Source organism: Lepus europaeus, chromosome 18, assembly GCF_033115175.1.
Source record: "Lepus europaeus isolate LE1 chromosome 18, mLepTim1.pri, whole genome shotgun sequence".
Classification (NCBI taxonomy): domain Eukaryota; kingdom Metazoa; phylum Chordata; class Mammalia; order Lagomorpha; family Leporidae; genus Lepus; species Lepus europaeus.
This window is the reverse complement of record NC_084844.1, coordinates 60295151-60433279: the sequence shown is the minus strand read 5'-3', so window position 1 is coordinate 60433279 and position 138129 is coordinate 60295151. Positions and strand designations below refer to the sequence as shown.

The following is a 138129-nucleotide window of genomic DNA, read 5'->3' as shown; positions in this document are numbered from 1 at the left end:
TGCTTTGTAAGGGGCCTATCTGGGGCCATATAAGGACAGGAAGAAACTCGTGAAATACAATTCCCGCAGCCCTAGAAACAGGCAAGCACAGCTAATGCTTGTTTATGTTGATCCTTCGACGAGTAAACTTAGTACTTTGGGATAATCCCAAAAACACATACTAAAATTGCAATGGAAATGGAGGAAAATTCGGAACTGGGCTGTTGCCAAACAAACTCACCACAAAGGTCTCAAAGACAGTCATACAGCAGTCTGGCAATGAGGCTCCAAAACCCTCCGAGGGGAGCCAGTGCTGTGGCATAGTGGGTAAAGCCGCTGCCTGCAGTGCCGGCATCCCACATGGATGTCGGTTCAAGTCCCGGCTGCTCCACTTCCAATCCAGCTCTCTGCTATGGTCTGGGAAAGCAATAGAAGATGGCCCAAGTCCTTGGGCCCCTGCACCCACGTGGGAAGACCTGGAAGAAGCTCCTGGCTCCTGGCTCCTGGCTCCTGGCTTCCGCCTGGCCCAGCTGTAACCATTGCAGCCATGAGGAAGTAGCTAGAGGATCTCTCGCTCTCACTCTTGCTCTGTAACTCTTTCAAACAAATAAGTAAATCTTTAGAAAGAGAGATTTTCTCTTCCCTTTTTCTTCTTCTTTTTTTTTTTTTTTTTAAGATTTATTTATTGGGAGCGAGTGCCTTGGCTCACTTGGTTAATCCTCCGCCTGCAGTGCCAGCATCCCATATGGGCGCCAGGTTCTAGTCCCGGTTGCTCCTCTTCCAGTCCAGCTCTCTGCTGTGGCCCAGGAAGGCAATGGAGGATGGCCCAAGTATTTGGGCCCCTGCACCTGCACGGGAGACCAAGAGGAAGCACCCGGCTCTTGGCTTCGGATCGGCGCGGCACAGTCGCGCCATTTGGGGAGTGAACCAATGGAAGGAAGACCTTTCTCTCTGTCTCTCTGTCTCTCACTGTCTGTAACTCTACCTGTCAAATTAAAAAAAAATTATTGATTGATTAGGGATCTTCCATCTGCTGGTTCACTCCCCAGCCCCTCTCTTCCCTTTTCTTAGAGCATTTGAGAAAATTTGTGTTTTTTAATCCCCCCCTCTGTTCCTCTGATACTTATGCAAATCTTTTTGAAGATTAAATAAACCTCTTATCAGAATTAAAACCCAGGATTGTCTTTCTGAAGGACGTGGGAGCCCCCTCTTTTAAGTATAAACTTAGAAGGGGCCAGCACGCTGTCTCCGTGTCACCAGCTACCTGTCACTCAGGGAGCTTGACCTCAGCGCCCTGACTACCTACTTGTCATTGAAATCCAAGATGCTGATTTTTTTCCTTCTGGAAACGGCAATTATCCAGCAGAGAGAGCTCCCAAGTTGCCAGTGAATGTAGGGTACGCTATGAAATCGTGACAGCACGTGACACGGTGCAGTGTTGTCGCCTGTGGACCTGTGAGCAATGGGCTATACCAGGGCAGGGCAAAAAGTTCATGGAACATGCAACAAAAACATTAAGTTTAATTTGGAGCAAAAGAAAACTTGAAATCCATCCATATAAGAGGTTTTCAAAAAGTCCAAGAAAAATGAACATCATAAGAAAACTTAGCATGGATTTCAAACCCTTTTTTTTGCACCAAAAATAAACTTACCTTTATATTCCATTTCCCCACAAATTTTTTCAAGTCCTCTTGTATAAAGAGGCTGCGATTCCTTCTGTCTCTGTGACGCATCCCAATCTGGTTTCAATGCATAGTCAATCACAGAATGATTTTGCCTCCTTTTCCACATTTGGGGGAGTCTGGGTTGGCAGATTTTATAAAAAAAAAAAAAAAATGTTTTCCTGAGCAGCACAAGGTCTGCCTTCCAAGTTATTGTAGGCGACAGTTGAGCACATGTTTTGTCATGACAGACCACGGGCCCGCGACACTCTGGGGGTTTGTCACAACGTCACCCTACTTCCGCTTTCTGTGCTCATTAAGGTTGGGAGCGATGGCACGGCTACAGCTCAGCCTGGATGTCTGGGACTGATGCTGGGAGCCCAGGAAGTAACCTAGCCAGGTATGAGGCCCCCAAGGCCCCCCGAGGCCCTATCTGGGAGTCTAGGGGAGAACTGTGGGGCCGAGGACTCGCTGAGCAAAGGACTTGGCATTGGAAATCTCGGGCTTGAGTCGTGATTCGTCTCTGACTGGTTGTTTCAACGGAGACGCGTCTTTTCTCGGAGCTTGGGTGCCGTCCCCTGAAAAAAATGCGTGTTGCACACAGGACACGATGCAGCCTTTGAAAGCTGTAACGCACGAGACGCGCACACCACTTGGCATGACTCAGCTGCCAGCTGTCTCTGGAGACTCTCTCCCCGCGGGGCCACCGCGTCTTCTGCTGCGTGTTCAAAGAGCAGGGCGAGGTAGACCCCTGCCGGTGCTGCAGGGTGGGACCACAGCCTCACAGCGCCCACCTGCTGTGAGTCCTCAGAAGCCCCCCTCCTCCCCAGGCCTGAGCCCGCCCCAGGGTCTGGGAGGTTTCCTAGCTCATGTGTCCACCAGATGATGGAAGCCTGAGAGAGGGAGAGAGAGAGAGGCTTCCAGGAAACTTCCTCCACAAACACCACATGCACGCTAGACCCTGTGCCCAGCCCTGGCTCAGTCCCCAAGAAAGAGCCCCCCTCATCTGTCTTTACCTTGTCTGCACCCTCTCTCCCTACCGTTCAGTCTGTGGGCCTCTCTCTCTCTCTCTCTCTCTCTCTCTCTCTCGTGTTTTTTGTCTCCAGCGCGTTCACTGTGGCTTTAACACCTGAGCCATCTGCCCCAGACCCGGGTCCTCCAGCTCTGCCCCATGCATGCGTGGCTCCGGGAACTATAAGAAGCAGCTGGAAGGTTCTCCCATGGCTGCGGAGACACCAGCCTCTGCCCAGGGGAACCAGGCCCTGGAGATACCCTTTGCTCCACCCCTGGCTCACGGCATAGCCTTCCTCTGAATGTCCCCTCTCGTGTCTACAACACGCAGGGTTTGACACAGTGACTGCTCCTGTGGCTCTCACGGGGAGCTGAGCCTGGGAGAAGCAGGCAGGTGAGCTCTCGGCGTGCCTGAGCCCTGTGGAACGGTCCTGGGCGCCCAGCTCCTCCACAGTTGTATACCAAGGTCTCCCCGCTTGTGTCCTCTGAGCAGTTTTTTTCAGAGGGGAGCTGACAGGAGCAGGACCCCATGTCTTTGTGGACAAACCATCTCTGACCTAACCCCACCCCACCCCACCCAACCCCCGCAGAGGGCTCTCAGATTTCATCTCCATCTCAGCCTTGCCGGGCAGTCCTCTGGGGCTTGGATTCCTTTGTTTTAAGATGTATTTCGTTTATTTGAAAGGCAGAGTTCCAGAGACTGAGCTACACAGAAACCTGCTGGTTCACTCCCCAAACGGCCGCAAAAGCCGGGGCTGGGTCAGGCTGAAGCCAGGAGCCTGGAGCTCCATCCAGGGCTCCCATGTGGGTGGCAGGGGCCCAGGCACTGCTTTCCCAGTCACATTAGCAGAGAGCTGGATCGGAAGCAGAGCAGCCAGGGCTCAAACCAGCGCTTCCACTGGGATGCCGGCATCACAGGCAGCGGCTTAACCACTGCACCACAAAGGCCAGCCCTGTGGGGCTTGAAATCTTGTTCCAGTATCATACAAGGAAGCAGACATCCACATACACACTTTTTATTTTGCATAAAATAAAGGGTCATGTACCCCATCCATCCTGTAGAGCCTCATCCCCCAGGGAGAGCCCCCACCCTGCCAGCCCCTGAGTCCCTGTAAGGCCTCTGCAGTGGGCACTGGGACTGACAAGGAGCAGAGGGCTCTTCTCACAAGCTCAGGGAGCGAGGTCAAGTTTGAGGACAGATCTGCTCACTTTGCTGTACTCCGTAAGACTTCGACAGAGCGCTGTCAAGACTGCTCAAGCCCAGGGTGCAGTTCCTGTGCTGTTCTTTGGCATCCGACCTGTCGGGGTGAGGGCATTCCACACACAACATGGGTACTGCTGCATCCACGTGGGCTGGACAGACAGCGCGAGCCCTGGGAGGCCACAGGAAGCCACGCGCTGGGGGGTTGCTTCAGGATGAACACCTGCTCTCTTCCACAGCCCCAGTCAGGGTCCCCAGCTCCTGAACGCCAAGGTCAGGATCCAAGAGTAGACTTCCAGGATGGCACCTGCTAAGCCCTGCTAACAGTCCAAGGTCATCCGGAAAATAGCGGGGTAGAGTGGATCCTCACTTGTGGTGGGAGACTCAGGGGTCAAGGTCATCTGGGATGATGGCAAATCAGCAATCACCTGCAACCAGAAACAGGCCCCGCGCTCCGCTCCTCACCCCCAAACATTGCCTCCCGGTCCAGGGCACCTCCCCCAGCCAGCCGCCTGCACACTGTCATTCAGGCTGGTAGGCGTGGGCATCTCGCAATGGCAGGCACCGCTTCCCCCCACTTCCTCCCCTGCCTCCTGGGGCGGCTACTCTTCCTGCAGGAGGGGCTCCCGGTCTCCTTCCTGTACCCGCTCGTCCTCTTCCTTCTCCATGCAGCCCACGGTGGCAGCCAGCCCAGCACCCACGCCGCCCCCGACCACGGCCGCCCCCGTGGCCCCCACGGCAGCCCCGGCCGCCACCATCCCAGCCTCGGCCGCCAGCGCCGCTGCTGCCATGCCCGCCCCCACCACGCCCCCCGCCAGACCCATGAGCCCCGCCCCCACGGCGCCCCCCACGGCTGCCAGGTGGCCACAGAAGCGCATGGTGTAGGAGTCCATGAAGGCCTTGGCCATGGCCTGCAGCTCGGCCTCCAGGGCCTCCAGGGTCTGCTCCCTGCCCTTGCACAGCAGGGCCACGCCGTGCCGCGCCAGGACCGCGTCCTTTTGGGTGGAGAGGAGGTTCCGCATGGTGTCGGGCAGCACGCGGAGCGCCGAGAAGATGCGCTTGGTGGCTAAGTCCTGGGACCGGGAGGAGACAGGAGGCTGCGCTCACCAGGAGACCCCGGGCGTCGCTTTCCCCGCCGTGTGCAGCCTCCTGGGGCTCACCTGCTGCCTCACGTACTCCTCAAACTCCTTCTTGGCAACCTCCACTTTCCTCAGGTCGTGCAGCTGCGCCGCCATCTGTCCACGGGAGAGCCCAGGCTGCCTCCTTCCTCCCCTCCCCCGCCCCCCACCCCGACCCCGGCCGGGCTGCCCCTGCTTTCTCACTGCCACTCCCAGGGCACAGGGACCCCCACGGCCAAGGCCTGGGCTCTAACCCCCCCATACACACACACGCACACACACGCACACGCACGCTCTGCCTCTCTGCCATTCCCCCACTCCTCCCCGGGACTCCGTACCTCGTCCGGGGAGCTGAAACCAGGCCCCGTCCTCCCCATCCAGCCAGATAGGTTCTGCAGAGACACCATGGCGGGGTCAGGGAGAGTTGGGGCCAGCCGAGCGCCTGGGGCTGCAGGGAGCTTTCACACCTTGATCTCCTGGGCCAGCTGCTGTCCCGTGAGCAGGCGTCGGTCTCCTCGGGCCACGGCGCGCCCCTCGCTCCAGTACCCTGGGCAGCGGCTCTTGGCGTGCTGGGGGGCTGCGCTCAGCACGTCCAGCACGTAGGCCCCCAGCAGGCGGCCGCAGTCATCCTCGGCTCCTGCGGGAGAGAGGCCTGGGGCTGACACGGCTCCAGAGACAGCCGGGAGCCACGCCGGGGTCTCTGCGGGGGGAGACGCTCACCGCCTCCGGCGCCGCCGTGGTCTTTGTCCACCCACTGTCTCCCCGCAGCAGGCAGCAGGTAGCAGCGGGCTCGCCGTCCTTGCAGCAACTCCTGGACCTTGGGATATCTGCCGGACAGTTTCTGAGACAGATGGGGGGGCTCTGAGATGGGCATCTGGGACCCCTGCCCGCCTCCCCCGCCCCTCTCCCTCCCCCGCCAGGCACCTCTGCAGCCGCCCTCTGCAAGGCTCACCTGGAGGACCTCGCCCACGTGCCCCTGCCCCGCCTTGCTGGGGTGGGAGGAGTCGCGCACCAGGAGGTCCAGGTGCTGGAAGAAAAAGGGTTCGATGGCCGCAGCCAACAGGGGGTCGGGGGTCCAGGCCTGGGCTGACAAGTGCACAGGTTGGGGTCCTCACCTGGATTGGCACCATCCCATAATGCTTGCCCATCACCTCCGCCACGTGGACGAACATCTAGGGGTGGGCCACAGAGCGTGTCAGGGCCTTGGTCCATCCCATGCCGGCCGTAGGAACCCAGCTTCCGTTCCACAGCCTCTGGGTTCTCCCACCTCCGCACAAGCCAGGCCTCTCCTGCCCCACCCTCCAGGTGCAGACGCACGGCCCTGCAGAAGCACCCTAGAGTCCTCGGCCAGAACCTGAGAGCACCTGGCTCCGCCCACTCCGGACACTGGGCCTGCTCACCTCCAGGTGGTCCAGGTCTGTGTCTTTCAGCTCCTGGGAGGTGTTGAGGATCTGGGACAAGGAAAACAAGAAGCAAGGGGGTCTGCAGAGGCAGGGGGATTCTGGGAAGACCCCGGCAAGGAGGAGCTGTGGTCCTACAAGCCAGGAGAGGCCTGCAGGTCTGGGCTCGCCTCGGGGTTCAGACGGCAGGCCGGGAGGGATGTGGTGACCCTCACAGGCCTCGTGCTGGCTCAGGCACGGTCAGCCACCTTTACAGCCATGCCCGCTGCCACCTTTGCCCACGGGGAGACCCCTGGCTACCCAGGCTGTGAGAGCCTCAGCTCTGGGGGAGGCTGAGCTAGGGAGGGCACGGACGTCCTGGCTCAGAGCCTCACCTGGTAGGAGCTCAGCATCATGGTGAGTGCGCAGAGCTTGATCCTCGTCTCTCTGCTCAGCTCAGGGCTCATGGCGTCCCCAGTGTCCACCAGGAACACAGCCACCTACATGGGTGCCGGGGTGGGGGGCCAGCCGGGGCCGGGATGGGGGGGAAGGGGAATCAGGCCCGGCTCTCTCCACCAGGTCCTCAAAGACTTTCTTCCCCGCTTCTTTATCCATCTCTGCTCGCTCGCTCGCTCTCACCTCCGCCCCCAGCCCAATCCTTGCTTCCTCTTGCGGAACCTCCACCGCCCTCCCCCACCCCGCACCTTCTTGCCCTCCTTCCCCAGCAGAAAGGGGTGGCTCCACATCCAAATGCCCCTGGTGAGGCCATTGCCGCCACAGCCGAAGCCCGGCAGGGACCCCTCGGCCCCTCGTAGCCAGCCGCCCTCTCTGGACTCCTGCAGGTGCAGAAGGAGAGCGTCAGCTGGTCCCTGTCCGGTCCCCAGAGAGCAACAGGGGCCACAGACTCCGCCCCCCGCCCCCACACCAACCTCCTGCCCGTGCCCGCCCTCACCAGGCCGGGCAGGCCCTGGAGCAAGTGGTTGAGGAGCGAGGACTTCCCTGAGTGCTGCTGCCCCAGGACAGCGAGGAGGCAGACGGGGGTGTCCCTGGCCAGGGGGTGCTTCAAGCAGCGGTTGATGGCGCCCATCCTGAGGATGAGGCCTCCGGAGGCGTTGACGCGCACCAGGAGCAGCGGTTCTGCCCGCACTGCACAGGTCTCCTGGGGGAGAGTGGGGGAAGAAGAAGCATCCCTGAGTCAGGTGTCTCGAGGCTGGCGTGTGTCTGGCCTGGACTCCCAGGGCCGTCCCCTTCTGCCCTGCCCCACACCTGCAGGACGGGAGGCAGCGCCCGCTGCCGCAGGAGCCGCATCTTCTCCCCCAGGCTGCGGAGGCCCCTCTTCTGCCTGCAGATCTTCCGGCACTCAGGGCAGCAGGGTGGCTCGCAGCCTGGGATGCGGTGTGTGCTGAAGCACCGGGGGCAGAAGTCGTGGCCACAGTCCAGCGAGATGGGCTCCCGCAGCCGCTCCAGGCAGATGGAGCAGGCGGGGAGGTCCCGGGGCGCAGCCGGCCGGGGCCCCAGGCCCAGCTCCAACTTGGGGAATGTCGCGTGGGCCCTGGGTGGGGGTGGGGGGAAGGGGGACAACACAGCGGTGATGAGAGAAGCCCAGGACGGACCCTGCCTCTGCTCCTCCCAGCCATGCGAGCCGGGGGCCACCTCCTTCCACCGTCTGGGCCCCTGCTTGCCTCGCTGTCCCAACGGAGAGGTCGTGGCTACAGAGCTGCCCGCCCCTGTGGTGGCCAGGCAGCAGTGTGCACGGGGCCTGGCACGCGTGCTCCGGAAACACCACTCCCTGGCCTGCTGCAGCAGGGGCGGGGGTGGGGGCGGTGGGGGGGGGGCTGCCCTCAGCCAGGCTGCCCAGGGGACAGGAGGACAGCGTGGCAGCCTGCTCTACCGCTAGGCAGATGGCTCTGGTTCTCAGAAGATTCCTTCCAGTCTGTGCTCTGAGCTGGCGTCTGCCTCCACACAGCACCACCTGCTCCTTCCTGTCCCTGTTCGCCAGCCTGGCAGATCCAGCCTTGCGCTCCCTTCCCCAGAATTCCATCTATCTGTCCATCCGTCCATCCGTCTGGGCCGCAGGGCTGAGCTCCTGGAGTCTGACATTGCCAGCCCACCGGACATTGACCCCACCCCCCCATACCGACCCCAGCCACAAGGCCCTCCACTCACCAACTGTTGCTGCTGTTTCCCATGAAGCTCTGTTTTCTCTCCTTGATGAGAGGAAGAGAGAGAGAGAGAGAGAGGGAGCGGAGAGAAAGAGGAGAGAGGAGAGAGAGAGGAGAGAGAGACAGAGGAGAGAGAGATCTAGAACACAATGCAGACTTCCATCTTCAGCCTGGATTTCTGGGGTTCCCATCCTTTCCTCCCCCTCCCCCCCAGCCCCAAACCATCCCCCATCCCAGGACTTGAGACTTGCCCGTTTGCCCAGCCGGTGACAGAAGGAAGTGACTGACAAGGTGGGCCTCGGCATGGGAGGTTTGAGTGGGGAGAGGGTCCGGTACGAGCAGGCCGAGGCTAGGGCAGCTCCTCCTGGACAGCAGAGCCGAGTGGTGGCAGGCGGAGGGCGGCGGCCGCTCGCCCCAGCAGCACAGACTCCTTCTGGGAACCAGGAGAGGAAGGTGCTGGTCGGTCGGTCGGTCGGGAGAGGGCGGATGCCACTGGACTCACCCCAGGGGGAGGAGACAGGGCTGCGGGTACCAGGGCTCCGGAGGAGGGAGGTACGGAGCCCGGCTCAGAATCCCTGGCAGAGGCTGGGATGCAAGCGAGCCGAGGTGGTGAGTCGCCATGGAGACGGAGGGAAAGATAAGGACAGGCAGGGGGAGGGGGTTGGAGAGAGAGAGAGAGAGAGAGAGAGAGAGAGGAGCCGTGTGGGTGCATGGCAAAGACGGAGGGCGCCCTCCGGTGGAGCTGCGGGATGGGTGGAGTGCTCCCCGGGGACCAGGGCAGGATCAGCACACAGGGTGGGAAACCTGAGACAGTCACTGAGCACCTGCTACGCTCAGGGCCCCAGGCTGTCCCCAGGCTGCCACCACACTCCCCTGGCCGCCCTTCCTCACCCCCCTCAACCTGCTCCCCCCAGCACCCAAGCCACTATATTTCCCAATGGCTCTCTTGCCTTAAAAAAAAAAAAAAAAAAAAAAAAAAAAAAAAAAAAAAAAAAAAAAAAGCTCTCGCCCTGTTTCAGGCAGGTGGGTCACCTCTGGACCATCTACCTGCCCCTTGAGTGGGCTCCTCCTCTCCTCCTACCTGCTTCCAAGTGCACAGCCTCTAGAGACTCCCACAGCAAGGCTGACCCCGCCCTCTACCCACCTTGCAAACACCCCCCGTGGCTCCCTACTACCCACGGCTAGAAACTCGAACCACCCAGCCTGCCTTCCTGGGCCTGAACCTTCCTCAGTCGTGTCTCGGCCTTTTGGCTAAGATCCAGTGTAGCATCTGAACCTCTCCCTGCAGCCTTCCTCTCACTATCCCTTCCCTGTCTGCTCCCCCTCAGCCGTGTCCCCTGCAGCCTCTTTGCCTTGCCCCCCCCGCGCCCCCCCCCCCCCACCCGCCAGGTGGATGCGACAAGCACTCAGAGGGTGTGTGGCTTGGACATTGGATTTAGTAGCCAGGCTAATCTGGGCTCGGTTCTCAGCTGGGGAACCCGGGGAACTTTACCTCGCTGAGCTCCGAGGGGCTCACAGTTAACTGCACGGAGCCACCTGCCAGGCAGGGGAGTTATTTGTAACTGCTAAGAGGTGGAGAGGCACCGTGGGGTCACCCCCAGCAGGCAAGCGCAGCCCTGAAGCCCAGGATGGATCCTCTTGCTCCTGGGCCTTTGGCCTATAGTTAAGAACTAGGGATTAAGACTCCCACACCAGGGCCAGTGTTGTGGGCCAGCAGGTTAAGCTGCTACCTGCAAAGCCTGCAACCCGTATGGGTACCAGTTTGTGTTCAGGCCGCTCCTCTTCCGAACCAGCTCCCTGCTGATGTGCCTGGGAAAGCAGCCGCAGATGGCCCCAGTGCTTAGGCCCCTGCCACCCACGTGGAAGACCTGGAAGGAGTTCCAGGCCCCTGGGCTTCAGCTGGAACCAGTCCTGCCTGGCTGTTACAGGCATTTGGGAAGTGAACCAGCAGGTGGGAAATCTCCCTCTCTCTCTCCCTCTCTCTCTCCCCCTCTCCTACCCTGACACTCTCCCTTTCAAATAAATCTTTTTTTTTTTTTAATTCATGATTGCACTATTTGAAACGTAAGTCGGGAGATGGGTCTTCACGTGGGGATGCTTACTGAACACAGAAACTGGGGTAGAGCTGGGAGCAAGAGAGACAAAACCCTGTCCTATCCGAGGTCCCAGTGAGACAGTGCAAAAGCCCTGCTGTGACAGATGGGGGGGGCTCAGCAAGGAGGCAGGGAAAGACGGTTCAGGTGTAGGGCTCAGAGACACGAGGGGCGTGGCCCGTTCTCAGGATGGAGGAGCTCCAGCTGGCTGGGCAGGAGTCCTCAATGAGTCAGCATCCCCGGGGAGCCCAGCAGGGCAGCTGCACGGTGCCAGCAGGAGGGGCCCACCCACTGGCCAGCTCGTGGTTAGTGGGGACCCCTGAGGGCTTGCTGCTCAGCACCTGGATGGGGGTGGGCAAGAGACCCGAGCAGAGTTTCAGCATGTGGAGGGGACAGCCACCACCTTGTCACATCCCAGGGTGAGGGTGCCAGAGGTCAGTCCTGCAGTCTTCAATCCTCCCTGTGGGGCAGCAGGTTAAGCTGCTGCCTGCAAAGCCTGCGACCCGTATGGGTACCAGTTTGTGTCCTGGCTGCTCCTCTTCCGAACCAGCTCCCTGCTAATGCACCTGGGAAAGCACCTGTTCCACGTCTGGACACAGAAGGGGTCAGCCAGGTGGGGCAGAGGTGGAGGCGCTCGGGGACAGGAAGTGAGTCGCCGGGAACCCGTTCTGGGGGGTATGGAAGGGGGACACAGGGGAGCTAAGCTCCCTGGGGATTGCTCCATTTTCTCATCAGATTTCACTTACAAAACACAAACCCCAAGGTAATAGTATTCAGAGATTCAAGATGGCGACCGCAGGGGCCAGCATGGTGGCGTAACAGGTTAAGCCTCCACCTTCAATGCCGGCACCCCATGTGGGCGCTGGTTTGAGTCCCATCTGCTCTATTTTCGATCCAGCTCTCTGCTGCTGTGCCTGGAAAAGCAGCAGAAAATTGCCCAAATTCTTGGGCCCCTGTCACCCATATGGGAGACCTGGAAGAAGCTCCTGGCTCCTGGTTTTGGATCGGCCCAGCTCTGGCCATTGCAGCCATTTGGGTAGTGAACCTGCGGATGGGAGACTTCTCTCTCTGTCTGTAACTCTACTTCTCAAATAACTAAATAATTTTTTTAAGTAATACCTGTTTAACACCATGTCCATCATGTTCCTGATAAACTCAGCTCACAGGATCATTTGCAAGGCCAGGTTCAAATCCCAACAATTGCCACTGACCCGACCAGTGTTTGCTGCGCAACTATTAAGCGCCAAGCATAGTAGGGAATCAGCCATAACCAAAACAGAAAAAAGTAATAGCAGTGCAGTGTCCAGACATTATCAAAGTGCCACATTCTAAAGATGACACAAGGGGGCCGGCGCTGTGGCACAGGGAGTTAACGCCCTGGCCTGAAGTGCCATCATCCCATATGAGCGCTGGTTCTAGTCCCGACTGCTCCTCTTTCAATCCAGCTCTCTGCTCTGGCCTGGGAAAGCAGTAGAGGATGGACCAAGTGCTTGGGCCCCTGCACCCGCGTAGGAGATCCAGAAGAAGCTCCTGGCTCCTGGCTTTGGATCAGCACAGTTCCGGCCATTTCGGCCAGTTGGGGAGTGAATCATTGGATGGAAGACCTCTCTCTCTCTCTCTCTCTCTCCCCCCCTCTCTCTGTGTAACTCTGGCTTTCAAATGAATAAATAAATCTTTAAAAAAAAAAGATGACACAAATCCTTTCAAAAATATTCACGCCCCAGACCTTCAGTCCCACCTGGGACTGTTCCGTTAGGTCCGGGTAGCCCATGTCCTAGTGTGTTTGATCTGACATGGAGAGTCAAAGAGCTTGGGACCTACAAAGTCCTCGGGCCTGGCCAGTGGAGCCCTCACAGGAGGGCAGCCACCCCAGGCAGACGCCAGCACGTAAGACCAGAAGCAACCGGAAGCCAGAAAAGACCAGAAGCAACCGGAAGCAACCACATTCTTTTATTTTCCCACTGAGGGGAAGCTACTGCTCCGGTCCCCCGTGGTGTCGCTGGCTGGCCCCTGACCTCCCCCAGGGCCAAGAAGGGACACACACAGCCAGGCACGGTGCTGCTGGGTACTGCTGGGGGCTGAGAGGTGCCAGCCGTGCAGGGGAGTCCATGGGGAGGTGGAGAGAGAGGGAGGGGCGGGGCTGCAGGGGAGGGAGGGGATGCTCCTTCATCATTTCACCATTGGTCCGTTCACCTCCAACGAACAGCTGCTCAGACAGGGCCCTGACCCTGAGAACGCAGGGATGGCTGGACAGCAGGGTTATGCTGTGCGGGCTCCACTGCCCCTCACTTGTCTGTCCATTGACCTCATACCGTGCCTTAACCGGCCAGGACTGCGGGTGCTGGGCTCCAGGAGGGCCGGCTGGGGCAGCCTCTGCACCCCCACAGCCCTCGGCTGACACAGCCTGCGCACAGGGTCTCTGGTGCGGGCACCGTGCTGTCCACCCCCAGGAACTCCCAGCACCTGCTCTCCTTCTGCGTCCTCCCCGTCCCTGCCTCCTGGGCACCAGGTTCCCGGGGGCCCCCGCTCAGGGCTGCCGGCCTCCTCACTTCCTGTCCCCTGGCGCCAGCTGCCAGGCTGTGGGCAGGGAGGGTCGAGCCACGGTGCTCTCTGGGAGGTTTCTGGCTTCTCTCTCCCACACGTAGACACACACACACACACCATACACACCACACACACATACACACATACACACCACACACATACACACATACACACCTTACACATCGCACACACATACACACCATACACACCACACACATACACATACACACCACACACATACACACCATGCACACATACACACATACACACCACACACACCACACACACATACACACACACCACACACACATACATACACACCTTGCACATACACACATACACACCATACACACATACACACATATACACCATACACACCACACACATACACACCATGCACACATACACACATACACACCACACACACCACACACACATACACACACACCACACACACATACACACATACACACACATACATACACACATACACACCATACATACACACACATACACACCATACATACACACACATACACACCACACACACCACACATACATACACACATACACAGACATACACCATACACACCACACACACATACACACATACACACCATACACATACACACATACACACCATACACACCACACACACATACACACCACACACATACACACATATACACACCCCATATACACCACATGTACCACACACACATATATTCATACCCCACACACATACACACACATACTCACACCCCACACATAGCACATACACACCACACACACATACACACATATACACACCCCATACACACCACACGTACCACACACACATATATATACACATACACACACCCCCAAAGCACACACACATATATACACATATACACACAGACATACACACAGATACACAGACATACATATACCCCCCCACAGACACACCCCTACACACACACACACCACACACACATATAGAGAGAGATATACAGACACCCCCGATACACACATACAGATACACACCACCCACACACACCCACACACAGACACACTCATATACACACACTAACATACACATACACAGATGTACACAGACACCCCCATACACACTCATATACACACACACTCACACCCCACACAGCACATACACCACACGCACACAAACATATATACACACATGCACACACCCCCAACACACAGACATACACACAGACACCCCATACACAGACACCCACACACACACGGACACACAGCCGAGAGCTCCGCCTAGCTCACACTGTGTACACGTGTACAGTCACTGCCCTGCCGTACCCGATGTAACCATGGCATCCACACAGGCATGCTCGCGCTCAGCCTCACAACTGCACTGCACACCCACACACACATTCACACTCGCCCACGACCCGTCTGCACGCAGGGATCTCACGCGGCTGTCTGTGCACACACACACATACACATCACTCAGCCTCACCCAGTGTCCAAGCTGTCCTAGGCTCCTCCTGCAAGGAGTTCACTTTATTTTGAGCTCACTTTATTTTTTTTAATGATTTATTTATTTGAAAGTCAGAAATACACAGAGAGAGGAGAGGCAGAGAAAAAGAGAGAGGTCTTCCATCTGCTGGTTCACTCCCCAGATGACCGCAACGGCCGGAGCTGGGCCAATCCAAAGCCAGGAGGTAGGAGCTTCCTCTGGGCCTCCCACATAAGTGCAGGGACCCAAGGCCTTGGGCCATCGTCTGCTGCTTTCCCAGGCTATAGCAGAGAGCTGGATCAGAAGTGGAGCAGCCGGTCTTGAACCAGCACCCATCTGGGATGCCGGCACTGCAGGTGGCAGCTTTACCCGCTGCGCCACAGCGCTGGCCCCTGAACTCGCTTTCACCAGTGCCCTTAGGAGGGAGGTCCACTAGCACAGAACCACAGACAGGTTAAGTCACTCGTGTAAGGACACACAGCTATCAACAGGGAAGCTGGAATCCAAGCCTGGGCCTTCAGCCACCCAAAACCAAGCTCTGAACCACGACACACCATGGTCTCGTGGGAGGCCGAAATAACCGGGATCATAATGGCAGGCGTGGGAAACCGTTTGTGGTCTTGCTGCGTCTGTTTGCACTCACTTGTCTCAGGCAGGGCGGGGGTTGGGGATGGGAGGGACCAAGCCAGCCTCCATCTTTGAGAGAAGTGGAAACAGACATCTGTGTGACCGTCTCTGGGCCTGTCACCTGATGTGTGCACCGAGTGCTCTCCAGGAGACCAGAGGCTGGAGTGTGCCTGCTCCAGTCCGGGAGCTCCCTGAGGGGGGCGGGGCAGGGCACCTGGCACAGTGGGCGTGGCCCCATTGCATCCCAGGGCCATCACAGACTGTGTTTGGCTCCTGGGTTCTGGGTGTTGGCGCGTCTGGCCCAAGGAAACTCACCTGGGCCCCTTGCTGCAAGGTGACAGAGGGACAGGGGAGGGGTGCTTCCCACACACCAGCATCAGTGGACTCGTGCAGGCAGGGCCCCCGTGGCCCAATCTCCCCGCTGAGCTCCCACTGCTCAGCGCTGTAGCAATGGACTTTGGGAGGGGCCACCTTTTAACTCTGGCACACTGCTCGCCCCCTGCTACTTGGAGCCCCCTGGGCGCCCCAGCTCTGCCAGGGAAGTGCGGGCTGTGTGACGGGCAGCTGGGGCATCCTGTGGCTTCTCCCAGGACATCTCCCAACCTTCCTCTGGCTGCCCAGGGTGGGGTCGGGGGCACACCTCCCGCTGGGGCACTGGCTGAGACAGAGGCAGGGCAGCCCTGACCCAGACCCGGGGGCTGCATCCCACAGAACCCAGGTACTGCCCAGCCACCCCTGCTCTCCCCAGGCACCCCCACTCCCTCGTACCCAGGAGCTCCCCCTGGACACCAGCTTGTCTCTGGCTGGGGCCAAGGCTTGGGGCTCGGCTGTCACCCCTCATCCTCTGCCTGCCACAGCTTTCCTCCTCGCCAGTCTCCCGGGGGGGAGGGTCCATGTGCCACCCCCCGGACAGGTCAGCCCAGAGACCCTGATTGTTGGACTGGATATGCTGGGCCCCTCAACAGGGGACACCCCAGGCATTCCAGTTACCTGCCTGGGAGTGAGGAGTCCACCTCTCCCGGATCCGATCCCCAGTGCTCCAACCACCCCTCGTGCACGCCCGTCAAGATCAAGTTCACTGTCTACTGACTTCTCCGTCACCCATGCGCTCATTATCCACTGTTGGCTTCCTATAAGTCTTCCCATCCTTTCTCTCCATGCCTGCGTACGCATGATATCCCCCACCCATCTAGCCACCCTCGTTCATCCACCCCCATATATATCACAAGCATGCATTTTCACACCCCGACTGACTCCTCACCTGTCCACACATCTGCCTGTGTCTCACCCATGTATGTACAGGTTCATCCAGCCGTGTTGCAAATATTTAGTGAGCGCTGCCCACCCCGGGAGGAGTAGAGTGAGCAAAGGCAGACGCAGGACAACCAGGCAAAGGCACCTGGGAAGGCTTCCTACAGACAGAGGGGTGGGGATAGCAGAGACACCGCCCATTCGACAAACCATGTGTGCAGGATAAGGCCTGGTTGGGCAAGCAAGGAGAGGTGCGAGGGCTGGCCACACAGGGCATACCAGCCTTCCTGCCCCTCGGTGCTCTCCCACAGGGCTCAGGAGGCTGACTGTCTTATCAAAGCAACAGCTCCGGGTGCCACTCGGAGCTGGGGCAGACTGCAGAACCCCCAGCCATCCTGCTGCCCACGCCAACGTGGCTGCCTTCACGCCTGCACCCTCACCCTGGTCCCGAGGTGCTGCAGCCTCTGTTTCCAGGGCCTGCCTGCCTCCTGCCCCCAGGCCTAGAGGCCTTTCCTCCCCCCCACCCTGCTCTCACCCTGGCCCTCATGTGGACTGCAGAGGCCAAGCCTGAGCTGCTGCTGGGTCCCACAGGACCGGAGCCGAGACCACAGACCACAGAGTGCGAGGCAGGTGCCGGTTCCTCCAGCAGCAGCCACACTGGGCTGACATCTCCGGCTTCCAAAGGAGCTCACGGTGAGATCAGCCATGGTGGGGAATTCCTGCTTCTGCAAGCTTTCCTGGACAGTTCCCACGGGGGGCCCAGCCCTGCCCCGACAGCCCCTAGGATGGGAAGGCCTGTTTCTGGCCGCAGCTCAGACACCCCAAATCCCAGTCACTGCAGAGGCTCCCATCACCCAGCAGCCCCGCCCCCTCCACCAAGCTGACCCCAGGCCTCCTGAAACAACCATTGATTGTCATAACACAGTCACCCATATATGCTTAGAGACTTTAAAAATTATTTATTTGTGGCCGGTGCTGTGGCTCACTTGGTTAATCCTCTGCCTGCGGTGCTGGCATCCCATATGGGCTCCGGGTTCTAGTCCCAGTTGCTCTTCTTCCAGTCCAGCTCTCTGCTGTGGCCCAGGAGGGCATTGGGGGATGGCCCAAGTCCTTGGGCCCCTGCACCTACATGGGATACCAGGAGGAAGCACCTGGCTCCTGGCTTCAGATCAGTGCAGCACACCGGCCGTAGCGGCCATCTGGGGGGTGAACCAACGGAAAAGGAAGACCTTTCTCTCTGTCTCTCTCTCTCTCTGTGTCTATAACTCTACCTGTCAAATAAAAAAAATTATTTATTTATTTTAGAGGCAGAGCCACAGACACAGACAGAGAGAGAGACAGAGACAGAGAGAGGTCTTCCATCCTCTGGTTCACTCCCCAACTGGCCATAATGGTCATTCCTGGCCAAGCTAAAGCCAGGAGCCAGGAGCTTCTTCCAGGTCTCTCACATGGGTGCAGGGGCCCAAGCACTTGGACCATCTTCTACTGCTATCCCAGGCCACAGCAGAGAGCTGGATCAGAAGTGGAGCAGCCGGGATTTGAACCAGCGCTCCAATACAGGATGCTGGCAGCACAGGCAATGGCTTAACCCACTGTGCCACAGCGCCGGTCCCAGACTTGCCTTTCCAACGAGGGAGTGAAGTTCAGGGAGCTGAGGAGGACGCCCAGTGAAAGCCCTGGAAGGAGAAACCAGTCACCCCTCCTCCCGGACCCACTGGCTGCTGCTGTCTGGCAATGCCCCGGCCTCTGCCCACATGTCCTGGTCCCTCCCCTTGCCTAGCATACCCTCCCCCTCCCCTTGTCCACACAAGACCTGACCCCCAGATCCAGGTCAGCTGACCAGGACAGACTCACTCCTGCTGATATCCACACAGCCAAGCCAAAGTTGTTTATCTGATCTTCCGAGAAATTGGGAGACGCCAAATCCAAACACAGGCTGCTGGTAGCTAGCACGAAAAGCCAGTCCCCTCGGCTTTAAACCTAGAAGAAGGGGTTGGTGCTGTGGCATAGAAGGTGAAGCGATGCCGGCATCCCATAAGGGTGCCGGTTCAAGTCCCGGCGGCTCCACTTCCGATCCAGCTCTCTGCTATGGCCTGGGAAAGCAGTAGAAGATGGTCCAAGTCCTTGGGCCCCTGCACCTGCGTGGGAGACCTGGAAGAAGCTCCTGGCTCCTGGCTTCGGATTGGCACAGCTCTGGCTGTTGTAGCCATCTGGGGAGTGAACCAGTGGTTGGAAGATTTTTCTTTCTCTGCCCCTGCATCTCTGTAACTCTTCCTTTCAAATAAATAAATCTTTTAAAAATATAATAAACAAACAAACAAAAAAAAAAAACCTAGAAGGGGAGCAACTCGGAAGCAGCCGCCAGTTCCGCTCGGGTTCCGTTTCTGCTCGCCAGCCCTTTCCCGCCCCTAGAGGCCAAGCTCCACGCTCAGCGGGGGAACACCCCTTCTCCTCTCTACCCATGAGGGGCTGCCTGCCTCTAGAGCTGCAAATGAAAGCCACTTGGGGCTTGAACCCACTCCTGTGGTCGTTTTGTCTTTGAGGGGTCCCTGCCCAGAGGATCTCAAAGGTTAGGCACAAAGAAGGAGGCTGGCGGCTGTCCCTGTGCGAAGATGGCAGTGCAGAGACTGGCGGGGAGCCCCTGGGCCACGCCTGGGTGCCCTCGAAGCTCAGCTTCGCAGGAGGCTAGGGGTCCAGGGACCGCAGTCAGAGGGGAGGGTGGAGGCAGGTCAACGGGCCAAATGAACGGGGATTTAAGGTGTCCCCAGTGTGCAGTTATAAACAAGCAGGTTGTGGTCAGACCTGTGGTTCCTCTGTCAAGTCCTTGTGGGCAGGTGGACCCCAAGGGACCTGAGCCTGAGACCAAGGCCATTCCTGATGAGACGCTGACTCCTGCATACGACGGGTGTGGTGGGCACCCCTGCCAGACCCCAGCCACAGGCTCCTTGGTGGATGCAGGTGCAGCCACGCCCCCACCCCCACCCCCACCCCCAGAAAGAGCAGCATTTGCTGCTGCTCTTGTAGGAGAGAAGCAGGGGGGAAGGGACAGCAGGCAGACCTCTAACATCGGCCACTTCCGGTCTGAGAAGGTTCTAGAATGCTGACAAACGAAGGCATGCCGGATGGGGGTACGGAGGCTGAGGCATGTCGCTTACACTCGCAGTGGACGCCTTGGGCAGCCGTGGACCAGCTGGTCCGGGGTGGAACGTGGAGGCCCCTGAGGAGCACCTGCAGCAAGGACCGGGCAGGCTGCGTGGCTGGAGCAGCAGGTGCTGGGGGTGTCGCTGGGGTTGCTTTCTCCCCAGGCCCCTGCTTGGCTTGTGCCTTCCTCTGGTGGCCTCACGTGGTCGTCCCTGTGTAGTGTGTGGCGTGTGCCCTAATCTCCTCTTCTTATATGGTCACCAGTCATAGTCACACTGGGCCAGCGCCTACCCCTCATGACCTCACTTAAACTTGATTTCCTTCTTTAAAAGACTTAATCTCCAAATAAAGCCACATCCTGAGGTGCTAGGAGTTAGGGCTTCCACACATGGATTTAGGGGGAGGACACGATTCGGCCCACAGTGGGCCCTAGGCAGACAACGAGCTGGTGGACGTAGAAAGGGCGAGAGAGAGGCCGGCAGGGCCCAGAAAGGCCCCGGTACCAGGCTGAAAAACCAGGGCTCTGTCCCCTAAAAAGAATGGGGCAACCACAAGAGCTGAGTTTGTAGTAGAACCTTTGGGCCTTGCTCCAGCAGTTGGTGTAGGAGGAGGGTCAGAACATCGGGGAGGAACTGGGGGCCAGTCTGTGGGGGTTGGGAGCAGGATAAGGAGGCCCCTAGAGCCCAGAGCTCCCTGAGGTGGGTATTAGCCCACACCAACCCATTTTACAGATAGGAAAACAGAGACTTGGGGAGGTTCCATGACTTCCCTGATTCACACCAGGTTTTTTTTTTAAGATTTATTTTATTTATTTGAAAGGTGAAGTTACGGGGGGGGGGGGGGGGGGAGATCTTCCATCTGCTGATTCACTCCCCAGATGGCCACAATTATCAGGGTTAGGCCAGGCCGAAGCCAGGAGCCGGGAGCTTCATCTGGGTCTCCCATGTGGGTGCAGGGGCCCAAGGACTTGGGCCATCTTCTGCTGCTGTCCCAGGCACATTAGCAGGGAGCTGGGTCAGAAGTGGAGCAAATAGGTCTCGAACCAACAACACCCATAGGCGATGCTGGTGTTGCAGGCAGCGGCTTAACCCCTGACACCACAGCACCAGCCTCCAACACCAGTTTAGTACACAAGAAGCTTCAATAGCTAAATCTGTCAGGTCTGGGGTAGCCCAGCAAACATTGAAGAAGTGGGGGAAGGCAAAATTCAAATACGGGTTGCTCACCCCCATACATGACGAAGCCCAGAACGGGGTGGGGGTGGGGGGCAGGAAGACACTGGCAGAGGCAGGACTGAAGCAGGGTGTTAGGTTGGGGGGCTCTGACCGATGTGGGGACAACAAGGGAGGAAGCTGGCAGCCAGGAGACCCGTCCAGCGCCTCTCGGGAAGTTCACAGACGTAGGAGGCAAAGCCTGATTTCTGGCCGCCAATCTACCCTCATACATCACTCCCATCCTCCAAATCAGATCTAGGAGTTGGTCTCAGACCCTCCCCTCCCCCCCGCCCCGCCTCTGGGCAGCCCCCATTCCACTCCCAAGCTGCCCACCATGACCCTGGGTCAGGAGTATCTGGGCAGTCAGCCAGGAAGTTGAGAAACACAGCCAGCTGGCGCCTGTGCAGCAGAGGACGCCCCGCCCCCACCCCGCCCCCACCCCGCCAGGCTGCCCAGCCGGAAGCCAGGCCGTCCGTACTGCTCAGAAGCGAGAGGCAGCCGCTCACAGCTGGAATCGTAGGCAGAGAAGTGGACAGGGCAAAGCTGGGCTTGCTGTGGTCAGGCTTCTGTGGACGGCACTCCATGGCCAGCTGACCTATCCCGCCTTGCGAAGCAGACAACACCAGGGAGGCTGCGTGGGACACTGGACGGCACCTCGGCACCGGCTCCAAACTGGCCTCACTTCCAGTTCTGGTTCCGCCCAACTCAGGGGGCCAAGTCACTGCCCTCGGCCAAGCTTGCTTCGCTCCGCGGTAAAACTGCAGCTAGAATCACGCAGCTCACTGCACAGAGCTGGGACACGGCAGGTGCCCGCTATGGTTTGAACATGATCTGGCTCCCAAACTCCCACAGGGAAAGACCCCACCCCCCAAAGTCGTAAGCTAATGGTACTGGGCAAACCTGTGGCACAGTGCTAAGTCACCACCTGGGATGTCCATATCCCCTGGTTCAAGTCATAGCTCCACTTCCGACTCCAGCTTCCTGCTAATGTGTACCCCGTGCGCCCGCAGGTGATGGCTCAACTAGTTGGGTCCCTGCCACCCACACAGGACACCTGGATTGAGCTCCTGGTTTCTGGCTTTGTCCTGGCCCAGCCACAGCTGTTGTGAGCATGTGGGGAGTGGGCAGGCTGATGGATAGAGGATCTCACCTTCTCTCTCTCTGCCTTTCAAATAAATAAATTATTTTTATTTATTTTTAAGATGTATTTATTATTTGAAGGGCAGAGTTACAGAGAGAGAGAGAGAGAGAGAGAGAGAGAAAGAAGTCTTCCATCCACTGGTTCACTCCCCAGTTGGCTGCAATGGCTGGAGCTGCATCGATCCAAAGCCAGGAGCTTCTTCCAGGTCTCCCACAAGGGTGCAAGTGCCCAAGGAGTTGGGCCATCTTCTACTGCTTTCCCAGGCCATAGCAGAGAGCTGGATCGGAAGTGGAGCAGCCAGGCTGGAACCAGCGCCCATATGGGATGCCATCACTGCAGGTGGCGGCTTTACCTGCTACACCACAGCGCTGGTCTCTATAAATAATTTTTTTAAATAAATTAATGGTACAAAGAGGGTGGAAACTTAATGAAGTTATGTAGGTTAGGAGGTGGAGACTAGAGGGAGGTTCTCGGGAGCACCTCCCTGGAAGGGAATTCTCATAAAAGCCTGAGTCAGGTGGCATAGCGGGTTATGCCGCTGCCTGCAATCCCAGCATCCCATATGGACACCGATTTGAGTCCCGGCCGCTCCACTTCCAATCCAGCTTTGCCCATGGCCTGGGAAAGCAGTGGAGTATGGCCCAAGGGCTTGGGCCTCCTGCACCTGCATGGGAGACCCAGAAGAAGCTCCTGGCTTCTGGCTTCAGATCAGCCCAGCTCTGACCACTGCAGCATTTGGGGAGTGAACCAGTGGATGGAAGACCTCTCTCTTTCTGTCTCTCCGCCTCTCTGTCTGTAACCCTACCTCTCCAATGCAGTGATAAAAATCTTCAAAAAAAAAAAAATTAAAACAAACAACTTAATTATGACATGGGCAAAAGACATGAACAGGCATCTCACTGAGGAGATGTGGATGGCAAGCAGATGAGAAAGGATGTCCAACACCATTAGCCACCAGGGATCATGCTAGAATCACAGAGAGACATCATCACACACATAGGTGAGGAGCTAGAAGGAAAAAGAATAACTCCAGCCACAAGTAGGGACGTGGAGCCACAGGCTTCCTCATTCACTGCTGGTGGGACTGCAACTTGGTGTGGCCACACTCTTCTTATGCTCCTTGGATTTCCCCAAGTGAGTTGAAAACACAAGTCCAGGCCAGTGCTGTGGCTCTTGGTTAATCCTCCGCCTGCAGCGCCGGCATCCCATATGGGCGCCGGGTTCTAGTCCTGGTTGCTCCTCTTCCAGTCCAGCTCTCTGTTGCGCTGGGGAAGGCAGTGGAAGATGGCCCAAGTATTTGGGCCCCTGCACCCGCATGGAAGACCAGCAAGAGGCACCTGGCTCCTGGCTTCGAATCGGCACAGTGTGCCAGCTGTAGCGGCCATTTGGGGAGTGAACCAACAGAAGGAAGACCTTTCTCTCTGTCTCTCTCTCTCACTGTCTATAACTCTACCTGTCAAATAAATAAATTAAAAAAAAAAAAACAAGTCCACTCAGACACTCGCACGTGGGTGCAGCTCTGTTTATAAACACAGAACTGGGAAACCACCGGTGCATAGTCAGTAGGCGAGTGGATAAATAAAGGGAGCTACATCCAGACAAGGGAGCAGCATCCAGTTCTGGGAAGAGCAAGCTGTGGGAAAACACAGAGGACTCTCCAACACCTATGACTCAGTGAAAGAAGCCAATTCAAACCGTCCTGCGTGCTTCCAGTTCTACGACCTCCTGGAATAGACGAGATGTCGCCAGAAGTCAGGGGAAAGAAGGGATGAACAGACTGAACAGATGGAGCACGGAGATTTTTAAGTCCCTGAAACTCCCCTGTGTGATGCAACGATGGACACGTGTCCCTGCACATCCAGCACCCAGGAGCGTTAGGCCATGGTGACCGTCAACACAGGCTCTGGCGTCAGATGCTGATAAGTGGGCGTGTGTTGTGGCCGGGAATATTTGGAGACGCAGCTTTTAAAGCGGTAGAGAAAGCAAAATGAGACCCAAATCCAACACGACCTCACCTGAGCTCCACGGCGCACACTTGGCCCCTAGGGACGTCACCCCCTTGTCCTGCCCGACAAGGACCAGGCAGGTCCCCTGCCCAGTCTTCCAGGGATGGCTGCAGTGGTGGCCTCTGGGAAAGGAAGTCTGGGCTCCAGTGGCCCCTGTGGCCCACAACCCCACCTCTCTTGGAGCCCTCTTGCTTGGCCTGGGCTGGAGGGCAAACCCCCTGCCCTCCTCAAGTGTTCTCCATTACGATGAGTTCCCTTCCAATGCCCTCTTTTTTTTTTTTTTTTTTTTTTTTTGACAGGCAGAGTGGACAGTGAGAGAGAGAGAGAGACAGAGAAAGGTCTTCCTTTACCGTTGGTTCACCCCCCAAATGCCCGCTGCGGCCAGCACGCTGCGGCCGGCACACCACACTGATCCGAAGGCAGGAGCCAGGTGCTTCTCCTGGTCCCCCATGCAGGTGCAGGGCCCAAGCACTTGGGCCATCCTCCACTGCACTCCCGGGTCAAAGCAGAGAGCTGGACTGGAAGAGGAGCAACCGGGACAGAATCCAGTGCCCCGACCAGGTCTAGAACCCGGTGTGCCAGTGCCGCAGATGGAGGATTAGCCTATTGAGCCACAGCACCGGCCCCAAAGCCCTCTTTCAGCCTTCTTTGGCTCAGGCTAAAGGACACTGGTTATCAAAGGAGCAGCTGAGTAGCGAGACCCAGGGAGAGGTGCAGGCCCTGGAGACCAAGGGATCTCACCCCAGATGGCAGAAAATGTCCCATCTCGGCTCCCAGCAGGCTCCTAAGGAGGAGCATGAATATCCCAGCTTCCGCTCTTCTCCCCTCCCCGCCCCGCCCCTGCCCCATTGGGGCAAGTCGCTGGCAGAGGTGAAGAAGCCAGATGGGGAAGGCTGGCATCTCAGGGAGAGACCCCTGAGACAGATCCCAGAGCGGGACAGAAAGGTGGAGGGGAAGGCAGGAGGAGCCAAGGGGCTGGGCAAAGTGGCCCAAGCAAAGCCCTGGGGATGGGTGCCCCCCCTCCTCCCCGGCATCTCACACAGACAGACCACGCCTCAGGCCTGTCCATGGGGTAAGAGGCTCCCACTGAAGGCCCGTTTCCCAGGCTCCGGGGGTTGACCCAGCCCGGGGCACAGACTCCCAGCAAAGTCAGACTTGGCATCTGCAGCTGCCGATGAGAGGATCCTGATAGCAGCATCTTCAGGCTTATGAAGCAGGGTATTTCCAAAAAAAGAATGGGCAGACCAACCGCCAGAAGGGCCGGGAACCACGCTCAGGGCTTTGCAGCCTGAATCACTCAGCCCTGTGCTTGCCAGAGACCCCAGGAACCAGGCGCCACGGGGCCGCCGCCAGCCACATGGACTCTTCCTGTTCCTGCTCTGTAACCCGCTATCTCCGGAAATGAGGCCCTGGGCTGCGTGTTGCATTGGCCACACCAAGGCCACGAGCCTTCAACAGAACTGCAAGCAGGCCTGAGGAAGCAAGCAGCAGCGTTCCAGTTAGGGGGACCCTGGAACGCGGAAGAAGGTTCCATCACGCCCACGATTCCACACGCAACCTCTCCAACGGCAGACTGGTTCCTCCAAGAGCAGCTTTGAAGGGGCACTGGCGCTTGGTACGTGTTGCCAAGTTTCTTTCCTAGGAGAGTCTAACTAATTTCCCAAGCACGGTCGGCAAAGCAGTCCTGCTTGGCCACACATGCACACGTCATCATTAAAAATGTTTATACTTGGGGCAGGTGCTGTGGCATAGCAGGTAAAGCTGCCGCCTGCAGTGCCGGCATCCCATATGGGTGCCGGTTGGAGTCCCGGCTGCTCCTTTTCTGATCCAGCTCTCTGCTATGGCTTGGGAAAGCAGTAGAAGACGGCCCCAAAACTTGGGCCCCCGTACCCGCATGGGAGACTGGGAAGAAGCTCCTGGCTCCTGGCTTCGGATCAGCATAGCTCTGGCCATTGTGGCCATCTGGGGAGTGAACCAGCGGATGGAAGACCTCTCTCTCTGTCTCTACCTCTCTCTGTAACTCTGTCTTTCAAATAAATAAATAAATCTTTAAAATATGTTTATACAGTCCTAGGTAAACCATGAGTGACATACCAGCAGCTTCCCTGGCTTGCCCCACCCCCCGCCCCGTCTCCTGTTCCTATGTTTGTATTTTACTTGTGCACTCCTAAAGTCTCCAAGACTTCGGACACATTTTATTAGCTGTTTCGATGATGGATATTTTTTTTTTCTTATTTTACTTTTTGTGACCTTGTGCTAAAATTAGCTGGCATTTGCTGAAAGAAGAGATTAGGATTAAGTTCAGCTGTGTGTTACAGGGGCCAAGCAGAGGCTCAGACCGCATGGAAGTTTCTCTCTTTTCCACATAAGACGGGCCTGGAGAACAGCAGTCCAGGGCCGGCTTTGCAGCCTCTCCACAAACCCTTGAGGGGCCCAGTCCCTCTCAGACCAGCCCCCTGCCATCCCAGGCATGATAAGGCCGCATCCCCACTGCGCCAGGCAGTGACCAGAGGCCCAGCTTGACCCCGGACCCCTCCCCTTTCCACCCTTCTAATTGCATCTTTTCTTTTTTTATAATGATTGATTGATTGATTGATTTGAAAATCAGAGCTACAGAGAGAGATTGATTTCTATCTGCTTGTTAACTCTCAAGGTGGCTACAAACGGCCAGGGCTGGACCAGACCAAAGCCAGGAGCCAGGAGCTTCCTCCAGGTCTCCCTTGCAGGTGCAGGGGCCCAAGCACTTGGGCCATCTTCTACTGCTTTCCCAGGCCATTAGCAAGAACTGGATCAGAAGTGGAGCAGCTGGGACTCGAACCAGCACCCATATGGGATGCCAGTGTCATGGGTGGTGGCTTAATTCACTACTCCACAAACCCTATTGCAGCTCATTGACCAAAATTTATATACATGACCTTGGCTAGCTAACACAGAAGCTGGGCAAGGAACCCAGATAAAAAGCAGGGTCTTACTGGGGGGTGAGGGAAGGAACCTGGGAGGAGCCAAATGTTTCTTCCATAGACAAGGATAAAAATCATGTTGAAGGGGCCGGCACTGTGGTATAGCGGGTAACCCTGCCATCTGCAGTGCCGGCATCTCATATGGGTGCCTGTTCGAGTCCCAGCTGCTCCACTTCTGATCCAGCTCCCTGCTAATGGCCTGGGAAAAGCAGCAGCAAATGGCCCAAGTGCTTGGGCCCCTGCCACCCACATGGGAGACCCGAATGGAACTCCTGGCTCCTGGCTTCCACTTGGCCCAGCGCTGGCTATTGTGGCCATCTGGGGAGTGAATCAGCAGATGGAAGATCGCTGTCTTTCCCTCCCTAATTCTGACTGATTTTTTTCTGAAAAAACTGTGTTGAAGACAACCTAACCGCACGAGAACAATCATGAAGTTTATGACGATGATGATAGATAACAACTCCTAAACAGTTATTGCAACGTTTAAAAAGATATCTGCGTGGGAGGCCATTGATTTAAACTAAGCTGTTGCACTGATACAGAGCCCAGACCAATACAGAGTTTAACCACAGTGTCTGAGCTCTAGTTAATTGCAAGAGGCTCTGTAACCAATTAACCAATTAAGCTGTCTCCACACCACACTTCTGTTTCCCATAAATGCTGTCAGATCGTGTTATTGGAGAGAATTCTCCGAATCTGCTTCGGGTCTGGGGACTGCCTGCTGCACACATTGCCTTTGTTTTGCTTCATTCTGTCTTGTTTATAATTGCTCAAGTAAACTCTGCTGAATTTGATTAGTTTAAGATTTTGCCTTTTAAGAAATAATAGTGAGCGCTGTTCTTGGCACTGGACGGGGATTGCCTAATCCTCACCACGCCCCTGGGAAGTAGGCAGCGTTACTATCCCCATTTAACAGCGGCGAGCGGGGATGCAGGCACAGACAGGCGAGGCCATTGGCTCGAGGTCACTCAGTGAACAGGAAGAGTTGTGGATCTGAACGCAGGTGGCTTGGCTGCAGAACCCACAGGGCGACACGCACTGCGAACACAGGCGCTTGGCTCCCGCCACCACGGGCTTATTATCTAACAACTCAGGAGAGAAGGGACCCAAGCCAGAGCCTTCTTACTTTGCCTTTGAGTATGCCATTCCTTTATCCACTCAACAAATGTCTTTTCCTAACTCCCAGTACACTGGCAATTCCTGCTTAAGGCCAGTGTTTGCCATCCTTAGGGGCAGATACTATAGCCCTGGCAGTAGCATGGAGTATATAGCACCTAGTAGGTGCTCAAGAGATGCTTCATGAGGGAATGTATCAGGCCTGACAGTCACTGAATGTGCAGCAGTGAGAGACACAGACCCTGCCCACTGGGACTTACGGCCCAGAAGAGCGGGCCAGGTGGGCAAAAAAAGCCAAGGGGGCCTGCACGCAGCCTGACGCGGCCAGACCGTAGTTTGTGAACGGTGGATATGGCCTTGAAGGTAGGCGGGAGCCAGACTTGGAATTCCTTTCCTATTCCAGGTGAAAAATTTGGCCTTTGCCCTGAGGCCACTGGAGGCTCAAACAGGGGGTGACAGACGGAGGGCAGATGGGAGAGCAACCAGAAGAAGGAGATGCTCTGGAGAGGCAGGAGCAGCGAGCAGCGAGGGCAGGCAGAGAGCGGGCTCCATGGGCGTGTGGAGGGAAGGGTGGGCTTCCAGGCCTGAGAAAGCGGGAGAGTCTCAGGGCAGTGGGGGCCAAGACAGGGGTTTGGAAGAAGGCAGGCGGGCTGGGGGGAGGAGAAACAAAGGCTGCCCAGTTGGGCCAGGGAGCTGTGGGAGGAGGAAGGAGGGGGCTGAGGTGGCCAGAGCGCGGGAGGAGGGCCGGGGAGGGGGCTGGAGAGGGGCCCTGGCTTGAGCTGGGGCAGACAGAGCAGTTGGCCGCCGGCAGCCCTGTGCTCATGGCTCAGAAATGTCCCAGGCCTGCCAGGAGACAGCCTGGCCCTTGCTGCCCCCGGCCCCCACCAGCCCCAGGCAGACTCCCACATCAGGAGCCCTGAAGCTGTCCCCCCCTCCACCACAATCCCAGGGCCCCCAGAACCCAGGCACACCTCCGCCCAGCCTCCTCCTCTGGCCTCCCCTTTGATAACTGATGAAATGCAGGCCAAAGTAGGACTGAGAGAAACCAGCCCTCTGCAGGGGGCCCGTCAAGAAGAGGGGTGCTGGGCTGGCTAGAGGTACCAGGGGGCCCCCGGGTCCAGCAGGCAGGCGGCGGGAGTGAGGGCCAGGGAACAGGGGAGCCAGCAGGGAGTTAACCGTCTGGTCTGCAGAGCTCTGCCCCACAGGCCTAATGAGACCCAGGTGGTCGCCTGGCCCCTGACAGTGAAAGCTGACACCGCTGTAGTGTGGGGAAGGGGGAGGGGGATTTTGCCGCTCCAGGGGGCGGGGCTGAGGCGGCTGGCCAGGGGCCCAGCACATAACTCTGGCCCGTTGCAGTCCGGCACCGGCAGACACCCAGCTGCTCTGAGCCGAACTGCCAGCATGAAGGTAGTGTGGCCCGGGGAGGGGGACTCATAGCACGTGCCCTGGGGGGATGCCCCTTGCCAGGGAGGTGGCTGTGACTCCTTAGGCTCCTAGGGTGTCCAGTCTGTCCCAAGGAGTGAGGTTCCTTGGGAGGGAAAGGCTTGGGGCTGGTTGGCCTGTGCCGGAGACAGATGCAAAGGAACAGGCGGTCTGGGGCCAGGGCAGGGGCTGCGCTGACCTTGCTCCTGCCACCAGGCTCTCCTGGCCTTGCTGCCACCACTGCTGCTGCTGCTGCTCTCACCACCCCCCTGCGCCCCCCAGATCTCTGGGATCCGGGGAGATGGTAAGTAGCCCCGTGTTCGCAGATGCAGAGCCGGGCTGGCCTGTGCCGGGGCCCAGGCTGAGGCTGTAGAACTGGCCCTCCCCTCCTCGAAGGGGCAGGTGGATGAAATGCATCTCTGGGGCATCTCCCGCCCCTTGAAGAAATCACCCATTTCTGGGGAGTGCTCTGTGCAACCCCTCCTCCCCCGGGACTGAGGCAAACTGAGGGGTGCCGTGTGCACTGCGCCTGAACCCCTCGCCTCACTGTCCCGGCGCCCCCTGCCCCAGCTCTGGAGAGGGCGTGCCTTCAGCAGCCGCTGGACTGTGATGACATCTACGCCCAGGGCTACCAGACAGACGGCGTGTACCTCATCTACCCCTCGGGCCCCAGCGTGCCCGTGCCCGTCTTCTGTGACATGACCACCGAGGGCGGCAAGTGGACGGTGAGTGGGAGCAGGCCAGCGGGCCAGGCCTGGTTCTGGTCCCAGCTGTGTGACCCCGAGCTGCCTCCCTCTCTTCACCTTTGAAACGCAGTAACTAGGTGATCCACACAGCAGCTGTCCCAAGTGCCTAGGCAGGTTAATGCACGCAGCCCTCATCGATCTTGGCTGGTCACACGGCCTGTACCAGGTCTCCCCTTCAGGCACCCTTACCCTCTCCTTTCCTGCCTCTCCACAGTACCTCCTGCTGTGAGAACCCAGGTGGGTGCTGGCACCCAGCTGCTCCGTGAGGGGCCTCAGACCAGCATGCACCTGGCGTTGGCTCAGTCCTTTACCAAACTGGCCTCTGCAGCACAGGGTCCTTGACCACGCAGTCTCCCGTTCCCCTCTGGTCCAGGTTTTCCAGAAGAGATTCAATGGCTCCGTGAGCTTCTTCCGGGGCTGGAATGACTACAAGCTGGGCTTCGGCCGGGCCGACGGGGAGTACTGGCTGGGTAAGGTGGGGCCGGGTGGCCCGGGCGGGGGCCAACTGAAGCCAGGTCCTTGCTGAGCAGGCTGCCTCCCCCCCCCCCCCCCAGGGCTGCAGAACCTGCACCTCCTGACGCTGAAGCAGAAGTACGAGCTGCGGGTGGACTTGGAAGACTTCGAGAACAACACGGCCTTTGCCAAGTACGTGGACTTCTCCATCTCCCCCAACGCAGTGAGCGCAGAGGAGGACGGATACACTCTCTACGTGGCAGGCTTCGAGGACGGCGGGGCAGGTACCCCCTGCTGGCTTTTGGAAGGGTTGCGGGTTGGAAGGGTTGCGGGGGCTGGCCCTGCTCAGTCGGCCCGACCCCCTTCGGGCCCCTCCTTCAACCCTCCTGGGCTTGGAAGCATCACAACTGGCTCCAGACCAGCTGAGCCCAGCTCGGGCCTCAGCCTGGAGAGCAGCCGGGCTGGCCGGGCTCCAGGCCACTCTGCAGAGGCGCAGCTGTTTCTGCTATGAGAGCTTGTCCGCCTGCCGTGCGGCTCGGCAAGGGTGCCCGGGGCTGCCTCGTGGTGTCGCCCATCAGCCTGGGCTGCGTGGGGCTCCGCTCCCCACCTCAGCAGCCCCTCCCCTCCCTTCCCCTCCGCCAGGCGACTCCCTGTCCTACCACAGTGGCCAGAAATTCTCCACCTTCGACCGGGACCAGGACCTCTTTGTGCAGAACTGTGCGGCCCTCTCCTCGGGCGCCTTCTGGTTCCGCAGCTGCCACTTCGCCAACCTCAATGGCTTCTACCTGGGTGGCTCCCACCTCTCCTATGCCAACGGCATCAACTGGGCCCAGTGGAAGGGCTTTTACTACTCCCTCAAACGCACCGAGATGAAAATCCGACGGACCTGACGGGCTGGTCCTGTCAGGCCCCACCTCCCCTGGCCACCCTGGGCCGACACGCGCGCTCCCTCCCCCGCTGCCTCCCAGCTTCTCACACGAGGCCCTGCAGCCCACAGCCACGGCTGATCTCTGTCTCCCACCTCCAAGCCGGTGCCGCTCGCCTCCACCTGAGCCCACACTGCCAGCAGCTCCCCACCCATTCTCAGAGGCACAGCTGTCCTGGCCAGGGCCGAGCCCCCACGAGACTTGAGTTGCCTCTCAGCTGTCCCAACAGCCCAGAGCCAGGAGCCACCCTCCCCGCCACAGGCTCTGTCTGAGGCGACCCCGGCATGGTGGTCCCTGCTGCACCCTCGCCTCCCTCAGGCTGTTCTAAGTCTCTCCTGTCCGTGGGCTCCCTCCCAACTCATGCCCCTGAGGGACACAGCAGGGACCCCCAGCCCCACCTCACGTCATACTCAGCTTCCCCACCTGCCTGCCCCAGCCCCCGAAGCTTGATGCCACAGCTATTGCATGCCTCCCCCTCGCCCCCTGCCCGCTCAGAACAGCCACAACTGAGGTAGAAGTGGACACAAGGTCCCCCACCCAGCCCCCAAGCTGGCGTCTGATCGTGGGAGGGGCAGAGGACAACCTCGGTGGGGCCGGAACAGGTGAGGAGTGGTCTCAATAAACCTTCGGGACCTGAATGAACCGGATTCCCGCACACAGATGTATTTGCTTGGCTCACAACGTGCGTACCCGGCTGCTCCGTGTTCTACTGCCGGTACCCTCCCCCAACTCCAAGAATGACACCTAGAGTCAGGGGCTGGAGGTAACCTTCTATTTCACAGGCCTCACTTTGACAGCAAAAAGACTGCAATAACATAATAATAATGACGACAACAATAATAATAATAAAAATACAATACTGAAAAGGATCACTCAGAGGGAGCCGGGGTTTCATGATCCAGTTATGGCTCGGTGGTGGCTCAAGTGGCGGCTTAAGGCTGAGGGTGGGTCTGAGATGAACCTGCAGAATTGATCCAAGCGGAGCCCCACCTGCTGGGCCAGGGCCACGGCCCTGGAGCTGGGTCTGCCCCGCAGCAAGGCCCAGCGCGCGGGCTCAGGGCTCCTGGAGGTCAGCCAGGTCAGCCAGCAGCATCGGGGAGTCCATCTGGATCTCCCGCTGCAGGGACTCAATGTCGGCAGGGTTTATGCCGTGGCCCTCCAGCCAGTCCGCGAGCAAGGAGGCCGACAGTGAGGCCGAGTCCGCCTGGCTGCAAGGAGAGGACACAGGGCAGAGGGGGTGCTGTTAGCCTAGGCCACTTATCCCCCATCCCACACAAGGGCCTCCTGCACCACGGCCCCTCCCCAAGCCCCATTCCAGGAGCTCCAGCCCTCTTACCCGTCCTGGGGCCCGTCAGCCACACCCATGTCAAAAGACTGGTTTAAGAATTCCTCCAGGTCAAAGCCAACACCGTAGCCGGCCCCACTGCCCTTTGGAGTGCCTGAGAACACGGGGGGCAGAGGGTCCTCCACCTGCAGGGGGTAGCAACAGGTCACAATGAAGGCACCAGCAGGCACAGACGGACGCTGACGTTCCGCCTGGATAGCACCACAGCAAACGCCCGTCTCCTCAGTGAGCCCCGGCTGGGCCCTCTCCAGCCAGGACCTTATCGGTGTCCCAACAACCTCCTCACTGGCACTGCACTCCTATGAGCTGGGCACGAGCTGGGAGATAAAGCCCCATCTCTGGGCAGTCCTCAAGGAACACGGACGACTTCCACAACCCACACCCCCGGGCTTGGATCCGGGGGTCCCCGTGGCCTGGGCCCTTCCTCTCACCTGCGACTTGGACAGCTGCTGGGTCACTAGGTTGACGTCGGGCGACTCTGATGTAGAAGGTGGAGGGGCAGCCCGGGGGTCTGGAGGGGGAGGGCCGGCTGGGAAGTAAGGCAGAACTCCTGGGGCACTGGGGCCTGGCAACCCAGCGGGTGGCACAATTGACTGGGGGGCCAGGAGGCTGCTGGAGGTGGCAGTCTGGAGTGGAGTTGGGACAGGGACAGGCACAGGAGGGCCAGCAGGGTGGGGACCAGGGCCAGGGGGTGGGCAGGCAGGCTGGGGGACAGGAGCGGGGCTGGCGCTTGAGGGCTGCAGCGGGGGGCCAGCAGGCTGGGCTACAGGGCCAGGAGGAGGACTGGCAGGCTGGGCCGGGGGAGGCGTTGGTGCGGGAGCAGGGGCTGGGACCACAGTGGGTGCTGGGGCAGGGACCGTGGCCGGGGGCCGGGCCATGCGAGTCCAGCGCTCCAGCAGGCTGCGGTCATTGTCAGTGAGCACCAGCCCGGCCAGAGGGTCAGTCGAGGGGCCCCCGAGGGCCCCCACAGCCCGCTCCTTCCGTTCCCGCTCCTGCCGCCGCTTCTCCCGCTCCTTGGCACGCTCCTGCCGCCGCCGCCGCTTCTCCTCCCGCTCCCGCTGGCGCTCCTGGGCTGTCACGGGCTTCCGAGGCTCAGGAGCTTCCAGGGGGACGCTGGGCCCATCTGCAGGGAAGTTGGGCAGGGGGCGGGGTGAGAGCCTGCAGCCCGGCTCGGGGCAGAGACCCCCTCCCCACCACCCCATTCCTCGGCCAGCTGCTGGGTCCACAAGTCACCTCGGAGGCGGCTCCGCAGGGACTTGAGCAGGGCGGCTTTGAGGGCGGCCTTGGTGTTGTCTGAGATGGCGCCCTCTCTCTTCGGTGGGGCGGGTTCGCTGGCTGCTGGGGGTGGCTGCAGGGTCAGATCAATGGTGTCAGGTGCAGGGCCAGGGCCCGGCGGCGGGACGGGTGGGGGCGACTCCATGGCACAGTCCCCGCTGGGTGCCCAGGGACTGGGCATCTCAACATCTGGGCAGCCAGGCTCGCTGGCCACAGGCTGCAGGGAAGGCTGGAAACGGATCTGCTGGCGGATGCCCTCTCGCCGGGCATGGAAGTCCTCGATCTCAGCCACAATGGCCTCCTTAATGCGCTCCCGGGTGAGGGCCTCACGGTCAAAGGCAAAGTCAAAGGGCGGGGCACAGTCAGGCTCATCATCAGGGTCATGGTACTTGGCCAGGAAGGGATGGCGCAGGGCGGCGGCGGCCGAGATGCGGGCACTGGGCTCGAAACGCAGCATGCGGCCCAGCAGGGAGAGGGCCTGGCGGTCAGCACCCGGGTACACGGTCTCCCAGGGCACAGGCTGGCGCGGCGGCAGGCTCTGGATATAGGCCCGCACCCTCTCGGCCCCCACAGCCTGAACCACGGCCGGCGACGGGGTGCCCAGCACCGTCATGATCAGCTGTAGCTGATGCACATAGTTTTTGCCTGGGAAGAGCTGGCGCCGGGCCAGCATCTCGCCAAAGATGCAGCCCACGGACCAGAGGTCGATAGCCTGGGTGTACTCATGCAGGGAGAGCATGAGCTCGGGGGCCCGGTACCAGCGGGTGGCCACGTACTCGGTCATGAAGTACTGGTGCTCGGCGGGAGATGTGCACAGGCCACGGGCCATACCAAAGTCCCCGATCTTGAGCTCGCAGTTCTCGTTCACCAGCAGGTTGGAGGGCTTGAGGTCGCGGTGGATGACCTGGGCCGAGTGCATGTACTTGAGGCCCCGCAGCAGCTGGTAGAGGAAGTAGCGCACGTGCTCCAGCGTGAGTGGCTGCGAGGAGTGGATGATCTGGTGCAGGTCACTCTCCATCAGGTCTAGCACCACGTAGCTGGAAGGGGGCAGGGAAGAGGCCTGGGCTCCGTATTCCAGGTGTAAGAACCATCCTCACGGTGCCCTCCTGGCCTTGCCCTGGGACCCTGAAGGGGCTGACGGCACAGCACTGAGCACTGAATTCCAGATTCTTTCCAGACCTAGTTTCCTTATCACATACAAGATGGGGCTGGCCTGCACGAGGGCTGGCCGAAAGGTTCAGTTTGGGGGCTAACTCTGCAGTTTGGCTGCTCAAAGGACTATGATGAAAACTGTGAAGGCATACCCGTTTTCTCTAGAGAAGGGTTCTGTGATCAATTAGTGATGTCTGCTGTGGGAGTAGGAGGGTTCAGCAGCAGCATCAACATTCTACATTGGCCAGCTTATACACTGAGAGTCTATGAAACTGTAACGCCTCTACTCTTCCTGAGGAGTAACAGCTGGCCCTGGCAACGCCCTAAGGCAGCACTGGCCCTGCGATTATGGAAATTTTCCCAGCTGCCTTTCCGAGCTTCGGCGATAGGAGCCTCAGCCTTTGCTACAGGTCCTAACTGTGCCTCCCTCTCCCATTGCGTTGCTTACACGGATTTGAACTCGCCATAGGGCACTGTGGGCCTCAGGATATCCTTGATGGCAATGATGTTGTCGTGTTTGAAGTGTTTGAGGATCTTCAGCTCCCTGAGGGTCCGTTTGGCATTGGTCACCACGTCGAAAGCATTAGGGATCTTCTTGATGGCTACCTGCTGGCCTGGGGGGCAGGGCAAAGGCTGTCACCACAGGGTCTCTTAGAGCAGCCGCTTCCAGGATGCAAACTACAGCTCCCCCACACTGGGCACCTACGGGCTACCGAGCCTGGTGCTAACTAAGCACTTTACCCACACTGCTGCTACCCTACGAGGTAGGTACTACCGTCTCAACATTACAGACAAGGGAACCCGGCGCAGTCACCTGTGAGAAGCTGCACAGCCAGTTAGCAGGAGAGCCTCCCAGACCTAGCCCATCCCACCACCACTCCCTGGTGCCAGGCTCTGGCCCCAGAGCCCAGCAGCCTGGTGGGATGGCAAAACAAAACCAAACAAAAAACGGCTAGGCCAGAGTTGCAAGGAATCCTGCCTCACTGGGAGCCTGGGAACCTAGAGAGATCTCTGGGTCGGAACCACACCTCACAGCTGGCTAAGGCAGGGTTTCTCACTCCGAATCTACCAAGGGCAGTGACCCAGGAGACGCACCGGTGAGGCGGCGGCGGGCGGACGACACCACCCCGTAGGCGCCGTTGCCGATCGTCTCAATGATCTCGTACTCGTCGCCCACGTCGAAGGTCACGTCGAAGGAGCGGGCCTTGAGCAGGGCCAGGTTCTTGGCGGCGACAGAGGCGGCGGTGTGGACGGGTTCAGCCTTCACCGACCCGGGGGGCTCCCCAGAGCCGTCCTCGCCATCCTCTTCTTTAAGGGGCTCGGCCATGGTCCTCTGTGTGGAGACGCCGGTGACGAAGGGTGCCCACCCCCTGACCCCATCCCGGGGGGCTCAGTTTCCCCTTCTGTGGGTTGGGGAGGGGGCACCAGGGAAATTTCCAAGTTTGCAAAACCAGACACTTGGCTAATGGGAGCGGCTGGCCTGCGGAGACACCCGACGCTGGGAGCCGCAGCCCCGGGCCTGGGTCCGGGTGGGGGTCGGGGTCGCGGGTGGGGGAGGGAGCGGCGCGGCGCCGTCCAGGAAGAAAGGGCGGGGCCCTCGGGTTCCTGGGGCCACACTCACCGACCGGCGCCTCCTCAGGGCTCCTGGAAGTCCCCGCGCTCGCCGGCGTCCGCGGCCCCGGCTAGAGGAGGGGGCTCCGGGAACCGCGCTCCGCTCGTCCGAGGCCCGCGGCCACCTCCTCAGCGCCGCGCGCTGCCCAGCCCGGGCCCCGCCGCCCCGCCTCCCGAGACCACGCTCCCTCCCGCCGCCGGCCAATCGCCGAGCGGCCCCTGCGGAGGTTCCCGCCCCTTTTACCTGCGGAGCCCAATCAGGGCGCATCGGCCGAGGAAACCGTACCTCCGCCCGCCGGGGTCCGGCTCGCCGGCGGGAGCCGCCGCCCTGAGGGCGCTCGGCGCTCCGGAGGGGTGCGCCGGCCGCCGGGCGCAGTCCCCTGCACGCATGCGCGCCGGCAGCCCCGGGCGCCGCGAGAATAGGAGGCAACGCCCCTGCACGTCGGCCCGCGCGCGTCCCCATCCATCGGCTCGGCCTCCTGCGGTCAGTCACGGCTCGTCCCGCGAGTTTGGGGAACAGCCGGGCACTCGGGACGAGCTGAGAGGCCTGGGGTTGTTACCTTGGAGACTGGCTCCCGCAGTACCCCTCCTTGGGCCCCTCTTCCCTAACGGGTCCCCATTTTCTCCGTTCTGGGAGCTCTGGGAAAGTGTCGTTCGCGGGAGAGGGCGAGCAGGCGCGTCCAACCATAGAGACCTGGGTCCTCCGGGATTCTAGAGCGTCCGGCCTCGGAGCTGCCGCTGACTTCCGGCGGTCGGTCTTCTCGCACACTTCCGGCCTCGGTGGTAGTTTGCTGGTCTGCCGGCGTCTGACCTCCGCAGGCGGCTCTGTCCCGCGGCTCCGGCGATTCGGGCTGCGACGGAGTGGAGGGAGGCCGCGGCCCGGCAGAACTCTGACTGGAACGCCATTCTTCGCGTAGCCGAGTGTCGAGCCCCGCCCTGCGACGCCAGGGCGGCGAGGAGGAAGCGGCTTTGTGGTGGAGACGCCGGCGGTGACTGTTTCCGTGGAGAAATCAAGGCCCTGCAGGCGGAGCCACGGTGTGGAGCTGGGGAATTCGGGCGAGTGTACCCTGCACCTGGCCCGGCGGATGGGAAGACGGGGAGAGCGGGAAGGAACCCGGTCGTCGGGAGTCCCGGAGTGCCAGGCTGACCGTTTCGGCAGAGTTCAAAGGTCGTTTATTTTGCATGGATTTCAGACTGTTTTGAGGGGGGAGGGCCAGCATGGTGGCTTCACGAATGAAGCCTCTGTGGGCCGGCAGCCCGCGTCGGGGCGCCTGCTCGAGCTGCTCCACTTGCGATCCGGCTTCCTGCCCCGGCCCTCCGCGGTCCCTGGGAGGTGGCCCCTGCCCTCCGCGGCGGACACGGGGGTGGAGTTGCCGGTCCCCGGCTCGGCCTGGCACAGCGCTGGCTGTGGCCACCCTTGGGAAGGGAGCCGTTACGTTGTAAGATCTGTCTCCGGTTCGCCCGCTCTCTAGTTCCGCCTTTCAGATACCTAAGTAAATCTCTTTTTTTAAAAAGTTTGTGATTCTGCTTCGCACAGTGCGTGGGGTACCTTTATATGTATATGTACTAGTTAGATAGGTAGCGATCGTATGGACCGACTGAGTTGGGGTTGAAGTCTAAATTTGTTTCTGATTTCCCTGGCAGCATAACAAAGCCAAATTATCTCACGTGATTTGCACTGAGCATTAATAAGGAAACCATGCTCTTGAGAAATGGGGTTTCCTGTTACTGAGACATGGAAGTGTTTGAGGGGAATTTTTTTTTTCCCACAGATTTATTTGTTTTATTTGAAAGACAGAGCCAGAGAAAGAGGGAGAGACAGGTCTGTCTGCTGGCTCACTCCCCAGGTGGCTGCAATGGCTGGAGCTGGACCAGGCCAAGACAGGAGCCAGGAGCTTCTTCCAGGTCTCCCACGCAGGTGCAGGGGCTCAAGCACTTGGGCCTTCTGCTTTCCAGACGCTTCAGCAGGGAGCTGGATCGGAAGTGGAGCAGCTGGGACTTGAACTAGCGCCCATATGGGATGCCAGCGCTGCAGGCCACGGCTTAACCACAGCGCCGGCCCCAGGGGCCTTTCTAGAGATGATAGAGTAGACGATCCTCGCTGACTCTGAAATCCATGCAGTGCCAGGCCCTGTGTCGGCTCTTAGTGTAAGCAGAGGTCACACAGAGGCCGGAACATGAAACACATTATTTTCTAGGGACCCACTGGACACTGTCTGGTGGCCCTGTTTGAATCAGGAATAAAATATCAGAAGAGACTAATGCACTGTGTATCCTTTAAATACTTCAAAACTATTCTGTCCAGTTTGGTTATTCGCTGCAGACAATTCACTATCCCCTGGTTAAGAAGACTCTGATTCTCTTACTTTCTGTCTGAATTACTGTGCCGCTGCTCCCACGGCAGCGGCTGTGCCCTGGAGAAGTCATCAGTATCCCTTTCTGGTCAAATCCAGCCCTCGGCCCTTGCCCTCTCGACCTCTCTGGTGCATCTGACACAACTGACCACTTGTCTAAAAACGGAAAGTGCGGATTCACATTTTCTTGTGGTTCGAGGCTCTTTGGTAAAGAAACGTTTTAGTGAAAAATCTTGGTCCCGCCTCCTGGTGGCCACTAGAGGAAAGTGACTCAGACAGTCCCAGGTCACATCACCACAGGGCTGCGTTCTGAGAATCGCACTGGGAGGCGGTGTTGGCCTTGTGAGAACTTACCTGCTGTGTCCTGCACACACCTGTGGGCATTTGTAACAGTGGTGTTTGCGTAGCACAACCCATCTAAGCGTGGGGAAGCACAGTAAAATGTAGATGAGAATAAATAGTGCTTCTGTGGAGGGCACTCACCACGAATGGGGCTTGTGGGACCGGAAGTTGCTCTGGGTGAGTCGGGGTCAGTGCAGGGTGACTGCAGGCCCAAGACATGACTGCACCCCAGGATAGGTTTCATCTATACCAAGGCCACGTGGAATTTATTTTTTTAAAGTTTTTCCCTTTTTATTTTTTTAAGGATTTGAGAGGTAGAGTTACAGATGGAGCGAGAGATGGAGAGAAAGGTCTTCCATCCACTGGTTGGTTCCTGCTTTACCCACTGTCAGCCTAAAGAGAGGACATTTTATTTTTTAAAGATGTTATTTATTTATTTGAGAGGTAGAGTTACAGGCAGGGAGGGAGGGAGAAAGAAAGAAAGAGATCTTCCATCTGCTGGCTCATACCCCAAATGGCCACAACAGCCAGGGCTGGGCCAGGCTGAAGCCAGGAGCCAGGTATTCCATTCAGGTCTCTCAGCTTGGATGGCAGGGGCCCAGGTATCTGGGCCATCTGCTGCCTCCCAGGTGTGTTAGCCAGGAGCTGCGTCAGAACTGGAGCAGGCGGGACTCTAGCCAGTGCTCCAGTCTCCAATATGGGATGTTGGTGTCGCAGAACTCCATGCCGGCCCGTGGGGCATCTAGCCTCGTTTCCAGGTCATGTCCCATTGGACAGCCCAGCCAAGGGGAGCAGTGTGTTGACTGGCCAAACCCCAGTCACCTGTGCTCTGCTCTGGCCAGGTATGGATGGGGCCCATTTTCCCAAGGAAGCCTGGGAGGTAGGGACAGTGGGTGGCCGAGGGGCCGATGAGAAGAATGGCAGTGTCCTGTGCCGGTGGGGTGGGGTGGGGTAGTCAGAGGAGCAGAGGGGGCTACACAGGGGACGCCACGCTCCTGACATCGCCGCCTCCCCACAACCGGTTGTGCTTTGGCCTCAGAAACAGTGTGGTTTGACTCCTGCTCCGCCCCGGCAAGCCCACAGTGTCTCGGCTGACTGCTGTGTGCTGGGCTCCTAGCTGGACAGTCCCAGCCCACCTGATGAGGGAGGCGTGCGCTGGGCACTAAGAAGTCAGGAAGGGCTTCCGAAGTGACACGGGAAGAGGACACCAGGGACACGTGTGAGCCAGGCAGGCAGGGGAGGCTCCAACAGAGGAGCGGCACGGCCAGGGTCAACAGGCTGACAGCGGGATGGGGTCACAGAGACATGGGGCCAGAGGCAGGTGGGGACCGACCATGGGAGACCCTAGGATGGAGGTAGTGGGCGGTTTCTTCGCCTGTGAAGCGGGAGTGTGCAGACTGCCTGTGGGTGTTGTTGGATGGAGCCGAGACATCACATCCACAGAGCACCTGGCACAGGGCCCGGCCCTTCTGTCACTCCCAGCACTACCTCCCCGTGACTGCAGACATTTCCACCCTCACCTTTCCCAACGGGCAGTCAGTACACATCCGTGTCCCCGTGAAGAGGGTCGGGGCTGGGGCTGGGGCTGGCCACCTCCGTGCCCAGGAGTCCCATCATTTACACACCCAGTCCTTCCCCCACCCCCAGCACACACACATTGACAAACCTGCCGAGAGCTGCGGAGGCACACCCAGGGACACAGAGCCAGGTGCACAAGCGACCCCCGCCCACACTGGGGACGCGTGGATGCCGAGACATCCCCCGGCAGGACACGCAGGCACCTGCAACCCACCCTCCGCCCCAGCGCTTCCTCGTGGGCTCTGTCTGCCTCTGCAGAGTGGCCCAGGGATGCTTTCTCCCCAGCGTGTCCCGAGCGGGTACGAGGGCACGGATTCTGGCTGGAAGCGCCTTCCACACCGGGGAGCAGGGAGGGGATGGGCACAGTCCTGCTGTGTGGGCTGGGGCTCACAGACTCCGAGCGTGGTCAAGCTGATGGCACAAGGGCCTCAGGGAGTGTGGCCGCTGGGCATTGGCCTGTGGACAGCAGGAGCCGGGCCTGGCACCCACACAGCCTTGGCTTTGCTGAGCAGCGGTATTCGCATGCAGGTCTCCCAGCGGGAAAGGGGCTGTCGCTACGCCACCCTGGGAGCTGAATGTGGTTTGGGCGGAGGGACCAGCAGGAAGCAGCATCCGGAGGTGACTGTCCCTGGCTTCCAGAGGCCAGGGCCGCCTGGTGATCTCAGCCCTGTTCTGACACTGAGCACAGCCTGGCCAACCACTGACCTGGGCAGGGGGAGGTCGGCCGCCCACCCCGCCAGTGCCTGGGTGTCTGTCCTCGCGCTGCAGTCCTGAGAGAGCCCAGAAGCTGAGCAGACACTGAGGTTGACAGTTGCCCAGCCCGGAACATCCCCTGAATGCCCTACGCTCACCCTGGGTGTGGGGATGCAGACTCCTACCTGCTCTCTGTCCCTGGAAAGGTCGCAGCCTGTGAGGGAGACAGACGCCGCGAATGTCGGGAGATGGCAGCCACACGCCCCTGCTCCTGGCCTCCGCCCTTCCCTGGGGTTTTGGTGTCTCCAAGGCTGGGCCCCTACTCCCTGGGCTCTGTGCCAACCACACTGCCCCTGCCCTCCGTGAGTCCGGACACCTCCTTCTGTGCATGGAGGGAAGGGGCAGCTTTGTGGCACAGTGGGTTACGCTGCCGCATGGGTTCCAGCATCCCATATGAGCACCCAGTTCAAGTGCCAACTGCTGCACTTCCAATCCAGCACCCTGCGAAGGCCCTGGGAAAACAGCGGAAGATGGTCCAAGTACTCATGTCCCTGCCACCCAACGTGGGGGACCCGGATGAAGTTCCAGACTCCTGGCTTTGGCTTGGCCCAGCCCCAGCCATTGCGGCCATTTGGGGAATGAACCAGCGGATGTCTCTTCCCCTCTCTCTCTTTCTCTTTCTCTCTCTCTGCCTTTCAAATAAATAAAAATTTTTTAAAAAATCAGGTCATGTCTTCACAATAGTGTACACATCCCACGGAATAAGGCCTGTTACCAAGGTCAGCAAGGCCCTCCTCCTGACACTAAATGGGAGATGGAGGAGGGGTCAGTGCGCCGCAGCAGCTTGTTTGGTTTCCCGTGAGATCCCCAACCCGCCCCGATCTGCAGGGGAAGCCTGTGGGAAATGGCTGAAGAGCATGGAGCCCCACGATCAGTTGGGGTGTGGGCCAGGTTGGGGGCAGGTAGAGGTTCTGTTCTGGACCTCCCAGGAGGAGTCTCCTTGCCCAGGACTGGGTGGGCGGGGTCCAGTGATGAGCCTTCCAGACCTGACCATGAGCATCTACTTTCTCTTAACCTGGCACCTGCTTCTGGGGTTTCCAGGTGAAACACAGAATACACAATTAGATTTTAATTTCAGCTAAACACTGAATAATTATTTCAGAAACATCAGAGTCGGCACAGTGGTGTAGCAGGTTAAGCCTCTGCCTGCAATGCTGGCATCCCATATGGGCACCTGTTCAAGTCCCAGCTGCCCCACTTCTGATCCAGCTCTCTGCTGTGGCCTGTGAAAGCAGTGGATGATGGCCCAAGTGCTTGGGCCCCTGCACCCGTGTGAGAGAAATGGAAAAAGCTCCTGGTTTCGGATTGGCCCAGCTCTGGCCTTTGTGTGACCATTTAGGGAGTGAACCAGCAGATGGAAGACCTCTTTCTCTCTTTTGCCCCCCCCCCCGACTGCCTTTCAAAAAATGACACAAAGGAGCTGGACTCCAACCACATTGTCTTCACTGTTGAGGCTGTCGCTGCCACGTACTGAGCTCTGCCAGGAGGAGGGTCTTAATGATCCCCACTTTTCTAGAAACTGGTAGAGAGGGTGAAACAGTCACCCCAAGGTCACATAGCTTGGCAGGCCAGAGTCTGGACAGCTCCCTCTGCTGGCTGGCTCCTGGGAACTGCTGCTCCACCACTTCCTCCCTTGAACCTCAGGGGCAAAGAGGGTATGCGCACCCCACCCCCGAGGTAGGGATTGCGGAGGCCGGGGCGGGAGAGTGGGGGGACTTGGCCAGAGAGTGAGGCAGCCCAGGCAACGCCCCCTTCCTAATGAAGATCTGGAAGGGGGCACGTGGGGTTCTCGCTGTGGATGGTAGTGGGCTGTGCTCTCTGCCTCCACTGAGACAGGAGGCAGAGCAGGAGTCCCCGCTGGGGACGAGACCCTGGGAGGAGAATCCGGGAGCAGGACGCCCACCCTGCCCCCGGAGTCTGAGCTCAAGCCCTGCCACGGCTGCCTCCTCTTCCCCCAACCACCTCCCCCTTGCCTGGTGACGTGGGCCTGGCGGGCATCCTGGGGACAGGGCACTGGGATGGCTAAATTTCCTGGGTTGACACAGAGGTCAGACGCAGCACCGTGCAGATGCCAGCCCTGCTGCTATCTGGTAAAGAGCTGGGCGCAGAGAGGAAGGCAGGCTCTCTTAAAACGATCCCAGTCCCGGGTTGCAGCCACAGGAACCTGGGTCCCCAGCCTGCGGAGTGGGGAGCCCCACGGGACCTGGGGCCAGCCTTTGAAAATCCCAGGGGTGGAGCAGTTGGAGGGCTCCCCTTCAGGAGGTCCGGCTGCCTTAGTAGCTGCACGCAGAGGAAGACTTCTCAAGTGGGCTCAGACAGCTGAATAGGAGCTCTCGAGGTGGGGAAGGTAGGGGCCGACGTGCCAGGTAGAGGAGCAGCACGTGCAAACCTGGACGCATGCAAAGATGTGAGCACTGCCCCCCTCCATGACTCCCAAGGAGAAGCCAAGGACGCAGTGCGTCTCTGCATTCCCAGTCCAGTGCCTGATGTGTATAACCACACGTCATTGGCACAGCAACCCTCTGGGGGTGACGAGGACACGGACGCTGGGAGGTTAAGTGACTTCCCCCAGGTCACACAGTATTCCACTGCAGCTGTGGAGCTGGGGCCCTAGGACACAGAGCTGAGCTCAGCCTAGGAACGGCCTGTGGCTGGACCCTTGGGAGGGTCAAGACGGCTGTGGGGAGCTGCCCCTGGCCCTGGCACCACTGGCCAGGCCCGCGGCTCCCAGCAGCCCTGTGCAGCCTGTCTCCTCCCTAGCCTCTGGGCTGCCTTTTCCCGCCCCCTGGCAGCTCTGCTGAGCTCAAGGGTTTAAAGCTGATTTTGAAAAGCTGGGCGCAGAAGCCTGGGCTGGCTGAGGGCGGCACTGGGGCCCTACAAGGATGGTAGTTCCCAGTCCCTGAGCCCCCAGCCTCCCTGGCCAGCTGCTCACCAGCACGCGACAGGAGCCTGCAGGGGACGGGGGTTAGACCAGATTCCGCTCCCAGCCCTACCCCCGCCCTGACGGCACCATCTCACCCACCTCGTGGGCCCTCCCCAAGCCCAGTGGGTCCCAGATCCCACTGTGCTGGAGACTTCTTGAGGGAAGCACCAGAGAGGTGGGCAGGGGACGAGTGACGAGGGAGTGGAGGGGGAGGCTGGGGGAGCCCTGGCACAGATGCACCCCACAGCAGCCTGGGCGGAGGGCCTCTTCCACCCCTCTGCAGACCCTGCACCCGGCTGGCCCACCTGAACTGGGGTGAGCATTCCCGCAGGCCCCGAGCAAGCCCCTGACACCCCCTCCCTGGAAGTTCCTCCCAATGCCACTGGACTTGGCCGCTAGCCCTGGTCACCCTTTGCTCAACTTGGGCTTGTTTGTCCCTGGGGGCCACCCCGAGCTCCTGGCCCCTTGATGTCCTGTTTGATGTGGGTTGGAAACGGCATCCGAGCTTGTGTGCCACAGTGAGCCATAGGAGGAAAGAGGAGGGTGGGGCCGGCGGGAGAGCGCATTTGAACTGCACAGAATGGGGTGAGGGGTGGAGGGAGCCCCTGGCCCGTGCTCCCAGTGCTGTGCTCCGGCCCCCCCGGCCCTTCGGGCCAGCTCAGCGAGCAATCCTCAGTGAGTGCTAAGAGGAAGCGGACCCGCGTGGCAACAGAAGCTGTGGCCTGCCGGGGCAGCCGGGGACTGACTCCCCTTTGAACGAGGGGCCCCGACACAGCCGTGGTTCTGGCCAGCGAGTGCCCCAGCCGCGAGCGTGGGGCGGCGGGAGTGCCAGAGGCTACCCCTCCGTGGGCCTCAGTTTCCCCGCTCCCACGGAGCAGCAGTGCCTTCGATGCGTGGAGTCTCGAGGTCCCCAAGTTTCACAAGCTCCGGGCCACGGCTCTCAGAAGTCCCCAAGGCGCTGCTGGGCCCCAGCTGGGGGGACCCTCCCGGACCGCCAGGCCCGGCTCTCCGTCGTCTCCCGGCCGGGGGAGCGGGGTACTTATTTAACCTTTGCTTATCCTCAAGACCCGGCTCTTTCCCGCCTCCGCGCTCCGCTGGAGGATGGGGGGGGCAGGGCCGAGTCGGAATGAACGCACGCCCCTAAGGCGGTAACCTGATCGATAGCCGAGCTGCGCGCCCCCAGGCCTGGAAAGACTGAGTGCAACTGAGGAGCCTCGCCCCATTTGGCCCCGCCCCCGGCAGCTCCCGCCCCCGCTGATTGCGCCTGCGCGCTGCCACGCACTCGCTGGCTTCCGCGAAGGCGGTGCTGGCAGGAGGCGTGTCCCGCGCGCCACGCCGTCTGTATCCACGGCAACCGCGGCGCCTCTTAGCTCCCGCGCGCGCGTGGACCGAGCGGGTGGGCCCCGCCCCGCCCCAGCGTCTCCCCGGGCCATGGCGGCTGCGAGCCCCAGCGTCTTCCTGCTCATGGTCAACGGGCAGGTGGAGAGCGCCCAGGTGAGCCGCCGTGGGCCACAGAGGCGCTGCGCTCGGACCCGGCGCTGGAGAGGCGTGACGCGAGGCTGCCGCCGGGCGAGGCGCGGACTGGGGCCGAGGGTCGCGTCGCCTGGGTGGGGGCACCGGCGGGAGCCTCCCGGGGGCGTAAAGGCGGGAAGCGGGGCCCGCGGGGCCCCCGAGCTCGGGCTGGGAGCGGGATGCTTTGCTCACTGGGCGGAGTGACCAGGGAGGGCGGGGCTGGGTCCCGCCGAGCTCCCGCCTCGTCCCACCGTAAGGACCACCTACTGCAGGTAACCAGGCGCCCCCCAGCCCCGCCGGGCTGCCCCTTGTCCGGGGACAGTGGCCCAGCCCGGGCTGTCCACCGGGCACAGGCCCCTGGCCCCAGCCCCCTCCGGGCTGCCCCTTGTCTATGGACAGTGGCCTCAGCCCGGGCTGTCCACCGGGCACAGCCCCCGCCGGGGCTGGGCCCACTGCACCGCCAGGTCCCCCGCCGACCGCCCCGGTGTGCTCTCTCTCCACAGTTTCCCGAGTACGACGACCTGTACTGCAAGTACTGCTTTGTGTACGGCCAGGACTGGGCCCCCACTGCGGTAAGCTGGGCTCCGGGGCGACCGGCGGGCTCTCTGCGGGCGGCCCCCGCGCCCTGCTGCTCCCCTTCAGAGAGGGCCAGAGCAGGAGTGTGTTCCTGGTGGAGGTGAAGCCGGGCCCCTTGGTCCCCCAGGGCGTGTCCTTAGTGACACTTGAGGAACCAAGAGGAAGCCTGGGCCGGGTGAGCGGCGGGGAGAGGCCTTCCAGAGGGTGGCTTTGGAGAGGAGACCCAAGGATGGTGAGGGAACCACCGTGGAGGAACCTGTAGGCACAAGGAGCAGGGTGTGCAAAGGCCCTGAGGCACGTCTGAGGAACAGTGAGGAGGCTAGCTCCGCCAGGGAACGGAGCGAGGAGTGGCTGGAGAGGAAGCCGGGAGGCCTGGGGGGCAGATTCTGTGGAACTTGGTAGGGCCTTCACTCAGGGAGGTAGGCCCCCACCAGAGAGCTGTGAACCCACAAGAGAGGGATCTGACCCCCTCTGGGGGCCGGCGCTGTGGCATAGCAGGCAAAGCCTCCGCCTGCAGCACCAGCATGCCCTATGGGCGACACTGTGTCCTGGCTGCTCCTCTTCCCATCCAGCTCTCTGCTGTGCCCTGGGAAGGCAGTGGAGGATGGCCCAAGTACATGGGCCCCTGCACCCGCATGGGAGACCGGGAGGAAGCTCCTGGCTTCAGATCAGCCCAGCTCCGGCCATTGCAGCCATCTGGGGAGTGAACCAGTGAATGGAAGACCTCTCTCCCCCTCTCTCTCTCTCTCCCTCCCTCCCTCCCTCCCTCTCTCCCCCTCCCTCCCTCCCTCCCTCCCTCCCTCTCTCCCCCTCTCCTCTTCTCTCCTCTTCTCTCCTCTTCTCTCCCCCTCTCTCCCTCCCTCCCTGTCTGTAACTCTTCGTTCCCCATAAATCAATAGCCAACCCCTTCTCTGCTGAGGGCAGGCTGTGTGGGGGCAGGGGCGGGGGCACAGGACGGGGCACTGTAACAGTGCCCCGGGGCGAGAGAGGGCAGAGGTCGAGCTCTGGTGCCCTGAGCAGGGAGCCGGTGGCTTTCCTGCCGGGCAGGTGTGACCGAGAGGGAGAGGCGGTGCGGGTGACCGCTCTTCCCAGCAGCTTCTGCGGGCAGCACCCGCCCCAGGCGGCCTCTCTTCCCTCCTGGTAGGGAGACTTGCTGCCTGTGGGGAGGGGCGGGTGGTGGCTGGGCAGCCCGCAGCCTGGACTCCAGTGTCGTCGTCCCTGACCCCACAGGGGCTGGAGGAGGGGATCTCACAGATCACGTGCAAGAGCCAGGATGTGCGGCAGGCGCTGGTGTGGAACTTCCCCATCGACGTCACGTTTAAAAGCACCAACCCCTTCGGCTGTGAGTGCAGGGACCTGTGGGGCTGGCGGGGGCGGGCATGGGCTGCTGGGCCTTCCTGCCTGGCACCGTCCACGCTCACGTGGGCACTGCCTGTCGCTCCCATGTGCTCCCTCCCTCCGCCCAGGTCACCTGCAGGCAGTGCAGAGGGGGCCAGGGCAGCTCTGGCCCCAGGGGCTCTCAGCTTCCCTCCTGGGCTCATGTCCAGCTCCCCCGGGGGCGGCAGGGGGCCAGCTGGAGGGCAGACTCACAGGCTGAGGCTGGAGGGAGCCGGGGGCGGGGTTCAAAGGGCTGCCCTGTGAGGAAGGGGGTGGAGTCCCGGGCTCCTGACGGTCCTAGCCCCGGACTTGGGGATTAAGCTCCAAGACTGTTAGGGTCCAGACACCCGGGAAAAGCAAGTAAGAAATGCTTTTGCGGGACAGCGCCTTGGGCACAGCCATTAAGATGTGGCCTGGGAGGCCCAAGACCCAAGGCCCGTGGGTAAGGTTATAAACTATGAAAACGGCCCCTGGGTGAAAAAGGTTCCCCCAGCCCTGTTTTATTTTATTTGAAAGAGTAAGAGAGAGAGAGAGAGAGGTCTTCCATCTGCTGGTTCACTCCCCAAATGGCTGCAACAACCGGAGCTGAGCCAAGCGGGGAGCTGGATCAGAAGTGGAGCAGTCAGGATTTGAACTGGCACCGTGCGGGATGCCGGCGCTGCAGGCCAGGGCTTTAACCCACTGCGCCACAGCGCCGGCCCTACTAGCCCGTTTTAAAGGAAGGTGCCTGGAAGGGCTTTGCTCCGACACCTCTCCCGAGCGCAGCGCGGGCGCCCCAGTCCCCCGAGCCACAACCATCTCCATCAGAACGCAAGCGCCCAGTGAGCCAGGACGGAACCTCTGTCTGCCCGTGTCTCCCAGGGACAGAGGACAGCCGTGGTGGGGGCGGGGGGATGCAGAGGGGCTGGCTGGGTGCCACGGCGGGCCCGGGAATACCAGGGTGCAGTCAGTTCCCACGTGCACTCCTGCTTGCCTGCCCACCCACCATCCCCAGCCTGCAGCTCAGCTGCACACCACCCGCCTCCCGTCCCCTCTGCTGCCCCCGGCTTTGTCCTCCCCCAGGGCCACAGATGGTGCTCAGCGTGTACGGTCCGGATGTGTTCGGGAACGACGTGGTCCGGGGCTACGGGGCTGTGCATGTACCCTTCTCCCCTGGCCGGTAGGTCCCTGCACTGCCCCTGGCTGCTGGGCAGATGCCGCCTCCAGTTCTGTTTGGGCCTCTGGCTCGGAAGTCTCTGGGGCTCCCAGGGGCCTGGGTAGCTCAGCACCCAGAGTGAGGGGTACAGCCCTTATCGTGGGTGGGGGGCCCACACGTGTGGGTGCCGCGGCTCGCGCTGAAGCTGGGCAGGGGGCAGGCCCGGGAGGACTTGGGGAGGCTGGGCCCGGGCCATGTGCTCGCTGCAGGCTCCCACGGGGCCATCCTGTGGCAGCTCAGCACCATCCGTGTGCACACGTGTGTTCCAGGTACAGAAAGACCATCCCCATGTTCGTCCCAGAGTCCACATCCAAACTGCAGAAGTTCACCAGGTGAGTGTCCTGCCCGTGTGCCCCCGAGCCGCCCCTCCTGCTCCCGTGGCAGCCGGTGTCACACGCCATGCCTGGGATGCACCTGAGCCTCACCTGTGGGGGCAGAAGGAAACGGGCCCCGTGGAGCCGCTCCAAGTCTGTATGGGATAGAGCAGGGGAGAGACACAGGACAGGGGCACAGAGCCACCGCAAAATGCTGGTTCGCTTTCCAAATGGCCACCACAGCTGGGGCTGGGCCAGGCCCAAGCCAGGAGCTTCATCCGGGTCTTCCATACGAGTGCAGGGGCCCAAGCACCTGGGCCATTGTCTGCTGTCAGGGAGCGGATCGGAAGTGGAGCAGCTGGGACTTGCCCGCAGTGGGGACCTTTGATCCACTGGTCACCAGATGTCTTTACCCATGGGCGCCTCCGGCAGGAGGTGACACTTAAGCAGAGACAAGAGCAGAGGTAAGTGACCACCAGGGGAAAATGTGGAAGAACATCCAGGCACTGGAGCTGGTGTTGTGGTGCAGTGGGGTAAGCTGCCTGCAGTGCCGGCATCCCATAAGGGCACCAGTTCGAGTCCCGGCTGCATCACTTTGATCCGGCTCCCTGCTGATGCACCTGGGAAAGTAGCAGAGGATGGCCCAAGTGCTTGGGCCCCTGCACCCACGTGGGAGACCCGGAAGAAGCTCCTGGCTCCTGGCTTCGGCCTGGTCTAGCTTTAGCTGTTGTGGCCATATGGGGAGTGAACCAGTGGATGGGACATCTCTGCCTATCTTTGTAACTCTGCTTTTCAAATAAATCAGTCTTTAAAAAAAAAAAAAAATCCAGGCACTGTGAACAGCTGAGCCCTTGCAGGTCAGTGTGGCTGGGAAGCAGTGAGCCGGGGTGGGGAGGGGGATGTGTCAGGGAAGGCCCAGGGGACAGACACCTGGAGGAAGTCCTAGTACTGACAGCTCAGCTCAGCTGCGACCACACTAATCCCTGGCAGGCCAGCCAGGACCAGGGGAACACGGAGGACAGATGGCCTGGGCTCTGCGGTGCAGTGGACAGCCAGCTGCCCGCCAGCTGGCTCAGGCTGTTGGGGCTACGCCCTGTGAGTGCAGGGACAGCATCAAACCTCAGAGCCGCGGTGCCTCACCTAGTGAGGCCTGTGGAGGGAGCAACTGCGTGTCCACTGGCTTCTGTCCTAGGACTGGGGTGCCTACTACCCCAGGAGACCTTCTAGAAGGCCACCAGGTGGGAAGGGGCTCCCTAGCCAGATGTCCTGTGCCAGGGTCACCTAGAGGTGGCACCTCCCACTCCCTGGGCTTTCCAGGGTACAGTGGGGCTGACATGAGCAGGCTTGGCTGTGGCAGGAGTGTGGCAGCAGGTGCGAGCCCAGAGCACGAGGCCAGATGGCTGGAAAAACCACGGGTTTCCTGTGCCTGGTGGAGTAGCCCAGCGTGGGGGGCCGTCTCCAGCCCCTTGCTCCAACTCTTCACTGCCAACGCGGAGTGTACTTGGGTCACGAGTGGGGGCGGCCGATGAGAGGGGTGGTGGTGTCTGGAGAGGCCTGCCCAAGCAGACGGGCCGTCCACTCCCTCCATTCCTGCCCCCCACCGCCTCCCCCCTCCATGGACCCACCTGTAACCTTCATCGTCCCCGTACGAGTGTCTTGCAGCCACTAGAGTAACTTCCACAACCTTGATGGCTTAAAGCAACTATGTACCTCCCCCCGCGCTGAAAGCCCAGAGTCGGAAATGGCCCGTGGGCAGGCTCGGGGTGCCTCCAGCTCCTGGGGGCTTCCAGCCTCCCTCGGCTTGTGGCTGCATCACCCCCACACGGCCTCCCGGTCACACGGCCTCCCTCTATGGGCCTCGGAGCTCCCTCTAACGAGGACACTTGGGTCTCACCTAGATCCAGAACAATCTGGAACAATCTCTACACTTCAGCACCTTCCACCTCACTTGCAAGACCCTTGCCCCACATATGGGCACATCCACTGCTCCCAAGGAGGGAGGGTGTAGGCCACACCCTCTTCCCCACTGGAAACTGCTGGGTATGGCTGGTCAGTAAGCTGGACAGGCCTGGTCCCAAGCTGTAGGCTCGTGGGCGGTGCCCTGGTTCCCATTCCGTTGACAGAGTGACCTTTCAGCCGGTGGGAGGAGGTGGGGTCACCCTGGCCCCCTTGCCCACCCCCTCATCGTGCCCCCTTGTATCTTCAGTGAGTACGGCCAGATAGGACAGTGTGGGGGTGGGGAGGGAAGCCCTACAGGTCTGCCCTGGCTGCGACCTGGCAGGGTGGGCGGGGCAGCAGGTGGAGGTGGTTGTGGGTTCTGCTCACGCGGCTTCCCCTATGTTCCCAGCTGGTTCATGGGACGGCGGCCTGAGTACACGGACCCCAAGGTGGTGGCGCAGGGAGAAGGCCGGGAAGGTAAAGCCTGTGGGCAGGGAAGGTGAGGCACTGCCCCCATCCTCCAGAAGGGACTATGGAGGCTGAGCCCCGCTGACGCTACCCTTCTGTCCCCAGTGACCCGCGTCCGCTCCCAGGGCTTCGTCACTGTCGTCTTCAATGTGGTGACCAAGGACATGAGGAAGCTGGGCTACGACACAGGGCCTGCAGACACCCAGGCCACCTGGGGGCCCAGCCCCACGCAGGGCCTGCCCCACTGAGGGCCCCAGTGTTGGGGGCAGAACTGTTTTGTAAAATAAAGTCACTTTGCGAGAGTGCTGGCGCCACCTTATCCCCTCAGCCCTCCTCCCCGCCGCAGGGTGGGGACCTGGGGACCCAGGCCTGCAGGCTGAGCTGCCACCTGGTGCTGGTTCTGCTTGCTGTCTCCCTCTGAAGCAGGGGGCGCCGGGAAGCAGCTCTGTGCTCCATGACCACCTTGCGGCCATAGTCCACGAAAAGCTTTCTCGCCTCCTGTTTCCACCACCACCTTCGGCACCCCAGGCCCCATGGGCCTGTGCGCTCCGCTTCTCCAGGCTGTCAGACCCACAGGGGGTCCCGCTGCCCGCCTCCTGTAGGATCCCGCCCCTGCAGGGACCCCTGGGAAAGACCTCTGTCCCCACCGAAACCTCCTTCCTGTGCGTGCTCCTCAGGTCCTGGCTGCTTCTGCCAGCAGCCACCCTCGCCTCGGGTTTAGTCATCTGGGTTCCGACGTGAGCCAGATGGTTACACAGCAAAGCAGAGCGTGACAGGGAGCCCCCCACGCCCACCACCTGGGCTCCTGGGTCCACAGGTTCTCCATTTGTGGATTCAACCCCACGGAGCTGGCTGTTAGTGGCCCCCTGCAGCGCCGGCATCCCATGTGGCCACCAGTTCAAGTGCCGCTGCTCCGCTTCTGAGCCAGCTCCCTGCTAATGCACCTGGGAAAGCAGCAGATAGAGGCCTAAGTGACTGAATCCCTGCACCCACGTGGGAGACCCAGATGGAGATCCTGGCTCCTGGCTTCAGCCTGGCCCAGCCCTGGCTGTTGCAGCCATCTTGGGGAGTGAGCCAGCAGATGGAAGACCTCTGTCTCTTCCCCCTCTCGGTAACTCTTAGCTTTCAAATAAATAAAAAACCTTTTTTAAAAACTGCATTGCTCTGCTATGGCCTGGGAAAGCAGTAGAAGGAGGCTTGAGTGCTTACGCGCTGACGGTGGGTAGGGGTATCTCCCTAGGCTGACTGGCCCCCTCCCATGGCCTGGGAAAGACACAGACGGAAACCGCATCATGATACAAATGATAAATTATATTTATACAGTAAATATCAACAGTCAACACAAATTCCAAACCAGCCACCGGCCCCTGGGACTGACACACAGCTGGGTGACGTCTCGCACTGGGGTGCCCGTCGGGAGGGAGGGGGCACAGCACGTGAGCAACATGCGTGGCAGTGGCTGGTGGCTTCATGATCAGTGCAGTGGGCAATGGGACACTGGGTGCTTGGGACGCCTGCCAGGTGGGGCTGGGACTGTCTTCCTGAGCCCTGGTGACTCGTGGCTGTCACACATCAGGAAGGGCTCATCTGGGACCAAAGAATCCCCGACCCCCAGCAGCGGAGTCGGAGGCGTAAGGCTGGCCCGGGCCACGCACCATGTGAGGGGAAGCACCTTCCCGGCAGGCGTCCTGCAGCGGCTCTGGACGGGCAGCCCTAGACAGCCTTGCTGTGGCCCCGGCCCTGGGCCACAGGGGCAGGAGGCTGGGCTCTTCAAACAGGACACGGGGAGAGGGCCTGAGCGGGCAGCCCGGGGACCACCAACCTCTGGGAGCCGGTGCTAAGGGCGCATCTCCTGGATCCAGAGAGGTGCTGGCCAGCGCTCAGCTGTCCTCGGAGCAGGTTAGAAGCGAGCCAGGAGCGCCTGCCAGGCAAGCCGCCCGGCCCCACGACGCGGAGGCAGGCTGGCCCTTCCTTGGGGAGGAGCAAGTCCTTCCTGGCCTTTCACTTGCACTTAATACTTTATTACCCGTGGCGGGGGGGGGGGGGGGGGGGCAGCAGGACCTCAGGAGAGGGTGGCAGTCTTAGTGCACGTCTGTTCAAAATCTACTCACGTGCGGATTTTTTTTTTTAATTTCATCTCCAAACTGAGAGACAACAGCCTGCGCACGTGTCTGGGGTTAGCAGGCAGGTGGGCGGGGGCCAGCCCTGGTCCCTTGGCCCCACCTCCACCTGGGGACTGGGCCCCCTGGGACTGTGTGCACAGCGCACACCCCCACGTGGGACCGCCCCCTGCACCTGCGTGGGGGCCGGGCGGAGGACACTCTTCCACTTCCAATTCCACTGTAAACACAAGTCCTTCTTAATCCCTGCAGGCCTACTTAATTTAAAAAAGGAATTAGTCGATAAAAACTGGTGAGTCACATTCATACATTAGAGTTTTCCTTTTAACTTTTAGGATGTTGGTTTATCAGTAAAAATAGCCTCTCTGGGAGTCAGTGGGTTCAGCAATTCACCAAAAAGGAGGAGTTGAAAGGAAAAGGCAGCCGGAGGCTAGGATTTTTGTTGTTGGAATTTTTCTCTTAAATAAACATCTTTTATGTGTAATCAAATTCCCCTATTTTTTCCTATAAACAATTTTGCTTTAGTTTCTCCATAAGGCATTTTTGTCATCCAAAGAGCTCTTCCTTTTCAACTTTTCACAGAGTTAAAACCATAAATAAGAGGATTTAAACCACTAAACAACACGTGCCAATATCTTAATTCAGCCAGACTTGGTCAATTCTATCAAAACTAGACAGTTAAATAAGAACCACGTTATAAAAATATTAGCCAAAAAAAGACTATTAGATAATTCTGCAAACTCAAATATGAAACTGTACTAAACAGATTATGTGCAAACAGATACAAGCAGAGAACCGACGTGGCAGGGTTATGCTCAGGTTAGTGTGAAAGCTCGCGCTAGTGGATTTACGTCGAGAGTTGTCCACGGTGCTGCTGCTTGCTTTGAACTCACACAGAGTCAAAGGAAACCGACCCAGGCGCACCCCCTCCCCAGCAGGGTGTCTGCGGGGCCAGCCATCATCCGTCCATGCTGGGACTGCCTGGGCTGCCCCTGGGGCCGGGGGTGGAGGCGAGGACGAGGCGGCCGTCCCGAGTTGCCAGGCAGGCCCACTGGCTCAGGCTGGGGTGCGGGCCGCACCCCCATGCCCGCCTCCTTGTCCAGGGCCTCAGAGCCCAGCCAGGACCTGAGCGTTCGGAAAAGGATGGTGAGAGCCAGTCAGGCTGGGGACGGGGGGGCCCACATGCCTTGGACAGTGAGGGTGGGGGCTGCAGAGAAGCCAGACCCGCCCTGCCCCACCCCCCCCCTCAGACATCGTCCCACAGACCAGTGACCCAGCTCAGCACCCTCTGGCCAGTCCCAGGCCAGGTGCTAGAGAAGGAAAGGGTTGGTGGTGCCGGAGGCCTGGGCTGCCGCCGAGGGGAGGCCCACGCTGCCCGTGTTCATGGCTGCAGGGCCCAGGGGTGTGAGAGAGGGGCCCCCGGCCCCCAGAGTGGGGTGTGGGGCTGTGGAGGTCACGGGGGCCACAGGCAGGGGCTCCGGCCCGGGGCCAGGCCCGAAGGCCGCGCTGCTCCCGAGGACAGGGCTCCCGCGCAGCTGGTTCAGTGTCAGCGGCTGGGGCTGGTTCACCTGGAAGGGGTTGACAGGGGCCGAGGTGGCGGCCGCACCTGGAGAGAGAGCAGCGAGCAGAGCCGAGCTGCTGGGACGGCCTCTCCTCCAGGCGCTCCTGTCCTGCCCCCTCCCCTCCCACCTGCCAAGGAGCAGCTTCCACGCCTACCCAGGCACGGTCTGGGGAGGGTGGCGGGCTGTTCCCAGAGGTCCCAGAGTCAGTCACCCCCCACCCTGGCCTGCCATACACCCACTCAGGGGCCGGGGACAGAAGCCTACCTGGTGCCAGGAAAGGGTTGAGGGACTGGGCTGGCGGCGTGGGCCTGGTCACCAGGGAGTCCAGGTTCACCAGGGCCGCGTTAGGGCCCAGGAAGGACTCGGGCGTTTTCCGGGCACTGCTCGGCTTACTGGAAGTGCCGGGCAGGGGCTGAGACTCGAAGGGGTCGGGGCTCGTAGTGCCGTTGTTCTGGGAAGGCGGGGGGGCCGCAGGCTCGGCTGCAAGTGAGAGACACACACGGGCACGGTGAGCGTGCAGGCAGACACCTGACCACGCATCGCATGCTGCCAGCCCAGAGGGCATCAGCGAAACACGGACGTGGTCAGTGCTGAAGCTACGCCGTTGTGTCCGGCATGGGTGGGTCCTATAACCACGCAGCCACAGCGCCAAAGGCTGAAACGCAGGAGCAAAAGAAAACCTGAAAATGAGCCAAGAAAGCTGTTACCAAATACTGTGTGGAGGGAGGAGCCCACAGCCCATCAGAGAGCCGGGGTGTGAGTCCCGGCTCCGGCTCCCCACTCCAGCTTCCTGCCATTGCGCACCCGAGCAAGGCAGTGGTGACGGCCCAAGTCACTGGGTTCTCGCCTCCCACGTGGGAGACCTGGATTGAATTCCAGGGCCCCAGCTTCAGTCCCAGTGCAGCTCCGGCTGTCACGGGCTCTGGGGGAGTGAGCCAGCCCATAGGGCTTCCGTCTCCATCCCTCTGTGTCTCAAAAAGACAAAAAAAAAAAAAAAAAAATCCAAGTTTTTCAATCGAAACAGGTTTCAAACAATGTATATATAAGGCACCATTCAAAAAAAATTAGGATGTGGACTTGGACTGGTGGCGAAGCATGGGTAGTTTATATTTTGTCTTGCGCTTTCATTTTCTTAGTTGTCTACTATGAACATGGTTTCGATGGAAAGACAAGCAAATTGTATTTTAGAGTTTGGCCACCAGAGGGCATGAGAGACAGACCAGCAGGAACGCAGCGTGGTGGCCCCAGAACAGGGGCTCCCAACTTCGGTCAGGCTCTCACTCAGCAAGCCTATTCCTCAGAATCACATGAAATGGGGACAGGGACGTAAGCACAAAGCACTAGTGACTGGCAGTCACCCTCAGGCACTCCCAGAAATTGACTGCTCACTGAGCCACAGAGAGGGGTTACACAGCCGGCTACAAACTGTCCCAGGGAATTCTCGTGCGGAGAGGATGCTTCGCGCCTGTTTTTCTGTCTTGGGGACAGACTCCACTCTGGCAGGGAGATGTGCACACAGCAGAGCGTACACACTCAGAAAAAACACGGGAAGCAAACCGAGGGTAGCTGGAAGGGTTCGCAATTCCACATTTTCTACAATGCGGAAATTCCACATTGTGCGATTCTAAATTTTCTACGCCGGAAACGGTTCTATAATCGGGGACAGATATTTCAAAAGTCAACAAGCCGTCATGGCCAAGCACCTGCCCACTGAGGCACGGGGCTGGGGGGGCAGCCAAGGACAGGCAGAATGTTCTGGAATTTCACTTTTTTAATGCAGCAGCAGGAAGACCTTGAAAAACAGCCTCTGGGCTCCTGCTGGGAGCCGCTGAGCTGCAAGCGGCTGGGAGGTGGGAGGGCTGGGCCTGTGCTGCAGCTGGCAGGGCTACAGAGGGGAGGGCGGGCAGGGACAGGGTAGCAGGGACCCGGGAGGGGCGAGCAGGCCAGGAGGCGAGGTCCTGAGGGAGGGGACACACTGCCCAGCTGGCCCCCTCGCACACGGGGGTGTGTCCCTCTGCCCCTCAATGTCCTCGCTGCTCAAGGCACCCATGGGAGGAGGCTGGGCCCAGAGCCTAGACTGTGGGTCTCCAAGGCGGGCACCCTGGGGAGTGGCTGGACAGGAAGTAGCAGACGTGGGGGGCGGGGCCTCGCTGGGCGAGGTGGCCAGGGCTGCAACAGGATAAAAACATGGAGAAAAGGTGTACACGCAGCAGGTTTTGAAAGCTGGTCGACACTTCAGACACACCGCGGGTCAGGGAGACCAGCGCCACCTTTACGTACCTGCTTTTTTTGAAGTTCGGAGGTTGTCAAATTCGGAGAAGTCGTCTTTAACTGTACCATTCAAGTTGCTGAAGAGCTCAAAGGACCCTGGTGGACAGAGAGGCCCGTGGCGTGGGCTGAGCTGGGTTGGCCACGCGGCTCTCCCAGTGTCTCCCACCTCAGCGGGAGGCCTGAGCCAACAGGGTAGCACAGGCTCGCTCAGGGGAGCAGCAGGCAGCCTGGCTTCTGGGGACAGCCGTGGGCACCAGCCACTACTGCCCTCATCAACCCCACCCCGAGGGAAGGGGGCTAGTGATGATCCCAGCACAAGGCAGCAGGGCTGGAAGCTGGCTAAGGGTGTGCGGGAGGCCACCTGAAGGAACCCCAGGGTCACGGCCAGCGGCACCCAGAGCCACGCCTCAGCAGCCCCCTGGGGGGGAGGGGTTACACGACTGTGAGCTCCCCATGCTCACCATGGGGTGCTCAAGGCCAAAGGCTCAGGGTAGGGGTGGGGAGCGGACACAAATGCAGGCAGACCAGCAGGCCGCTCGCCGAGAGCAGGAGCTGGAGCCAGAGCCGGGAGGGGCCACCGGCCCGGGGCCCTGCAAGGACGAGGTCTCACCAGAAGCAGACATGGGCTTGGTGGCTGAGGCCGCACCCCAGGCATCAGCTGTCTTCCCGGCACCGGGGGCTGGCTGCTGTGAAGCCGCCCAGGGGTCTGAGCTCTTGGGGACAGTGTGTGCGCTGGTTCCGGTGGGCACTCCCCACGGGTCGACAGAAGCAGCTGGCTTGGCACCTGCAGAAGGCCAAGTCAGGGCTCAGAGAGGCTCCCCCCAAAGTTCAGGGCAGCTGCGGCAAGAGGTCAAGGGACACCTGGGTCTGTTCCCTGTGCCGGGTAGCGCAGCCACCCAAAGGGTGCTGCCCCACAGCAGCAGGCTGGCTGGGGCTGAGCCCCGGGGAGGGAGAGCGCCCTTGGCCAGCTCCCGAGCAGCAGCAGCCCAGAGAGACCCTCTCCAAACCACCCCCAGCACATGGGGCTTGGGAAAGAGCCCCCTCCCCAAGCTATACCCCCCTTTGAGAGGCTATGGCCACAGGTCCCTCCACAAAGTGTAGTGTACAAAACAAACAGCCCGGCAACACAGCGTTTAGGCTGTGAGCGAAAAGATGGATTCAGTGGTTATAACTGGCTTTGTTTTTTTTTAAAGAATAGAATACTTTAGTGTATCGAACGGCAAGTGCCCAGCCCGTGGTGTGTTTTATTTCGGTTTTCTGAAGCTGCACTCCAATATGGGGTCTCACCGCCCGTTCTTCACGCCCCCAGGCTCATCCAGTCCCACAGTGGCTGCACCAGCAGCCCAGGGAGCCGCCCACCTGCTCTCTAAACGCTCAGAACGACATCTGTGCCAATCTGGGGGGCGTCAAATTTGCTACTGCACCGTGGATTTGGTTCACGTCCTCGTGCCCTTATCAAATGCTGCACTTTGTCTGACACTCCTGGGTCTTCCGGATTCCTCTCCTATGAAGGTGCCTGAGTCTGGGTCGCCTCTGTCTCTCTCACAGCCCGGGGTGGGTGCTGTGGTGCAGCCACCGCGGAAGAAGCCGATATCCCCTAACAGAGTGCCCACCTCAGTCCCAGTGACTCCACTTCCCATCCGGTTTCCTACCAGTGCATCTGGGAAGGCAGCAGGGGGTGGCACAAGCATTTGGGTCCCTGCCATCCAACCGGGAGACCCACATTTGTTTTGGCCCCTGGCCCAGCTGTGGTGGGCATGTGGGGAGTAGAACCAGCACATGAAAGCTCTCTCTCCTCTTTCAAAGAAAGAACATTAAAAAAAAAAAAAAAAAAGTGCATCTGTGGCCCCCGTGCCGTGTGCCATGTGCTTCCTCTGGGGCGCCCTCTGTTGGGCAGCTGGGACTCGAACCCATGGTCATATGGGATGCTGGCACTGCAGGACCTGGCTTCCCCTGCTGCACCACATCACCGGCCCCCAAGTGTTTAGAATTTCTAGTGAGTGGAGTTTCCGTCCTTACTTCTGTGCTATTGATTCTCAAGGCTACTGTGACCAGAAAACGCGCTGTGTGACCCCCATGTTGTGGACCGTGGTGAGGCTAGCTCTTTTGCTTGGCACGTGGTCGCTCGTTCCCTGTGCTACTCGGTTTGCCTTGCATCCTGGCTGCTTCCTGTACACCCCTGGCCACTGTCGCCCCTCCCTGGAGCCCTTCGTGGCTCCTAATGACCTGGCTGTCTGCTCTCCCCTCCCATCAGCGAAGGACTGACTCCCTCGGCATTTCCATGGGCAGATGTGCTGGCACCAGTCCCTCTTAGTGCTCTGTCCCGAGATGCCATCGTGCCGCCTTCGGCATTGACAGAGCGCAGATCCCGGAAGTCCTGGTCTCCGTTGCTGTCTCCACACTACCACTCTCAGAGGGAAGGGGACTCCACTAAGAACCGATCCGCTGGCGACAAGGCTGCCTACCCGCGTGCTGAACACACCAGCCCACTGTCGCCTGCCTCTCCCTGCCGAGTGGCCTGTTCCGTGGGCGGCGCTGTGTCTAGCTAGGGAAGGGCTGGACTTTGCGTGGTTCTGCAGCCCAGGCTTCCCCAGTACCCGTTCTCTGGGAAGTCTGTGCAGAAGCGTGCCCGCGGCTCCCCGGCCACACTGGAGCAGCTCCACCGAGCCACCCGGGCTGCCCAGTCTTGCCCATCCGTGCTCTGCCTCTGCCTTCCCTCAGCCCTCTGAAGTCCTCCGGTCGGCTTCATTGATTGGTTTACTTATTTATTTGAAAGGCAGAGTGACCCAGAGGGAGGGAGAGACGAGAGAGATCTTCCATTTGGCTGGTTCACTCCCCAAAAGGCTGCAATGGCTGAGGCTGGGTGAGGCTGAAGCCAGGAGCCTGAACTCCACCCCGGTCTTCCGCGTGGGTCTCAGGGGCCAAGCACTTGAGCCATCTTCTTCTCTTTCAAGTGCACTAGTAGGGAGCTGGATCGGGAGCAGAGCGGCCAGGCCTGTGACACACACCTGCCCTGGCTTGTTTTCAGATCGGCTATCACATAACGCTCCTTCCGGGCTCCCTTGGGGTAGAAACAGCTGCAGCCCAGCAGGAGAGGAGGGCGGCACCCAGGAAACCTCTGACGACCTGGCAGAGCTGAGGCTGGGAGGGGCTGCAGGAGGGGACGGTGCTCTACCCACCTCACAGGGGATGGGGGAGCGCTGCCCGGCGCCTCTGGGAGCACCCACCCCCTGGATGCCCACTCCACATACGGCCCTTTCAGCCCCAGCTCCCCTGTTCAGGGGTGGAAGCGGGCAGGTATTTTACCACGGGGCTTCGTGCCTCAGATGCCAGACGGCTTTAGTGCAGCCCAAAGAGCCACACCAGCCACTGTCTCGAGGCCTCTTTCGGCTGGGACCAGCGATGGCTGGTGTAACAGCGTGTGTGGGGGGGGAGGCTAGGGGGACACTGCTACTCTCCCCCACCCCCCCAGGCCCACCGGGAGCCCTGAGCTAGAGACGGAGGGGCAGATAACATCCTGCAGGCTCCCCCCAACACCCGGGAGACACTCCTGCCCGCCCTTCATTTCCTGCGGCCGACTCTGGACTGTGGCCTCTGCTGCTGCCCCGAACCCACGGCCCCCCGATCTCCCAGAAGCACCCGGTTCCCTGCACAAGCTGCTTCACAGTCACCCGGGTCTCCCGTGTAGCTACTTCCCCGGGGGTGAACCACCCTCCCAGGGCCACTTTGGCCTGGCACAACAAAGGGTGCATCAGGAGATCGAACCCCGGCCCTGCTGGATTCACAAGGCAGGGACAGGGAGAGGTGCTTGCCTTGCCCGGCAGGGTCCCTAGGCTCCAACCCAGGGCATCAGGCCTGGCGGGGCTGCAGGCCGGAAGGCTGACAGGTGTCTTCAGAGCTGCCCATTGTGCACAGGCGAGGACATGGGAAAGCCTGGAGCCCAGGGCTGCCTGGAAACCCCGGGGGTCTACGCCACCTTCGGCCCCCTGCTTACCACCAGAACCTGTGCAGGAGGGAGAGGACCTGCTGGCCACCTGCTCTCTGCCCGGCTGTGCCCAGGACATGCACTCCAGAGCCTCGGCTGCCCGCCCCCCCCCCCACCATGACTACGCCTCTGTCCCTTTCCGGCAGGGGACACACCCAGGTTAATTCCAACCCCCACACCTTCTTTCTCCTGCAAGGATGCCCTGGGCTCCCAGCGCGAATGCTCCCTCGCGCACTCGCAGTTACTCTGGCAACAGTGGAGGGGTCTCCCTGTTCAAAGCCAACCCCCGCCCTAGCCACAATCCCAGAAGCGGTGCAGGAGCAGAGAAGCCCCCTCGCCCCCCAGTGTGTGGGGACAGGACACGCAGGCCACCCAGGGCAGCCACTGAGCTCGCAGAAGGGCACAGCCCTGAGGTCCTGAGGTCGCAGTGCAGAGAGGGGGCTCATGGGAAAGGTGGGGGCAGGTGGGCAGCAGAGCAGAGGTGCCGAGTCCTGGCCATCACCTGCCGGGCAGCAGAGTGACCCAGCTACTGCCACTGCCAAGCCTGCCCATCACCCAACCCACCCGGAGCTGTCTATGGGCGTCTGTGCCCACCCTCTCTCAGCTGAGTATGCGTCTGTCTCCCGCTGGCACGGGTGGCCCCTGAGGGCAGCAGCCGGGCCGACTGGCCCCCAGAACCGAGACTGAAGGGAAGTGAGTGGCGAGGGAGCAAGGTTAGCACAGAGCCGCCCCCTGGAAGGGGCTGTGAGTGCACCTGCTCTAACCTGCTCCTCAGGGACGGCACGGACCTGGCTGACAGCATCCAGGAGGCTCTGGGCAAACACCATTCTGACGCCCGGCACACGTGCTCTGGGAGCTGCCCGCCTGCCCTCCCGCACGTTCCCAGGGGGAGTCCTCAGACCCTCGGCGTGCAGGGGCACTGTCCTGGAAGCTCCGCGTGGATCTGTCACCTACAGAAGCTGCCCTCTCCCACCGCACACACGGATGCTGGCGCAAAGGCTGGGCACCTGCACTTTGCAAACTCTGCCGGTGACACAGACGGGCAGCCAGGAGGCCCAAGACCCAGCTGAGCGCTCCTGGTGCACTCAGGTCCCTGGCCGAGCCCTCCAGATCAGCGAGGCTTCCTAATGGCTCAGCTCCCACGCACAGGCCTGAGTGGAAGGATGCCTGGTAGACACGAGCCCTGGCTTCACCTCCCTCTACCTACACAGAAGCTGGTCAGCACTCCCCAGGATGGGCCCTGCCCCAAGAGACAGAGACATGAGCCATTGCACCAGCGCGCAGACCATGGCAGGGCAGGAGGCAGGTCTGAGGACAGCTTTGGCTCCCGGGTGGCCCTTGCATCCTGCCGAGCCCCCACCAGCCCGTGCGGGGCTGCAGGCAAGTGAGACCTGCTGCAGACAGACCACCCTCCATGCTGTCCAGCGCCATGCCGAAGCTGCTCTCTAGCCTCTCGGGACCTGCCCAACCCCTCTCGTTATCTCCATGGGCCCTGTGTGCCCTCCTTTTAGGATCTGCTGCTGAAAGAAGGAAACCAGCACAGTCTAGGGCCTGAGAAACCAGCAGCCTGTGCGGGGCACGCTGTTGCCAGCAGCATGCTCTGGCTGGGGAGGAGCCCCCACCCCGCAGTCTGTACGGACCCAGCTGGTCACGGCTCAGAGACCTCTGCACGTGGGGTGAACTGGTTCAAACCCTGGCTACCCCCAAGCCACCAGATCACCAGGGATGAGCTGCCTGGCCTGGGAGCTCTGTCTGGTTTCCACCCTGTGAGCAACCCTGGAGACCCATGTGTGCCCAGGACACGCCGCCAGCTGCTGGCTGACTACAGATTATGCAAGTCCCACGGACACAGCGAGGCGGTCCCACGCCCAGTGCCACCTTGCTTTCTTCAAACACTGACTTGGGGACACAGTGCTCCCTCCGTTGGCTGTGGGCATGTGGCCAGCCCAGGCCTGGGGGGCCCAGCTGGCCCTCAGGGAGCGCTGCTGGCCAGGGAGGCTCCCCTCTGGGAATGCACAGCAGGGCCCCTGCGAGGCTGCTCTGTGCTCTGGGCCCGCACATCCTCGGTGGGCTCCAGGCCACCCCACACCACACATCAATAGATCCTTATTCAGAGTGCGGCTGGATGCGGAAGGCAGGAAGGAAGTGAGATCAGGAGGATCAGCGGCTTCCGGCTTCGTCCTCTGTGGGGCCATTCACAGGCAGCATGTGTGCCACCAGCCTGGCTCAGCCCCAGGCCTGGGCATGAATATTCATGTGACGGGAGGCAGTCACAAGCCACACAGGGTCACCCTACGAAGCCAGCAGCACCACCTGCAGCTGTCAGGGCGGAAGACGGCTCCGTCCCAGCCGAGGGGGCGGTCGGGTGGGCAGGGGGTGCCGAGCCTTGTGGGCCAAGGCCTCCTCAGTCACAGACCAGTGAGCCCCCTCCGGCCAGGTGGCCGCTTTGTGCGTGTGCAACAGGGCAGGAAGCGCCCTGCCAGGTCCCGACTTCCCTGCTCCCGGCCGTGGCACTTCCTCCCAGGGCCACTTGGCCAAGCGGTTCCCGGTGCCGCCTGGAAAGCACCGGAAGCACCAGGGCTCCCTGGGAACAGTGATTTTTGCACCCGGCAGGTGCAGCTAGCTGTGCTACAGCAAGGGACACTGCGCTCCCAGGTTTGTGAGCACTGATACTGCTCCCTCCTGGGTCTCGGGAGACGCTGAGCAGTGAACCCAACGCCACGCTCTTGCCCGAGCAGAAGCAGAGGCCCTGTTAGCTTGGGAGTCAGCTCGGGGCACTCCTGCAGAGCTGATCGGTTTTGCTGCAGGGAGTTAGCTCCCACAGAACCCTGGGCAGTGAATGTCTTTTTCCCTGGAAAGCGCACTGCTGGACCTGTGAAGCCGCCTCTGCACACACCGCTGGGCTGCCGAGTGCACCATAGCCCACAGCACTCTCTGAGAGCCAGGTGGTGCCAAGCACCTGCCGAGGCCTGGAAACACTCGTGACCGCGCGCAACATCCAGAAAGCAAAGCTGCCGTGTTAGCCATGGCCGTCTCTCCACGCAGGGACCTGAGGTGACTGTAGCAATGTGGGACTGTGTGACAGGTTGTGGGTGTGCTGCCCCCAGCTCTGAGCCAGCCCCCGGTTTGCCCTCTGACCTGATGGGAGCTAATCACCTCTCTGGACTCCAGCGGCTTCCTTCCTTCCCAGGTCACAGACCAAAACACCAAGCGCGACAGAAGCCGGGCTGGGCAGGTAGCCCCAGGCCGGCTGTGGCCACTCTCAGCTAGATACTGATTAGCACCCTCATGTTCTTCATTTCTAAATTTACTGCCAATATGTAAACACTACGATTTCCAAAAGGCAGGTTTCAATCTTTTCAAACAGCTGGATTTGTAACAGCTAAGAGGCAGAAACAGCACAGATGTCCATCGGTGCTGGGTGGTTAAACACAACACGGTACAGCCAACCCGGTGGAATACCATTCAGCCAGGAAAGGAATAACCCTGGGCAAGACTGAGCCAACCGCAAACGCCAGTCACAGGCGAACATGCGCTGTATGGTTCCATTTATATGAACCGTCCACAACGGGCAAACCCCTCAGACAGACAGTGGACCGATGGCTCCAGGGGCTTGGGTACAGGGTTGCTTTCTGGGGCGACGGAAATGTTTCAGAAACAGATCCTGGTAGTTGTGTAACACTGAGAATGTGAAGAGAGCACCGAACTGTCCTCTTTCAAATTGTTAAAGTGATCAATTTTGCTCAGTTAAAAAAAGACTTGGAGGCCAGCGTCGTGGTGCAGTAGGTTGAAGCTGCTGCCTGCAATGTCGGCATCCCGTATGAGGGCTGATTCGATCCCAGCTGCTCCACGTCCAATCCAGCATCCTGTTAATGTGTCTGAGAAAGCTGCAGAAAATGGTCCGAGTGCTTGGGCCCCTGCACCCATGCAGGAGACCTGGATGGAGCTCCTGGCTCCTAGCTTTGGCCTGGAGCCCCAGTCATTCATTACTGCCATTTGGGGAATGAACCAGTGGATAGATCTCCCTCTAATTCTGCCCTTCAAATAAATAAACAAATCTCTTTTTAAAAAATATGTATTTATTTATTTGAAAGTTGCACAGAGAGAGGCAGAGAGAGAGAGAGAGAGAGAGAGAGATCGATCTTCCATCTGCTGGTTTACTCCCCAATTAACCGAAATCAGAGATGTGCTGATCTGAAGCCAGGAGCCAAGAACTTTCTCCGGGTCTCCCACACAGGTGCAGGGGCCCAAGCACTTGGGCCATCTTCTACTGCTTTCCCAGGACACAGCAGAGAGCTGGATGAGAAGTAGAGCAGCTGGGACATGAACTGGCACTCACATGGGGTGCTGGCACCACAGGTGGCGGCTTTACCTGCTACAAAACAGCATCGGCCTAAATAATAAATCTTCAACAAAATCGTTGGAAAGGGCTGGTAATGTGGCGTAACACGTTGAACCTCCGCCTGCAGCACCTGCATCCCACATGAGCGCTGGTTTGAGTCCTGGCTGCTCCATTTCCAATCCAGCTCCCTGCAAATTGGCCTAGGAAAAGCAGTGGTCCCTGTACTCATGTGGGAGACCAGGAAGAAAGTGCGGCCATTTGAGAAGTGAACCAGACTTCGTACTCTGCTTCTCCCTCTCTAACTCTGCCTCTCAAATAAATAAATCTTTAAAAAAAAAAAAAAAAAGGCCGGCACTGTGGCTCACTAGGCTAATCCTCCGCCTGCGGCACTGGCACCCCAAGTTCTAGTCCCGGTTGGGACGCTGGATTCTGTCCTGGCTGCCCCTCTTCCAGCCCAGCTCTCTGCTATGGCCCGGGAAGGCAGTGGAGGATGGCCCAAGTGCTTGGGCCCTGCACCCACATGGGAGACCAGGAGAAGCACCTGGCTCCTGGCTTCGGATCGGCACAGCGCATCGGCCTTAGCGGCCATTTGGGGGATGAATCAACGGAAGGAAGACCTTTCTCTCTTTCTCTCTCACTGTCTAACTCTGCCTGTAAAAAAAAAAAAAAAAAAAAAAAAAAAAAGATCATTGGCAGCACAGACTCTCATGAATGCCACCCCCACGCCCGGCCACCTCCCTGCAGCTGGCCCCTGTCTGGTTGCCTGCAGGTGTGGTGAGCACCAGACCCCCTGGGGGTGGCACTGCTCCCCCCCAACTCCCACACCAAAGGCAACTCTCCAGCTTGATCCTGAGGGCAGGATCCTCAGCTCAGCCCAAGACACTAAGGGCCTAGGGTACAGCCACAGCAGGGCTGGGAATAACCCAGTCACTTTCTTTCTTTCTTTTCTTTTCTTTTTCTTTTTTTTTTACAGGCAGAGTGGACAGTGAGAGAGAGAGACAGAAAGATCTTCCTTTTGCCGTTGGTTCACCCTCCAATGGCCGCCGCGGCCGGCGCACCGCACTGATCCGAAGCCAGGAGCCAGGTGCTTCTCCTGGTCTCCCATGGGGTGCAGGGCCCAAGCACTTGGGCCATCCTCCACTGCACTCCCTGGCCATAGCAGAGAGCTGGCCTGGAAGAGGGGCAACCGGGACAGAATCCGGCACTCCAACAGGGACTAGAACCCAGTATGCCGGCACCGCTAGGCAGAGGATTAGCCTATTGAGCTGCGGCGATGCCCCCAGTCACTTTCTAAAAAGGGGGCATTTTGTCTCTCCTGGCTGGGTAAAACGCTTGGTAAACAAGTCACCTGCTACAAAACTGTAGCGAGTGGAAATTAAGTCTCCTTCCTTTCTCCCACATCAGCTGTGGCTTCCACAGAATTCCACCTGACTAAACGCACCTGCCTCCCACCATGCTCACCACCAGTCTGGACACACAGCACATGCAGTACGCTGTCTCCAAACGCGCTGAAGAACGTCCCGCCCGTACTGCAGGCGGCCTCACTTCACGGGCAGGTGCATCCCGAGTTAAGAGCGCCTGGATCCAAGTGGCTTGGGCTCCACTCCCAATTCAGCTTCCTGCTGATGCGCACCCTGGGAGGTCACAGCAAGGTCTCTGCCACTCCCAAGGGAAACCTGGACTGAGTTCCTGGTTCCTGGCTTTGGCCTGATCCAGCCCTAGCTGTTATGGGCATTTGGGGAGTGAGCCAGCAGATGGATCACTCTCCCTCCTTCCCATTCTCCCTCTGTCACTCTACCTCTCAAAACAAATTCAATAAACATTTTAAGGGGCTGGCATTTGGGACAGCAGTTAAGTCACCACTCGGGACACCCACATCCCATATCGGAGCGCCTGGTTCAAGTCCTGACTCCTCCACTGCCAACCCAGTTCCTGCTAATGTGCACCCAGGGAAGCACCAGATTGTGACCCAAGTGCTTGGGGCCCTGCCTCCCAAACATGGGAGACCTGGATGGAGTCCCAGGCTCCTGACTTCCGCCTGGCCCAGCTCTGGTGTTACAGGACTCTGGGAGTGAACCAGCAGATGGGACATCTCTGCTTCTCTGCTTTTCAAATAAAATGAAAAAAAAAAAAAAAATCAGTGAGAATAAAGTCAGAGCCCCTGTGTGGGTGGACCTGCTGTCCCCAGGATACCGCTGTCGGGCGTGGCCAGCCCCTGCCTCACACTGTCCTGGATGTACCTGGCCAAGACTACAGCCACACACAAGGCCCGCGTGACCCCACCTCACTCGCAAGCCACCCTGCAACCAGTCTTCAGTGGGGGAGAATCGGACAATTCTGCAGGTTCAGAAGACTCCTGCCATGGGAGTGTGGATTCTGTCACAGTGGCCAAAAGCAGCGCCAAAGTGCATTCGGCACCGACACCTCCACTAGAGCACATCCAAGCCCTTGGCAAGGCTGACCCGGACCCGCCGAGGGACCCAGATGCCCCCAACTCCACTTCTCCCGCCGCATGCGGGGCAGGTCGCCTTCCACTCTGTGGAGCCCGTCACGAACCAAGTCTGCTGTAGGGAACTCCTGCCCACCTGTCTCCCTGACGACTCAACAGACGTGGCCCCCGGCTGCGTCCCACCTCAGGACCCCTCCCATGACCCCCACCAAGGCCGGGACGGCCTGGCGCTGCTGGGACCCTGTGCGTCCTGTCCTGTCCACAGCTGACCGGGGCCTGAGGGCAGGGACCTCTGTTACCGGTTTGTCTCAGGGCTCCTGCACGGCAGGACAAAGCTGGCATCTGGGACACTTCTGCAAACATCCAGGAACCCGAGCGGAATACAAAAGAGGGTTCCAGTTCGGGGAAACAGGGACTCTAAGAAATACGGCCATGACGCCCCCAGAATACACAGAGCTAACCGGAGCGGAAGCCCACAGTCATGTGGTCAGCATGGCTCTCAGCACCAGACCGGAAGCCCTCATGAAACCTGCGAGGCCACGCTGCCTGTAAATTCATGTCCCCGGGATGATCACCCAGAGCCAGCCAACTGAGTCACATTAAAGGGTGGCATCGCCCACCACACACTCTCCCATTTGCCAGTCAACAAAACTTCCACTCACACAGCCCGCTGGCAGCTGCTTTTCCATTCGCTGTAAATGCAGGGGACAGTGGTCATGGCCAGCGCTGCCCCTTTAAAATGAGCAGCAGGTCCCAGGCCATGTACAGCCGGGGTGCTGGGTGTGGCGCTGAGGCTGAGTTGAGCTGTGTCCCAGAGGAGGGACAGGTCATTTCCGAAGCACGTGGGAGGCGGGGGGAAGTCAGCTTTCCCCTTAGCAAGCAGAAAACCACTCAAAACAGGAAGAAACAGGATGCTGTGCCCCTGCCCTCGATGGGGAAGACAGCGGCCCGCTGCGCGTCCCTGGCGGCATCTGGAAGCAGGCAGACACCCACCCCCGACCCTGCAGGGCAGGACACAGCGAGAGGCTCCGGCCCTCCCTCCTCCCACTCACCCTACCAGCAGGCAAGCACGAGAGCACAAGGACAGGGTCTTTACCGAACGACGGCCAGGGCTCCGAGGTGCTGGCAGGGGCCGCGGGCCCGCCCCAGGGGTTGGTCTGGTTAGCAGCGGCCGCTGGGGCCCAGGGTTCCGACTTCTGGGTGGCGGGGCCTGAGCTGGGGAGGGCGTCCAGCAGGTCCAGCAGAGGGGTCTGTGGCGGACGGGAGCCGTGCTTCAAGACACAGAAGACAGATTTTATTCAGCAGTGTTCACAAGCAGCCATGCGTCAGCCACAGGCCTCACCGCCTGGACTCGGGGAGAGGCCTGGGGTGGCGAGGGGCAGCAGGGAACAGAGGCTGAGCTGCCCATGGCCTGCTCTACCTGCTAGCTCCACCAACACTCCTGCCTCCCAGGACGGCCCTGGCCCTGGCCCCGGCCCCGGCCCGGGCTCCAGCCCTCAGCTGCTTGTCAAACACTGCGGGCTTTCAAACAGAGCTCCTGTTGCCCAGGCTGCCCCTCCCCTAAGAACAGCATCCGTCCCCAGCGGGACCCTCTATCTTGAGGACTGACCTAGCCTTCCTATTACCAGGAGCGCCCTGTGCATCATCTGGGGCCCAAAGGCGCTGCCACAGAGGAGGCCCCGTGATCCCAGGGGGGTGTCTCCTGGACAACGGCGAGCCATGCCTCAGTCACCTCTGGTCACCTTTACGTGACGCAGGAAGCCTGGCGCACAGCACTGGCCGTGATGATCACCAGCAGCAGGCAGGGCTCACCCAGGCCAGGAGCACGAGCCAGAGCCCTAGGCGTGCAGCTGAGCTAACGGCTGCCAAGCAAGGGAGGCAGCCCGACCACCAGGGCCTAGCGTCTCCGGGGGTTCGGGTGTGCGGGTGTGCTCAGTGTTTGGTTACTCGATGGGTGAGCTCTGGGTCCCACCCATGCCGCCGGCTGTGGGGGCCACCGTGGCGACAGTGACGGGCGGGCCAAGCCTCACACACGCGCCTGCCGGCCAGCTCTTACCTCTTTCCTCTTAGGAACTTTAACTGTGTCTCTCCGGCTTTCCTCGAGGGCCATCTGCAGTCTGAGGTCATCGCCCCGCCTCAGGCGCTCTTCCTGTGCGGGGACAACGGCAGCCGGAAGCTGAGGGCACTGGGGCAGACCCCGCTGGCCAGCGGCGGGCAGTGCACACAGGACTGAACGCCATGTGCCACCAGCTCCGGTGCGCCCAGGACCTGGCCCGGCACACTGGCTCAGGCACCACCAGATTGGGAAAAGGGAAATGCTTCATCTAAAACATTTTTGTCTCGAAATGCAAGTGGCTTGGTGATTCTATTTATAGACAAAGCATGTCTCCTTACGAAACACTGATCTGACAACCCAGGAAGGAATTAAAGATGAAAATCGCCCGTCATCCCACCTCCTGCTGTGAACATTCCAGAAAACAGGTCCACATTTCCATGAATTCTAACAGAAATGAGTCATTCTGTTTACTTAAGGCAAAGCCACCAACATAAAAGAGCCAGGGCTGCCCTCACAGTATAAATGATGAAGTATAAATAAGTCTGCTCCTCTACGCTACTATAAATATTAATTAGAACGGGCTCCTCAGTACATTTTCCCAAGTACTGCCTTCATAGGGATGGACAGGCCGTGACGGAAGCTGTCTGTTGTTAGCGGGCGGCCAGGTCTTTCCAGTCTCGGCTACGCGCACACTGCTGGACACGTCTCTGCACTTTAACCTCAGGAGCCCACACACTTCCCCCCACGCCATCCCTGGTTCCACCCACCCTGCCTCGGGGGTCACTCAATCCCCACAATCCCTCTCGTCCATGTTAAAGGAACACGTGCGTATTAAAGAACAATGGGAACCGGAGAAAAGGCGTAACGTCCCATAGTCCTGTCGCTGGAAATCAAACCCCTCTGACTTCCTGGACTTCCTTCGGCCGGCTCCCCTGCACATCCCGTGCTACTGCTGGAGAACCTGTCTGCGTGGAATCCACCCTGGCAGAGCAGCAGGCGGTGGGTGGGCAATAAGAGCACTCTGCTGGCAACACGTTCCAGACCCCGAGGCCAAGGCAAGGCCGAGGTGTGTGTCCTCGGCCCACTCCCCCTCCGCCGGGCACTGACCTGCTCGGCCACTTCTCTGCTCATGGCGAGTGCCAGCTGTAGCTGAAGCTCTTCTTCTCCGCTCGTCTGGGGCCGGGCTTGCTCCAGCTCGGAGGACACCCGCGGGGAGGTGGCTGTGGGGAGAGGGCAAAGTCACGGCCATATGCAAAAGATGCGGTTGTCACAGGCCACATCCGCCAGTTCCCTGGTCCCCACCGTACACCCACAAAGGGCCACAGAGCCCAATGACACAGTCAGAGGATAAGAAAGGGTTTACAGACATCTCAGGGTTAAAACTAAACGACAGCACAGTGTGGCTTCACAACTACAGTATCAGCCAAGCCACACTGCGCCAAGGGAGACGCCCCCTTTGGGTGTGCAAGCCGCGGTGCTCAGGGCTCCTGAGGATCAGCGCCTCGGGCTTCCCGGCAGAGCTGCACTGCCCAGAAGGCAGGAAGTGACTCAGAAAGCCAGGGGGGATTCTGGGGAGCTGAGCCTCCAGCACCCTGCAGCCAGGCACGGGGCCTCTGGACTGAGGACTCCAGACACAGCCGCGTCTCAATCACAGGTGGCACTTTGTGGTGTTGCGGATCGTAGGGAATGGAGCCACCCACCGGGGCAGTGACCCTAGGCAGCCTGTTTTTGTAACACTAAACACTGACCAGAACAAGGTGAAGACACTTGTCTGTTAAGTACTCAGCTAGCTTAGACACTTGTAAGCAGCCCCTAGAAAGACAGTTTAGACTGGAGGGCTGAGATGTGAATTCCTAGCAGATGTCATAAACCCAGAAGTCTTCACATTCACGCTGGAAGCCCCCGGGAGAATGCGGGGCCCGCAGGGCCGCCAGCGTCCCGTGTGCATCAGCGAGCCCGGAGGCCCCAGAATTGAGATGTGGCGTTCGGGAAGTGGCTGCCCAAGTGCATGCTCTCCTCTGCCCTGTCCAGGAGAGGGCCCACGGCGCCTCCAAACCCTCACGGCGGTTGCCAGCTGTGCCCCCCTGCCCACGCCCCGCCCCCGGGGCCTCCGTGCACGCTGCCCTCAGCTCCCTACCCTCCCTCACTCCTGCTCTCCTGACTGTTGACCTGGCATCCGACAGGTCCAGCAGAGCCTCCGCCCCGCAGCCAGGCCACGCTCTGACTCCCGCACTGCACTCACGCCACGGGCAAATACCTGTCGGGCGGGGGATGGACGGGTCGCTGGGAAGCGGAGTGACCCAACTTCAGAGCTAACGAGCACTACTATAAACCGGTCAAACCGTTCATGAGCTTGCTTCCTTCCTTCATGATGGCCCTCCAGCGACACCGACCACACCAGGACTCACTCACATGTGTTGCTTCTGCCTAAACCTAAACCCCTCTAGGACGCAGCTCTGGGAGGAGGATTCCCGACACAGGAGGCTTCTAGACAGCCAGGCCCCAGCTGCAGTGGGTAAAGCAGAAGAGGCCTAAGTGCAGCTGGTAACCCCAGGGGCAACCGACGAAGAACCAAGGGGGCCGCACAAGGCTGCCTCCGGGCAGAGGCTGGGGTGGGGCTGGGGTCTTTATGAAGTGGCCGTGCAGGGGCACTTAGCTTAGGAAGTTTTAGAAACACACAGCACACGTCACAGCTAAGAACCAAGTGGGAACAACTCTGTGGCACAAAGCACACGGTGCGCTTGCTTCGATTTGTCATCATCTGAAAGAACCATCCCCTCCCCTCCAAACAGCTACCGATAAATGCCCTGTGTCTCCTCTAACCGGCATAGGCGGGGCAAAGAGCAACAATAATGCGGTCATTAAAAACACAAATGCATTTCTTTTTTTTACATAAAGCATGTCAGACCTCATCTGTGTGTGCCACCCAATTATATTTTCTAAAGCACTTGTAACAGAAGGTCCCCAAGCCCATCTCCACCACCTGACTGCTTAAAAATGCAATAAAGCAAAACGTCCAGTTCTGGTTTGCTAGGTTCCCAGAGTCACCTCTGCAGATCTGGGCGCTCGGGTCTGGGATTCGTCATGTGGAAGGCGCAGACGCCACAGTTCAGACAGGCAGGGACAGAGGCGGCCATCCGTTGAGGCTGGCTTCTCCACCCTGGTCATCCACCACACCCCAGCCGCCAGTCCTGCACTCTTTCCTGGTTAGAATCCCTCAGTCTTGGGTCACGAAAGTCTCAATTTCTAACACGCACTGCACATCTGATACTCTGTTTACTACCAGCTGAAAATCAGAAACAAAGCAGAAGGCTTTCGCGCTGCACCACACCCTACCCCCGTGCCGGCAGGAAAGCTACTCTGGGAGCTGCACCGCCATGGGCCTGGGGCAGTCAGGCAAGGGGTGAATGCCCAGGCTGTGCAGAGGACTGGTGGGGGGACTGAGGCCTCGCCGGGCCTCAGGGCTTTTCGGTGTATCTGCCAGGTGAGCCTGGCTTCAAACGCGAATGTCTCCACTCACGGTTACCCTGACGGAAGCTGCAGACACAGCGCACAGCGAGCACACGTGGAAACAGCTCCCCACGTGAGTGTGGAGATGAGACAAAGGGTACTCCCCCAACAGTGTGGTCTGTGAAATCGGATGCACAGCCCTCGGGGCGGCAGGTGGCGGAATTCACAGCCCCGGCCCGGAGTGTCAGCTGGGCTCTGTGCAGCGGCTCCACAGAGATTCTGGCCTCAGTGACAGCATCGCAGCCTCACAAAGGACCTCTGTGCCAGGCACATGACAGGGAACACAGCCGTCCTTGTGAGACAGGCCTGAATGGACTTGCGCCTGGCCAGGCCCTGCGCTCAGGATGTGAAGATTCACGGGCCCAGGGGCGCGCCACCCCCACCCCTCTGGTGCAGCCCGGACTTCCTCTGCCGGCCCCCCAGGGGAGGCTGAGCGCATCACTGAAGGAGCGCCAAGTGCATCATGGGCTTCTCCTTCCTCCAGGCCCCCACCTGCAAGGGCTCCAAGTCTTCACTCACGGGGCTGCGGGGGATAACCGTGGGCGGGCCTCGTCTTCACCCTCCTGAGTCTGGGAGAGAGACCCAAAGAGACTGAGCAGCGAAGGCCCAACATTTCCGTCAACGTTCGGTCTGAAGACAACCAAGGAACTCCTCCGGGCTCAGACAGACACTGTGTCCCGGATTCAACTTCGCTCTGCCTACTCTGGGTCCAGGCCTGTGCTGTGTGTGTGCGGGGTGGGCAGGGGGGGTCGCACCTGTGCTTGTAAAACAAAAGCAGAAAGACTCTAATAAAGATGCATCAGCTGGCTGCATTCAGGTACTCCTGAGAGAGGAATGCGAGGCAGTCAGAAAAACAGGACTCACTTCCTGGGATTTTCCTAGAAAGCAGCGACGTGGCATCTGCCAATGATGCTCCACCGATCAGAGGAACCAGACACCACGCCGCAGGACGAGGGGAGGAACGCGACTCCATGCGGCCCAGCCTGGGCTGGGGACGCTCGCTGGGCACACAGCCGTGTCCGACAGTTCGGCCAGCATGAGATGGCCAAGCTTGAGGGGGAAGGATGGCGGGGGGTGGGTTGAGCAGAACCCAGGTGGCCGTGAGCACTACCACCACCACTGGAAGTCCTATCCATGTCAGCTGGGGGCCAGCTAGCGGCGAGAGCACGGAACGGACAAATGCTGTCCCCACCACTGACCAGCAGTGGGCCCTGCCTGAGCAGAAACCCACCCTTCCTGGGTCTCCATGGGAACAGGCCTGAGCCCAGAGCCAGGCTCCTCTGCCCAGTGACCCTCTCTCCTCTCCAGCAAAGCTGCTTCCTCAATAGGGAACTGCAGGGAAGTGCTCTCTGGGCCTTCTCCAGGGCGGTGACATCTTCCCGAGTCAGTGATGGCCGGGGTCACCCAGGACACTTCAGCACTCAGGCCTGAGCGGGGCCCTCACGTTGCCTCCCTGTGGGGAGCAGCAGAAGACTGCTTTTAGTCTAACACTGCAAACCACAAGAAAACAAGCTCATACTATCTCAGGTTAACGATAAAAAGAACGGGAACACGAATGCAGGGAGCAAAGCCAGACAGGGTTCAAAAACGAGAAGTGCGCTTCGCACAGCATGACCATGTGGCTGCTGGCCGCCAAGGAAAAGGTGACTCTGCAGTAAGGGGACAAGCTGCTGCCACCTCCCGCCTTAGCCTGCCTGGTGAGCCCAGTGGTGGGCACACGGCCCGTCCGATGACGTCATACCACCACCCAGCCTGTCCCAGCAAGACGCTGACTTGAGTGGAATCCACTCTGCGGATGTGATACCCAGTCCACAGGAAGTCTGGGGTGAGCGCTGGGCTGAGCAGCGTGAGAGGCCCTTGACAGACAGACGCAAGCCAGGGCAGCCTCCTTGGTCTCCTGGGGCTCCAGGAGGAAAAGGGAGGCACTGTGACCCTACAGAGGGCAGGGACAGGAATGGCCGGGTGCAACACAGGGTCCTGGGGTACTCCTGCTCGGCAAGAAGCTTCCAGGACAACCAGCAAGAGCCAAACGCAGAGGGCATGAGGGGACACTGGCAGTCCCTGCTCCTGTGAGGTGTGGCGGTGGCTTCGTGACCCTACAGGCAGAGACCACCCCGAGCCTACGGGGCGGGACGTGGCGAGGCCTGTGACTTACTGTTGGCGCTTAAGCACAAGGGGCGGCGGGGGCCACTCCTCTCCCAGAGGAAGCAGCTGCCAACACCGGCCCGAGAGGCCACCTGGCGGAACGCTCCCCTGCACGCTCCTCTTCCAAACACTTCCACACAGGGAGGGAACCCTGGGAGCTGTGCTCAGTGCCGGCTGCCTGAAAGGCCACCAGCGAGGCAGCCAGCCCAGGCCCTGGCACCCCAATGCACGGGGCCCTGATGGCTACATTCCCTGTGCCGGCTTCCTCTCTGCAGACGGGAGACAGGGCCTGCCTCCCAAGGCAGCCGTGAGGATCAAATGAGTGACCATGTGACAAGCACGTCGACCAAGGCCCAGCACACGAGAGCCAGACAGCGCTCACTCTCAGGTCTGGGCTTAAAGGGGCAGTGACGTGCCCACACCTCAGCCTGGGTGAGGTGGCGCCTGGCCCCAAGGACTGGCCCTTCATCATTAGCCCTTCTCAGAGCAGGCGAGCGTTCAGAGGGCTGTGTGGCTGGCCGGTGACAGGGACAGAACTCCAGCCAGGGCTCAGGACCATCTCATGTTTCAGGATGTGTCGCTGTCAGGCCCTGAGCAGGGCAGGAGGCAGTGGCAGGTGCAGAGAGCTTGCCCTTCCTGCTCCCTTTGAGACTTGGAGGGTGGGGAGGGGTGGGGAGCTTCTGCTGCAGGTGGGGGGGGGGGGTAACAGCACAGAAGCAGCAGAGGGCGCCCAAGAGCGCAAGTCGAAGCGCTGTGGGGGCTCAGGGCCGCGGGAGGGAGGCTGCTGTCTATCCAGGGAGCAGTGGAGGGGCTCACAGAAGCAGCCAGATTCCAGATGTACTTTCCTGAGGCTCTGCCATATTGAAAATGCTCCTGCCTGGCCCTGTGAGCAGGGTATTGTGTGTGCGCTGTCGCCGGGGACATGCACAGCACTTTCTTCTGACCAGCACGAGGCTGGCGGGGTGGCAGCAACGTGAGCACAGGCTGAAGCAGGGCGAGCCCTAAAGCCCGTGACTGGTGCTCGGGGGCTGTTGCCCACCACCGGAACTGAAGAGGCAGGAAGGACTCTCCCCTGCAGGTCTCAGGAGGGCACAGCCCTGTTAACACCTGGACTTCCACAGTGGTCAGAAGCCCTTTCTGCTGTGTGAAGCCGCCAGGGTTAGAGCTTTTTGGCAGCAGACCCAAGCCCCGGCCAGCATGCACCTCGGGGCCCCCCTACCGTGTCCCGTGCTGCTGAGGGTACGCCCGTCATGCAGAATGGCATGATCCTGTCGTCTGGCTCCAGCCTCCTCAGACACCTACACCATCAAGGTGCTTCCCGGCCACTCTCCTGGGGTGTTCCCCCGTCAGTGCCGGCAGACCCACCTTCCCTGGCTGTGCTGCAGGCTGGGGCTCTGCGGAGCAGGGGGTCTTAGCAGCTTCATGCAGCACCGACTCAGGGACCCTGGAGCAGGTCCAGCGCACAGCACACCCGGTGGGTGCCCTTGGAGCCGCTCTGCCACCTTCGTGATCTGCCCCACACCTTCTGCGCTGCGTGCAGAGCCGCCGCCAGCCAGTCACCTGCCCCGACCTGCTGCCTGCTCCAGGGAGCGGCGCCTGCATCAGCTGCTCTGGGTCAGGACACCGGGCAGGTGCCCAAACATCTACCAGCTCGCAGGCAGGCAGAGTTTCTGGTTCAACTAGTAATGGCTGTTAGCGTCCTTACCCCACCCTGGGATACCTCTGGGGACAGACAAGGAAGCTGAGGCGCAAGGAGAGGGAGGGCGGAGCCCAGCAATAGCCACAACCAGGCCCAGAGCAGAGACAAAAGGCCACCCTTCTGTCTGTCTGCATGATCCAAACCTAGCCTCGGCTAAGATTGAAGAGCAAGTCTGGGCAGTCCTGGGGCTACAGATGCAACTCTCTCCACCACAGGAGCGCCAGCCGCTGGGCAGGGAAGGGAGGGCTTGTCCCAAACACCCAGCAGCTTTCTCTCACTGCTGTGTACCCAGCGGTCCCCTGGTCCCTGCCACCCCGTCCACAGTGAAGTGACAAAGCTCCAGCCTGTCCCTCCATGGGTAGAGCACTCAAGCGCAAGCCTCGTCCTGCCTGGCAGCCAGGAGCGTGGCCCTGCCAGCCTCCCCTGGAGCCGCTCGCAGCCGCAGGTGCCAGGGGAGGGCCGTGAACAGCAGCATCCAAACCTGTGAGGCAGGAACCTTCACAAAGACACCACTTGTCTCCTCTTAAAACTGAGCCATCCATTATTCTTAGAATAACACGTGTAAACAGGAAATGACTTCAAATGTATATCCGGATGGTAATTTCCATCGATTTAATCAGTGATAATCCTGAAGAGTGTTTCAGCATCCACTGTGGGCGCGGGGCAGCAGCCAAGTGGTCTGCCCCACTGCACCCTTGAAGATGCAGCCATGTCCGTCTGCTTTTCCCATTAATCCCACCTGTAGGAATTCTACACGAAAGAAATACTCCAAAATAGCCTTAAAACAAAACAACCCACTTTCTACACAAAGTTAACCGGGGCGTGACAACGACTCTGGTCCCCGGGATGACCGTGAAGGGTCCACACGCAGAGTGCACGTCTCCGTACACGTAGATCACAGGGAGTAGTCCAAGAGAAGCACCAACACTGTGCCCACTGTACACATTAAGGAGCTTAACCTGCTCAAGGTTTAACCTGTACTGCCAAATACACCCAGGCAGCCACATGAAAGATGCATAGAGTTAAATGGAAAAAAAATCTAACTGCACAACCGTCTTACTTGTCATGGGAACGAGGAACTCAGCTCCTGTCCCGCCTGCCCCTCCCCGGCTCTCTCGTGCCCTGTCTCGCCTCACACTGAGACTGACACCTGCCCAGAGAAGGACTAGAACGCGCAGTGGACACAGATCCTCTGGTCCCCAGCCTCACCCCCATCCTGGGAGCCACACTGAGCACCCTGCGTCTGCCTCTCAGGGGCGGAGTCTCAGCCCTCGGCTGCAGGCCCCTCAAAGCTTAGGGCGACCTGCTATGTATGGTTACAAAACGTCAGCAGGTGAGCAAAGTGACACTTTGGGGAAGGCGCTTTGGTCATGAAGAACATTCCAGAAATGCTATTCTACGATCCGTATACCAGAAACAGCCTGCCTGAAGGCTTGTCCAGACCCGAGCTCCAGGGCTGTCGCACAGCGACTCACTGGGCACGTGGGCCTTGCCCTGGCCCTCAGCTCCTCTCCAGATTATGACCGTGAGGAAACTGCACAGCCCACAGGCTCCTGACCACCCGAGGTCACCATGCAGGTGGTGACCCTGCCGCTGCCCATGGCTGGCCCGATCCTTGTGAATATGAGAAGTGACTGCCGGTGCGAGGGATGACTCGGGTGACACCGCACAGCTGTGCGTCCACGCGCTCGATGTTCAGGGTCCGTCCTGAACCTGCAGACTGTGTGCCCTGTGACCACTCTCTAAACAACACGCCTAACAGCCACGCACACAGCACTCACGCTGTAGGAGGTGCTGAAGCGTCCGGGGGCTGGGCGTGGGTGTGCATCGGTAACAGGAAAATGCTGGGCCACTTTACACGAGGGGACGTGAGCAGCTGAGGGTGACGGCTTCCGCAGGGGAGCGAGGTCCTGGAGCCGAGCTCCGTGCATCGGGGACACTGACAGGGCTGCGTCAAACTGGAGAAAACGCTTCTGCTGCGAGGTCACGGGACAGCAAGGAAAGACACCAGTGCACCTGCAGAGTAACGGCACGCATGGGGACCGTGCTTAGGAGAAACGCCTAGGAGGTACGCCGACAGGTGAATAGCTGGTACCTCTGCGTAGTCAGCTCACGAGATGTTTTTGTGTTCGCATCTTGTAAACGATCATGAATGGACATATATTTCTTTTACGAGAAAACTAGCAAGACTTCCCACTTGCAAGTGGGGAGGTGGGTCACTGAGGAACTCTGAGCCGTCAGCAGGAGGGGCCCGGTTCAATCTGCAACATCAACTTCCAAGCCGCTGCGAGTAGAGCATTGCCTGCTGCCTACACTGTCAAAGGCCACTCACGGCTGCTCTCATCAGCGCGACAGAGGGGAGACTCTGTAAAGCCCAACTGGCAGTCTGGCCCTGAGCAGCGGCTCCCAGCCCCCAGCACTGCAGTCTGGGCCGCTGGGACGCCTAGGGCTCATCCCAGAGGTTCCAATTTGAGGGGTATGGCCCAGGTTTTGGACATTTAAAAGCTCCTGGGTTGGGACCGGTGCCATGGCGTAGCAGGTAAAGCAGGCGCCGGTTCAAGTCCCGGCTGCTCCTCTTCTGAGCCAGCTCCCTGCTAATGCACCTGGGAAAGCAGCAGATAATGACCCAAGCCCTTGGGCTCCTGCACCCATGTGGGAGACCCAGAAGAAGCTCCTGGCTTCAGCCTGGCCCAGCCCTAGCTGTTGCAGCCATTTGGGGAGTGAACCAACAGATGGAAGATCTCTCTCTTTTTCTTTCTAATGCTACCTTTCAAATAAATAAAATAAATTGTTTGGGAAAAAAAGCTCATTTCCCCCAAAGGCCAGTTCCAATCTTGGCGTTCATCACTTAGATTTCGGGGAGTGACTCCATCTCTGCTTCCTCAATGACCACACCTGCCACCCAACCACTGCAACGTTCCATGTTCGAATCCCACTTAAGACTCAAGCCCTTACAGCAAGGATGAACTTCTCTTGTTTGTGCCCCTGGAAAGACCTGGGACTGGGACTGGGACAGACCTGCGGGGCTGCGCTCACTGCACTGATGGGCTTTGCCTGCGATGCTATCTCCACTCCAAGAGATGAGCTCTCTGGAGCAAACCAGTGCCGACAGCCCTCCCCACCCCCGCCACCAGGGCTGACTCCGGAGAGCAGCGTTCCCCGAGTTTACACAACACATCCACTTCAGCACAGTAACGTGTCACATGGGCCCTGCGGCAGAGCGCCAAAGTCAGCCAGGGCTAGGTATACTCCTGACACTGAGAAATGCCCAGCTGGGGGCCACCAACTGCTTCTCGCCCCCAGGCTCCCTGACAGCACCCCGCAGATCTGCAGCCCGGAGCTCTGTTGCACCCCCACCTCCCACACTCTCAGGAGACCCACACTGGCCCAGGCCCCTTCTGAAGCAAACATTGTTGGAGTTTGATTTTTTCTTTTGAATTAAAAAAAATTTTTTTTGAGAGTCAGAGAGAGAGAGAGAAAGTGCTCGTATCTACTAGTTCACTACCCAAATACACTGGGGAGTGCTGGGGGCTGGGCCCAGGGCCAAAGTCAGGAGCTAGGAACTCAACCAGGTCTCCCACGTGGGTGGCAGGGACTCAGGTCCCTGAGTCACCACTCGCTGCCTCCTGGGATGCGCACAGTCCGGGGCATCAGGCTCGGGCACTCTGATATGGGACACAGGCATCATGGCCACTAGGTCAGACACCACCTACTCCTTGAGTTCTCTTTTTTGAACAATATATTTTTCCCATGCCCTTAGGTTTTTAAAAATAGGCCTGTCTCTGATGCCTTGTGCTTTCTTTTTTTTAATTAATTTATTTGGAAGTCAGAGTTAGAGACAGAGAGGAGAGACAGAGACAAAGAGAAAGAGAGAGAGAGAGAGAGGTAAAGAGAAAGAGATAGATAGCTAGGTATCTTCCATGTCTCCCCAGATGGCTGCAATGACCAGGGATGAGTCAGGCAGGCCAAAGCCAGGGGCTTCATCTGGGTCTCCCACGTGGGTGCAGAAGCCCACACACTTGGGCCATGTTCCACTGCTTTCCCAGGCCATATGCAGGAAGCGGGACTGGAAGTAGAGCAGCTAGGACATGAACAGGTGCCAACACGGCATGCCAGCATCACAGGTGGCAGCTTTACCTGCTCCACCACACTGCTGCCAGCCCCTCAGATGCCTATCTCTTTTTTTCTTTTTTCTTTTAAACTGAAACTCGGTGTTTTTTGTTTTTGTTTTTGTTTTTGTTTTTTTTTTTTTTTTAAGATTTATTTACTATTATTATTTGAAAGGCAGAGTTGCAGACAGAGAATCTTGCATCGTAGGTTCATTCCCCAAATGGCTGCAATGGCTGGGACTGGGTCAGGCTGAAACCAAGAGCTTCTTCCGGATCTCCCACACGGGTGCAGGGGCCCAAGGACTTGGGCCATCTTCTACTGCTTTCCCAGGCCATAGCAGAGAGCTGGATCAGAAGAGGAACAGTCGGGACCAGAACCGGCGCCCATATGGGATGCCGTTGCTTCAGGCCAGAGCTTTAACCCGCTGTGCCACAGCGCTGGCCCCCAGATGCCTGTTAGAAAACGTCTCTTATATGTACATGTACACGTGCCCGTATACAGACTCCAGTTCTACTGCCACAGTGAAATGCTGCCCAGACAGCTTTCAGATTCTTCAATTCAGAACCTCTACAGGGTTTAAGGTTGGTTGATCACTGGGGCAGGCATGTGGCACAGCAGGTTGGGCCGCTCCTTGGGACACGCAGGTTCAGTTACAAGAGAGCAGTTCAAGTCCCAGCTATCAGGCGCTTCTGAGCCAGCTGCCTGCTAATGTGTCCAGGAGGCAGACAACAGCCCAAATACCTGGGTTCCTGCCACCTGTGTTGTGGGAGACCCAGATGGAGAGCTCCTGGCTCCCGGCTGCAGCCTGGCCCAGCCCTGGCTGTTGTGGGCATTTGGAGAGTAAACCGGTGGATAGAAGACTGATCTCTGGATTTTTCCCTCTCTGTCACTGCCTTTCAAATAAATAAATTATGAAGGAGCAGGTAGAGGAGAAAGTGGAGATGACATCGACTGATTAATGTGGAGGGAACAAGATGGCCATGCCACCCCTTCACTCCCCAAGGCCTGTGACGTCCCAGCATTCCTGCCAGGCCCTGGGAGATTGGTGGCACTGCCGCGGGACTCCAAGCTCAGGTTCTGCTGAAGGCAGCAGCTTCCGGGAGGCCACAGGAATGCTGGGGCTGCTCTTAGGCCCAGCCCCTCCCACCTGCACAGTAAGCACCGGCCTTCCTATACCTCCACCTGCCCAGAAACCAGACACTGATGGCCAAGAAGTTCAAAGCCAAGTTTGGGTCCATCCCAAGCCACCGTGCATAACCCTGGCTTTGCCTTCCTTGTTTTCTCACCCTGATTTTCCTTTTGCCCCAGTTCCTCTGGTATCTATTTAATCCTATGGTACTGCGTGTGTATGTTTTGTAAGCCAACTGAAATCCTTTCTAGAGTGCAGTAGGGCAAACACACTGAATGGGCACGGTCTCCAGGAAGGCAGTGTGAAGCACTGCTGGGGCTGTGTGCTGGGACCGGCCTTGACACAAGGGGCTGCCAGCTAAAGGAACATGGGCCTGGAGGCACCTCTGATGTGACCCAACACCACGGCCAGCCACTCAGCACTTGCTGGAGCACCCAAGGGGGCACTGTCACAGCAGACCTGGCTGACGTCCACCTGGGGCCAAGGACTCGGGCCATCATCTGCTTCCACCCAGGCATGTTAGCAAGAAGCTGGATCAGCAGTGGAATAGCCGGGACTCAAACTAGTGCTCTGATATGGGTTGCCGGCCTCGCAAGTGCTGGCTTAACCTGCTGCACCACAATGCCGGCCTCCATCAGCTGCCTCTTACGTAGGTCCCTGCTACCCCAAGAATTTTTGCAATGAGGTTGGCACTGTGGCCTGGCAGGTGAAGGCACCAGCGCCTGACACACCAGCATCCCATATGGGAGTCGCTTCCAATCCAGTACCCTGTTAATGGCCTGGGAAAGCAGAAGATGGCCCAAGTGCTCCCGTATGGGAGACCTGGAAGAAGTTCTTGGCTCTTGGCTTCGGCCTGGTCCAACCCCTGGGGAATGAACCCATGGACAGAAGTTCACTCGCTTGCCCTCTCTGCCTTTCCCTCTGACTTTGAAATAAATAAATCTTAAAAAAAAAAAAAAAACAAAACAAAACAAAAAAAAAAAACCTTTCTGCAATTTCTCCAGTCTGCTGAATGTCACCATCAGTCCTGCAAAACATGTGAGGGTAGCAGGAGCCACGGACAGGGTAACAGGTGGGCAGATTCAAGGCGGCGGCAGCCCTGTGGGATCCTGGGCAAATGTCTAACTCAGAGAGGCCTGCTCTGGGCTATGCAGCTTCGGCTGACAGACACGGTCCCAAAGACTGACTACATGCTGGGATTATGGGAGGGCACCCCTCACGGGAAGCTGCGATGTGGACAGGGAGGACAGCACACGTGGGTGCTGGGAGGACAAAGGCACCGCCCGTGCACCAGCAGCCGTCACCAGCATCTTCAGCCCGGAATTCTCGCCCTGCTGCCAGCCGTCTTGGGCCTTCCTGGCACCTCCACTTCTGCACTGTGTGGACACTCACCCTGCTGCCCCGAGAACTGCTGACCCACAGCTGTGCTCACCCAGCCACTCGCTCTTCCAGGTGCACAGCTCGCAGTCCTCAGAACTGCCCTCGACTCCATCCCCTGCCACCACAGTCCAGTCCTCTAGGAACTGCTCCTGCCTCACTGAGCAAAGGCCGAAGGAACTCGGCACAGACCTGGAAGGCCCCACACTTGCCGGTCTACCGAGCACGCGGCCTGTGACAAGGTTAGGACACAGTGAGAAAGCAGTCAGCACTCGAACACCAACACCAAAGGCCCATCTGAGGTGCACCAGGAGTTCGGGAGCGCTCCTTGCCACCCTCGCCCTCCTGCGGCTCACCTCTGCCCTCTCCACCCTGACCCCACCTGCCACCTCCCTCGCTAGGTCCCAGCCTCACTACCGCATTCCTGAGCCTCGAAGCCCTGGCTTGCTCCTACCTCTGGCCTTCTGCACTCGGCCCCTCTGCCCGGCTTCCACACAGCTCACTCTTCCTCCTCTTTCATGCCTCGCATAGTTCATGCTGCAAACCACCCCCTCTGCTTCCCCTAAAATCACTAGGCCAGTTGTTTGTTTTGCTGTTTTCCAGAGCCCTCATCCAGTAACAGGCCATGCAATTTATTTACATTGTTTCTCTTCCCATTACTACCTAAGCTGCACAGGGTGGAAGGGTAGGGGTTCTGCTCTGCACATAGCACGCAGAGCCTGGCATGCCACAAGACACAGCGAATATTGTGCCACAGGACTGCGGGAGCCCAGCACACGCAGGGCAGGCTGCAAAGGAGGAGCCAGGGGTGTGCCCTGGGGCAGACACCCTGCACCTGGGGGAAGACAGGGCTGGTGTGGACTGAGAGGTGGGGGGCAGAGCAGCGGAGGGCGGCTGCCAGTCAAACACTCTGGAGTGGACACTGCAGAGAACTTGGTATCTAGGAGATATTCTGCATCCCAGGACAGAGGTCCTGGGTGGATTGGGATGGGAGGCTGACAACACAGTCGATGGCAAGAAAACTGGCAGCAAACTGAGAGGCGCGGGCTAGGTGAGGTGCAGAATGACAGTGTCCAGGGCTGTGGGGCATGCGGGAGAGGCAAGTCGCCCAGGGAGGATGGCCCCAGGCCCAGCAGGAGAAGGAAGCCCTCGTCAAATACCAGCACCTCCATCAGGACAACAGCCAAGGCCCGAAGCCTGCCCGGTTGTGGCTGCTCCGCGTGTAGTGGTTTCTCAGCAGCCCGCCTCCCCCGACTTGTAGGGCCTGGGGTCCTAGGAGCACCCCTCCCAGCTGTCCCTCCTGAGTCCGCCGACATTCCCAAGGCCATTTCTGGATAAACTCTCACTTCTAGATTCTGAGGTCCACCCAGATCCACCAGTGAGTGCACTAAGCAGCTACCCTTCACCTGACACTTTGTGAGGCCCCAAAAAAGACCACCAAAGAAAAAGGGCGGGACCGGTGTGTGGCTTATTGGGTAAAGTCGCCACCTGCGGTGCCGTATCCCATATGGCTGCTGGTTCGAGTACTGGCTGGCTGCTCCACTTCCGATCCAGCTCTCTGCTGTGGCCTGGGAAAGCAGTAGAAGATGGCCCAAGTCCCTGGACCCCTGCACCCGCTTGGGAGACCCAGAAGAAGCTCCGGGCTCCTGGCTTCGAATAGGCAAAACTCCACCAGTTGCGGCCGTTTGGGGAGTGAACAAGCAGATGGAGGATCTCTTTCTCTAACTCTCTGTAACTCTGCCTTTCAAATAAATAAATCTTTAAAAAAGAATGAAAGAGGGCATACTCCCAACAGCCCCCACCATATGATGGGAGGAGGGTGTGAGGTGTGGTAAAATGCGCGCACGCACACACACAGTTACAGGATGAAATGGAGCTCCAGCTAACACCTGTTTGCTCTACACTCATGTTGGGCATAAGCTGCCAAAACAAGACTCCTTTTAACCTCTGATTCACACCCAAGCTAAAAGAGGAGAAATCCACAACTTGAACACCTTGTCAGACTGGGGAGGGGTGGAGACGCGGACGGCACAGGCAAAGGTGCACAGGTAAGGCAAGCCACATATGGGGGAGGCCTGATTCCAACAAACGCCTCAGGGAAGCCAGCTGGACCATAGCACTCACCACAGTTTCCCGGTTCCTGAATGGGCAGAACACAGGAAAACCAAAGGGGGGGGGGGGGAGGCCTCCACGGAGCTCTGTGGGAACCTACTGGGCAGGGAGACGGAACCCCAGCGCCTCCGGGCAGCCCTGCACGACATGCTGTGACTAATTACATTCCTCCCAGCGCCACGCTGGTCCCTCCTCGGGTTTTCTAACGTCAGTTTGGAAGATGCCAGAACCCTGTATAAACTGTTAGGGGAAGACAGGGGCACAAAGGAAAACAATCCCAGAGCTAAATATAGCAGCCGCACGAACACCCAAGTCAAACAAGCTCTAATATTAATGAGGCACGAATGCGCAGGAGCTGTTTCCAGGGCCGAGCGAAGGCGGGCTACCTTATCAGAAGGAGCTACATAAAAGCTCTCAGCCGCCCACGGGCTCCTCCCCTGCAGCACGCCCACCTGGGACACCAGGGAGACCGGCAGACACCGGGACACCAGCGATAATCTGTTTCCGGTTCAATCTGCACCGGCTGTAGGTGCTGACCAGGACACATTATTCATCAGTCAAAAGAGAACCTCCATTTTTAGTTACCCATCCACTTAGGAACCTTCAAGCACGTGATCTAAGAGTTGACAGTACAGCTAACTCTCTGTACCACGGAAGCAGGGATGTCAGGAGGCCAGCAGTAACACCGGGAGCCCAAACAGCCCCAGCTCATGCTCAGCAAGGCATCAGGACGACGGCTGCCAGTGACCACCCATGGAGGAGCCTGCACCTGCCCAGCACGGCGAGGCCCGCACCGTGCACCTCCGCTTCCACAGACCAAGCAGTCTGATGCACCATCACGGGCGGGCCTGGCAGGCAGCAGCACCCCGTCCCACGCGGTCAGGTGTGGAGGCCCGGGCAGAGGGCAGGCACTCACCCCAGGCCTTAACCAAAGAGCGTCTCCCCACTAAGCCTCTGGCAGAGGGTGAACAACTGACGTGTGACCACGTGAAGGGGAGCACAGCCAGGCTGGGGCTCCCCGGGAGAGGAGGCCCAGCAGGTGGCAGGGAGAGAGTTGGCTGTACTGGCATGGCAAGCACCCCCCACCAGCAAGCTGTCCCGCATTTCTAGGAAGGAAGAAAGCAAACCGCCGTCCCACCTCGGGCTGCGCGGTCACAAGTGAGGCAGGGCTGGGACCAGTCGCCACTTGGGCGGGAGGCCAGCCCCAGGTGCGGCAGGAAAGGGTGGCGCTGGCTCAGCGGCTGCAGCTCCTCGCTCTGACCCAGCGGGGCCCCTGTGCGGTGCTGGGGGCACAGCGAGGCCTCGGGTGCTGTTGGGCAGGGACATACACACACACACATACAGAGAGAGACATGCCATTAGAGGGTGCGCACAGCCCCGCGAGGGCACAGGGCGAGCCATGGGGCCTGCGGACCACCTTCTGACCCTAGACACGCAGCTCAGGCTCAAGGGCTGAGGCGACCAGCAAACTCCGGAGCCACGACTGCCGCACATCACTCGGCCCAGCGGAAGCCCGAGAGGACCTGTGTCCGTGGGACCAGGGGCTCCTGCACTCACGCCTCGTCCTACCCAGGACACTTGGGGACAATGGCCGTGAAAAGCACGTACAGAGAGGAGCCAGCTCCCTCGGCTGTGCGCCACGACCACTGCCACACGTGGCAGAGAAGCCACAGCAGGCTGGGGCTAACTCAGGCCAGGGGAGCCTTTCTGGGGAGGGGGAGGGGGAGTGGCGAGAGGGTGCTAGGGAGAAAGAAAACCATCTCCCAATCTAAAGGGCATCTCCTCTTTTTTGATGCAAAAACCTGAACCTTACGGGAGACTGGTGGAGAGGAAGTTTAAATTGGTTTCAGCAGTGTTCTGAAGGTCCTGGCCTCTGCTTGAGCAAAGCAGTTTCAGCGGGCCAAGGACAACAGCTAGCAGCAGGACCGGGAGCCGCAGAGCTGCTCCAGGGAGACAGTCACCTAGAACTCCTGGAGACAGGAAGTCTGAGTTTGGTATGCAAGCCTCCCAGCTGACACATCTCTCAAGCGCTGGCGGTGGCCGTACAGAGTCAAACTGAAACCAGCCAAAGCAGGAAACACAAGTGGCCTGCTAAGCGAGGGTCGGCAGGGGTCTGCCAAACTACAAACAACTTCCTTTCAAAAACGAAGGAAAAAGTTCACTCTTCTGCTGACACAGTGTTCCCGCTTCCAAAAAGACAGGGGATGGGGCTCTGCACGGCTGCTTCTCAGCACAAGACACAATGTCTGCAGCCCCCATCCTACCCTGCCTCCCAAGGCCACCAGGGCTCCCCCTGAGGGCGGGCTCCACACGGTGGCCGCACAGCACCGCTCCTGGAACCCTTCTGGTGGGACCCCCGGAACGCCAAGACGGCTCACAGAGACCGGCTGCTCCTGCCAGGCCCTGAGCCCCACTTCTGCTCCCTAGAATCGCTCCTGAACATTGGCCGAAGACCCAAAGTGATCCAACATGCAAAACCAGAGCACAGACCCACCCCGCCCAGCAGAGACCCAGTCATGCAAGCAAGTCCCTGAGAAGTCTCATTTGCATGGTTGAAAAGGAGGCCCTGCTGGCGCCAACAACCTGGGCAAGTCTTTTTGCGTTTTCCCTCTTTAAAGTGAGCCAGGGGACACCCGATCTCCGATCTCGCCCTCTCTGCTGCTCAGAGTAACACACTGAGCTGTTCCAGAGACCTGCAGCTCAGGCGGCAGAAAAACATTTAATACAAGAGTAAAGCAGCGAGATGAGCCAGCACGAGCATTCGCTTCCTCTCGGCTACCAGAGAGCCAGCTCCCCGAGAGCCAGCTCCCCCTGTCCCTTTCCGGAGGAGGACGCAGGCCAGACCTGCCTCAGGGGCCACCTTCTCCTGAGGACTCAGGGAGCCAGGGGCTGGCCCCGCCCAGACACACAGAGCGAGAGCCCCGAGTCACAGTGGCCATGGACAGGCGGCCCCTTTGTACCTGTAACTCAATCCAGACCGAGGGCTGCCAGAAACTGAGAACCAGGGACAGGCTGCGCTCGGTAGCGGCCACTACCCTCTCAGCCCCAGGACACCCACCCCCAACTGCACACGGCGCCTGCTCAGGTGAGGGGGGTGGGGCCCTCGGATTACTCACAGCCATGGTAGGAGGCCGGCGAGCCCCCGGCCTTGCCGTACTCCTGCTCTGAGTAGCTGGTGGAGAGGTTGGGCTGGCTGGAGCCGCGGCCAAAGGTGATCTGGTTGCTGCCCATGCCGGTGGCCACCTGGGCCATGCGCTCTTTGGTTTTGAGGGCCTGGGCCCTCTCAGCCTTCAGCCGCTCCTCGTCCTTGAGCAGGGCCACCAGCTGCTTGGACTTCTCGCGCACGTTGACGCCCTGGTCCTTGCCGTCGCGGTCGATGTACTGGAAGTCCTTCAGGGTCTGGATGGCGAAGATGTTCTCCCGGCACTGCTGGGCCACCCGCTCGGAGCCCGTCTTGATGAGGTAGTCCAGCAGCGTCAGCGCCTTGTACACGTGCCGCCAGTTCTTGCCGTGGTCGTTGAGCCGCTTCCACACCATGCTCATGATCTCGGAGAAGGCCACCACGTTGTAGGTCAGGTCGGCGATCTCGGTCATCAGCGAGCTGGATGGGCCCCACGGGTCATTGGAGGTGGCTTCCCGGACTTTGATTTCGGCCTCGGAGTAATTGTTCACAATGTTCTTCATCTGCCGTCTGATGGACGAAGTCGTCATGGTTATGTCCTCTCTGACAAAAATCAAAAGTCCTTCAAAGGAAGACAGAAACTTTCCTGTCCTCGGCCAGTCCGCGCCCTGTGCAGGCTAGCTTCCGAAATCAACCTGGAGCGGGATCCCGGAACAATCATTTCCTCCTTTGGAGGCTCAGGTCCGAGACGCAGGGGGCCATGGCCTAGAGGAAGAAGCAGAACACAGTCGAGGGCAGGGGTCAGCCCCGGGGGCAGGGCTGAGTGAACATACCGCAGCCTCCTTGGGATGACCTGACCGTGCATCTTTCTTCCCAAACCAGATCACATCCGTCTCGCTAGGTAGGAGGGCGCAGAAGGTCAACGCAAGGCCAAGCCTCTGGGAGGAAGAAGCGAGCCTGGTGTCCCGTGTGCACGATGCACCACCAGGACGGCTCTTCTGGGGGTTGTATTTTTGACTCCAGGAAGAGGCCAGCCGTGAAGGAATCAGCAAGCCGGGAAAGTTGACCCTGACAGATTTAAAATTGCACACGCGCGCAAGGAGGCCTCTCATGTCAGGCCTGTCCTCGCCCCCCAAAGCCTGTCTGCGCCTGCAGAAGCACGGAGCACTGGGCTCTGGTCCCCAGTGCTCCCACCCGCTCGGGGCATTCTCCCTGAGGGCACTGTCCTCTGGACCCTGTCTGCTCCGGACCAGGGGAGGGCTCCAGAAAACTGACCTGGTTCTTGCCCAACCCCCTCACTCCACAGAGAAGAAAACAAGCCGAGAGCGGGCGCCAGTTGGCTTTAGACACGCCCACCCTCTGTCTCCCTCCATGTAAGATACAAACACTTACAGACCTACAGTGAGGTCCACGTCTCCAACGCCGGGCTCTGGTCCATGCGCTTGGTGGTCCCCATCTGTCTTGTTCACGGTGAGTCCCCAGCACCTAGCACCGAGCCTGACACAAAACACACACTGTTGAAGAGACAGGAGGTTACAGATTGGAAACAGTGTCGCATCCTCAGGAAGACCACAGACTCCTCGGGACAAAGATGCCTCGAGGGAGAATGCTCACTACAAAGTTAGCTATGGATTTCAGTCACTAACCTGCCTCAAGAAAGATTTATCTAGGAACTTATGGACTCTTGTGTAAAATGGGGAAACTGAGGCCCAGAAGACTCCAGAAACGGCCACAGAGAGGTCGGCATGTTGGGGCCCGGGCAGGAGGCAATGGCTCTATCAACCCCACAGCCTGCTTGGTCACTGGGGACTCTGGGCCAGGCTCTGTGTCACTTAACGCCCAGGAAAACCTTCTGAGTGAGGAGCACTGTTCCCGTGGGAGAGCCTGGGGCCTGGAGTCACCACGCTGGCTGCCTCAGGCCCCGGGCTGGGAGCTGAACTCTGCTCCCGAGCCCACCCGGCACCAGCCCTGCTCTCACTGGCCACCAGACTGCGGTGCCTGCCAGAGAAACAAGGCACGGCCCCACCGTCCTCTTCCGAAGCCTCAGGTGGGCATGGACTCATCAAACAAACAAAGAACTGAGGGAAAGTCACAGGGAAGGCAACGGTCACTCTCACAGATGACCACACGTGAAAGCAGCGTCCCTACCCCACGCCTATGCCAAAGGCCCCGGCCAGAAGGGGACTCCGTCTTGTAAAATTTCGCCCGCCTTCTCCCCACACACTTTCGCCTAGGATATCCGCCAAGGAGTCTGTTTCCATCTGAAGCCACAGAACAGGATTCCACAGAAGGCAGGCGCATTCTGCCCCTCCGCCCATCTGGCCAGCTCTCGTGAATCCCCTAAAGCCTGTCAAACGACTGAGGCGAAAACCATTTCCACCGTGACTTGCAGATTTGCTTTGACTAGGTTTCTCATTCACGATGCGGCATCCATGGCTGGCCAGAGATGGGCTGGCCCTCTCAAAGGGGAAGAGGGACACTCGGATTCTGCAGGGTGTACTCCCCAGCTTATACTGCAGGCATGTGTGAAAACTAGTGGCAACGTTCAGGAGCACTTACTGCCCAAGGGCCGTGCCAGGCACCAGCGGGCACTTCCACGTCTATCCATTTGGTTTTGGCAGAGATGCCTGTCCCACGCCTCAGAAAAGTGACCCTCAGAAAAGTGACCGCAGCTGGGAGTCTCACCCAAGAGACGTCCCTCCAGGTCACAAAGCAGCGATGATTAAGCACAAGAGGAAGCAGACGTGATAAGGGCCAGATGGTTGAGAAGACCTTAAAAAAAAAAAAAAAATACTTTTTTCCCTGATGAGAAACCACACCCGGGCCAGCTGCCTGTGGCTCTGGCCATCTGCAGGGTGAGTGGGGCGGGGCAGGAGGGATGCAGGGAAAGAAGACCCCTAGCAGGGCCCACTGTCCAGGGGGCCGTAAAAGGCACAGCCAGGGCTCCCACGGAAGCTCCTAAGGGCTTGGGTGGCAAATAAAAGGCAGCAACTCCTGTGTGCAAGGGCTGGGCGAGGAGCTCCTCCCATGTGGACCGGGCACGCTGAGCAGGGCAGGGCCTTTCTCCAACAGACTCAACTCCCAAAGACACTTGCTGGGGGGACGCCTGAAATGCTTAGGCTTAGAGAAGGAAAAAGCTAAAAGGATGTTTGCTGTGAGAAGAAGGAAAAAGCTAATAAAGTACTTACTGCAGTCAGAAAAAAATTTCAATATAGAGTTTGTAGCACAGCTGCCTGCTGTCTTCTAAAAAAAAAAAGAGTGGCTCTCAGGACAGGCAAAGACCCGGGTGAGAAAGGATTCAAGGATACCAGCGGTCTCCCCAGCAGGCTGTTTGCCAGGCCAGCAGCTTGCACAGGAAGGGCCTGTGGCATGTGGGCCGCGGAGCTCTGAGCCCTGTTTCCTTAGCACCTCAACCTCCACGGCCTTGCCACTCTGGGCCGTGTGCACCACAAACCTGGCCTTCCCAACCATAAACTCCACTCAATGGGCTCTGAACCTTCAACATCTCCTGCCCCGGTGTCTCGCCGCCAGGACTCCCTCCTACGAACAAGCCCTGAGCACTCCCCAACACACACACAGGACACATCCTGTTATTTCTAGAATCTCAATTTTTCTTTTATTCCTGTTCTTTTTTGGAATAGTTTGCATGCTCCACTTTCCAAACTTTCCTTCTTTGTTTGCCAGTTTCCTTTCTAGCTCGCTGAGCCTGAACTAACATACACGCCAAAGCAACTGAAACAGGGTATCTGATACCCTCTGGGCTCCTCATTCAACCCTGAGGATGTGCAAGCAATGCACAAACATCAGTCATTTCTAAGGACACCCAGGCCAGATATGGATTAGATGGGGGCAGGGGTGGGGAGGAGGGTGGACAGAGGACTGTCAACATGACAAGGAAAAATCAACTTTAGAACAAGGATAGCAAAACAGAAGCATGCAAACTTATTTTTATAAATAGCATCCTAACAAATACCATGAGAACATGAGTAAGTAGAAATATCTTTAGAAATCTAGTTCTACCATCAGGTAGAGGCAAAAAAAAAAAAAAAAAAAAGGTTCACAAGTTCATAAAATTCATACAATTCTGTTGCAACTTTAAGTATTTTTGAATGGAGACAGCAAGATTACTTCAAACTGGGATTTATTATTCCAGGTTAAAAAAAAAAACAAAAAACACCTTTCTGACTCTAGTTACAGAGCTGGACTGCATGGGGCTAGGCAGGCTCACAGGAGATGACCAGGCAAAGGTTCCCAGCCCTAATAAAAGCCCATGTTTTAACACTGCATTAATGAAACAACCATACTGAGTGGACAAAAATCCTGACCAACAGCAGAGAAAGTGAACTCACCAGCTGGCCCGGGGAAGCCTCACTGTGGGCAACACAGATTTGCCAGGCCTTTCAGAACGCCTGGGAGCGGCCGCACGATGGCCTTGGTGCGGAAGGAGACGCTCTTCCCGGTCAGCCCCAGAACCAGGAACAGGCCTTCAGCCAACACAACAGGAACTCCATCACTGCAGAGAACCTGCTGCTTCTGCCGGGCAACCACCATCTCCCGCTGCCATGGAGTGGGCACCTCAGTCTCCCGGGAGCTGGCGGGGGAGCCTGGAGCTCCCACAGCTGCAGGGCAGGGGTGCCAGCAGGGCACACTGACAATCCAGACCAGACCACCTGCAGACCGCGCTGCACGGGCCCTGAAACCATAGGGAGAGGCCGCTGGAAACCATCACAGGGCCAGGGCTTGTGTGTACCTGAGACTGAAGGAGCCGAGGACAGAAGGGGTCCTGAGACACACAGCACCGGGTCTGAGCCTGTGTGCCTGAGAGGGGGACAGCAGGAAGCTAGCAAGAGCCAGACAACACACAGAGAGCACGGACACGCCCCTGAGCCCCAGTGGCGGCGCACGTACCAGGGCACAGACACCACCACGCTCTCCTCAGCCCCGTGCTGGCCAAGGAGGGGCTGTGGTCTTCCCAGGGACACTCACCACCGCCCCCAGAATGCAGCACCCCAAACAAAGTCTAGGGTTATCCACTCTTTTGTGAGGGGACCCCTACATGTGCAGGGGACAAGTGGGGGAAAAATAATTCGGGCATACTGAAAACACAGCTTTCAACTGTCAGTGGAGACTGGAAAGAAACTGAACGAAACAGCAAACAAAACCAGGCTGGCAGGGAGGGCAGGGCAGATGCAAAAAAAAATTAAAAATAAAAAAAGTTTTCCAAGCCTAGGGTGACGTCCCCAGAGGCCAGAAGAATCCCGTAAGAATGTGCTCCATGCACTTGCAGGGCTGGACGGAGAGCTTCTCTCCAAACTCAGCGTTTACAACAGAGGACAGGGAAGCTCTCTCGGTCCCTACAGCCCATGGGGTGCTGTGGTCAAGCCCCATGAGTCTCTGCCCAGTGCTGGGGTGCCGAGCTGAGGGTGGCCACGTGCTGAGAGGATGCTCACCCCTCAGTCGAGGTCTATAGACACCAATCGCCAAGAAGACACTTGGCCAGTGGCTTCCGAGCTGCAAGGGCTGTGAGCACCTCACCCCTTCCCTAAACCTGATAGCCACAGGCCACTCAACACTGCCGTGGCAACTCAGTCCCAGCAGTAAGATCTCCACCCCGACGGGCAGCTCAATGATGGACGGCAGGCAGCCTCCGAGGATTCCAGTCTCCTCCCAGCAGGTGAGCGAGCCTGGGAAGGGGACACACCAGTGTGGCCCACTGAAGCCCCTGGGTGCCAGTTCAAGATTTCCAGAAAACACAACAGGCGGGGGGCAGAGCTGTTTCGCAGCATGCTGCCCGCTGTGTGACACGCGTGCACGTGTGGCGTGTGCGATCCTCTGCCATGCTGGCGACACACGGGAGGAACTCTGCACCTTCCTGCAGGGGAACAGGAGGCCAGGCATGGGCAGCTGTGACAGCAGCCCACGTGACCAAGCCTATGGCTCCGCAGGAGACAACGGCGCAGTCAGGACAGTGTGCACAGTGCCACATTCTTTCCAACAGTGACCATTTCAGTCTAAAGAGAAAGGACTATTATGACTTGGCCCAGCCACGCTCACATTAACTTAAAGCCTAATAACCACGGCTCATGCGGAGATGCAAAATAAAAGGGGAGGGGGGATCTTCTCCTTCCCTCAAACCAGAACAGCGAGATTCAGCCAGAAAAGAAACTTCTCTAACTGGGCATGGGGTTATCTCCACATCCATGGCTTCTTGCTGGTCACAGAAAGCATCCTGTATCCCTATCCAAAACACGGACTTAAAAACCCTCGCTACCCACACAGTTACACAACTTAAAGGGAAAGAAGTCGTTCAGGACCTGACACTTGCAGGTGATCCTAGGGTCTCCGGCGAAGTGAAACAAGCCCGTACCAGGCAGCGGGAACCCTCCGGGATGCTGCTCAACCCACGCCAGGACAGAGCGGTGAGGGGCTGACCATGGCAAGAAGCGCTCCGCCTGCCCTCCAGCAGGCTGCCAGTCACCAGCACCGTGGCAGCCCAGGTGCCTGTGACATCACGTGTCCCTCGTTTTTCTGGAAGCAGAGATCAAGAACCAAAACATGCCGCGGCAAGGAACTCCGGCTTTCTTCACGCTGGGACTGAACATCTGTATAGTCTCTGGAGGTGCAGGCCGCGTGGGTGGAGAAACGCAGTCCTCTTTAAACACACTGTGTGAGACAACGGTGGGCCAGGAGGCCCGACTCTCGCTCCTGCCTATGGGGTGGGGAGCCACATCCCTCTCCCGGGGTAAAGATCAAAGACCCCGGGAAATAAAGACTGTCAGTCCCCCCACCTTGTTCTACCCAAAGCAGCTGGGCAAATGGTCACACCAGGGACAGAAAGCAAACAATGAGGTGTGGGGGGGGGGAGAATGAAGAGGAGCAGGGACGGAGGCACCACAGAAGCCAGTGTCCCCAGGGTCTCACTTCAACCACAGTGGGGGGGGGGGGGAATCCTGGGACAAAAGGAGCACCCCTCCCAGCTTTGGCACTCAGAGCCCTGCCATCCTCTCCCTCCAGGGGGGCGGCCTGTCTGCACAGCCTCCATTCCTCACACCACGTGCGAGCCTGCAAGGGGACTGGCGCTGCTGCCCACACCAGAGGATGGGCTGTGCCAGCTTCACCCCCTCCTGCCCGCGGGCCAGGCCGAGCCGCGGATCACACCGCTTCAGAAAAAACGCAGAGGTGCCTGAGAAAATCTAGACTCTCCATGATGTCGTGCTTAATTTAGCCTTGGCGGGGGGCTGTGGCGGCGCTCTGCGGAGCTGCTGGCGCCCCCGAGCACGCGCCAGCCCGAAGTGAAGGGGCCGAGCTGTGGATTGCTCCGCAGACTCCGCGTTTCAGCCGGCACAGTGATTTCACACTTTCTTAAAGGCAGCTTGAGACGCCTGCCAAGAGGGGCTCGCCCGCGGCAGAAATTTCACAGTGAGCGAGCGCAGGACCACAGCAGGATAAAGGCAGCCTCAGCACCTCTGCCCTGCACCCAGCGCATCAGGGAGGCAGGTCTGGCTGCGGAGGAGCGAGGCGGGTTTCTGTGGACGGCTGACTGAGCCCCGCCAGGCAGCCGAGGGTCCCACCCCACCCCAGCAGCACTGAGGGATGGGGCCTGGTGGGGTGGGGACGCATGGAGTCCCAGGGACCAGGCTCACCTCGGCACACGCTCAGAGGATGAGCTTGGTGATCTGCAACCTGGGCCCAGGTGTCCTGGGGAAGGCCAGGGCTGAGCGACTCTGCCACCCGCACACTGCATCCTTTTCCCAGGGTGCTCTGCTCATCACTGGAACGACACAAGGACACTGCCACTTCCGAGGGGCTCATTCTTGCGCTCTTACCCTCCACCAATGCGCCTTCTGCCAGGCACCTCTGACTGTTGCTGGCCAAGCTCCTGGTCATTCAGACCTCAGTCCAAACACCGCCCCCTCCGAAAGCACCAAGCGCGCTCTACCAGGCCACCAACAGGCAGACTGGGTGGTGGTGGTGGTCCTCCGGCTGACTTCTAGCATCTGCATCTGTTTGTCTGTCTGCTGCCCCCCTAGCCACGACCCTGCCTCCATGCCACCCTCTCTGCTCCGCTTACCTTTTGGTCTCTACCCTTGAGTCACCGTCACCGTCTGTCCCACGACAAACTGCCTGGGGACAGGAGGGCCCCACCTGGTGCGTGCAAAGTGCCCAGGACACGGATGACTGCCGCAGCCTGCGCCCACAGGCTGGGGCGCGCTGGCAGCACCCGAGAAGCTGCCCGAGGCCGGTGCCAGCTTGAACTCTGGATGGCATGGGGAGCTCCGACGGGCAGTTCTTGCTCTGACCCGGGGGGTCTGTGTCCTGCCTCCAGCTGTGTGCCCTGAGGCAGGCTGGGCTTTTCCTGAGCCTCCAGATCTACACTCAGGGCTGCTGTAGAGTGGGAGGGGCAGACGACAGGTGTCCACATATCTGCTCCCCGCCCCCCCACCTGCCCAGGCCTGCGTGCCAGCAGGAGGCAACAGTCGCAGAGCCGTCTCCACGCGATCCGGCTGGGTGGAAGCTGCCAGCCGGCGTGGGTGCAGTGCATCTGCAAACCACACACATAACCGGGAAGCACCAGCACCGGTCCTGCCTGCTCTTCTCCTTTGCAGCTGCTGTGTCTAAGAAGTCTCTGAGGGGCTTACTCCGGAACGAGCAACAGAAGGAAACGCGAGGGTATTAACAGGACCTCAAAGGGGCCATGAGTAGAAGCCAGCAAACGTCAGCGGAGCCCCAGACTGGACACCAGGCCTGAGCTCTTTGCTGCAATTCTATGTAGCCTTTAGAGAGGAAACTGAGGCACACAGAGGTTCCCCTGGACTAAGGCTGCATGGCGAGGAAGCAGCAGGACTAGGATGTAATCCCAGCCTTCCGGCCCTCTCCTCCATACCTGCTCCTATTCTTTGACTTCAGCCAAAAACCAGTGCTGAAAGTCACTGCGGAGGAGGACGTTTTCCTAGCCGAATCTGCAGGCCTGAAGAGACTCCTCTTTGTGTGATGTTCTCAGGCATAAAGACGGCAAAGCAGACCCGGTCCCCGGTCCCTGCTCAGTGACGAGATGCCTTCCCCGGCCAGCTCAGCAGGTCAGACGAGCAGGAGCGAAAGGCCACAGCCTGAGGGGCGTCGGCGGAACTCGCCCAGGCATTGCCGCTGTGGCAGCCCAGAGCAATTCGGGGCGGGCCAGGATCACAACCTGGCCTTCCCAGCTCCTGCCGGCGCAGCCCGCCAAAAGGAAGAGGCTTTGATGATCTTCAAAGAAAGCTTCCCCTGGAGACGGGGACGGCTCCGCAGGCTGCACCCCGTTGAGGCGGCCAGGGCGGCAGTCAGAAACAGGCATGGCGACGCCTCAGAAGCCACACCCATGGGAAAGGACGCCTCCTGGTCCCCAGCAGTCTCTTCCCTAAGTCAGCCACACCAAGGCGGGCATCTGAGCAGCCTGCGCATGCGTCACCTGAAACGCCACTCCAAGCGGGCCGCCAAGGCTGAAGGGGCCATTTCCTGCTTGGGCACAGAATGAAAACGTGGCTTCCCTCTTTCCTCTGCTGCTGGAGGCGGTCTCCTCACCCTGCCAGGCTGACAGGACGCCCTGGGCGGAAATGCCCCTTCCCACCTCGGAAGTGCCCCGTCCACCCCAGAAAGGGCACACGTCAGCCTCTGTCGTCTGAAATGTTCTAGTATGTACCACTTGCGTAACAGAACATGTGCAAACCACGTGTGACGTGCAAACTGCAAGTGACACACAAACCACAGTCCCCCCGGGGGACTTCCCCTCCCACCTCCTCTGCCCCTGGGGGACAAACAGCCGGTCCTGGGTTCGCAGTGCCCTGTCTTCCACCGTGCGCTCATGTCACTTGGTGCACTGCTGAGATGCACCCCTGACCCCACGTGGAACCACAGATTGTTACAGTGAGCATTTAACCGCTGCCCGCAACGCTGTGGCTCCTGTCAAAAACATCTGGGACTCTGCTGTTAGGGGAGTATGTCATCTCCTGGGCCCCCCATGCTAAGTGTTTCTAGAGTATGTTGCTAGGAAGAGAACTGCTCATTCGTAGGGTATACAAATGCTCTCAGCACTGTATTTGAAAAATGTTTTTGCCACTCAGCTTTACAACAGCCATTCTGTCATTACAAAGACATAATAATAGTTTAGCGACACCAGAGTCCACAAGTACTCTTCACACACTTCCTGTGGGTAAAGGAGGTGAAGACAGCAGGTGTATGGAATTTAGGGAAGCAGGAGACGCGCTTCTAGTGTCTCGTGCAGGACACCTGTACTCCACACTGGCTGCTCCAGACAGGCTGTGGGCCATCAAGTGGACGAGAGGCACAGTCTTGAAGAATGACAGAGATGAGCAAGTGCATGAGGAGAAAGAGGCCACTGCGGGCAGGGTGTGAGAGACGCAGAGACGCAGAGACGCGGGGCGGCTGGGCAGGCAGTGGCCAGCAGGTGCACGCCAGGGCCTCACCAGCATGCCCCGGAACCTGGGCCTGCCAACCGCCGTTATTCACCCTCAAGATTTTTGCCATCACCTCCAAACAGTAACAAGGGCTAACAGTGACAGAACACTTATCAGGTGCCAGGAAGCTCCTGGCTCCTGGCTTTGGATTGGCTCAGCTCCAGCTGTTACAGTCATTTGGGGAGTGAACCAGCAGATGAAGACTTCTCTCTCTGCCTTTCTCTCTGTATAACTCTTTCAAATAAATAAATAAATCTTTAAAAAAAAAGTCTTGCTATAGGCTATATTACTGTTGGCTTAATATTTCTTAAATCAACTTACTTTCAAACTTTATTTTTAACTTTTGTGAAAGGCAGAGCAAGAAAGAAATAGGAGAGAGAGAGAGATCTTCTTTTTTGTTCTATTTCACAGCAGAGATATAGACAGTGAGAGAGAGACAGAAAGGTCTTCCTTCCATTGGTTCACTCCCAAGATAGCTGCTACGGCCGGCGCTGCGCCGATCCGAAGCCAGGAGCCAGGTGCTTCCTCCTGGTCTCCCATGCAGGTGCAGGGGCCCAAGCACTTGGGCCATCCTCCACTGCCCTCCAGGACCACAGCAGAGAGCTGGACTGGAAGAGGAGCAACCAGGACTAGAACCTGGTGCCCATATGGGATGCTGGCACCGCAGGCGGAGGATTAACCAAGTGAGCCACAGCACCGGCCCTGAGAGAGATCTTCTAACCATTAGTTCACTCCCCAAATATCTGCAACGCCATGGCTGGGCCAGGTCAAAGCCAGGAGCCAGGACCTCCATCCAGGTCTCTCCTATGGGTGGCAGGGGCCCAGCATCTGCTGCCTCCCAGGGTGAACCTTAGCACAAAGCTGGACTGGAAGTGGATATGGGACTGGAACAGCAGGTTTACTCACTGAGCCACAACACCTGTCCAATATTATTTTGCTTCGAGATTCACATACTGACCGTAAGTAACATTTAATTTAAGCAATCAGATATTACTGGTATGGATTGGGGGGTGGCCTTTTTGTTTTTATTGATATAATAACTGACCCAGCACAAATTTCACTACTGTAAGTGGGATTTTTTTCTTTTGGTATATTCACAACGTGGTACAATCATGACTACTACCTAATTCCAGAAGATTTCTATCGCCCTCTATAAAGCAAGCCAGTATCTGTTAGCAGTCACTACTCACTGCTCCCTCCTGCAGGCCCTGGCAAGCACCCATCTACTGCTGGTTCCCTGGACCATCCCATCACGGACATCTCACACACATGGTGTCACTCAGGGTGTGGCCTTCTGTGCCTGGCTTCTGTCATTCAGCAGTCCTGGAAAGCCTCATCCGTCACGTGACGCATCTTGAGGGCTACACACTCCTCCAGGGTGGGGATATACCTCGTTCTGCGTTGTCTGTTCATCAGTCTACGGACATTCCGGGTTGTTTCCAGGATGTCCGGCTATCATGGACACCTGTGCACAAGTCCCCGTGCGCACACGTTTGCAGCTGTCCTGCGTGCAGACTGAGAACAGGGACTGCTGTTCCATACACTGTGCGCTTCCCTTTCCAGGAAACTGTCAAAGGGCTGTGACATTTTAAAGACTGAAGCGAACACCACCCAAGCGCATATACCACTTTAAAATTATTTGGGGACCTACTGAAGGCAAAGCTACTGAAGCTGGGTTTTGTTTTGTTTGGGAGCAGGGAGCGGACGTCATCAGAACAGAATTTCTGAAATCCTGGATAAGCAGCTGTGGGGGAGAGGGCTGGGGCAGAGTGAGGGACACAGACAGGAAGACCACTTTGATGCCAGGACTGAGTGATGAAAAGAGATGACAGCCCAAGTGTGGGCGTGGCAGGGGAACAGCAAAGGGCAGGAGATAATCAGAGGCCAGCGTGGGTGGGGCAGGAGGGGTGGGTGTGGCCAGGAGCACAGATGTGCCCTCCCCTGGAAGGCAGAATACCCACTGTTATTTCAGACAAACAGAACAGGAGGTGCAGGGCAGGACAAGCACAAAGAACAGACAGCCAAATGGCCACTGGTGCCTAGGGTGGGGCAGCAGGGGGAGGTGAGAGGGCCGTGGAGAGAACAAGGATGGAAGCCGGGAGGAGGTGAATGACCATCAGCAAAGTTCACGAAGCAGCCAGGAATGGGGTGAAGACACGGGAGGTACATCCAGCACCAGGGAAGCAGGGAACAGGGAGCCGCGATGACCGTGCCTTCTACCGATGACCACCAAGGAATGGCTCAGAACCCCTCGCAGGGGAGCGTGACGCGTGCCAGCCCGGCCTCCAGTCTCAGGACAGAGCTGAAGTCACCATGTCTCGTCCCACTGCCCCTCCCTCCGGGGATCCTCTGCCTGGGACTCACCACCTGCTGCCCAGCTGCCTGGGCCTGAGGCTTCCAGCTCTCCCTCCAGCCTCCCTTTCTCCCACGACCTCTGGACTGCAGGCTCCCAGGGGACAGAGGCCCAGACTGTGCCGGGCCTGGCATGGCGCCTGGCACACATCTGCTGCAGCGATGAATGACTCCACAGGGCACCAAGTCCGGCCCCACCCGCTCCACCACGTCCCCTCTCCTGGAGCTCTCCGACCCCCTCACACCTCCACAGCAAGAACCCACAGAGGCCCGCGATGAGTAGAGAACACGGCCTATCAACAGTATAGTTTATTTTGAAAATGTATTTATTTGAAAGGCAAAGTGACAGCGAGAGGAGAGATAGAAAGAGACAGGGAAAACAGACACAGAGATGGTATCCCCACCTGCTGGCTCACTCCCCAAATGCCCACAGCAGCCAGGACTGGGCTAGGCTGAAATCAAGAGCAAGGAACCCATCAGGATCTCCCATGTGGGTGGCAGAGGTCGAAAGGACTTGGGCACATTAGCAGGAAGCTGGACTCAAACTGGCGCTGAGAAGGGCCACAGGTATCTCAAGCTGTAGCTTAACCCACTGGCTGCTACACCCTCCCCTGATACAGTCTTAATACTGTTCTTCTTCCCACCGTTCTTTAGTCACCTGGCTAAAACTGTCTTTTCGTTTGTAAAACAGGGTGGGGGCCAATGTTGTGGCCCAGCAGGTTAGGCAGCCTGCTGTGATGCCGGTATCCCATATGGCCTCCAGCCCAAGTCCTGGCTGCTCCACTTCAGATCCAGCTCCCTACTAATGTGCCTAGGAAAGCGGCTGAAGATGGCCCAGGTGCTTGGGCCCCTCACACCCATGTGGAAGACCTGGATGAAGCTCCTGGCTCCGGCTCAGCCCCACCCCAGCCATTACGGCCATTTAGGGAGTGAACCAGGGGATAATACTCCCCCACCCCCACCCACCCCCACCCCCTGGTCCACTGTGCCTTCATCACACCCCCTCCTGAGAAAAGCAAACCTGCACAAGCTGACATCCCGGCCAGGGGTTGCTGGAGTCCTTGACACTGAACAAAGCAAGCACAAACAGCAGTTTGTAAACCATGCATTTTTTTTTTTAATTCTTAAAAGATTAGCAGTATTTGGAAAAAAAATTAGCAGTGTTCCCACCAAATGTCAAAACACAAAAACCAAGAGGAAACGAAAATTGTTATTTTCCTTTTTGGTTTTATCTCCATTAGCCAAGTGCTTCTGGCCAAACTATGTTTATACTGCTATTGTCCTGCTTTGTTTAGAAAAATAAGAATCCAGGGGCGCACTTCCAGCACTGACCACTGAGCCCAGCCGCAGACCTGCCCAGCTGCTCCTGCACCCAGAAAATGCTCTGCTTCCACCCTTCTGGTGCAAGAATTGCTTACTTCTTGCCCTCGGAATACACTCTGGTCATGTCAGTGCCCCCAGCCTTCCTCCTCGAGCCTGCCACTCCCTGCGTCAGCCACCACAGGGAGACCCGGGCCGTGGGCACAGGACTGTCTGGCAAGCCACCGCTGCTTCACAAAGAAAACACAAACCCAAGGCCTTGCAAGGCCAGCACCGACCACCCAGTGCTTGCAGGCTCAAGGCGACAGGTGGCAGGCACGGCCAGGGGGCCTCGGGGCACCACACTTGCTGCAGCTGTGCAAGGGAGGCATCCTGCAAGTGGAGAGAGAGGGAGGAGAACCTGTGGCAGGTCCCGCAGCCGGGCTGCTGCTCTGCTCTTCCACCCAGCCAGCTGGCCTCCGGGACAAACTCAGAAGGACTCAACTGTCAACCTCGATCAAGTTTAGTCACCTCCGGGTGGTCACCCTTCTCTGCTCCAGTATCCCCAGACCCATCTAAGATGCTCCTTATGGGGCTGGCGCTGTGGTATAGCAGGTAAAGCTGCTGCCTGAAGTGTCGGCATCCAACATGGGTGCCAGTTTGTGTCCCGGTTGCTCCACTTGTGATCCAGCTCCCTGCTATGGCCCGGGAAAGCAGAAGATGGCCCAAGTGCTTGGGCCCCTGCACCCACATGGGAGACCTGGAAGAAGCTCCTGGCTCCTGGCTTCGGATCAACACAGCTCTGGCTGTTGCAGCCATCTGGGGAGTAAACCAGCAAATGGAAGAACTCTAACTAACACACACACACACACACACTTTCTCTCCCTTTCTCGCTCCACCTCTCTGTAATTCTGCCTTTCAAATAAATAAATCTTTTACAGAAGAAGATGCTCCTTGTAAGATGCGAGGTCTCGCCGGCAGGCAGCTCCCAGGGTCGGCCCTGTAACTGTTACCCTGTCACACTCGCCTTCCTGAACAGCTTTCCCAGCGACCCATCCACACACCGCCGCCCTCCTGGCTCCCAGGGAGCCTCACTTCTCTTTCGCCTGGGTTGTCAGTTCTCCCCACACTTCCAGGACAGGATCACACCTTCCCACTCCCCCAGGTCAGTCACGCACTGGATGGTGAGACCTAAGGCAGGTGTGCCACTCTCTGTGTCAAACACTTCAGAAGGCAGGTGTCGGGCAGGCATTGTAGCCTAGTGGTTAAGACCAGCTCAGAGGCCCAGGTCCCACACTGGAGAACCTTGGTTCAAGGCCCAGCTCTGGCTCCTGACTCCAGCTTCCTGCCAATACAGACCGTGGGAGGCAACAAGTGGTAATTCAAGTCAGCTGGGCTCCTGACACCCACACGGGAGACCTGGGCTGGGTCCCTGCTCCTACCTTCTGCTCAGCCCAGTCCTGACCAGCGCAGGCAGGCAGGTAGTGAACCAGGCAATGCCACTGGAGCGGCCACTCTCCTTCTGTCTCTATCTCTCCGTCTCAAATAAATAAATCAAAGGCGGGGCCGGCCCCGTGGCTCACTTGGTTAATCCTCTGCCTGCAGCACCAGCATCCCATATGGGCTCCGGGTTCTAGTCCCGGATGCTCCTCTTCCAGTCCAGCTCTCTGCTGTGGCCCGGGAGGGCAGTGGAGGATGGCCCAGGTGCTTGGGCCCCTGCACCCACATGGGAGACCAGGAGGAAGCACCTGGCTCCTGGCTTCGGATCGGCGCAGCGCCGGCCGTAGCAGCTATCTTGGGAGTGAACTAACGGAAGGAAGACCTTTCTGTCTCTCTGTCTCTCACTGTCTGTAACTCTACCTGGTAAATAAATTTAAAAAAAAAAAAAAAAAAAAGGCAACTGCCATCACCACATTCCGTCCCTGTCATGATGATGACAGGGGTGCCTGCCCACGCCCAGACCTGCGTTCCACACAACAGCCAGAGTGCAGGCAAGATGAGTGGTGTGCCCACACCTGGGAGAGTACTCAGCCCTCAAAAAAGGAACGAACACACATGAATCCTGAACACATGATGCTGAGTGAGAGGCCAGCCACGCACACCCCACCGACGTGGACACTCAGGGCAGGCAAACCTCCAGACACACACAGCCTCACAGTGGCATGGGGAGGGGCTATCTACAGGGCTGCTTCTGGGGGTGATGAGATGTTCTAGAAGTAAAGATTATGTTGACGGTTGCACCACCCTAAATAAACTAAAAATCTCCGAGTCATATCCAGATATTAACATTCAAATGGGTGAAACTGACTGCAAGGCACATAAATTAATCAATAAAACTCTAACAACAGTCACCAAAGTTTGCTACTCCACCATCCTGCATCCGTGAAAGACATCAAGTCCTCTGGCCACACACCCTGGACACACAACACGTGCACCATGCCACGGCAGGGCACTGACAGGTGACGGGCTGGCAGCTCTCTGCGCGTCAGGGACCCATCCTGGTAGGGTACAAACACACCCACGCCTGCCTGTGGCCAGACTGAAAATGTGTCTGTGGCCATTAACGTCAAACCTTGGACAGCTGCCACGGTTGTGGTTCAGTCCCAACAAGCACCAGACTCTGTCCCAATGCCACAGTCTGAATCGTTAAACCCAAGGCGATGGGGGTGGGGGTGTGACGGGGGGTTGGACAGGGAGAAGGAATGGAGTTATAAACGGTCCTTAAAACATGACAGCATGATCAGCTCACACTTCAGAAAAGTGCAAATCAAAACTATACTGAGCATTTATACCTGTCAGCCAGCAAAACCTCAAACATCTGACTACATCTTCGTCAGCAAGGCTGTGGGCCAACAGGCGTTCACACTGTCAGTGGGGACACACCACAGAGCACTTGGTAAGGCGCAACTGGGCACAACCTGTAACAAGTGTTTCTCCCCTCTGAGCCCACAATGTCCCTGGGGGACGCTACCCATGGGGACCACCTGCACACAGGGAGAGAATGTGCGTGGCAGGCGCCATGCTGTAGACGTGCTAGGGACAGCACCACAGAGACAATACAGATGCCTTTCTTTAAGAGAGGAGATTTAAGGGGGGGATTAAAAACAGGAGGGGGGTGCTGGTGCTGTGGCGTAGCGGGTTAAAGCCCTGGCCTGAAGAGCTGGCATCCCATATGGGCCCCAGTTCAAGTCCCGGCTGCTCCACTTCTGATCCAGCTCTCTGATATGGCCTGGGAAAGCAGAAGATGGCCCAAGTTCTTGGGCCCCTACACCCTTGTGGGAGACCTGGAAGAAGCTTCTGGCTCCCGGCTTCAGATTGGCTTAGCTGCGGCCATTATGGCCAACTGGAGAGTGAACCAGCAGATAGAAGACCTCTCTTTCTGCCTTTGCCTCTCTGTTAACTCTGCCTTTCAAATAAATAAATGAATCTTAAAAAGGAATGAGGGGGCTGGCACCGTGGCTCATTTGGCTAATCCTCTGCCTGCAGCGCCAGCATCCCATATGGGCGCTGGGTTCTAGTCCCGGTTGCCCCTCTTCCAGTCCAGCTCTCTGCTGTGGTCCAGGAAGGCAGTGGAGGATGGCCCAAGTCCTTAGGCCCCTGCACCTGCATGGGAGACCAGGAAGAAGCACCTGGCTCCTGGCTTCGGATCGGCAGAGTGCCGGCTGTGGTGGCCATTTGGGGAGTGAACCAACGGAAGGAAGACCTTTCTCTCTTCTCTCTCTCTAAAAAACTCTACCTGTCAAGTAAAAAAAAAAAAAAAAAAAAAAAAAGGAGGAGGAGGAGGAATGAAAGGAGGGAGGGAGGGAGGGAGGGAGGGAGGGAGGGAGGGAGGGGAGGAGAGAGGGAGGGAGGACGAATGAACCTCACAAGGCCAGTGCTATGGCACAGTGGGTTAGGCCGCCACCTGAGCCACAGGCATTCCAGTCCTGGCTACTCTGTTTCTGATCCAGCTCCCTGTTAATGTGCCTGGGAAAGCAGCAGAGGATGACCCAAGTGCTTGGGCCCCTGTACCCACATGGGAGAACTGGATGTAGTTCTTAGCTCCCGGCTTCCAGCCGGCCCAGCTCCTGCTATTTGGGCATTTGGGGAGTAAATTGGCAGACAGAAAATCTGTGCATGTGTCTCCCTCTAACTGCTTTTCAAATAAATAAATAAATCTTTAAAAAAAAAAGTCCTTTTCTGGCCTGTCCCTGACTGACAGCAGGTCCTAGGAGCCTCACTGCAGACCCTAAGAGGGTGCTGCCCCGTAGCTAGGAGGAAGAACGCTACAGCCAAGAAGCCTGGAGGACCTGAGCGCACGGGCCGGGCCTGGTGCCCACATCTGCTGCTGCTAGCTCACCCCTCTGCTGTCCATATTTCTACAGCCGACCTTGCTCCTCCGAAACCCTCATCTTCCCCTGTGCCTCTGGGTCTTCATTCCAAAGGCTCCCGTATCATGAACTATGATTAATACACGTGGCTGCTTTTCTCCCGGGGACCTGTCTTTTGTTACAGAACTGTCTGCCGGCATGGGGAGGAAAGGTGCCACCCTCCTCCATGTTGCCACCATCCAGACAGATCTCCTGACCAATCTCCATGGGACTCACGAGGAAGAAGAGAATCGGTCCAGAAAGACCATATTGTACACAGTCTGTTTGCGGAGAGCTGACTCTAACAGTCTTTGCAATCATCCTCAGACGGTGGGGAAGGAAGAAAGGTTGGCGAGATTTTTGCACAAAAGGCAAAAGAACGAAATGATAACAACCTAGGGTGGTTTTTTAGGAGAAACTCGGGCGTTTGCTTTGTTCAAAGGAATTTTCTCTTTTCTTCAAAAGTTAACGTCCACCCAATAGTATGCACTTAGGTGACAAACAGCAATTTCTTGTAGTACTTATCGTTTTCTCCTGCCGCTAAAATACATTGTTTTAAATCCATAAAGAGTGTTTCTTTCATGATTTCCTGCTTCTCAGTTAAGGCAGGGAGAGCGGGATTTCTGTCTCTTTGCTAAGGCACAGAGGTATCAGATTAGTGGCAAAGACCATGCTTTCTTGTTCCGGGCCTGTGCGCTTGGCTCAGGAACTTAAGCTGCCACTTGGGACACACGCGCCCCATATCAGAGTGCCCGGTTCGAATCCCAGCTACTCCAATTCAGATCCATTTTTCTGCTACGGCGTGCCATGGCAGGTGGTGGTACAGGCTCAAGTACTTGAGCCCCTGCCATCCACACAGAAGATTCAGATAGTGTTCCTGACTCCTGGCTTCAGCCTGGTCTGGTCCCAGCTGTTACAAGTAATCGAGGAGTGAATCAACAGAGGAAGATCTCTCTCTCTCTCTCTCTCTCTCTCTCTGTACCTTTCACATAAAGCAAGAAATTTTTTTTTTTTTTTTTGACAGGCAGAGTGGACAGTGAGAGAGAGAGACAGAGAGAAAGGTCTTCCTTTTGCCGTTGGTTCACCCTCCAATGGCCGCCGCGGTAGCGCGCTGCGGCCGGCGCACCGCGCTTTTCCGATGGCAGGAGCCAGGTGCTTCTCCTGGTCTCCCATGGGGTGCAGGGCCCAAGAACTTGGGCCATCCTCCACTGCACTCCCTGGCCACAGCAGAGAGCTGGCCTGGAAGAGGGGCAACCGGGACAGGATCGGTGCCCCGACCGGGACTAGAACCCGGTGTGCCGGCGCCGCAAGGCGGAGGATTAGCCTGTTGAGCCACGGCGCCGGCCAAAGCAAGAAATTTTTAAAAACTGAAATCTCTTTCCATACTAGGTCTTCTCTATATCTCCACAGAAGATGGTATTAGGCATAAATGGACAGCCCAGGACAGAAGATCCTGAAGCCCAAGGAAGCTCAAGACTTCAGAGCTGAATCTCCAGTCGTTCCTACCCCCGGTGGAGCCTCTGTGGCTCTGACAAGGAGGGTAGCTCCTCAGAGCTTCTCCACCGCGTGCCACTGGCAGGGAAACTGCTGAAGGCTACACAATCCTCTCCGCTCAGCTCCTCTGAGATCAGACCACTGTCCCTTGGTCTGGCGCTCCTCCCAGACTCCACCCTTTTTGTCTGTTTACCCTGCCTTGTTGCTGGAACGGCCCACCGCAGCAGCTCCCCTCCTGAGCCACTCATTCCAATCTTTGAAAACATAGGCGCTCAGGCCTCATCCCAGAAAGCTTACAACAGAAGGGGTGCAGCCAAACCATCGGCACTTAAATCAACTTCCCCTAAGTGCAGAACCTCTGGCAGAGAAATCCAGAGAACAGAATGAAAAGCAAGAAAAGGAAGAGCCCGGGCAAAGGGAAAGGGAAGGAAAACCAAAGCCGGCACAGGGAGCACGGGCAGAACTCAACGTGCAGGCGCACACAGCTGGGACGCATAGCTGAGCTGAGCTTCCTGAAGGCCCACGCAAAGGGGCCTCCAGCCATCCACCAGACCCAGTCAGCAGGATTCACAGAAGGCGCGAGACGAACGCCCCTCTCTCCAACTGACTCCGCACAAGTGAACACACAGCCTGAGGCAGTACGGTGGGCGCAGGGCTGGCTCCCCAGAAGGGGGTCCACCAGTCAACTCCTGGCTACTCCCCATGCCTCGGGGCCGCACGTGCAGCACCCTACACACCCAGACCCTTTCCCACACTGGTCATGTATCTAACCTGCCACCCTGGGCTCTAGCACGCTGTCACAACACCCAGGACAAAGGCACCCAACGTAGTGCCCAGGAAAACAAGCTCTTCTCCGAATGGCTCTCACGACAATACAAGTTTGTCCCCATAACCCAAGAGGGGACCAAGTCCCAGAGACTGCCCATGTTGCCCTCTATGCCCCGGGAAGAAAGGCCACCCTCACACCCGCAGCCTCTTACGGTAAAGTCTGTCCATCAGACCACAGTCACCAGAGACGCACACTCACTCACTCCGAAGAGGCCTCTGTGTCCCTCACGTGCTGAGGCTACACACACAGTCCTAGGTTCTTCTATCACCTGCACCACACTTCAGTTGCAAATTCTTTCAAACCATGATGACATAAATGGAATCAAGAGCAAACTGCCGGGGCCAGAGTCCTGATATAACAGGTTAAGCTGCCTATGAGTGCTGATTCGAGTCCCAGCTGCTCCACTTCTGTTCCAGCTCTCTGCTATGGCCTGGGAAAGCAGTAGAAGATGGCCCAAGGCTTGGGCCCCTGCACCTGTGTGGGAGACCTGGAAGAAGCTCCTGGCTCTGGTCTGGCACAGCCCCATCCTTTGCAGCCATTTGGGGAGTGAACCAGCAGAAGCAGCAGATGGAAGATCTCTTTAATTCTGCCTTTCAAATAAATATTTAAAAAAAAAAAAAAGGGAAAGGGAAGGGCCCTCCTAGGTCAAAGGAAAAAGCCGAAGACCCTCCCAGAACACGAGAAGAAAAGAGAACAACGTGGCATAGGCAGTACCTGGTGATTGCGGCCATTTGGCGAGGGAGCCGCAGATAAATGATCTGTCTTTCCCTCTCTCTTCTGTAATTCCACCGTTCAAATGAATAAATCTTTTTAAAAAAATCCAAGGAGGGGGAGACCCAAAACTGAGTGAGGTCTGTTCTACCCTTATATGTGTAAAATCCTCCATAATGAAACATTTTGTGTTGGTTATAAGCAAGCTTTCAAAGACCTTTAACATACTGGATGACAGTCTGTGTAGATACAAGAAGGGGCTGCCCCTAAGCTGTCAGCCCCAGAGCACCAGTGCAGACCAACAGGCCACTGTGCAGGGAGCTGTTTGGCCAAGGGACCCTCACCCTGCAAGCTCTGAAATGCCTGCTTGGAACTCCACTCTCAGCTGGGGTCTTCTCATCAACATGCCTCTAAGAGAGCCCCAGAGTGCAGAAGAGCTCAGCCCTAGGCCTGAGAGGCAGGAGGTGCACACTAATGGTCTATTCACTTCCTTCTGCTCCCTCTTAAGGAGCTCGATTCACAGGGAAGGCGGGCAGGAGTCTCCATCTCGCTGCCTGCTGCACTCCCCGCATCCAGGAAGAGCGCTCGGACAACACTCTGGTTATGCGATCCTGGCCTCGGATGGATACTGCTCTAAAGGTACATCATGAGGACTTGATGGTAGCTTTGGGATCCACAAGGAGGGAAGGCCTACACTTCCGGGAATGGAGAGGCCTACTTCCGGGGAAGAAAGTCCTTGTCAAGGTCCCTGCGTGTGCCTAGAGGTCAACCAATGAGGATCAGACCCGCCTCAACCTTTAACCCCCATCCCCTGAATCTATAAAAGGAGCTCTCCCAATCTCTGACGCACGACTTCCCCGGCCCCCACTCTGTTGCTCTGCTGGGGCCGTGGAACCTCGCCCGGGAGTGGAACCCCAATAAAAGCCTGTGAATTAATTGATTCGTCTGCCTGGGAAGATTTGTTACGTGCTGGACACCTTGCAGATGGTGCAGAAACCCGGGATAGAACCAGGGACCTTGCACTTACCTGTTGCCACTGCCAATGCAAGACATAAAACAGAAAGCACTAGAATGTACTCACGTTGGGCACCAGAAAAGGAGCAGATGGGAGACAAGGCATCATGACACAAACAATGCACCGAAAATAGCATCAGAAATGCAGTGGGACACACAGAGGAGGGACAGTGCAAGCCAGGCAGAGGCAGGGAGGCAGCTTCAGGACAAGACTCGGCTCGGGCTGCCGGGTGGAGGTCCGGGAGGTGGGCACGTTGGACCACCCTGAACATGGAACGCTACGACTAGACGCTGGGTAAGCCTTCGTGTCTCTGAAGCAGGAACCAGAGAATGAACGAAGGGAAGTAAGCGGGCACCACAGTGAAGCTGCACACGCAAGCCCCATCGAGCAATGGTGCTGACATGGCTCCAACCGCTGTTGCCAGGCAACAGTGCAGGCCCCCGGCTGCCAAGTGTTCTGATGTGTCCATCAACTTGCAAACTGTGGGTGCCTGGGCAAGAGCTCCTGATTTTAATGCTGGCAACTCCGAGGGGCGAATAAGGCTTCCCAAATCCTAATCCTGCAACCTGTGAATATGTTAGGTTATTTGGCAAATGGGAATTAAGGAAGGAGACAGAACTAAAGTTTGTAATCAGCAGACTTTAAAATCAGGAGAATACCCTGGACTGCCCAGGGCCCTCAATCACACGTGTATACAAAGGGGAAGTGGGAGGCAGAAGAGTCACAGCGTGAGGATGTGGGCCCACCACAGGTGGTCCTGAAGACAGAGGGGGCATGAGCCAACGCAGGCAGAGGGCCCCAGAGCGTCCAGGAGTGCACCCTGGGGACACCACGACCTTACCCCTCTAAGACCTGAGGCAGACTTCTCACCTACACAAGCGAGTCGATCCACGCCACTGCGTTGTGGTCATTTGTCACAGTGGCCGTGGGAAACTGACTCAGCACCGGCTGATGCTTGAGAGACAGGCACAGCACGGAGAGGCACAATATAGCTCTGTGGGCACCAGCCGCCCGCCCCACTGTCTTCCAGTGGGGACCGAGCAGACTGGAAGGTGGGGCCCACCTCCTTGGCACCCAGCCGCTAATGACATGCATCCCAGGTTAACCACAAGGCCCCATACCTTACCACATGCTCCTACCATTCTCCAGGGATTTATGGAAAACAGAGCTGCTTAACCATAGGAGTTCACATCCCGAGGGACCACAAATGGAAGCCCAGCACGTGGCAAAGGCGTCAGTCACCCTGCGGCCCTAAGACAGGCTGGGACAGGGAGACCTGTCAACTCCACCCTCGCTGTACACAACAAAGGGACAGAGTTTCCCAGCTCCTTCTCGCAGCCTCAGTCCCCGCCTCGCTCGCCAGCACCTACAGCAAGGAGACAGCTTTGGCTTTCTTCAAACACAGAGACGCACTTTCCAAATGAGCTCTCTCGAGTTCCCCACTTTCATCGGAGCAGAGCTGCTCCGATTAGGGATGGGGTGAGCACCCACAGCCCTGCCACTCACCATCGGAAGACTACATGCAAAGCACGGCCCCAACTCCCGCGGCCCTTCCGGGACGGCCTGGTCAGCCAGCAGCTGGGCGTCTGCCACGCGTCCAGCCCTTCCTCCTCACACCTCCCTTGCCTGGCCTGGATCGGACACTCCTGCCTCCAGACTGCCACACAACACAGGGCGTGCAACCTGACCTGGGTTCCTCTCGTCTCTGTCCCCCAGGATTTGCACTTTTTCCTTTAAGATTCAACTTCCTGCTCCTTCCCTCTGAAGCCTGCCCTGAGCCCCAGGTTCCATTCTCAGTGCCTGAACCCAGCTCCCAAACCTCTCCGAGGTTGACGTCACTTGTCCCTAGGCCAAGAGCCCCTCGCTGCAGACTCAAAGCTGTCTGAGGGCAGGAACTTACAGTGCATTCACCCACGGATTCCGGACCCACAGCACAGACGCAAGTGCTCAGGAAGCATCGGCTACAGAACGCAATACACGAACGAACCGCAAGACAAGACAGACTTTTGACGGAACGATCCTGAGTCAGAATGATATTACGACGTGGCCTAATGCCAGGTGAAACTCCTGTGGGTCAGGTGAAATCTACATCACACTGTCTGTGATGGAACTACAGGAAAGAAACAGAGTTTCACATTTTACAAGTACTGTCTGCTGCAAGCATGAATGAAAAGCTGCAAGATAAGAACCTGCTGGGCCTGCTCCACGGGAGCTCAGGGTGCAGGGAGGGTGACCTCACAGGCAGCTCACAGTCTCCTTCCCGGCCTCACCTTCTCCACTCTCTCTGCGGAGCTACCCCTCCCTCTTTTCTCAAGCCCGTCCAGTTACTCAACAGCAGCGAGCGCACAAGCATCCATCTCTCATTTTGGCAAATGCTTCCAGTTCTCTCTGGCTCCAACCTCCTCCCACCTCCATCCCTGACACGCTTGGAGACGCTGCTGAACACAGACCTCAGGTTCTCAACCCACACAGCCTGCTAGAACAGTCTGGGGCACTTCTAAAAGCTACTGGTCCCTCTTGGGTCCAAAGTGAGGTCCCATCACAGGCATTTTTAAAAAGCTTTCCAGCAGTAGAAGATGGCCCAAGTCCTTGGACCCCTGCACCTGTGTGGGAAGACCTAGAGGAAGCTCCTGGCTCCTGATCGGCCCAGCCCCAGCCATTGCGGCCAACTGAGAGTGAACGAGCAGATGGAAGACCTCTCTCTCTCTGCCTCTCCTCCTCTGTTAACTCTTTCAAATGAATCTTTTAAAAAATAATAAAAATAAAAAGCTTTCCAGGCCACACAGTTTGCAGGTGCAGCCAGGGATAAGAACTGTAGGCTGGGGCCAGCACTGTGGCACGGCAGGTGACACCACTTACAATGCCAGCATCCCATATCAGAGCACTAGTTCAAGTCCCGGCTGCTCTGCTTCTGATCCAGCTCCCTGCTAAAACACCTGGGAAAGCAGCGGAAGATGGCCCAAGTAGTTGGGCCTCTGCCACCCACATGGAAGACCTGGATGCAGTTCCAGGCGCCTTGCTTTGTCTTGGCCGCTATATCCATTTGAAGAGTAAATTTGCAGATGGAAGATCTCGATCACTTTCTACCTCTCCCTTCCTCTCTCTGCCACTCCCAAAAATAAATCTTTAAAACAGCAGGCTCCTTGTATGTCAAATGCACACCTCTCGCCAGCACTGAGAGCTCGCCTCTTCCACGAACAGTGGACCTCTGGCCTTCCTTCACCCTTTCTGAAACTGCTCCAGTCTCCGGAAGACAGCCTGGGCCACGCCTCACCGGCAGGCCACTGCCAGAGCGCCTCTGTCCCCACACAGAGTCCTGGAGACCTATCCCATTCCTCACTACTGCCAACGAAGCCAAATCCCTCCGAGGCTGCCTCATCAGAGCATGGCCAGAGGCCCCCAGGGCCTGCTCTCGGCAGCCATGCGTCAGACAGAGCTGCCATGGGCAAGCACGCACACGCACACACACACACACACCCCATGCCCACCTCCGGCCGCGCCGGATGCGGCTCCCACCTGCCCCGGCCCCAAGACCCCACTCGCCATCCTGCAAGGTCCAGCGCACACCCTGTCTTCTCCCTGGTGCCTTCCACAGCCTTCTAGATTTGTCTCCCCATTCTTGACCTCCAGACAAAGACTTACAATCAAACAAACTGCTACCTTCTAATTATCTCACAAAGGTTGTTTTTTCATTCGACTTGGCAGAGAGACACACGGCATTTGTTCTGCACTCCTCATTCTGACTCCAGGGCCCACGTGCTGTGTGTTTTCCCAGCTGACATCGACTGGAAACACTCAGGTGTCGTCAAACTGTCCGTGAAGCGCCCACAGCTCTGCATCTCCAGGCTGTCTCACCCCAGGTGGCATTAAAAAAAAAAAAATCTCTCCTCTGACCATGAGTCCCCAGTACATTCTTTACACACCAGGACAGGTATGCGGGAAGGATTGGCTTTTTAAGAGAAGTGTGAATGTGGTGCAGTGGGTTAAGCCCCAACTTGCTATGCTGGTTTGAGTCCCAGCTACTCTGCTTCCGATCCAGCTCCTGCTGATGCGCCTGGGAAGGCAGCATGTGCTTGCGACCTCTGCCCCCCCACGTGAAGACCCATATGGAAATCCTGGCTTAGCCCAGCCCTGGCTGTTTCAGCCATTTGGAGATAATCAGAAGAGGGAAGCTCTCTCTCCCCCTCTTTCTCTTTCTGTGTCTACTGCTCTGCCTTTCAAATAAATAAACAGATCTTTTTTTAGAAAAAGAAAAAAATGTGAACGAGTAGCCCATGCGTATTCCGGTACTCCTTTATTGCCTGGGCCCTTGGGAAAGAGGAGGCGGTCTTTTGATAGCAACGTTTTGCTCCCACTGATGTGTTCGCCTCAGAGTTTGAGTTCACAAAAACACAAACTCTGATCTAAACCTCCAGGGCCTCCCACAGTGCAAGGCAGGCAGCAACACAGCTGTTCACCACGCCTTGGCTGGGAGCTGCAGGCACTCTGCAAACCTTGGGAAAGTGCTCACCTCCGCCTCCTCGGGGCACGGTGAGAGCCGAGCTGGAGCCCCTGTGTGAAGTGCCCACGGAGGAAGGAGACACTCCGCCTTTCTAGTCACATCCAGCTCTTCTGTGGGAATGCCATCCTGCTCTAGCAACGGGATTACCGGAGGATTTGTGGCCCTCGGCGGCCAGTGTAACGTCTACAGAACCCGCATGCAAAGGCTCCGGATTAAAGTTTAAAAACGCCCCCTTCCCTCTAAGAGCAACTTGGCCAATTACTGTAACACAGCTTTGCAGACAAAAAGCCTTCCCAGCCCACACAGACTTCCCTGCAGCCAGCCCGGCTGCAGCACCCCCAGGCCCCCGCGGCTCACATCTGGGCAGCTGAGGCGCGACAATGCCTTCTGTGGTCCTGGGCAGGGAGCTGCGGTGTCGTCATAGGAATGCGTTCCTAGAGCTCCGAAGTCAGACAGGCAGGGACCTGACTTCAGGTCCCGCCCAGCTCCCGAGGCTGCCGTGAGGGGACAGTTTGGTAATGGGAGCAGCTGGCACGAGGCAGTCTGAGTCCCACACAGGTGGCAGCAGACACCAGCTGGGACACGCACTGGCTGTGTGGCCTGCAGCACGCTGCTGGTCCACTCTGAATCTTAGTTTTCGCATATGCAAAAAGAGGAACAGTGACAGGTCTTGCAGGATCATTTGCGAAAATTAAATGCCGATGCCTAAAAGGAGCAGCACAGCACCTGCTACACCGGAGACATTCAAAAACCTTCAGGGTTCACCTCCCACACAGTGTTTGGTTTTGACGGACAAGATGCTAATTACTACTGGAGGAAAAAAGTTTCCCAAACTCAAAAAAAAAAAAAAAAAAAAACACCAAGGAATATTAAACCGCCGTGAACTGCTGGAGGGAGAAGGAGTGACTTCCATCCGCGTGGATGGTCTGCGTGTACCCCCGGCACCCGACTGCGAGCCGTCCGCTGCATTTCCAGAAAGCCTTGAACACTGCATGTCTCATGTGACGTGAGGGGATGCTGAACCTGCTTCTACGACAGAAGCGAAGACTGCACGTCTGACACCATGGACACCTCAGCTCCTCCTCATTAAGGGAAATGTCCCAACTGACCCAAGTTAACAACACCTGCGATCAGGGCCCAAGCTACAGCCAGGAAAGAAACAAAGCAAAAGCAACTCGCTGAGAACGCTTCCTTCCCTCCTGCCACGCAACCATCTTGGGAGCAGTATTTAGAAGCACTACGGGGCCGGTGCTGCGGCTCACTAGGCTAATCCTCCACCTGCGGTGCCGGCACACCGGGTTCTAGTCCCGGTCGGGGCACCGGATTCTGTCCCGGTTGCTCCTCTACCAGTCCAGCTCTCTGCTGTGGCCCGGGAAGGCAGTGGAGGATGGCCCAGGTGCTTGGGCCCTGCACCCGCATGGAAGACCAGGAGGAAGCACCTGGCTCCTGGGGAGTGAACCAACGGAAGGAAGACCTTTCTCTCTCTAACTCTGCCTGTCAAAAAAAAAAAGAAGAAGAAGCAGCAGCAGCAGCAGCAGCAGCACTACGGAGGCAGAAAATAGTGTCGGGGCCAGCGTTGTGGTATAGTGGGTAAAGCCACCACCTGCAGCACCAGTATCTCATATGGGCGCCGGTTCGAGTCCTGGCTGCTCCACTTCTGATCCAGCTCTCTGCTATGGCCTGGGAAAGCAGAAGATGGCCCAAGTCCTTGGGCCCCTGCATCCATGTGGGAGACCCAGAGGAAGCTCCTGGCTTCAGATCGGCTTAGCTCCTGGAGTTGCGGCCAATTGGGGAGTGAACCAGTGGATGGAGGACCTCTCTCTCTCTCTGCAGCTCTGCCTTTCAAATAAATGAATAAATCTAAAAAAGAAGTGTCGCTTTGGAGTTCCCCGGCACAGCAGCAGGTGCCCTCACTCAGTCTCAGGCCGGCAGCAGCATTTGGGAGCTGGTAAACAACACCCCTTCCCACGTCTCACCTACTGAGTCAGAAGCTCTGCAGTGGGCCCTGCCTATGTGCACTAGAGTGTGAGAAACACTGCTGGCCCAGGGCGTGACATGGCCACGACTGCCCCACCGCAGAGCTCAGGAAATGGAAGCGCCCCCAGCACCCACCCCGGAGGCCCAGCAGCGCCCGGACCTGACTCCAAAGCCGTCTGCCACTTTGTAGCCAAACTGTCAATACCATTTGCTCTGAGTGGCCGAGCTGAGCTGCGGCGACGTGAGGCGAGAGGACGGGTGATGTCTGCACTCGGCAGTGATGAATTATAAATGATTAAACCCACATCACGCATTAGCCCTGAAGCTCGGCGTCCCCCAGGACCAGGCTGCTTTCCCCGTTCTGCTTATCAGCTGGGCGGCCAGGAGGCAAGCCGGGTCCCTTCCCTGACAGCCCCTGGCACACCCGATCCCAAGCACTGCTTTGAAGAGAAAGAGAATCTAGTTGCCTGTTGTCTCTGGAACGCTTAACCGCGCTGCTCACTCTGCCCAGACCAGCACCCACAGGAAACAACCAGGAGAAGTCCTCGTGGGCCCAGGACCAAAGCAGCCTGCAGTACTGGGTGCGCTGGGAGTGAGTCACTGCAAAGAATCCAATGCGTGCACAGGGCACTACAATGCTGCCAGGCTGGCTCAAAGTGGGCCTTTTTTTTTTTTTTTTAAATCAAACCCTAAATCAAGCTCCTATCAGATAAAGGGGTCCATTACATGACTGACATTCAAACCACAGCCTCACGGTCAGGAAAAAGCCAGACATCTCATTCACAATTCCCAACCTTCTTACATTAGCCTGACAACGATGCTCAGGGCACAGATCCGCCCTGTCCCTGGAAGTGAATCCCCATCTCTCTCTGGTGCTCTGCACGGGAGAGGCTGGAGTCAAAGGGACCCACGCCTGGGAGTCAGGGGCCTGCGTCAGCTGCTCCCGCTTCTCCACTCCGGGGCTCTGTTCTTCCACTCACACCTAGTGGTAAAACCATGCCGTGCACCAATGTCGGTTTTCTGGCTGTTTTTGTAAAGGCGATTTAAGCATTTTGCAAGACTCTGGAACATGAAAAACTGAAGCACCTGTTTGGAAATGGGTCTAGTCAAGCCAGCCCACGGAAGGAAGGGACAGCACGCGCACACGCGCACACACACACACACTAATTTCATTTTATGTTTCTCTAGATTTCTACTTAAGACACTTTCAACAAGCTAATAAAGAAAAAAAAATTCCACCGAGGAACGTATCAGAAAAGTTGGTCAATTTTCAAAACCCGGACGGCCGGACCTAAGCAGCGATTCCACCGGGCAGCTGACAAAGCAGAATGAGCTTTCTCCCGTCCTCAACTCTCTGAACCACATCACCCACGTGATTCAGCCCAGCAGCAACTTCCAGTTCACTCTGCCTCTCCCTGAGACTTGGGCTCTCCAATAAGGCACAGGGACAATATTCTGGAGTCCGGGGCCGGCGCTGTAGCGTAGCGGGTAAAGCCGCCACCTGCAGCGCCGGCATCCCATATGGGCGCCAGTTCGAGTCCCAGCTGCTCCACTTCCAATCCCGCTCTCTGCTGTGGCCTGGGAAAGCAGTGGAAGATGGCCCAAGTCCTTGGGCCCCTGCACTGGTATTGGAGACCCGGAGGAAGCTCCTGGCTCCTGGCTTCGGATCAGCTCAGCTCCTGGAGTTGCGGCCAATTGGGGAGTGAAGCAGAGGATGGAAGACCTCTCTCTCTGCCTCTCCTTCTCTCTGAATTTCAAATAAATAAATCTTAAAAATAAATATTCTGGAGTTCTTTTTTTTTTTTTTAACTTTTTGACAGGCAGAGTGGCTAGTGAGAGAGAGAGGCAGAGAGAAAGGTCTTCCTTTTGCCATTGGTTCACCCTCCAATGGCCGCCGCAGCTGGCGCGCTGCGGCCGGCACACCGCGCTGATCCGAAGGCAGGAGCCAGGTGCTTATCCTGGTATCCCATGGGGTGCAGGACCCAACCACTTGGGCCATCCTCCACTGTACTCCTGGGCCACAGCAGAGAGCTGGCCTGGAAGAGGGGCAACCAGGACAACAACCCGGTGTGCCGGCGCCACTAGGCGGAGGATTAGCCTGTTGAGCCACAGCGCCGGCAATATTCTGGAGTTCTACAGACCTGTCACTCACGTAAAGCCCCCAGCTCCACCGGGCTGTGTGACCCTGGGTACGTGCCTGTTTCTCACCTGTAGGAGAGGGACAGCACCTAGATGACTGACATGTGACTGCTGGACCCACTGCCCCCCAAGAATACTCACGTCCCCTGCGAGGCCTTTACTGTGTGCCCACCACGAGTACCCACAACCGAGCAGGGCGCTGGCCTCTAAGACATCACAGGGTCACAAGAGCCCCAGATATGGGTTCCCACCGAGTATATGGGGTGGAGAGGCTGGGAGGGCACAGGAACAGGCACTCAACCAGTGCACTGGCTGGCGGAGCCTTGACAGAAGAGGTGCATTTAAACCCAACGCGCCAGTGAGAAGTCCAGGAAACAAAGACGGGTAGAACTAAGCATTCCCCACATCCCTTCCGACTTCAAATCCCTGGAGTCCTTGCTCCAAAGCTAAGGGTTACCAGGTACTCCTGCCAGGAAGCGGCAAGGGCCTTGGCATGCCCACGCCATGAACAAGGAAAGGGAAGAACCCGCGCCAGAAAGCTTGGACAACTGGAAGGCTCTTTCCATCGCAGGAGGAAGACAAAAGCTCTTAGCCCCTAGTTCAGGAAGTCAGGAAGAACTCCTGGGGTGAGGGGGGCACCTGCCCTTCCAGAAGCCAAGCCATCAGCACCAATCAGAGCTTCAAAAACTTCCCAACCACTTCTGCAGGGCTCTTATCAGAATCTCACCTCTTGGGAAACCTCCCCTAGTTATGAAAGACTGTAGCAACCCTATTTCTACAAAGGCGGGGTATTAACACTTGAAGGATTTAGGGTTCTTCACGCCTTGCTGGGAAACAGTTCTCCCCAGAGATCCCCATCTGTCTGCCTGGGGGGCGGCAGGGAGGCTAGAAGCCTCCAAGGGCAGGCAGATGGAAGCAAGGCTTCACCCAACCAGGCCACCCATCAGAACCTGCTCCTGGCCCGGCGGCCTGAATCCTGCCTCACAGCGACCCACATTCTCCCAAACTTATCTCCCCGTGAGACTCGGCAGGACCGACGATTAAAGCTCGGGAACACACAGGTGCGCTTCCCCAACACAACCACTTGTTCAGCACACAAGCACCCGAGCCGCCGCGCACAGACACAAACTGCTCATCTGGCCACAGATGCAAACTCCCAGCACAGACCCAAGCACTCAGTAGGATCTTGTCAGCGCGAGCATCCCCTATCTCCAGCTACAAGGTGCACGTGTTTCCTGCCAACTCCTCATTGTATTACGTAATGCAGGGACCCGGAGCACGGTAATTAAAATTCACCTTGTTCAATCATTTCAACCCCTTGTTCCAATCCTTTCACCCACAGGGTATTTTCCGGGAAGAACTCGCCCTTCTCGCCTTTTCCTGCCCATTTTCTTACGTGAATGTTAAAAGTAAAGGGGAAGGGAATTCTGAACATCTTTCCCCCCCCCCCCCCAAAAAAAAAATTTCCTGGAGAGAAGCCTGGAGACGGAGCTTCCAGTTCTGCCACTGACAAAGTTTTGCAGCGTGACCTTGGGCAAATCTGCGCCTCGGCTTCCCCCGCCACCACCTGAACCCCAATAATGCCTAAGCTCCCTCCCTTAATGCACAGACTGCAGATGCGCCCGCCCCGGGGCAGCACAACACGGAGAGGCCCGCCCGGACACAGGGGTCCCCCGGGAATGGGTTTTCACAGGCCCCAGCTGGGCTTTCTAGGGAGCTCAGGCTCAACCACCCAGCCAACTTCAGGTACGAAAACCTGTTGGCACGAACGACTCCGGCGAGCGCCGGCCTCTTCCCCCACGCGCTCGGCTCCCAGGGAGCCGCCCCACGGGGAGACTCAGGCCAGGGTCTCCCGGCAGAGGCCGCTCCCGACCCCGGCGAGCCCCGCAGGACCGCGGCCCGGGTCTCTGTCATCCCACGCGGGAACAAAAGGCAGCTGGAGCCCGGCTTCGCCGCCCCCGTCCCCGCTGCGCTGTGGGGGTGGCGGCTGGGGAGGGGGAAAGGAGGCCCCGCTCCGGCCCGGAGGAGAGCGGGGACCCCCGCCCCGATTCCCGGAGGAAGCTGGGGCTGCGCTCGGGCACGGGGGGCGCCAGGGAGACCAGGCTGGCGCCGGAGGAAGGGGCGCCGGGCCCGGGGGGCGCCCGCGCTGGAGGTGGGAGTGCGGGGAGCCCCAGACTCCGAGGGCAGGAAACGGAGCGCTCGCAGCGGGAGGGGGACAGGGTGCAAGCAAGAGGGTCCTGCCTGGGGGGAGGCGGCACGGGTGCACGCTCCAGGGGGCTTCGCCCTGCCGAGGGGGAGGGTCCGCGCCCAGCGGCCCCGCTGCGGCTCCCGAGCCCGCACGTCCCGGCTCACCTCCGCTCCTCCGGGCCAGGGCGTGTGCGCTGCTGCGGCCGCCCGTAGCGCTGGGAAGGCAGGCGGGAGCCACCGGAGCCCGCGGAGCCGCAGCCGCCGCCGCCGCCGCCGCGTCTGCCTCCCTTTGACACCCACACACCAACCAACATGGCGGCCGGGAGGGGGCGCGCCGGCTGCGTGCGCGCGCCCGCCGGCCCCGCCCCTCCGAGGCCCCGCCCCAGAGCCCACCTGCCCCGCCCCTGCGACCCCTTCGGCGCCCCGGCCCCGCCCCTGCGACCCCATCGGCGCCCCGGCCCCGCCCACTTGATGCCCCGCCCCCGCGACCCCGCGAAGGCCACACCCACCCCCTCCCCACTCTGCGGCCGCTCCCTGGGTCCCCGAGACCCCGCGCCGACCGCCCAGCCTCCCGAAGCGCCCAAATCCCGCACCCCCGACCGCCACACAATTAATCCCGGCAAATTCATGCTCAGCAACCGTCACTCAGACCCCGCACCAGGGCTCCCCAGCCCCGCACACGCGCTCGGGGCACTCAGCCGCACACTGCACGCACCCCCCAGGCCAGGACTCCTGTCCCCACCGTGCAGGGAGTCCAGGCTGGCAGGGGGCTTGGGACCTGCGGGGCGCTGGTCCCGGTGGGGGCCTCGAGCTGCCTGTGCGTTCACGTAGTGACGGTTCAGTGATGTGCTCTTCAGATGCGTGCGCTCTCTCCGTGTGTGCTATACTTCAATAAACTCAACTCCTAGACGCCTCTGCGCAGGCGCCCAGCTTCTCCAGGCTGCAGGTGAACCCACCAGGTTCCTGGAGCTGAACAGTGCAGAGGGGTGGGGGCCCGCAGGGTCTCACAGGTGCTCGACCACCAGCAGCCCCTACGGCTTTTTCACCGGTTCCACGACACCCAGCGGTCACCCCAGTGCTGGCCACAGGAAAGAGCCCCGAAGGTGACCGATGCTGGAGCCCAGGGGTCTACCCCACAGGGGTCAGTCAGGGTTGGAAGCTGGACCTCCAGCCTGTCAGGGTGGGTGTCAGCAGGGGCCCCTCACAGCCCGGCTGGGGCGTGAATCCGGGCTTGCTGTCCCCACATGACATCAGCACCAGGAGCAGTCCAGGCTGCAAAGAAGCTGTTTCTAGAAGTCCCACTCTGCCCCCACTCGCGGAGTGACTGCGCTCCCCTGAGCCTGGGATTCCTCCGCCCTGGGCAGCGGGAGGCAGGTGGGGGAAAGTAATCCTTGGGGTTCCCTCAGCCCGGCACCTGGATGTCCCTACTCTGCAAAAAATACCAGGGGCACTTCAGAAAGTTCTCGGAAAACGAAAGCAAAAGGTAAGTTTGCCTTGTTTTAAAACAACTTGAAATAATCCCTGAATCCGAGGATCTCCACAAAAAAAAAGTTCAAGGGACACGCATATCATGAAAAACACTAGTGTATGAAATTCAACTGGGTTTGCATCATAATAAGTAGTCTACCTTTTCATCCCATTTCCCACAAACCATTTGAAGGAAGCCTGTACCAAAATAAATAAATAGAGACCTTAACACATTTGCAAGCCTACATGGCCACTTCTCCTTGGAAAAGTCCAAAACGCGTGGTTCTAGATGCTAGAAACAGGCATGATTAGCTGCGCCTCCCACTGCCTCCAGTACCTTCTCCCGATGGAGAGAGTTGTCCTCGTAGGGGGAAACAGTGGCTCCTGTTTTCAACCTGGTCCACCTGGAAGGGTGGGAAGGTGCTGCTATCTCTTCCCATCCCACCTTAAGGGTCACCGTCCACATTCCTACAACAAGGGAAAGTATCAGCAGTTTACCTGATCAAAGTTTTACACCCATGGGAGCCCTCAGGAATGAAGACTTCCCCCGCACATCCCGTCCCTCGCCCCCTTTTGTGCTTAGGTCTGAAGAGTGGACAGCCACGTGGAAACAGGGCACGATCTACTGAAAACAGGCACCTGTGAAATCACACACACACACACACACACACTGGCTCCTCCACAGCTAACAAGGTCAGGGGCTTCACAACCCACAGCCGGCGCAAGCTGCCCCGGCATGCCACATGGATTGCCCAAAACCGGTCTGGTCAACAACACATCCTTGGACGATGCAAATGCCACCTGTGGCTGCCAAGCTGTGCGAAGAAGCGTGGCTGCATCATGTCGGAGCTGAACTGGAAACCTGCGTTTAACCTTCGTGCACATGAGTGCAAATAGGCTCACCGGGCTGCCTCTGCCGTCGGAACCACAAAGCCTAAAGCCTCTGCCACTTCTCCACCGGGGGGCTCTGTTCACATTACAGACGTGAAATCCAGTTTCCCACCTCCCCAGCCGGCAAGCGTGTGTGGGCACGGAGATAAGACGCCACCTCTGGGAGGAGGCAGTCATGCGCTCACACTCGGGACAGGAAGTGAGTCGGAGGCCGGGGAGGTGGGGGCAGCCTCTGGCAGGGAGAACTCACGTGCAGGCCTGGCTGCGAGGACCTGAGCCCACAGGCAGTCTGGCCGAGGAGGGTGCCGTGATAAGCTGCAAGCTTTGCTTCCGCCGCCAGAGCAATCCAAGAGGCCAGGGCTGAAGCGGACACTCATCTGCCCTCCAGGGATCTGCAGGTGGACTGACCATGGCCGGTCTGACCCGGGAGGTGCATGACCGAAGAAAGTGAGGGCGGTACGAGGCAAGGAGGGGCTGAGGGAGGAGGGCTCCGCGCTGGGGGGGGACACAGCGGCGGACACAGCCAGCCTACATGCTGAGTGGCCAGCACCGTGCAGTCCAGGTGAGGTCTACACTCACAGCCCTGTGCTGGGAATCCAGAAGCCCCTGCCTGACCCGCCAACTGGCTGCCTGACCTCGGCGCCATCACGCTTCCCCATCTGTGAAGTGGGAGAAGCCGTCCCCCTGCCCCGTGGCACAGCCTTCCAGCTCACAGCAGGCAGGGGGAGAGGCCCCGGCAGCTGTGAGCCCTGGGTGGGTGTTAGAGACACGGCTGCAGCTACCCCGGCCCCTCTTGGGGCTGGAAGTCTGGGAGGATGCGAGAGTCACCCACACAGCAGAAATGGAAAGGTCACACCGACGATCCCGAGAGGGCTGTGAGATCCCTGGGGGGACGACTTCCTTCTGGCTCACAGGGAGGCAGTGATCAAGGCAGACTTCCTGAAAGCGGAGGTGCTGAAGGACAAAAGCATTCATAGTAACGATGACAACATCGTTGCGAGTGTTGTGCAAACGCTTTGCCTGGAGAAGCCACTGCCTCTTCCTAACAGCTCAGAGAGGCTGAGATGGGGCTGGTACAGCAGTTTTGAGTCCTGGCTGCTCTGCTTCTAATCCAGCTCCTTGCTAATGTACCCGGGAAAGCAGCTGAAGATCATTCGAGTGCTTGGGTCCCTGCCACCCACGTGGGAGACCACAGTGGAGTTCCAGGCTCCTGGCTTCCACCTGGTCCAATCCTGGCTGTTGCAGCCATTTGGAGAGTAAATCAGCAGGTAGAAGATACCGCTCTCTCTGTCTTTCAAATAAATAAAAAACTAGAAAATTCAGAAAAAAGAGGTTGAGGTCATCAATATCTCTTTTACAGATGAGGTTCAAGAGATATTCAGTTATTTGCCCCAAAAATCTCCCAGCTAAAAATTGGTCATGCTGGACCACCTGGGTCTATCTGGTTCCAAAGGAATTTGCGCAGGGAGAGATGGCTTCTCTCTCCAGCTCTCTGGTGGGCAGATAAGCAAGGCGGAGCCAATCAGGGCAGAGTTACAGAGAGGCAGAGAAAGAGAGAGAGAGAGAGAAATCGAGCTTCCATTCACTGATTCACTCTGAGCCAATCCAAATTCAGGAGCCAAGCATTTGGACCGTCTTCCACTGCTTTCCCAGGTGCATTAGCAGGGAGCTGGATCGGAAGTGGAGCAGCTGGGACTCGAACCGGCACCCATATGAGATGCTGATGCTGCAGGTGGAGGCTTGGCCTGCTACACCACAGCGCTGGCTCCCAGAGGCACCCGTGACACTCCCGTGTCACAGGCGAGTGAAGTCAGAACAGCTGAGGAGCATAGGGCCTTGGCTCCCACCACACCAGGAGGTGGCGGTCGGGGGCGAGCAGCTCCCGGCTGTGCTCTGCTGTCCTCCCCCAGGGCACCCCTTCTTTGGAGACACATGCAGGGCCCTTCCTACCAGACATTCACAGGGCCCAGAGCTGAGCACTGCACGCCGTACTGAAGTGTGGCACGGAGTCCCAGTGCACATGTACAATTACTATATGTCAAGTAAAAATGAAAAGTACAGTTTTGGAAAAAAAAAAAAAAAGGCACGAGAACTCAGGAGCCAGGGTGCAGCTAGCTGGACTGCTGAATGCAGAGGCGAGAGCAGGCGATGACTCAGGAGAGATTGGCTGCCAGGTGTCACGGGTGCATGGATCTATGCCTGCTCTGCAGCTTCGCAGAGTGCCTGCCTACCGTCCTCCGGGGGCGAGCACATCCCTGGTTGGCCCATGAGAACGCCACAGCTCCTTGGCCTCAGTGATTGGCTCAAGGATGGGCACGTGACTCAAGCCCAGCCAATTAGAGCTTTCCCTAGGATTCTGGCGAAAACCCTCAAGAAAGGGGCCCTCTCTTGCTTCTGGGATTGTGGGCATGGAAACCACAGGGGCCTGGAGCTACCAGGAGCCTTCTTCCTCACTGCACTGACAATTCTTAACATCTCTGGTGCAGCCCAGCCCAGAAGCCAGGTGACAGCAGTCCCTGGCGTCAGAGTGGCATATTCGAAGGCCACATTCACTGTTGTCTCAAGCAAAGAGAGCATTGCTTGAAAAAAGAAAAGCTGCAAAAGAATAAAGTCTTTTCTTCTCATCTTTCCTTTTTCCTTTCTTTTTATATCCCTATTTTTCTCTTTGCTTGTTTAAAGATTTATTTATTTATTTGAAAGACAGAGTTACAGAGAGAGGGCAGCCTTCCATCTTCTGGTTCACTCCCTAGATGGCCACACTAGCTGGGGCTGGACCAGACCAAAGCCAGGAGCCAAGAGCTTCATCCGGGTCTCCCACATGAGTAGCAGGGTCCAAGCACTTGGGCCATCTTCTGCTGCTTTCTCATGCGCATTAGTAGGAAGCTGGATAGGAAGTGGAGCAGCCAGGAAACAAACCAGTGCCCATATGGGATGCTAGTATCTCAGGTGGTGGATTAACCCATTATACCACAATACTGACCCCAAGTTCTTTCTTTATTTTTATATATAGTAAAAATCTTTTAAAACAATCCTAAAATACACAGACCCACACTCTATGGAGACTTGATCAGCATTCTTCAAAACTGTCCAGTCATGAAATACAAGACTCAGAAACTGTCCCAAACAGGGGGAGACTCAGGATGACTATGCACAATGTGATGTGTGGATGGGGATGGATGGATGGATGGGTGAATGGGTGGATGGATGGATGGGTGGATGGGTGGATGGGTGGAAGGGTGGATGGATGGATGGATGGAAGGGTGGATGGATGGACAAATGTATGGATGGATGGGTGGATGGATGGGTGGATGGTAGATGAGTGGGTTGATGGATGGGTGGATGGATGGGTGGATGGTAGATGAGTGGGTTGATGGATGGGTGGATGGATAGGTGGTAGATGGATAGGTGGATGGGTGGTAGATGGGTGGGTGGGTGGATGGATGGGTGGTAGATGGGTGAGTGGATGGGTGGTAGATGGGTGGGTGGGTGGATGGATGGGTGGATGGTAGATGAGTGGGTTGATGGATGGGTGGATGGATAGGTGGTAGATGGATAGGTGGATGGGTGGTAGATGGGTGGGTGGGTGGATGGATGGGTGGTAGATGAGTGAGTGGATGGGTGGATGGAGGGGTGATTAGGTGGACCGATGGATGGAAAAGCTGGAGAAATTCAAGTAACCCCTGGGGCTGAGTCACTGGAGTCACACTACTGCTAATATCTTCATTGTCACCAAGGGAAACAGGAGTGTAAGGTCAGTAGGTAAAGCTGAGTAAACAGGAGAAGGGTGCTCCCTGCTGTGTCTTTGTAACTTTTCTGTCCATCTAAAAGCACATCAAAACAACCTTTGTTTTAAAAAACAAAACCACGTCACTGGCCCAGGACAAGGCTTAAGCAGTTTCCTTCCTGCTGTTTCTGCAGGCCAGCAGCTGCCCTGCCTATGCGCCCTCCGGAACAGGGGGTCTTGCTGGTACTGACTCCCACCATAGGCGCACAGTAGCTCCCTCTGCACCCGCCTCCTGCCTACCTCCCTTAGCAGCGTGTCTCTGGGTGACTGATCCACACCAGCATGCAGAGGACAGCCTTGTGCGTGCCTTGTGTGTTGTGTGCACATCCACCTGCCTGTGTTTCCAAAGACCAAGCTGCATACCACGTGTGCCCTTGGCCATGCAGCTTTGCACTCCTGGGCAAACTCACCTGCAAGGTAAAGGGGACGGTTGGGTCCTGGGTCGTCCCCCAAGGGTTGGAGGCTTGGTCATCAAGGGTGGGCGTGTAAGAGGTGGTGAGACCCTTGTGGGGTGGGGCCCACTGGGAGGTCCCTGGACCACTGGGTGACCTGCCCTTCAAAGAGATTAAGGTTTTTATGGGGTCTCGAGTTTGTTAACATGGCAGCAGATTGTTATAAAAGCCCAAGCCTGATCCCGGACTCCCTCTTGGGCTCCTGTCTGGCCGTGTGATCACTCCTCTCACAGCTGTGCTGTCCACCATGAGGTCCTCACCAGAGCCGAGGTGACGCGGGTGACGTGGGCGCCATGCCCTTGAACCTCCAGAATTGTGAGATGAGTAAATCTCTTTTCTTTGTAAACTTACCCAGCCATTAGAATCACGGTAAATAGACTCACTTAGTAAGTTACTTTCTTCCTTCAGATTTATTTATTTATTTGAGAGGCAGAGTTACAGACAGACATGGAGAGAGAGGTCTTCCATCCTCTGGTTCATTCCTCAAATAGCCACAAAAGGACCGGAGCTGGGTGGGTCAAGCCGAAGCCAGGAGCCAGAAGCTTCCTCTGGGTCTCCCATGAGGATGCAGGGACCCAAGGACTTGGGTCATCCTCTGCTGCTTTCCCAGGTGTATTAACAGAGAGCTGGATCAGAAGAGGAGCAGCCTGGACACGAACCGGCGACCATATAGGATGCTGGCGCTGCAGGCAGAGGCTTAGCCCACCACACCAAAGTGCCAGCCCCACCCCCAGGTAAGTTTCTAAAAATAGTGATTCCACAGTCTACAGGTTGCTGGGAGGCCAGGTATCCCTCCCTGACCCCTAGCGGTCTCTTAGGCTCAAAGGTAAGACTTGCAATCCATCTTGGCAAAGTTGCTTCTTGCTCAGTGGGGTCCTGCATGCCAGATGCATGGGAGACCTCTGGGGAGTCGTTTGCCTTCCGTCAACATCTTAGCGCCCCAGAGGGGTCCCCCACTGGATTAAGTGCTCCACGTTGGCCCTGCTAATTCTCACTTCCAGTATCCTGGGGCTGTCTTGGGTGCTGGCTTTTCCAAGTCTTGCCCTTGCTTCTCTGAGCTACTCCACTTCTCACGGCTACGTCTACCCCAGCTCGTGTGTTTCACCTGCTGGCGCTCTGAAATCCACTGCTATTGCTTGAGACCAATGGACTCTACCTGACGCTTTGTCCATCGCCGTTGGAAGTCCTGCACCCAGTCAATAAACAGCTGTCTCCACACTGTGCTTCCATTCAAGCCATAAATAAAAGGACGAAACCAGACCCCTACAGCCCTGGCTGTGGGTTGCCCATCCTGAGTGCTCCTCCTGATTTCTCAACATTGACTTGGCTCTGGTCAAATATCTGTTAAGAGGGAGAAGACAGGGAAGGCTCCCAGCACACCGCAAGGACCGTGTGGACGTACCCATGGTTACTCACTGCACACACGTCTCAAATTGTACTTCTCCTTATGAATAAGGGCAGATGTGATGTGTCCCTCGGAAATCGTGAGTGAGTGACGAGCCTAGTGGCTGAGACACCAGTTGTGTTGCACAGCACACCAGGGCACGAGCGCACAGGAAGCTAGCAGATGCTGCAGACCGAGTGGAGGAATGAAGCTCCCAGGCTCCAGTCACAGAGCAGTGGCAGAGAGGGGGACATGCTGATCACTCCGTTTACGTCAGTTCTGAACATCACACTGTCGCCCCTCCACGTGTACAATTATTATTAATAAACATTGTTTTAAACATACCCATGCTGCAAAATCAGAGTACCTGGGTTCATTTCCCAATTCCAGCTTCCTCGCGTCAGGGCAGACTTCTGGGAGGCAGTGGTGATGGATCAAGATCTTGGGTCCCTGCCACCCACAAGAGAGACCCGGATGGAGTTCCTGGCTCCTGCAGATGTCTGGGAACCTCCTCTCCACTCCCCTCAAGGCCTCTTCTGGCAGCGGCCCCAGAACCCAGGTGAGGGCCAGCAGCCGGTGGGCACTCAGCCAGGATCCGGTGAACCAGTGGGCAGATGAGTGGCTCAGAGGTGTCCCCCTGCACCCCACAGGGGTCCCATGAGTGGAGTCCGGGGCCCAGAGGCTGTGGAGGGGCTACTCAGAGGCTCAGATGGGCCAAGGCCACTGCACTCCTGCTCCCAGGAGGAGAAAGGAGCTCCCAGCTCCTATGTGGGGGATGTGCCTTGCCTCTGTCAATGGCTAGAGTGTTCCCTGCTTTCCCAGCCCTGGCTCCGACTTTCACCAGGTCCACCGGTTCAGAGCCCTGCAGACAGGCCCAGGGATCCCACTGTGACCACACAGGGGTCCTGTGACCAGGGTCCCAGCAGCTTGCCCCTACCCCTCTCTGGGGAGTCACCCAGCAGGTTGGGACAGACAGGCGAAGGCAGCCTGGGCAGCCCCTACACTGCAGGGTGGAGCCTCCGAGTGGTGCCCAGGCTGAGGGGTCAGACTCCTCTCTGCCAGCCCTGGCCACACTCCAGCCCCAGGGGCAGCCCCCACCAGCACTTGCAGTTCTGAGAAAATAGAAGTCGAACTCCCCTTGGCACCTGCGGGCCCCACCTCCTCCTCCTCTTCCAGTGACCTTGAGCCACAGCCACTGTGTGTGTCACCCAGATGGCGTTCCACTCCTGAGCCCACCCTTCTTCCCTGCTGTGAGCGCTGAGCCTCCTCCGAGCCCGGCTGACCCTCTGTCTCTGCGTCTGCGAGACTCCATGCCATGGGCAATGCAGATGGCACAGGTCTCCGAAGGCTGCTTCCTCTGTGCAGGGTCCTGGCGCACGGTAGGTGCACGGTAAGGACGGCGGCACCGTGGTAAGGCATTTGGTGCAGTGGTTAAGGATGCTGACTGAGACATCCGTGGGCATCACTGGCGTACCTGGGTTTGACCTCTGGCTCCAGCTTCCTGCTAAGAAAGATCCTGGGATGCCTCAAGATGGGTCCCTGCCACCCACTTGGGAGACCTGGCTCGAGCTCCTGGCTTCTGACTTCAGCCTGGTCCAGCCTCAGCGACTGCGGGCACTTGAAGAGTGAACCATCATCAGATGGGAACACGCCGAGTGTGTGTGTGTGTGTGTGTGTGTGGCTGTCTGCTTGTCTTCCAAATAAGTAAATACCATTAAAAAACCGAAACAGAAAAACAACAGCGACCACTCAGCCTCTCTTCTCAGCCTTTCCGTATAGCACCTTTCTTAACTTGCACAAGGACCAGGGGGAAGGCCCCCACGTTATCCCACAAGAAGGCAAGGACCAGGATCAGAAACGGGCCAGTAGGTGGCAGACTGGGGGTCTGTGCTCTCACGCGGAGCCAAGCAGGTGCTGGGATTTGAATCTTGGCCCCTGTGGCAGCGTTGGGAGGTGGGGGGGGGGGGGGGCCCTAGAAGAGGTACTCCAGTCTTTGTCAGGGATTAGGACCCGGATGGAGGCCAGTGAAGTGAGGCGCTTCTGCAGGCGCCTGCTTCCACGGAGGGAGGCAGTGCGAGGCCCTCGCCAGAGCTGAGCAGGTGCCAGCGCCGCCCTGTTGGACTTCCCAGCACCCTGTGCTGTGAGTTGAGAAGTCTCGGGGCTTTGTAAAATCACAGGTCTCGGGTATCCAGTTAGAGCAGCACAGGTGCGGCTTGCCACAGCCCACAGGGGAGCAAGCTCAGACCCGAGGGAGGCGACAGCCCGTTTCCTCTCCCAGCCCGCGTGATCCCCCCCGCTCTTGAACTCCACTAACACAAGTCACACCCAAGCTGCCCCTGTTCACCCTTACGGTTCACAGGCGGTGCTGAGAGGGAGCTGGTGCCTGGAGCCCTCCAGGAGCTGAGCGGCTGGCACTGGGGCAATGACAGGAGGTGTGCGTAAAGCCGGAGGAAGCCTGGGTTCTACCCCAACGCCCCTACCTCCTAGCTACAGGGCCTTGATCGACGTCTGGCCCCGTGCCTCAGTGTCCCCACTGGCTCACAGGTGGGAAGACCTAGGGAGTCCCATGCTCACTATAGGATGGAGAGCCCCCCGGGGATGCAGAGGCTGCTGCTGCGCCAGCTGTCCCACCATGGGCTCCTGCTAGGGGAGAGAATGCTACACCTGTAAGATCTCTGCAGAGAAAAGTGGGCCTCCAAAGTCAAACCAGGGCCGGCGCTGTGGCGTAGTAGCTTAAACCTCAGCCTGTAGCACCAGCATCCCATATAGGCACTGGTTCGAGTCCTGGCTGCTCTTCTTCCAATCCAGCTCCCTGCTAATGCACCTGGGAAAGCAGTAGAAGATGGCCCAAGTGCTTGGACCCCTGAACCCATGTAGGAGACCCGGAAGAAGCTCCTGGCTCCTGATCAGTGCAGCTCCGGCCATTGTGGCCATCTGGGGAGTGAACCAGCAGATGGAAGACTTGTTTTTCTGCCTCTAAAATAAATAAATAAATCTTAAAAAAAAAAAAAAAAGTCAAACCCTACCCTTGCTCAAAAACTTGCAGTGCCGGCCGGCTCCCCATGACCACGAGGCAGTCTGAGCAACACCCCACCTGCACTGGCGGCCACCGGGCGCTGACCCCATCGGCATCTCCGGCGACACCATCCCTCAGTCTCTCCTTGGTCCTGTTCCTGGTCTGCACACCACCACGGAACACCCTTGCCCTCAGCCTGCTGGGGAATGCCCTGGGTCATCTTTCAAGGCCAAGGGGGAGAGGACTGTCTGAGAAGTCGCTTGGCCACCCAGGCAGAAGCGGTCACTCTCCTGGAAGATCCTTAGGTCACAGCACTAACCACACCGCCTGGAGTCAGCTGTCCCCACCTCTCCCACTAGGCAAGGACTCACGTGCCACACCCACGTGCCCAGTGCCCAGTCTCCCTCGGCTGGACAGAGGCTGAACCAACAAACATCTTCATTGGATGCCCCCCGAGTAGCTTTAGAGTTGCAGCCAGTGAAGGGGCTTTGAGCAGCTGGGGGACCCGCATCTCAGGGCTAGCCCCTCCCTGCCACCTCCGCCAAGGCCAGTGGTCCAGGAAGGGCTGCAGCCGGGACAGGGGCGTGTCTCCTGTGGGGCACGGCCAGCAGGCTCCATCAGGTCACGAGTGAGTGCCTCTGTCACCCCGAGGGAGTGAATGGGTGAGGGCTGTGACTCGCCAAGTCCCTGGGGCAGCCCCTGTCCTTGTCTGAACCTGGTTTCCGCTTTGCCAGCCTTTGCCCCCACCCCCACCGCCACGGGGGGAATCCCGGTGGCCGGTGAGGAAGCCGCAGGGCGTGGGCTCAGTGCCCAGGCAGGAACCGCAGGGCCCCCCCGGGAAGCCACATCACGGCCACCGCAGCCTCCACCGCCCCACATTGATTTCCGCTGCCTGCCCCCGCGCTCCGCCCGGGGTTGGGGTGGGGGCAGGGTCTCTCAGCCACACTGGCCGCTCCCTCTGCAGCAGCGCTGTGACCTGCGGCTCAGCACCTCACCCCGCAGTGGGGGTCCCAGCGCCCCTCCCAGGGCCTCCCCTCTTCCCACCCCCAGGCTCCAGCACCGCGGTTCCTCCAGGGGGCGCCCCGGACCGCGCCTCCCTCAGGCGCCCAGCGGCTCCCCACGCCCCCTTCTCCGGGCAGGGCGGAGGCCCCCGGGGCGCCCCTTCCCCTTTCGTGGGGCCCAGCTAGTGAGGCGCCGTCCAAACGCCCACGGCACGTGGACCTGGCTGGCCCACGACCCCGTGCTCTCAGTCTCCCCCACAGATGTCGCTCTCGGCTGTGGGGCGCGGCTGCCCAGCCCCTCGATTCTTGGCCCCCTCGCCCGGAGTCCCGGACGCGGCGGCCCGGCGGGGGTCTCCGGCCCGGGGGCCGAGCGGCGCTGCCGGAAGGAGGCGGGGGCGGGGCGGCCTCCGGCATTTCCTGAGGCCTGGCAGGAAATGCTTGGGGCGGGATCGGGCGCGGCCGACCCGGGAGGGAGCGGCCCACGGGGTCCGGGCGCCGCACCCCGGCCCCGGAGACGCCGGAGGAGGCAAATGGGCGGCTCCAGGGTGCCGGGGCCCGCCGCTCCCTCCGCGGCCCCGCCAGGCTCCCCGGCCCCTCAGCGGGGGCGGGGGCGGGGTCGCGCGCCGCGGGCGGGGCCTGACTGAGCCCCGCCCTCCGCATGCGCACTTCAGGCCAGTGGCCACCGCCCGGGCTACCTCAGCGGGGCGGGGATCACGCTAGGGGCGGGGCCTGGACGAGCCCCGCCCTCCGCGCATGCGCACGCCAGGGCCGCCTCGCCGCTTACCCGGGTTACCTCAGAGCTCTCGCGGGCTGGGAGGCTGACAGCTGGCGACGCGACGCAGGGGTCCGTTTCCCACGAGGACACCGAGGTCCCGGGAAGGGCCGGGGCGCTCCCGTTTGTGGACATGCGTGTTGCCTCGGAGTCCGTCTTTGGCTGGATTCGGCCTTGCCCGAGTGCGAACCCTGCGGGCTCCCCGGACGAGGCGTGGGGCTCCCGGGCCTGGCCCCGGGGGCTGCGGTGGGAGTTCGCGAGTGGGTCCCGCGTGAGGTCGCCGTGCCTGGCGCGCGCTGTGGCCGCGGAGACACGCCTCGCCCCTCCCTTGCCCCCTGCCCAGCCTTTCCCTTCCGGAACTGTAGCCTTTAGCCGTGTTCTGTCGTGTTTAGAATGTGTTTGGCTGCAGGAAATAGAAGACGGCTCGCAGTGGTGTAGACAAGTAGAGGTTTATTTTCCCGTGTTAACAGGGAGCCCGGAGATCAGCCGTGGGCGGCGTTCATTGGCTTTTCCCTCTGGTGTGTAGGATAGCTGCTGCTGCTCCTGGCATTGCGGCTGTGTCCGTGGTTAAGACGAGAAGAGGTGTGGTTAGGTCTTGGGAACTGTGATCCAATGCTCAGAACTGCGTGCCAAGGCCTCTCCTAGCTACGCTGGAAGGCTGAGAAGCAGGCTTGGGAGAGGCAGGCGGGGCAGCCGCCCCTGGTGGCTGCCACACTTGACCCCTCGATGCCCCTGCAGCCCCACTACTGCCCTGGCGCCTCTGACGCCGTCCAGCCTGAAGCCGCCACGTTGGCTTCTCTTTGGGAATCGGAAGCTGGACGCTGGGCAGCGGCGACCCGGGGCAGGGCTGCCCCCTTAGATGGGCCATGGCCCTGCTGGTGTCGTGCGCCGGTTAGTTCTCGCGTGCGCGTTTCCCGCCCGGCCCTTGGTGGTGTGGAAACCCTCCCTGAATGTGTCTCTGAGGCCGCAGGAACCTGTTCTGGCTCTGCAGGATCTGCTCTTTGACTTTGGTGTTGCGCAGCGTCGCGGAGACACGTACACAGGTGGGTTTTGGTAAGATGTCCTTATTTGAGAGTGACATAGAGGGAGAGATGGGGGGAGTGGGTCAGTCCTGCATCCGCTGGTGCACGTCCCAAAGCCCGTGGGCTCCTCTTAGCTGCCGCCACACCGTGCCGTGGACCGACACTGAGAGAGGGAGGGCCCTGTCCCTCCCCGAGAGCGTGGCCAGGGTGGCAGGGACCGCGTCTCGTGGTGGCCTCCTTGCGGGTGGGGTCCCCGGGTGGCCTGGGGCGCGCCATGGGGAGACAGGGAGCATGAGCACGCCCTCCGCTCTCTTTTTCTTTTTCATAAAGCCCCCCGAGTTCCATTCTGGGACTCCGCTCTGATGACCTCACCGAATCCTAATGGCTGCGGCGTCCGCCCAGGCCCCGCTCCGAGGCTCCCTCGCCTCCCTGCGGACCGGCAGCTTCTCCCAGGTTCCGCCCGCTCGGGCGCTCCTTGGGGCAGCTGCGCACCGGCAGCGCCCTCTGCCGGCGGCTCCTGGGTGCTGGCGCAGCCTCTGTGCTCGGCCCCAGGTTCCCGTGGAGGACCCGGTGGGGGCCCAGAGGCCCAGAGCAAGACCCGAATCCCGGGAAGCGCATCATTTAGGGGGATGCCTAGGCCCTGGGGCCACAAACTGTGGTTCTCGCCTCGCTGTGAGGCTTCCCCTGGCCCCCTCCACCATGCCCCCTGG

The 138129-nt window shown here is 58.7% G+C and overlaps 5 protein-coding genes across 7 annotated transcripts; 2 read left to right on the top strand and 3 right to left on the bottom strand.

The window, feature by feature from the left end:
• Positions 1-4454: 4454 nt before the first annotated feature.
• Positions 4455-8816, bottom strand: RNF112 (ring finger protein 112). The gene is made up of 14 exons (XM_062174826.1): positions 8763-8816; positions 8516-8556; positions 7616-7901; positions 7302-7508; positions 7054-7185; positions 6745-6849; positions 6371-6421; positions 6086-6142; positions 5923-5997; positions 5691-5811; positions 5438-5607; positions 5309-5362; positions 5013-5087; positions 4455-4925 (listed from the first exon to the last, which is right to left on the bottom strand). The coding sequence occupies exons 1-14, from the start codon at positions 8814-8816 to the stop codon at positions 4455-4457; spliced, it is 1899 nt and encodes a 632-aa protein (XP_062030810.1).
• A 20617-nt stretch (positions 8817-29433) lies between these two features.
• MFAP4 (microfibril associated protein 4) lies at positions 29434-32290 on the top strand. The gene is made up of 6 exons (XM_062175463.1): positions 29434-29485; positions 29717-29804; positions 30071-30225; positions 30620-30716; positions 30801-30983; positions 31342-32290. The coding sequence occupies exons 1-6, from the start codon at positions 29480-29482 to the stop codon at positions 31587-31589; spliced, it is 777 nt and encodes a 258-aa protein (XP_062031447.1). The 5' UTR covers positions 29434-29479; the 3' UTR covers positions 31590-32290.
• A 97-nt stretch (positions 32291-32387) lies between these two features.
• MAPK7 (mitogen-activated protein kinase 7) lies at positions 32388-37183 on the bottom strand. Its single transcript, XM_062175462.1, has 7 exons — positions 37019-37183; positions 36493-36730; positions 35846-36011; positions 34204-35282; positions 33402-34093; positions 32962-33095; positions 32388-32833 (listed from the first exon to the last, which is right to left on the bottom strand). The coding sequence occupies exons 2-7, from the start codon at positions 36722-36724 to the stop codon at positions 32680-32682; spliced, it is 2457 nt and encodes an 818-aa protein (XP_062031446.1). The 5' UTR covers positions 36725-36730; positions 37019-37183; the 3' UTR covers positions 32388-32679.
• A 9152-nt stretch (positions 37184-46335) lies between these two features.
• Positions 46336-53487, top strand: B9D1 (B9 domain containing 1). The gene is made up of 7 exons (XM_062175464.1): positions 46336-46452; positions 46974-47042; positions 48277-48388; positions 49486-49582; positions 49888-49950; positions 52280-52347; positions 52444-53487. The coding sequence occupies exons 1-7, from the start codon at positions 46390-46392 to the stop codon at positions 52584-52586; spliced, it is 615 nt and encodes a 204-aa protein (XP_062031448.1). The 5' UTR covers positions 46336-46389; the 3' UTR covers positions 52587-53487.
• Positions 53488-53641: 154 nt separating this feature from the next.
• On the bottom strand, positions 53642-123896 carry EPN2 (epsin 2). Of its 3 annotated transcripts, none has more exons than XM_062216424.1 (10): positions 123796-123896; positions 91719-91823; positions 90322-91091; positions 72231-72343; positions 71124-71216; positions 70164-70338; positions 58902-59075; positions 58301-58387; positions 56285-56500; positions 53642-56064 (listed from the first exon to the last, which is right to left on the bottom strand). In XM_062216424.1, exons 3-10 carry the CDS (start codon positions 90914-90916, stop codon positions 55769-55771), a joined length of 1749 nt encoding a protein of 582 aa, XP_062072408.1. In that variant the 5' UTR covers positions 90917-91091; positions 91719-91823; positions 123796-123896; the 3' UTR covers positions 53642-55768. The 3 variants fall into 3 exon arrangements, with proteins under 3 accessions (XP_062072408.1, XP_062072406.1, XP_062072407.1); XM_062216422.1 differs by having other exon boundaries at positions 91723-91823; XM_062216423.1 differs by having other exon boundaries at positions 91723-91840; positions 123796-123872.
• Between the last annotated feature and the right edge of the window lie 14233 nt (positions 123897-138129).

What these genes read in the sequence shown, in the direction of transcription:
- B9D1 (XM_062175464.1), top strand. Translation starts at nt 46,390, where the DNA reads ATGGCGGCTGCGAGCCCCAGCGTCTTCCTGCTCATGGTCAACGGGCAG. An exon ending in AGGACTGGGCCCCCACTGCG is followed by an intron (nt 47,043 to 48,276) that starts GTAAGCTGGGCT and finishes CTGACCCCACAG; the next exon opens with GGGCTGGAGGAGGGGATCTC. An exon ending in AAGCACCAACCCCTTCGGCT is followed by an intron (nt 48,389 to 49,485) that starts GTGAGTGCAGGG and finishes GTCCTCCCCCAG; the next exon opens with GGCCACAGATGGTGCTCAGC.
- RNF112 (XM_062174826.1), bottom strand. Translation starts at nt 8,816, where the DNA reads ATGCCGAGGCCCACCTTGTCAGTCACTTCCTTCTGTCACCGGCTGGGC. An exon ending in CAGACCTGGACCACCTGGAG is followed by an intron (nt 6,143 to 6,370) that starts GTGAGCAGGCCC and finishes GCCCACCCCTAG; the next exon opens with ATGTTCGTCCACGTGGCGGA. An exon ending in GTTTCAGCTCCCCGGACGAG is followed by an intron (nt 5,088 to 5,308) that starts GTACGGAGTCCC and finishes TCCCGTGGACAG; the next exon opens with ATGGCGGCGCAGCTGCACGA.
- MFAP4 (XM_062175463.1), top strand. An exon ending in CCGAGGGCGGCAAGTGGACG is followed by an intron (nt 30,226 to 30,619) that starts GTGAGTGGGAGC and finishes CCTCTGGTCCAG; the next exon opens with GTTTTCCAGAAGAGATTCAA. An exon ending in CGACGGGGAGTACTGGCTGG is followed by an intron (nt 30,717 to 30,800) that starts GTAAGGTGGGGC and finishes CCCCCCCCCCAG; the next exon opens with GGCTGCAGAACCTGCACCTC.
- EPN2 (XM_062216424.1), bottom strand. Translation starts at nt 90,916, where the DNA reads ATGACGACTTCGTCCATCAGACGGCAGATGAAGAACATTGTGAACAAT. An exon ending in AAGTTCCTAAGAGGAAAGAG is followed by an intron (nt 70,339 to 71,123) that starts GTAAGAGCTGGC and finishes TGTGTCTTGAAG; the next exon opens with CACGGCTCCCGTCCGCCACA. An exon ending in CCGAACTTCAAAAAAAGCAG is followed by an intron (nt 56,501 to 58,300) that starts GTACGTAAAGGT and finishes TCTCACTTGCAG; the next exon opens with CCGAGCCTGCGGCCCCCCCG.
- MAPK7 (XM_062175462.1), bottom strand. Translation starts at nt 36,724, where the DNA reads ATGGCCGAGCCCCTTAAAGAAGAGGATGGCGAGGACGGCTCTGGGGAG. An exon ending in CGCCCGCCGCCGCCTCACCG is followed by an intron (nt 36,012 to 36,492) that starts GTGCGTCTCCTG and finishes CCTGCCCCCCAG; the next exon opens with GCCAGCAGGTAGCCATCAAG. An exon ending in CCTGCGGAGCCGCCTCCGAG is followed by an intron (nt 34,094 to 34,203) that starts GTGACTTGTGGA and finishes ACTTCCCTGCAG; the next exon opens with ATGGGCCCAGCGTCCCCCTG.